Raw genomic sequence first — 136,322 nt, forward strand, 5'->3', positions numbered from 1 at the left:
TATGCACAAATATTTATTGCTCTGTATTAACTGCAACAGATAATTAGTATTGTATTACATTTATCATTGTAATTAATTATAAAAATACACGTTATGCTAAGAAGTTATATTACATTTAATATAACAGGATAAAGAATAAATGGTTTTGTGGTAGAAATTTTGACAGACTTGAATAAAGAAATAGATTTTATTATCCATTTCATTCAAAGAGAAAAATAAAACAAAATTTCTAATATAGAGCTATTTTGGATGGTGAAGCATACTTATGCTAAAGTTGCAGGTCGCATTCCTTCTGAAATTCTTCTCTTGCTAAGTCACTATTGCAGTGTATTCCACATGTTAGCGGTATGTAGGGAAGGACTAGGAATGTGTCAGAAAATGACCAGATTTATGCACTGATATCAGACTATTTCAATTGGCATCGATACAAATTCATACCATTCCTTCAATGACCCTTTTCCCCCTCTGTCCTGAATCCTCATCCTTAATGCCAGCTGTTGGTGTCACTTGTTGGCAGATTTTCTTGCTCCTATGATTCCGAAAGAGGAAAGAAATGCAATTCAGCATATATTTCTCTGTAGCCCAGCTCCTTTTTCTTTTTAATTCTGACTTAAAGGGGGAAAAAAAAAACAACTATGAAGTACCATTTTAAAATCTTGTACCTGTATTTAGAACACATGAATCATCACATGTGTTGTTTAGATTCAAAATCTAGCACTGCTTAAGCTAAAGTAATTAGAAGATCCTATTTCAAAGATGCTAGGGTTGCTAAGTTTTTTACTCAGATATTTGATTAAATGGTTTATAATATTAAAAATATGGCAAAATACCCTAGAAAGTGATTATTGTTGCATTCCTTCATCTGTCCATATTATTTCAGTGACAATTCTGAGTTCTTTTGTTGCTTTAGATGCATGGATATAAAATTTACATATGTGAGTCTGACCATAAATTTAATTCACTGTACTTAGCATCATATAAAAAATTCCCAAGTGGTGAATGAATGTTTTGAACAATTTCCAGAGTAACATATGTCACAGAATGTTACTTGATTAAGAGTTAATTACATTTCAACCTCTGTCCTTAAAAATGAAGAAACAGTAGGCTACCCTTTCTGCTTACTGCATAATGTCAAGTGTTTGAGTGAATATGTGTGAACTAGCACAACTTTCTGGTTCCAGAAAATGCTGTGTTTTCAGCCCTCTCAAAGATCTCTGTTGTGAATGCAGATAACTTACAATTTAGGCATGGTTGCACATCAATGGGATTTAAATAACTCATTTGTTAAATTAGTCAAATTATTTACTTGTCACATCTACCTTGTTCAAATTCATCGCAGTTCAAGTTGCAGCAGTCAATCGTGCTGCACTATATAAAATAGATGAATAATTTCTGTATCTTTATATTCACTTCCTCCATGACTGTTTCTTAATCTATAAATGGTAATAACAATGTAAATTTAAATACATGCTAAATTATACAGAATATATATATATATATATATATATATATATATATATATATATAAAATGAAGCACCACTCACATATGTCATACAAAGAAGATAAATAGAGCATGTATATCAAGGAAAATGAGAGGAATCTTATCAATGTATGTGTGGAGCCTGAAAATGCTTTTACAGTACTTATTTTGTAACTTGTGATCTTTGCACAAACTACTTTTTGATTAACTAAAAGAGATTAGTAGTATAATTAGTTATCTTGTGTGTATATCTTTTTATATGATTTTTTACCTTCTTTCTTTTGTCTTTCCCCAAATTCCAGTTATTATTTCTTTTTGAGTAATTTCACTGTTTCACTTTCCCAATATCTATTGTATATTTTGCACCATATTTAGATTTTTACACTAGGTAAACATCATGATATTTACATATGTGAGTCTGATTTATTTCACTATGAGTATGGTCTCAAATGGCTTAGCCATTTACTTTAAAAAGTCTCATCTATCTTTCATTGTAGTTGAATGATACCACATTGCATAAAAATATCACGTCATTTTTTTATCTCATTCAATGATTTATGATATTTGGGTTCTTTAAAAGTTTTAACTATTTTAAATTTCACATATATCAGTGTGGTGTCATAGTTTCAATTCTGGGAGGATAATCAGAAGTGAAATAGCTGGGTCAAAATGAATATCTAATTCTGTTTTTTTTTTTTTTTTTTTTTTGAGAAATCTCTGCACTGATTTCTCCAGTGGTTGCACAGTCTAAACAAGCACCAAGTATGGAGAAATGTTTGTTTTCCTCCACAGTTCTATCAACATTTTTTATTGGGTGATTTGTTGATGATAGCCATTATTTCTGGAGTGAGATGTTATTTTAACTTGCATTTCTCAAATGACCAGTGATGTTGAACATTTCTTCATATATTTATTTGTCATTGTATTTCTTTATCTGGGAAATGCACATTCATCTAGTTGTCCAGTTTTGATTGGGGTCTTTGACTTTGGGTGTCCTTATTTATTTTATTTTCAAATTATATATATATATATATATATATATATATATATATATATATAGTGGATATAAGTCTTTTGTCTGAGGACAATTAACTAAATTTGTTTTCCATTCTGTAAGTTTTGCTTTCACAAAACTTTTTCACTTCGTTTGAAGTGCAAAATATTTTTAACAACATGAGTTCCTTGTTGATTTTTAATTGCTAATTTATATTTAATAAAGCTAACATTCTGAATTTAAATACATTATGACACTGAGAGATAAAAAGATCATGCAATAGATTTCAATTATTCAAGACTCTCTTACCAGAAACAATCTGAAGATTACTCTTACATCATTTTTATCATTTTCATGTAATGTAATTAATCAAAACCCATTCCTTATTCACATATCTAATGGAAAAATCAATGAGAAATAAAATGTCTATGTTTGAAAGCATGAGATCATCTCCCTGAGGGACACAGAAGACTGTGAATGGTGAGGAGAATGTCTGATTAAATATGTCTGTGAATGCTTCTAGGGTCCAGAACCAACATCTGAACTTGGACCAGGGACAGCCAGGCCTACTCCGCTGAAGTGTGCTTCCTGTCCTGATCAGCACCATTAATGCCGAGGCCAAAGGTACGTGCAGCAAATAATCAGTGCTGGCCTCACCACCATTGTGTGTGGGCTATTGTGAAAGTGTTGCTAATGGCAAGGGTTTGCAGGTTTATATGTCTAAGAACCATATCAATATTGTCTTGGAAAACATGTACACAGTCCAAAGGAGAACATTTCTGAGGTTCTCTAGTGGTAGAATCCTGCTAGCTTTAGACATTTGGCTATTTTTGGAGACTTTTTGCATTAATTCAGGAGCAGGTGGAACAGTGAGGGGGCTTCTAATATCTATGAAGTAGAGGACAGGGGAGTGCTAGGCAATCTACAATACAGAATGGATCCCACAACAAGAAATTATCTAGCTCAAAAGACAGCAATGGTGAGATTGGGGAACTCTGGACTACAATAAGTCCACAAGTCATTGAGTCCAATCCTCACTACACCAAAAGGCAGAAGCTAAAGTTTCTGGTTCTCATGTTTCTTATCTGAATTGTGTGACTTTAGTCAACCTAATGAAACTTTTTCTAAAGCCATAATCAGACCATGATGGCAGTGGTATATCTTACCTAGATTTGTCAGTTTGCACAGTGTTCTTTCAAAAGGAAAGAACAGAACAGTGTTAAGTAATTTCCTTTACTGAGTAAGTGACATTTGTGAGAAAAATAATTTAAAATTAATCATAAAATACTTTTGATATGAAGAAGAAATTTACTAGTCTGCTTATTGCAGGCTGTAAAAAAAACTGATGACAAATTTGGGTGCCACTTGAGAGGTACATCTATTCAGTGATGAACTTCTTACAGTTCTATCTCAGTTTCTCTATCTCCAAAGCACTTTCTGTTACAAATTTACATTAAATATTGCATTTGCCTTCATTATATTAGTATACCAAGTATAACATATTTACATTTTGAATCATTGCAATTAAGTGATACTCTGTACAAAAACAATAGTATGGAAAACTAAAACTATGTCTTATGAATGATTGCATGTTGTTCTAATTTTACAAATCAATTGTTCTTCAGCTCAGTCCTAAAACAAATATATTTGTATTTCTTTCTTTGTTTCTTTATGAATATACTTTATGAATTATTCACAAAAAATTCTATAATACTTGCCTAGATTTATCATATAGAATTCCATCTTCATTTATCAAAGTTTATGTAGCATTCAGTCTCCTGGTGACAAAATTTTAAAATAAGAATTCTCTTGAAATAGCATTCCTGAAGTTTTAAATTTTGTAGCTGCCTGTTGTTCCTTTCCCTTTGGGGGTAAAAATTATTGATATGCTAGTGTTATACATCTTTCCATCTACTGAAAAAATAAATGGACAGACGCACCCTTGATATCTGTGAATAATTTTGATGTGACAGTTATATAAAGCATATGAAGCAGATACAATTAAACTTCAAAGGGCCCCTGTCACTCAAGGCCCTAGAACAGAGAAGTTTATCAGAAGATATGGTAAGAAGCTCTTCACTCACCCCACCCCCAATCCCTGAAATGGCCTCTGAGCCACAAGAGCAGGCTGGGGTCACACAGGTGTGCATGCTGTGACAAGATGAAACAAGAAATACATCACAGGTGTGCTGCCTCCCCTCCCCACTACTGACAGAACTTGGGAAACTCATTCAAGTTAACTAGATCTTATGGTATGTGGATTCCATTTGATACTAAGTATGAAGGCTCAGTGTCTTCAAAGGGTTTATGAAGCTGATATATAGAAAAACATGCAAAAGTCTGGTAAAATATGAGGCAAGTGCTTGGGATTATCATACTGAATTAGCAGTTACAGGTCCATGGTATCATTCTGTTACAGAATTCTATTTGCACTCAGCACTCTCAAGCATGTACATTTTCTTTAACACATGAAGATAAAACAGATATTTTGTGGCATACATTTCAGCCCAGTGTCCCAAAGCAGATATGAGAGAGTGAGTTCAAGTATTACAGAACCCTTCAATGCCTGACAGCTGACATCTACACATTCCCATGGATTAAAATTATTTTAAAGAGTGATTTACCTCAGCAGCTGAAGCATTAGATGGAAAGTGCATGGTTTTTAGTTCAATCTCTGGAACAAATCAATACAAAATAAAATAGAATAAAATAAAATAATTTTAAGAAATGGCTTAGCATTGTTTATCAGAATTAACCTAAATTCCCAGAATTTGCAAAGCAGGGACACATCTGGGGGAAATATAAAAAGTAGGAAATGCTTCACTTTTCAAACTAGATCTCTGTTCAATTGTCCACGTAAATGTCACGGTGTAAGGTGCCCCTTAGATTCTTCCCCATCCAGGAGAACAGAATCAGGACAGGGGTCAGGAGAGACAAGGCTTCTCAAATGAGATCTGCTTGGAAAACCTGTAAAATTGATAATCGAGAGTGGTGATTATCTCAGTTTAACGAGGGTCACGTTTAATGCTCCTGCTGATGTCAAGCCTGCTCCCATGGAAGAATGCAGCTGCCCAGTCTAAATGTATTGACAGAACCATCCGCCGCACTACCCTGCCACATCTGGTTCAGCACACTGTCACTTTGTCTATTTCCAAGTCCTCACTTCAAAACTGTACCAGGAATTTGTAAGTACCACTCTTTTCACCTCTTCTCAAATGGAACTGTACCAAAAATTCTGGATAAAGAGTACAATTTGAAAATGAAAACTTTATCACTCAAATTTAAAGCAATATTGATTGATGTGTTGAAAGAATACAGATAAAATACAAAATAATGAGGATGGAAATTTCATGATATCTATGATTTTCAAAAAATTTGTAGATTTTAAAAAATCCTTAACTTCACTTGGTTTTTTAAAATGCATATTCCTGAGCCTATTTGGGACTTTTGCACTGTCTGGGTGCAGAGTAAGTGCTGGGTGGACCTGGGGCACCTGCATCTGCCTCCCCATTCCAGCTGCAGGCGGGTGCACACTATCCCCAGAGCCCAGCATATTTGGGACTCTTGCACTGTCTGGGCGCAGAGAAAAGGCTGGGCGGATCTGGGGCACCTGCATCTGTCTCCCTGTGTGTCTAGAGGATTGTGGATTTCTCAGCAAGCAGGCGAGCATCATCAGTTCCAGAGGCCCCGCAGCCTGCGGTAAGTGCCCCGTGCACTCTGCTCCATGTCCAGACTGTTTGGGACCCTCCAGGCTTCTGGGTGCAGTGAAGTGGCTAAGTGGGTCGGAGGTGCATACATCCACCTCCCCATTCCGGCTGCGCTTGGAGAACTATGGAGTTTCCAGCAAGCAGGTGGGTGCACACAGTTCCCGGAGCCCAGCCTATTTGGGACTCTTGCAATGTCTGGGTGCAGAGTAAGGGCTGGGCGGATCTGGGGCACCTGCATCTGCCTCCCTGTGTGTCTAGAGGATTGTGGATTTCTCAGCAAGCATGTGAGCATCACCAGTTCCAGAGGCCCAGTGGCCTGCAGTAAGTACCCAGTGCACTCTGCCCCAAGCCCAGACTGTTTGGGACCCTCCAGGCTTCCGGGTGCAGTAAAGAGGCTACGTGGGTCTGAGGCGCCTACATCGGCCTCCCCATTCCAGCTGCGCTTGGAGAACTGCAGAGTTTTGAGCAAGCGGGGGGGGGGGGGCGCACAGTGTCCTTGGAGCCCAGCTTATCTGGAACTATGGAGTTTTAAACAGGTAGAAGACAGCCACTGGTTCCAGAGACCCAGAAGCCTGGGGGAACTGGGTGCCAGAGTCCCAGGAGGTGCAAACATAAAAGTGGATTTCCAACAGACTCTGAGGAAGCTTTGGAATAACACTTGAAACACAGAAATATAGGAAAATGACAAAATGAAAGACCAAATTACAACCTCAAACCTCCAGCCCAACTCAAGAAATCCTAGAAGCAATGTATATAGAAGAAAATATATGCCATACACCTCAAATATAATAGCTACTGAAATAAACAAGGAAATCCAGGAAGCTTTAAAGGAATTCAAACTCGAAATAATCTCCCAGGTAAAAGAAGAAATGATAAAAGAAATGAAAGAGATTCTGAATATATCTAAAGAAAGCACAATTAAAAAAGTAGAGGAACTAAACAAAAAAGATAGAATCGCTAGATGAGCAATATAAGAAACAAACAGAATACATAAAGCAGATGCACAGAGATATACAGGAAATAAAATACTCCACTGAAGGCTGTAAAAACCGCCTCAATGAAAGTGAAGATACAATTTCAGGCCTTGAAGACAGGATTGCAGCTAGTGAACAGGAAAGGAAAGATCTTTTAAAAATAACAAGGAATCAGTAAATAACGATTCAACAACTGCAAGATGATGCTGTGAAAAACAACATAAGATTGATAGGGATTAATGAAAAAGAAGGGGACAACATAAAGGATGTCAAGAGGATATTTAGAGAAGCAAAACCTGAAAATTTCCCAAGCATGAGATCAGAAACTGACATCAGGTTCAGTGAAGCCTATAGAACTCCAAATAGTCATAACCAAAATAAAACTATACCCAGATATATAATAATCACCATCCCAGAAATCCAACACAAAAATAGATTATTAAAAGGTGTCAGGGAGAAAAGACAGATCACTTAGAAAGGAAAACCTATCAGAATCACAGCAGACTTCTCAGCACAAACAATAAAGTCAAGAAGAGCATGGAGTGAAGTATTCCAGATTCTAAAGAAAAATGATTTCCAATCTAGACTGATGTAACCTGAAAAACTATCATTCAAATTCAGTGGTGATATATGATAATCCCATGACAAAGATCAGCTGAAGAACTTCATGAACACCAAGGCAACCCTGCAAATAATATTGAGAGACAGTTTAGACACACAAAGGAAAAAACCACTAAGCAAAGCACATAATTAAACAGAACAGAAAGATAAATATGCAACAGCAGAGTGATAACATGTCAACAATAAACCAGCATATAACAGATATAACCATTAATGTAAATGGTTGCAATGCACCATCAAAAGAAACAGACTAGTAGAATGGATCAAGAAACAAAATCCAACCATATGCTGTTTTTAGGAAACCCATCTAACCCAGGAGAATACTCACAGACTGAAAGTCAAAGGATTGAAAACTATACTTCACACAACAGGAATCCAAAAAAGGCAGGAGTAGCCATTCTGTTTGCAGACAACGTGAACTTTAAACCAACAATAATCATAAAGGACAAAGAAGATCACTACATACTCGTTAGGGGAAAACTCCAAGAGGAAGAGATAACTATCTTAAATATATATACACCAAACTCCAGAGCACCCAGTTATATAAAATAACTATTAACAGAACTGAAAATTCAAATTATCAGTAACAAAATTGTAACAGGAGACCATAACATGCCATTGACACCAAGGGACAGATCAACCAGACAGAAAATGAGCAAAGAAATAGCAGAATTCAATCACACCTGTAAACAAATGGATCTGATACACATATACAAAATGTTCCACCCAACAACATCTGAATACACATTCTTCTCAGCAGTACATGGGTCATTCTCTGAAATAGAGCATATGTTAGCTCACAGAAAATATTTAAACAAATGCAAAAGATTTGAAATCATCCCTTGCATGTTATCAGATCATAGCGCTTTGAAACTAGAAATTAATGATAAAGATACTGCAAAAATCCCACAAACACTTGGAAACTGAATAACACACTATTGAGTATCAGTGGGTCACAAAGGCAATTGAAAAAGAAATTAATACATACAAGAAAATGAGAATACAGATACAACTTACCGGAATCTGTGGGATGCAAAGAAAGCCATCCTCAGAGGAAATTTTATTGCATTGAGTTCCCACATCAGGAAAACAGAAGCAATACAAATAAATAACCTGATGCTACACCTCAAAGAGCTAGAAAAAGAAGAGCAAGTCAAGCCCAAAGCCAAAAGAAGGGAGGATATTATAAAAATCAGAGCAGTAGAGACTAAGAAAACAATCCAAAGAATCAACGAATCAAAGAGTTGGTTCTTTGAAAGAATAAATAAAATTGATAAGCCCCTAGCCAAACATTTAAAAAAGGGAAGAAAAAGCTAAAATTCATGAAATAAGAAATGAAAATGGTGATATCACTACAGACTACAGAAATACAGAAGATCATCAACACCTTTTTCAAAAAACTCTACTCTCAAAGGTTTGATAACACAGAAGAAATAGACAGATTCCTAGAAATATATGAAGTACCAAAGCTAGATCAAGAGGATGTAAAACTTCTAAATAACCTTATATCTATTAATGAAATTGAAAATGTAATTAAGTCCTTACCTACAAAGAAGAGTCCAGGCCCTGATTGATTCACTGCAGAATTCTACAAGAAATACAAAGAAGACCTAATGCTGACACCCCTCAAACTATTCAATGAAATTGAAAGGGAAGCAATCCTTCCTAAGTCACTCCTGGAAGCAAATATTACTCTCATACCAAAACCTGAGAAAGACCCAACTGAAAGAGAACTATATACCAATCTACCTAATGAACACAGATGAAAAATTCTCAATAAAATATTGGAAAATAGGATGCAGCAAATCATCAAGAAGATTATACAGCATGACCAAGTGGGATTCATCCCAGGAATGCAGGGATGGTTCAACATATGTAAATCAATAAATGTAATCCACCATATCAAAAAGCCAAAAGTAAGAATCACATGATCATTTCTATAGATGCAGAAAAAGCCTTCGATAATGTCCAACATTCATTCATGATAAGAATTTACAGAAAATTGAAATAGATGGTCTTTACCTCAATATAATAAAGGCCATTTATGACAAACCTGCCAGCATTATACTAAATGGCCAAAAATTGAAAGCCTTTACTTTAAAATCAGGCACAATACAAGAATGTCCTTTACCACCACTCCTATCTAAAATAGTACTGGAAGTACTAGCCAGACCAATTAGACAAGAGAGAGAAATAAAAGGGGTAAAGATAGGAAAAGAAGTCAAATTATTATTGTTTGCAGATGACATGATACTCTACATAGAAGTCTAACTAAATTCCATTGAAAGACTCTTAGATATAATAAATACATTCAGTAATGTAACTGGGTATAAAATCAATACTCAGAAATCAATAGCATTCATATACACTAACAACAAAATCACAGAGAGGGAAATAAGAGAAACCACACTCATCACACTAGTAAGCAAAAAATGAAATATTTAGGAATTATTCTTATGAAAGAAGTGAAAGACTTATTCAGGGAAAATTATAATACACTGAAAAAAGAAAGTGAAAATGATCTCAGAAAATGGAAAGACATCTCTTTCTCATGGATAGGAAGAACAAACATTGTGAAAATGGCCATATTCCCAAAACTGTTACACAGATTCAGTGCAATCTCCCCCCCCCCAAAAAAAAACAACATCAACATACCTTATAAATCTAGAGAAATCACTCCTAAAATTCATCTGGAACCAGAAGACAACTAGAACAGCAATGGCAATTCTAAGCAGCAAAGGCAAGTCAGGAGGCATCACAATCCCTGAATTGAAGTTATACTACAAAGCAACAGTAGTAAAATCATCATGGTACTAGAATCAAAACAGAGCCTAAGGTCATTGCAATAGATTAGAAGATACAACCACAACTACAAACACACTCAATCACCTTATCTCTGATAAAGGAGTCAAGCAGGTTCCCTGGAAGAACAATAGTCTCCTTAATAAATGGTGTTGGAAAAACTGGCTCTCCATTTGCCAAAAACTAAACTAGACCCATGCCTATCACCATGTACTAAATTAAAATCTAAATGGATCAAAGATCTGAATATTAAAACAGAAACACTAAATCTATTGGAAGACAAATTGGGTAGAAACCTTGAAGACATAGGGGTAGGTAGAGAATTCTTCATGAACAGGACTCAAACCGCATGGGAAATTCTTTCCAGAATCAATAACTGGGACCACCTCTTATTAAAAAGTTTCTGCATGTCAAAAGAAATCTCCAGCATAGCAAAAAGAAAACCCACAGACAGAAAATATCTTAGTGAACTCTCCTTCAGACAAGGGACTTTTATCTAAAACATATAAAGAATTAAAAAAAAACTCAGACCCCCAAAATTCAAAGATCCAATCCAAAAATGGGCATCTGAGATGAATACGTACTTCTCAGATCAAGAAATACAAATGGCAAATAAATACATGAAAAAATGTTCATCATCACTGGTCATTAGAGAAATGCAAATTAAAACCACACTGAGATTCCATCTCAACTCCTGAAAGAATGGCCAGGATCAAGAAAACCAACAACAACAAATGCTGGAGAGGATGAGGGGAAAAAGGAACTCTCCTACACTTTTGGTAGGAGTATAGAGTGGTACACCCTTTGTGGAGGTCAGTCTGGAGATTTCTCAAAATCTGGGACTGGAAGCCCCATTTGTTCCAGCTATTCAACTCCTATGCATATTCCCAGAAGAACTGAAAGCATCATACCACAGTGATATATGTGCACCTACAATGATAGCAGCACTGTTTTTAATCACCCGATCTTGGAAACAACCCAAGTGTCCATCAACTGAGGAATGGATTAAAAAGGTGTGGTATTTCTATACATTTGAGTATTACTCAGCTATAAAGAAGGATCACATTGAGATATTTATCAATAAATGGGCGCAGCTTGAGACCATACTCATAAGTGAAATAAATCAATCTCTCATGTGTGAATACCACATAGTTTCCCTAATGTACGTAATGATTCAAAAATATATGTGGTAATCATGATTCCCCATTATGTGGCCTTGAACGCTTATAAAGTTTTCACTTATTAATTGGAATGGTTTTATTCTGGGCTGCTTGATATTATTGCCTGTGATGAAATGAACAGCTATTTTGAAAAAAATAAGTCATCATAATAGCTAGTGCTGTTTTACTATCATCTTGTTTTGAAGTCCCACCAAACTATGGATCTTCTGTCTCTATTGGTTTTATCATGATGTATCTTGCTGGATTTTATTATATGTGATAGTATAAACAAAAATTGTTATAGGCAAAGAGATAATATGGAAACCATTGTTCATTTTCTGTTGGCTGGTTCTGAATACCCTATAATGCTTTCATCCACATGAATGGTTTTACACTGACTTGATACGCTTGAAGCTATAGTATATGGAGTTATATGCAAATATTTCAAAGAAAAAGACACTATGGTAACTACTATTAAGTCGTGTTATTTCACCTAGTGGTGAAGCACTAGGTTGCTGAAACTGTCAAGCTTTGACCTGTATTGTTATCTTCTTATGTCCTCTTTTACCTCAATCTCTCCCTTATTCATTAAAAATTGTTTAGTTATTTTTTATGATTTTTTAAGTAAGGGGAAAAATAAAAAATAGCAGGATATATTATAGTAATTTTTGATTTCCTATTAACTTGATTTGAATTCCTGTAATACTCCCACTGTCTTGTTTTGACTGATTAGACTCTGTTCCATTCCATATGGTAGTATCACTTTTGAGCATTATAGGCAACTACTTTGAATGCAATAAGATTCATTATGATGCCCATTCTGGTTTGACTATTATCTTCTTTGGAAGTCCTGTAATGTTTACAAGGTTTGGGTTTTATTGTTCTCTACTGTTTTGTTGAACTTTATAATACCTAATGAGATAGACAATTCTTTTTAAGGAAGCAAGAGGCATTATAGTATCCATTGTTGATAACCTTGTACTCTGTTTTTACATCATGTGCTATGTCTATCCTTGGTTTTGACTGACAACTTTGTTTTGCTATATTTGACTTTATTCTCTTCCAAAAAAATGTAATAAGAACTAAGGAGTAATAAAACCCAAAATGTGTAAGTTTTGTTGTAAAAAAGAATGGAGAAAAAGTGCTCTAAAGGATACAACTGCAAGTGTGTTTAGGGGTGTTAAATAGATGATCATATTAATGTTTTTGGTTGGATAATTGAACACAACTCTTTGCAGTCTCACTGTTTGAATGTCCACTTTGTATGCTTTGATACTGTAACTTGAGCAACTATCTCTAAGATGATAATTGTAATCTATTAACTGATGGTTTCTTACTTTTTTTTTGTAGTTCTGTGTTACTTGTATCCTTACAATGCTTTGTTTTGTTTTGCTTTTTCTCTTTTTCCTTTTAAATAAAATAAAAATATAAAATGCATATTCCTGACATTAGCCAGTGGTAGTTAGGTCTGAGGATGCATGATGGTTTCTTTCTCTAGGCTACGAGGACAGTCCATGTGAATTCCTCCTTGAGTGCACCACGTTATCCAAAATATGGGAACAGCTCAGAGGAGAATTAGGAAGATCAGACAGAATTGAACTAAAATGATTTCTTGTCAGATGGAAAGAAATCTAAATTTTCTGAGCCACAAAACATGTGGAAAAAGTGAGCCAAGATTTCCACTGTAGGATAACAGAAGGTTTTGTTTAGCAATGAGCCTGGTTCTTGTTTCCAGGTAAAGGAAGTTTTAGCAGTGTGCATTCTCCCTACAAGGTCACCGTTGCAGTGGATGGAAGGTTAGACTAAGGACACCAATGGATTTCGCAGAGAACTGGCCCATGTTTGTGATATCTCAACATCACACAGTCTGTTATGAATTCATGTCTTCTCTTCTGGAATTTTTTACTTGCCCTGACTAATACTCAAAAATCTTCCTAAAATTTTCTCTTAACTGTCACAACACTTGCTTATTAATAGCCCCTGCAATCTAGTGTTTAATCTCAATCTGTTCCTTAGAATTTCTTTAAGTATTTTATCTATTTTTTGATTTAAGATTTTCACAATAAAAACTTAAATTGTAAATTGATGATAAATTGGTAAGTGGGATGTATGTAGAATAACATATAACTGAAAGAAAAGTATGGTTTTTACATCTGTTTAAGGAAAGTATATCAGTTTTGGCAGTAGAAAAACAAGATTTCAAATAGATAAAAATACACACGTATGCATTATGATCATTGGTGAAATGCTAGAGGTGTTTCTTAACACAGGTACCTACGCAGTTTTGCTGTTTTTTCTTGTCTGTGTTTTCTTTCAGTTTTGCTGTTGCACATTTTAATTCATATGAAGGCTGAGAAAATAAAAGTATAGCAAAGTAAGAGGGTGGGAGGCCAGTAAGTTAGTTTGGGAAACAGTTAAATTTTGGAACAAATGGGAAAACTAGATTAAAACAGTAATTTCCTAACTGTATTTTCAGACTTTTTGGAGCTTTCTCCTGGAATCAATTACACATGCATTAGATATAATCATATAAAGGGGATAGATGCAAAATTTTACTCCCAAACCCCATGCATTAAATTATCATTGGTTCCAGATAACCCTGTACTCCGTGGACCAAGACTTCTATTTCAAGAATATGTAAAGTTGTCATACAGCCTCCATCACAACCACTCTTGAAAAGGAGCAGATCCTGAAAATGACGGTGAGTCCTGCCCAGCACCACCAGCACCTAGAAGCTTGTGTCAGGCTTTGCATGCTGTAGGCTCTAAGATGCACTGTGTTCTGTGGTGACAGGAGTGACATTGCAGAGCAGAGCAACAGGATAGGAAGCAGTAAGAACAATCACACTGTACCTAGAAACTCCAGTGAAAACGAAATGCTGAATAAAAATCTGTAAGCTGGAAATGCAGATGTTCTTATTTTAACTAACACTCCACACCTAGGATTTTATTGAGATGTGCTTACCCAGTGCAGGTTAACGTGGCTCCTGTATGGGTGGCAGTCCAGTCTTAACACTGCACCTTCTCTATGGCACTGGAATCTCTCCTCTTCTGCTTCTGTTTCTGCTCCTGCAGTGCCCATTTTTTCAGTACGCACTTTCTCTTACCCTGACCCTGATTCTACTGAAAGTCAACCCATTGTGACTGTTCCCTTTGATATCATGACACCATGCTCAGAGTTTGAATTTGGCCTATACTCTGATGATAACAAAGAAAACTTATCAAACCCCAATAATTTATCCATGATCTATCCTTGCCTGTTATAATCCTCCTTTACTGATTTTCTGCCATAGGCACAATGTTAATCGGATTTTAATGTCATGGAATTCTAGAAGTAACATTGAGAAATTGTTATCTATTTTAAATACTCTCAAAAAGTATTTCTTAGAATCATTTAGTTACATGTGATTGTTTGTTTGTTTTATCGTATTAATGTTTAGTTCAATAGATTAACAAAATTTTCAAGAACATCTATGACTGGGCCCAGGATTTAGCTCAATGACATAAGTGCCTGCCTGGCCAGTGCAAGGTCCTGAGTTCAATCCCTGGTACAAAACAAAACAAAACAAAACAAAACAAACAAAACAAAACAAAACAAACAAAACAAAACAACACATCTATGTCATACAGAAAATATTTACGCACACACAGGACCATCCAATCAGTTTTTAAGTCAGCCTCTGAGCAAAGGGGACTTTTAACTAACCTGTCTGTGTCTCACTCCTGTTGTGGCATGCTACAACCTGTTTCAGGAGAAGGACATGACCATCCTGGTGATCCTCATGATGCACTTCTCAGATAACCCCTTGAGTCACCTTATAACCCAATCAGTTCATCTCCCAAAGATTCCCCAGAGGTTCATGAATAAAGCTGAGTTGATCCATAAAAATTGCACTATCTTTAAGGCCTGGGAGATCATGACCAGGCACGTGGGTAGCTCAAGATGGTTTCTTGGTTTTAAGATTTCATAGTCTCCTCTGCATTGGGAAGTAGAGTGACATCCCTTGCTTTGCAGGAATAACATTTAGCCAGAATGTTGTGCCTTCCATTCTACTACTCCACAGTGCCAGAGGCATAGGACGCAGTTCAGATCTCAATGTAAAGGGGTCTCTGGACCTTTGCTGATGAAGGCTGCTGCTCCTGCACAGAACAGGAAGCCCCTTGGACTCTCCCTTCATGGGTGGTGGTTACATACCTCCCCTAAGAAGAAATTCACACAGGAGCGCCTGCAAGAAGTGTATCTCTCAAAGTATTTTAGAAATACCATGCTTAAGTTTTGGACAGATTCCACTTCCTGTAGCCTTATCAGTTGTTTATAATCAAGAAAGAGAAGGAAAAAACTCACAACCTGATTTCTTGCTCCACCAGCCTATGCTACACAGAGGAGACTAATTTTTCCGTAGCACCTATGCCTTGAATCACTAGATTATACAGCACTATATACATTATAGAACTAGAACATTATACCTCATTGTTTGGTATTTTCAAGATAAAACTTGCTCCATTTCATTTAATTTCCCCAAACAATTTATCATACCTTCACTAAATCACTCTTTTTAATGTGCTTGTCTACTGTACTAGCACAATTTAAACAAAAGTATAATATACAGCTTTCTGAGTTTCTCAGAAATAATTTGTCATCAAAATAATGATTCAGCACTACAGAGATAATAACATAAACAATGATAGATTTCACTTTTAGGTACTAGGTACTTATTAAATTGTGCTACTTTGTTATTGTCATTGAAGAAGTTTATCTCCAACTCATGGAAACATTGCACTTCAAAGAATATATTAACAGAGAAACATAGAACATTAACCCTTAATTTTCAAAATTTTCCTCCTTATTAAGAAACAAATGCTAGAGCTCATTAATTTGTTGTGTATTGGTCAATTCTTTTTCTAATTTTCCTACCACTTGTTCATTTGTTACTGTTCATACCACATTATATTTTCAATCTGTAGTAAATTTTGTTTTAAGGATAAAACACTAAAAATAACTTAAAACATATAGTGAGAAATTAATACCTCCCCATGCACTTTAAATTTCAATAAAAGTCCAGCAGATCAAGGTGTAAACTCAACCCATTTTGTGACCTTCATTTCTGGAATCACCTGACATCTTCACGGTGTCATGATGGTTTCTGGCATCTGGAATTATGCAGGAGACTTTTGAGCTCACAGAGCCCCACTGTCTTCTCTTGTACTGTGCAGCACTGTGTGAGGCACCATCACATGCTACCCATGGCTTGATGCACATCACAGTGCTTGCTCTTAGTGCCCACCTTCTTATTGGTACTACTACCATAAGCTGCAATCCCAGGGAGCAGTAATGAAGTAGCTGCTCCACATGGAGACCACGGAGAAACTAATCCTGGGTGGAGTGAGAAACTCCTGATCCTCAAAGTTAGTCCTGTGCAAGCACCTAGTGCATTTCTCACCACCTATGAGAGTTTTTATTTTACAGGAACCCTATGAAGAATAGATTCAATTCAAAACAATGCAAGATGAATAATGAACTATCAAAAGTGTAAAGGGTTCACCCAGGACAAGATGATGTAAATTTCCCTTAAGTGACCTGCTACAAGCTAGATGCTCCACTCTCCCTGATGACATCCATATCTATCTCCTACTAGCGACTTTCTGGATGTCAACTTCTTTACTCCTACAAGAGCTCACTTCACCTATGATCATAGGTCTGACAGAAAAATAACAGATGGGCTTTGCTTCTAGATATTATCTACTACCTTATTAGTAGATTTATGATCCCCTTGTGAGACACAGAAAAACTAGGATATTGGAAAAAATTTTACATTTCCATCTTTTCCTCTAATCTTAATTGAATAATTGATTGGAACAAATATAAAATTAGTATTAATATGAGTAGTACATTGCTTCTCTCTTTGGTGACTATGTTGGCCTTCAAGTCACCAACTATGTGGACTATGCTGTCTTGACTGAACTCCCACCCCTGTAGTCATCTGAGGGAAAAATTTTCATTGATACTTTCCACCACTTGTGTCACTGCTACTCAGGGATATGTATAAAGTGGACTGTTTCCTAAATGTCCTAAAAATCCAAATATCCCATGAGAGGCACAACTAATCCCACAGTCCTTTTTTGGTATTTTGAGTTGGATCTTAATTACCCATGCCTTCGACAGACTCTTTTAATTTAACATAATTTCATTTATTTATTTGTGTAATATTATGAAGTATCTCTTCTCAAAAAGTAAAAACTAAATATTTTGCATTGTTAAAATATTGGAAGTCAGTGTCTAAAAGCTTTCCTTCATTAAAATGAAATCTCCCCCAAATACACCACTAGAAGTCAGAATTTTATATTGATTGACACTGCTTCTGGTGAAAATTATGTGTCAGTCCTCCCAACCTTGAACCCTGGAAATCAAGCAGAGAAGAGGCCGAATTTGTGCCCACCCTCTCAACCCTCAGACCTTGAACCTACCTACACCTAGGAGGGCAGATTGCTTCCATGCCTGCCCTCCCAACCTTAAGGCCCCAGACTTTCACCTCAGAAGGCAGCTCACTAACATGCCTGCCGTCCCCAGCATTGGACCCCAGACTTGCACATTGGAAAGAAGGCTATTCTGTCCTTCTCTCCTCCCCTAGAGTATCCATCTACCTCTTGTACCTGGTATTACTGTTGATCTTCAGCCACCCATTCCCTCAAAGAAACTTTGACTTCAGTTGATTGACCTTGCTGGGTAGATGGGAGACTCAGTAACTCCTCAACCAAATCAATGACATAAGCAAAATTACATCAGTGTGTAGTTTTCCTTATAATAGAAGCTAAACAGGAGCAGTAGTGAAGTCCCGTCCACCTGTTGGAGCTTTCAAGATTGGCAAGAGTGTGGATGATTCCTTCTTCCATACAGAGAACAACAAGGTTGTTGAAGAGTGTTTCAGTAAGCCCTCCCACAATCTGGAGAAAATTCAAAGGGCCTATGAGACACCCAGTAAAAACTGTAGGGTCCTGGCTGAGAAAAACACTGTATACAGGGAGATCTAGTGGCATAGAACAACCAGAAGACATAATAACAGTGGGAACCAGTGATTGTCTTACATAAATACTCTTAAGCTAGTCAGCCTAAGAAGACTATAGGACTAACCCAATAGGCTCTGCAGGAGGTATTCAGGTATCTGGCCCTCCTATTCATTGTGGTCCAGCAATTGGATAAACATCAAACTCACAGTAGAATCCTAAGATATATACTACAGCCAGTTGATACTAGTGGAATTAAATGACCAAATATTAGTTCAAAATGAGAAAATGACAAAACAAAACAGCAAAATGCAAATCTCAAACATCACTCCATCAGGAGCAAATACAAGAGACACTGAAATAGAAGACTTTAAATGCATGAAATTTTTGAAAAGATAGCAAGAGAAATAAAGAAACAAATCAGCAATATATAGAGCAAATCAAATTAAAAAGAATTTCTCATGTAAAGACAGAAATGACAACCTTAATTAAAGAGGTACTCAGCATAAGTAGAGAAGACAAATAAAAAAGTAAAGGAGCATGAGATGATGGAAATCTTGAAAGAATAATAAAGAAAAGAATTATAATGCATAAAACAAATTTATAGATATATCCAAAGACCAAAAATTCTATTGAAAGCTGCCTAAAACTTTTAAATGAAGCTGTGGATACTAATTCAGACCTTGAGGATAGGATTGTAACTAGCGATCATGAAAGGGTAAAGCTTTTAAAAATAACGAGGCAGCATGAAATGACAATTTAACAGATTGAAGATGATACGAAAAGAAACGATATAAGTCTAATAGGCATCAATAAAGATTCAGGAGTTAACACAAAGGACATTAGTTAAGTATTCAGAGAAGTAATAGCAGAAAATTTCACACACATAGGGATAGAATTGGATGTACAGATAAGTGAGGCATGTAGGACAACAAGCAGTCACAGAAATTTTCCTTCAGTAGGGAGCAGTACTCCTACTTAATCTCCTGTCTGGACCTCATAGTTTTATGCTTTCTCATGTGAGTTAAGCTTAAGCTTAATATTACCTCTCACTTTGTATAATCTCCTTTCTGAGTAGCTCATGTACAGCAAGATTCTGCACATGAGTAATCAACTGTAGATCAGACTTGGAAAGTACTACTCTCTAAAGGCCAATTCACCTTACTCACCTTAATTTCTATTCCCTCAGAATGTAAACTTGTAGCAGATTTTAAATCAAGCTTTCCTAATGTGTATTCCAGAAGTTCATGACCCTCATTTTGAAGATGGTGATTAGGTAACTTGGCAGTCTTACAGGAACCCATACCATTGATAGGTTACATGTAAATTTGAGTATTACTTTGTGGATTGGTGCCCCAGAGGATTCATTTATTGGGAAACATTAAGATTGGCATGAGATATTTTTTAGACTTCCCCGACAATCCAGTACTTTTATTCTCAGACTCATTATCAGTGATAAATCCAGACAATCCAGTACTTTTATTCTCAGACTCATTATCAGTGATAAAGCCAGAAACATACAGCATATGTTATGGAAATTTACACTGCCTTTTCATGCAGGACAACTGCAGACTAGAGGTATCTTCAGCTGGTGAAAGAAGGAAAAATCTCAGTAGTATTACAAGGTCATAGGTATCTTTTAGTAAACATAGGTGTTTATGATGCTCACATACTGCTGATAGGGAAATCAGAATGGCAACAAAATATCTTCTCATGTTCTAATTGTTCTCTAACCCATTGTATCATACATTAACTTCTTTTTTATTTAATAATAATCATGAGCACAATGTCCAGTTTTACTTCCAGTTTATCTAAAAAGCCTTGTTATCATTCACCTGCTTTCCTCTTGGTAGACGCTTTAGTTAAAAGTTTTAACAATCAGATCAAGGAGATATTTGGATTGACTACTGCAGGAATTATTTACTTGGTACTTTTAATAGCCAACACAATTACTGTCTCTGTAATGTTAGTTCACTCAGTAGAAAGTGCTCACTTTGTAGACAAGTGAGCAAGAACTCATGATGAGAGCTAGAAAATTCAGCAAGAAATTGATATCAAGTTGCAAAGCCAAGTTAGTATTCTAAAAACATCTGTCCTGTGGTTGGCAGAGAAAATTAAAAATTTATAGCTACAGCAGTGGTTAAAGTGTTACTCTAATATAACTTGATTTTGTCTCACCCCAATAATCATATAACAAATTCCTACATTCTTGAGGAATAATAAAAAACATGTACAAGGAGCAGCAGTTCATTATAATATTCCTATGGGCATTGATTCTCTCAAGAGACCTGAACTGTCTACGTGACAACAGACAGCTACACTTGATACTCAAATTAAAGCTTGGCTAACTTTTCTTCTGCTATAGAACAATTGAATCAATTTGAATGTTTCAAGATGCATTTTTGCTTTCATATTGTATTTATCATACTCTTTATTATTTTTGGTATTCTTCTCATTCTATCATAGAGTATTCCCAACCGGGAGATGACTAGAGTTCATGCAATCACAAGTGACCTTCCTCCAGGTCCTTCAGAAAGACAAGGAAGGAAGACATATAGAAGCCTGTGTCAACATCTCTCCATGAATGCACGTTTGTCTCTGCATTAGTTAAATGGGGGCTCTATCTCTTGACATGTGCAGAGATGGCTAAACTGTTTCCTTCTCCTGTCAACTGGTTCTAAATAATGTAAATATGGCTACACATTAGGCACTGATGTGTAATCTGTGAAGTCAGCCAACAGTTTTGTTTCCATGCCTCACTTCCCCCTCTAAAATGTTGAGCTCCGTGGAATGGCTTAGCAGCTTAGCTCCAGGAATCTCAACTGGGTTGGGACTCAACATAAAAGGCTACAATTTCTCAGTGCACTTACATTTAAATATCAGAAACTGAAACAACAATTTCCTAAACATTTAAATGTTACTCCAGTTGAGTTATGCAGATTGGTCTTTGTGCATACCTTTCCCTTTGCAAATTGCAGTGGTATTTTCTGGCCTCTACCTAGCCTAGCTCACAAGTTTCATGTAGTTATTGCCATTCTCATCATATATATCCTCAAGCCACTCCTTTCTTCACTCAGGAGTTAATGAATTTTGGGTCAGGCCCTGGATGTGAACCATTGTCCTTTGAATCTTAACCTGGATCACATTTAGGACAACTTAGATTCTTGGATGTATAAATATGTCTTAGTGTGTTTATTCTCATTGTGGCTTGCACTGTAGGTGCTAGATCAGAATTGACTCACTGGGATTCCAATAATGTTTCAGTGGGATTGCATACATAAATATTTCAGGCTGGAAGGAGGAGGCAAAAAAGGATTCCAGGATTTGGATTACAATATATGCAATGAGTATGTTGAGTTCATTAGCAGATATGAACCTGAGAATGAGATGGCATTCTTCCCTTCTGTGTAAACCAATGAGAAATTATCTCTACTAACAATTTCATAGGGCAGAACATTTGAACATTTTTCCCCCATGAGACTGAACTGGACAATATCATATTCCCCAAGATGCCTCACCTCTCAGTGAGTAATCTTGTAGTAAGTTGACTGCATGCATGCACCTCAGTTTGGCTCTGAGTGAATTGAGTTGAGGGATATCTCTGCTTGAAAGTCAGAGGGCATTTTAAAGTTTTTGCATTTCCCATGTGATCCAGACAGTTGATGATGGGCTACATCCCATTCAACATCCTCACAGATCAGATGTTAAAGGAGGGGAAGAGTGAAAGGATAGGGACTGAGATGGATGAAGGAAAGAGAGAATGTAAAGGAGACAAAATGAAAGCTAGATTGTGACAGGTAAGATACTGTTAGGAATCTACACTGATGGAATTCCCAAATGTATTTTAATATTATCCATCAAAGTAAATACCATCCCATGTCCTCCTTATCTTTCTTTTTTTCTTTCTCGTTTCATTCCAAATGTTTTCTTTCTGTTGTTTGCTTTTTGTATTAGAAATATGGACTGTGCTTGCCTGCAGAGGTTCTACTACTCTAGAGACAACCAAAACATTCCACCTCTACACATCAGTATTCAGGAAATTTTTTAAATACTTTCCAAATAAAAAAAATATATAGGAAGATTTTCCAGCAAGTGCAATATCTTCCATCACAGACAGGCTTTTGATAACTGAAGTTTATTTGAAGTTGATGGATTTTTCTTTTTTTAAAGAGAATTAAATCAACCAAAATGAAACAGATAAAGCCAAACAAAACAGTAAAAGTGATGAACACTTCAAAATAGCATAATAGGAAATCAACAATTTTCCCCATAATGCCTGTTATTATCTTCAAAATTGCAACCTATCCTATCAGACATAATAAAACCAATCAAAACAGAATCCTCAAAAAAATAAAATAAAATATAAAAAAACACAACAGTCAGAACAATGTTGTATTTCAAACCAAGATAAAAGGAAGTTCCGCACAGTTTCTCTACTGGACATTGTCATTCTACAAAAAGTGCTCAGACTACCAATTCCCCTCTCATGGGGTGTGGCTAGAATGTGCTACTTCCTAAAAGCCACCAATGCAATGGGAGTATTTCACTTTGAACTGAAACCTCTTATACCTTGAGCCCAAACTCACATATTCTCTTATTTGACTATCTCTAAAAAAAGTGAAGGAAAGCTGACCAACATACTGAGATTCTCTATTTGCGTATTTAGGAAAACTGCAAATTCTTTTCTTTTATGTTCTGAATGTTTGCCTGTTAATAACTGGAGTCAGATCAAGTCCCCATGACTTCCTGATCCTCTGGCTCCTCCTTGATTGGGTAACTGTTACAGAGGGGCAAACATCAAAATGTCATTTGACAAGGAGTTTCATTCATTTCCACTTTTGTCACTCTTTTTATGTTGAGATGTGGCCAGGTTTCATAAGTCTTGAGTTCTTTTTGAATACCAACCACTCTTGTGAGCTCATGTGAGCTACAAATGTCTGTTTGCATTTCACTGTGGCCTTGATCCCTATCACTCAAACTGCTGAAGAACTTAGTAGCTGCCTGTTATTAAAAGTTCCCAAAGAAATTTTTCCTATCCTTTAACTCTGATGACAGCTCGAAGCTGATGTCTCTCTGTTCTGATTAACTTATTGTACACTCTTTCTTTATTTTTCTCATTTGGTAATGTTATTTTGTTCTTTGTCAATGCTATTGGTATCTAAAAAGCTAGAAACTGAAGGTGTTCCCTGAGTGATTTTGTCTTCAGATACCCTTTGAGGAAGGTGGTATTCTCCTCCCTTGCACCAAAATCATTAATATGGAATCATCAGCCCATAAAACAGGTCAGGTTAAAAACAACCACATATAGTTACAAAAAGGTGATTTAGTAGAGATTTTAACTGTTTCTCTTAGTATAAATCTAATCTTTACCCTTCAATTAAATGTCATGTGAAATTCTACATATACACAAAGAGGGAACCATTGAAATCAATGAGTTGCTATTTATGATAAACACAAAAATCCAAGAATGATACTCACTTATGTCTACTGCTGCACTTCAATGTCAAAAGTACGAATCCATATGAAGTTCCCTAGGTTCATTCTCTTATGCTACCCAATAAAGCAGCCTATCTTCAAATCCTTATTATTCAGGTGAATAAAATTTGAGTGTTTCTTACTTTGCACATTAAACATCTTAATGTCTTCAGGGGTTATATGTGCCCCAAGATTTTCCTCATTTTATTAATATATTGTCAGTTGCCTGTAAAATTACAGTGAACAATCAAATTCCTTACCCTGTCCAATCAGTAAGTAAAACTTCAACATTGGATATTGACAAAAAATGGTCATAACAGAAAATGAACACTTCATCTATTTCCAATGAGTCTTACTAATCTTATTTCATTTTATTTTGAAGTTTAAAAAAAAAACAGAAAAATGAAGGCCTAAACAGAAACATTAACAAAAACAAAAGCAAGACAACAACAAAAACAATTACAAAAACAAAGAACAATAGTTATATTGATTTTCCAAACAAGATGGTTAGTATTTTATCATCAAAACCATTGTTCAATTTACCAGACACATGAATAAAATTAAACAGTACAGTGCAACAAAACACTGGAATTCACAAGCAAGACAGAGGGAAATCTACCACAGTTTCTGTAATGTGTATTGTGACCCTCCAGAAAACCCTCCAGTTACCCAGAAAATCAGCTTTAAGCCTGCAAGGCCAATCAAACAATACAACCATTAAGTTATTTCTTTATACTTTAGATGCTATCAACTCAATCGGATTTCCTCCAATCCATCCAATACTTGGCTCCAAAGGAGAGTGTTGCTCTTCTTGAGAGACAGAGTAACAGTGAGAAGAATGCCAGTGACCCCACAGACAGAATAGTGCCTTCAAACTCCTGTAGAGCAATAGGTCCTACTGAGTGCCCTACTAGCTCAGCCACTGAGTTTGCATTTTCTCACTTGTGGCAGCACAACTCTCACTCTTGGGAGGTCTGGTGAAGAGTGTAGGTTTCATACTGGAGGTAACGGTGCTCCCTGGGCTAGTGTATCTCATCCCAGAAACTCCTTGGACATGAACTTGCTTAGCTGCATGCAGAGCTGCTAACTGGAAATCTGGGCAAGAACTCAGAAATGGCATGTGTTCACCATGTCTTTCAGGTGACTCTGAAAACCTTCTCCTTGGAGGAAAACTGAGGAAAGGATTATGGAGATGTTGAAGGTCTCCAAATAGGAAATGAGAAAAATATTTTAGTTTTGGCAATTTGTTCTTCCCAGTATTATGAAGAAAAGTAGAAAGTTATTTCTCTGAGATTCTAGTAAATTACCTCTATGTCACATTTCAGAAGAGTTCTATGAATTACCATTTTGTTTTCTGGAGATAGGACGGCAATAAGATGCTCCATTTAAGAGCAACTGTGTTCTTTGTTCTTGCACTATTCAGGTATTTGGCTTTAAAAGTAAGATTATTGGCACATATCAATGAACAGGACAATGGCTCTCTTCATGCATTTTTGCACATGTGCATAACAGGCCAGTTTGAATCTTGTTTAAATAAATAACAGTGACAGTATGCATAATATTTGCAAATGGACTCAATGATGTTAGTTGAAAAAAGTTGGATGTTTTTATCTCCATGCCACATAATAGCCTACTTCACTTTGCTACAGTTCACTTGTTACAGAGAATGAAAATGGTTCCAGGAAAAGAAAAGGTAGCACCACTGGAGAACCAAGCATTCCTGGGGACTGGGAGGAACAAACCAAGATCCAAGTAGCCAGCCATTGTGGTAAGCTGTGCAAGCCTTGAGAGTTCCAGGAAGAGAAAGTTCAGATAGCACCTGCTGTGAGCCTACCAGTGCATGGGTAGAGAATCAACCCACATCTTTCATTCCCTCTACACTAGATATTTTCTTGTTTTAGCTCATATCTTCTGCAGTGGACCACAAGATAAATTAACTTTCCTTTAATACATCTTCTAACGATAGCTTCTAATTTTTTGCCCTGGCATATACATTTGTCCTCAAACCATTTTTTTTTTAATTCACTGACCTCAGTGACCTATTCATTATTCATGACTGTGTTACTTAATCTGTATACATTTGAAAAACTTCTGTGGATTTTTTTGCTGGTATTTGATACACACATATTTATAAATTTTTCCTATTTTTGTTGAATTATTCCATTTTGTAATATGCAGTAAATTTGTTTGTCACTTGTCATCAGTCCAGGATTAAAGTTGACCTTGTCTGAAAATGCAATAATTTCTTCATGCTTTGATACTTTTTGCACAAAATGCTGTCTCTGTACATTGATTACAAATCGATGATATTTTTGGTTTAGTTTGTCTTTTCTTTTTAATGTAAACTAGAAGTTTTTTAGTTTGTTTCCTGGTAACTAAAATAAATAAATGAATAAATAAATAAATAGAGAAATAGTATTTTCAATTTTTGAATCTATTCTATAGATTATGTTTTTTAAAATTTTATTTAGAGAAAGACTAAACCAAACAGAAAATCGGTAGAAAGAATACATAGGTTCAGAAAAAAAAAAAAAAAAAAAAAAAAAAAAAAAAAAAAAACTGTAAGAAATCAATAGTTGATGTTTACATATTATTGTTTTATGAATAGTTGTTAAAGTACAAAAATGGAACATATTAAGTGTGAATTGAAACAGCAAGCCTGAAAACACTTCTGTTCAACTGTCCAACAAAAACTTAGTAACATGGTTGTCGATCCTATACACTTATGCATACATGCAGTTATCTAAATCTTCATTTATGTTTAGATTAAACAAACTAAAGCAGGTTAAAATCATTCTGAACAAAGAAGAATAGTATTGCTTGATTTCACATCATGACACTCCATGATCACTACATAATCAGCACTGAGTACCGTAGTGTCTTTTTAAAATTTAATTTAAAGAAAGATTAATCAAAACAGAAAATGCATAGAAATAATACATAATTTCAAAGAAAAAAATGAACAGTAAAAAATCACTAGTTGACAATTACAGATTGTCTCCTTACAAATGGTTATTCAAGATACTAAAGTAGAGCTTATAAAGTGGAGATTTCAAACAGTGAGAATGCAACCAGTTCTGTTCAACTATCCAACAAATCTTAGAAATATGGTTATCAACCTTATACACTTAAACATATATACAGTTATCCATCCCTTCAATTATGTTGAGATTGAATAAACCGAAGCAGGCTAATATCACTTTGAACAAACTATAATACTATTGCTGGGTTTTACATTATGACACTTCAGGATCAGCACTGGGTATTTTAGTGTTTCTTTTTCTTCAGAGTATCTGTTCATTTTATCATGTGTCATATGATCAGTTCTCCTAAACTGTTTATAGATTCTACACAGGCATGAGTCTTAACATGTATTTCTATCCTTTCTATATTACACGGAGAAACAAAACAAAGCAAGGGAAAACAAAACATATTCCTATAAACACATGAAATGAAATAAACATATAAGACCATTGTATGAATGGTTCTACCATAGTTCCTGTGTTGTCTCTTGTTATCTCCAATAGAATTGGCTACATCATCAGACATAGTATAATTGAATGTCAGTACCTAACAGTATTAATAAAAACAGTACATAACAGTATTAATAAAAACAAAACTTTTATATAGTATAGATCTTCAAAAACCGGCAGTTATGAAACCAGAATATATATCGTTGAGTCTTGTCATCTTCAGTGTAGTTGCCTATACTCTCAGACTTGATACTATCAATCCTATCAGTTTTGAATAAAATCTTTTCTGCCTCATTTCTGTTATGCTCTTTTTTGCGATTGGTTGTCTGCTTATCTTCTTCATTTTGTTTTCTGTTCCATTCATTGAGACCTCTCTGCCACTGTTCCCGGAATCCTAGTACTATTCTCTCTCTCTATAATGCCCTGGAGTATTCTCTGTAGAGTTGGATTTGTGGTTGTGAATTTCCCAAGTTAGTCTTTGTCTTGGAAGCATCTTGTTTCTCAATTAATTTCTAGAGACAGTTTAGGTGGGTATATAAGTCTGGGATGGAAGTTATTTTCTTTCAGGGCTTGGAATATTTCACTCTAGGCTCTTGACATCATGGTTTGTGTCGAGAAGTCTGCCATTATTCTGATGGGCCTTCCTCTGTAGGTTATCTGTTTCTTGTCTCTAACAGCTTTTAATATTTTGTTCTTACATTGAATTTCTGGGATCTTGATTATTATATGCCTGGTGTAGCTCTGTTTTGGTTGTAGGTGTCTGGAGTTCTGTATGCCTCATATATCAGAATATCATTTCCTTTTCCTATGTTTGGGAAGTTTTCCTTAATTATTTCTGTGAATAAACTCTGTAGTTCCTCTGTATGTATCACAGCTTCTTCATTTACATTCTTTATCCTCAAATTATTCATCCTTTTGTTATCTTCTAGCCTTTGTATTTTTACTGCTTGTTTCCTTGTTATTTTTAAAAAGGTTTCCCTTTCATACTCCCACATTGCAAAATTGTCCTCCATTTTGGATAATCTATCCTTAGTTTCTTTCAATCTGATTTGCCATCTTGCCAGAGAGTTTTTAATTTCCTGATGATCTCTTTGAATCTGTTTCATGTTATATATATATATATATATATATATATATATATATATATTCTTCACCTGTGGTTCTCTCTTGTGTTTGAGTTCCTCGCTTCTTCCATCTGTGTGTGCTTGAGGGGTGCTCAGTGTCTCTTTTATTAATCTTTTATCTTGCTTTATTTGACTAAATATCTCACTTTTGAACTCATCTATGAGGTCCTAAATATATCTCTTTAAGTTCACTGTTGCTGTGTCTCATATCGCATGTTTGCTGTTCTCATTTTCCTTTGTATTTACTTGTTCTGGGTCAATGTTCTCAGGGTTGGGGCCTGGGGACTTTTTGTTGTTGCTTCCTCTTCCCATCTTTTTTTGCTTCTTCCAGCAGGCTCCAGTTTCTTTCTTTGTTGGTTATAATTCTTCTGAAGCACACTGGCTAGATGATACTTCACACTTCAGTGTGTTAGAGAGTTGCAGACAGGGGCAGTGTATGCTGGCCCATCACCTCTAAATTAGTCAAGCTGCTGTGGCCTGTACTACTGTATTATTTTGTGCTGCCTCCCTCTGGACCAGCCAACCTTCCAAGGCCTCACTGGGCCAGTGTGGTTAGTGTGCACCACTGCTGCAGGGACTTAACCTTGGATAACCTATTGGGTCTCAGCTAGGTCATGTGACCCAGGTCTAGCTCACTCCACCAATCATGTTCAAGAATGGAACAATTGACTGAAATTACTGCTGCCCCTTGTACTTGCCAGTTCTGCCTGATCCCAGAATGTAGTCCAAGCCCCCCCCCCCCATTTATGGAATGGCTCCACTCCCATCACTCACCACAGGTTGATGTAAGCTCCCTGACAACTCAGCTCTCCATTCAGCTCGCTGACCCGCAAACTCAATGTAACTGCACCTCCAGTGATTTGAAGCGGTGGGACCTCCGATGGCTTGGCAAGTCATGGTGGGACATGGGCAAGTTGCGGCAGGAACCTGGCAAGTCAAGTGGGACCACAGCTAGTCATGGTGGGACCCGAGCCAGTCATGGTGGGGCCCTAGCCAGTTGCAGCAGGACCCTGGCCAGTCATGGTGGGACCCTGACCAGTCACGGCAGGGCCTCAGCAAGTCATGGTGGGACCTCAAAGCAATGTGCAGTGGGATCCCAGCAAGTCACAGTGTCAGCCAGTTGCAGAAGGACCTCAGATGGTCAGCAAGTCACCATAATTTCTTCTTGGGATGAGAGAATTCATCTCCTCCTGTTTGGGGCTCCCCATCCTGTATTATATTGAATTCTAATTTGAATACCCCAGGGAGCTTCTGTAGCCATTTTTTACCTATATTCCATCTTTTCTCCAAGAGAGCTGTTGAGTATTTTTGGTTGGTGTATCAAACCCATATACCTTGAGTAGTATTTATAAATAATGTTGACACAGTTTTAATATTGTGTTATTTTTATGGTTTTGATATTATTATGTTACCTTTACTGTAGATGCTCATCTTGAATAGTTTATCTGTTCCATTAGAACTTTTTACTTTATTTTTTTTTTAATATGTCTATCTTTATTTTGACCCATTAGCGTGCTGGTATAGTGGTCAGAAAATGCAAGTTTTTCATCATGATACATTCTTAGTGCTGCATCAACTTGGAAGGTGTTTCTATAGGTTACATTATTAAGATTGCTTTCATTATGAATTTTAAACACTTCACCCCATGCTTCCATGGTGTTTAGGTTTTATCTTGAGAAGTGTGCCTTCATTCAACTGCCTTTTCCTTTAAACACTAAGTGACTCCTTGTTTTTATCTGATGTCTTCAAAGAATTTGCTTCTGTGTTGACTTTCACAGCCAACCATGATTTATGCATGTAAGATTTTTATTGTGTATATTTCAGTTTCTGTATGCCTTACTTAAATTTATGTGGATCTCATTTGATCTACTGGAAAAGTTTTTCAGTACAATGTGTCTTAAATTACATTTTTCATTCCATGAATTTTATTATTTGAGTTTATCTTTGCTTTTATAGTAGCTCTCAGTGTTGTTTTAATGCACATTTCTTCAGTGCCTAGAGACTTTGAACACTTTTTCCTGTACTTATAGTTGATTTATGTTCCTTCTTCTAAGATACATCTCTTCATTCCAAGTTCGTGTTTTTTATTTGATTCGCTTTTATTTTGCAGTGGTCTGATTTATTGAGATCTTTATGTACTTCAGTTATGAGTATTTTCTCCAAGGATGATTTGGCAATGTTTTTCACTCTCTAGTTGGATTTTCTCTCTGATTATTATTTCCTTTTCTTTGCAGAAGATGGTTAATTTGATACAACTCAATTTTTAATAAGATTGATTCTTAATTCTTGATTAATTTTTGATTATTCTTGTGTGTGTTTTTATGGTATTGGAATTATGTTCAGAAAGTCCTTTTCATTCCCTAATTTGAAAAAAAAATCCTATTTGTTTCTTCTAGCAGTTTAATTTACCTTTCAATATTTAGATATTTGATTCTTTTTAATTCTTGTATACATAGATCTCTAAATCTTTGATCTGCCTTCTAAGAACCTATGAGAAAAGACAACTTAACCTGACAGATCTGTGTGATGGAATTAGAAATGCTTTGCTTCAGTGTGTCATCATTTTGCATATTCCCTTACTTCTTCCTCATCTCTGGAACTTAAAGCATGGAAATAGTGGATGCTTACTATTTGAAGTGCCCTATGACTTGAAACTAATTAAATATGATTGTCAAAAGTCTTATAAATGCCAGCATGGAAATGTAAGAGATAAAGTCCACAATGACTCAGTATGGTCAAAAATAAAAAAAAAATTCGACACTAGATAGCAATGTGATTTTCCAAGACTTATTTAAATAATATTTCTTTAATAATTCAATGTTTTCCTTTTGTACCCTTATATTATAGCTTTAGTGAACACTAAGATGTTTAGTGTAGTATATATTGTAGAATAGAACCAACAGATAATTTTGGTTATCTAGATTATATACATATTTTCCGTCTATATATATCTACATATATATATATATATACATATACATATACATATATATAAGCCATAAATTTATGATCTTATATTCATTTTTTATTTCATAACCAAAAATATTTACCATAAAACATATATGCAAATGGGCCAAATATGACATCTTTCAGTGTCAAATGCCCTAGTCCACATTTTAAAATAAATTTATGCATAGAAAACATTTTAGCCTAACAATGATGTCTTTTTCCAATATTTTCTTAATAACACATCACTGTGAAATATTTTTAATTTTAATCATTTTGCTTCAGTAAACTAAAGAAATATTTAGACATGAGGCTATGGAAATAAAAGAAGATATTAAAGTACACACTAACAATTTATGATTACAATGGTATATCAGGAAAAAAGAAAATAAAAACTATTACTGAAATTAAACATTTGGCAAAAAACCATTTCTTTACTTGCACACTTGGCATTTGTAGAACTGGTACAATTTCTAGGACATGCACTAAAATCTCAAAGTCACCAAGACTCCCAAATGCAAATGAACAATTCCAGTCATACTTTTGACAAGGAAACACTGAAATCAAATTGTTATACACAGGTGTTCTGTGTGATGTGAGAGTTTCTCTCACTGATGCAAGCAAAGCACTCACATAGATATAGTGCTCTTACTTAAAAAGAGAACACATGATAAACCCAACTGATTGTGTTTGATTTGTTTGCTTGATTCATTGTTGTTTAGTAGTGTTCTGTTGTTCACAGAATGAATGCAATATCCATTTAGCCTTTTCTGATTCTGGCAAGAAAATTTTCATCTGATTAGGTATTTAATTCTTGCATCAGGCATCTCTGCTAACATTTGCAAATCATCATTTCTTATTGTAGATTAAGCCCACTTTCTAGGAAACCTGTCATGACAAAACAGGTGCTGTGCACATTTAAAAATCAGTTATTTACACTGTATTGCCTCATTCAGAAACACATCTGCCTTCTCAGTAACACATGTTTATGGCCACTAGAGGTCGATGCCAAGATAAAAGAAAGTTACCTGCAATCTCCATAAACTTCCGGAAGAGAATGTGCTGATTACGACTTTTGTTTTACAGATTGTTTTTGGCCCAGCCCATTGAATTTGACTCCACAGCATTTGGTAAAATGAAATTCAGATGTTTGCACGTGCTCCACAGTGTAACTGCTTGGGTCCCAATAATGTAGCAAACCATTGGTAGGATGGTGAACTGTTGAATAATCTCTTAATATTTTTCATGGAAATACACTTACTTACAAAGTGTAGACTTGTTAAGTGTTTGAAATAAATTCATATTTTGTGTTTGTTTGTTATAGATTAGTAATTCACTTTGGCAGATTCTTATATAAAATATATTTTATACTTTCCACTGTCTTTTTCTTCAACATGTTTCTTCCCAGTTCTCAATGTTCTTCTTTCTAATTATCATCTCTGACTTTGTTTTGCATTGTTTGGTTTGTTTTTAGCTTTCTCATATGAGAAAAGCATGCAATATTTGTATTTCTGTGTCTCACTTACTTCACTTAACTTGATGATATGCAATGCTTTAAATTATTGTATAAAAGACATGATTCACACTTTATGATCTATTTTAACCCTTGTGTATATACCAGGTGGATTCTCCAGCCATTATTCTGCTGACAGACATCTATATGATTCTGTACCTTGACTCTTAGGAATTGTACTGCCATAAATGTGGATGTTGGGTTATTTCTAGAGTAGGCAGACTGAAAATTACAGGAACTTAGCAAGAAATGGAAGGACTGGATAATGTTGAATATCTAGATTTAGGTTTCTGAGGAATCTTGATTCTAAATTTCATGGAGACTTCTCATTCACAGTCCCAACAACTGAGTTCAAGTGAAGTTTTTCCTGCTCCTCCTGGCATTTATGTTTTACATATTATTGACAGCTGTTTTTGGTAAGGCATTTTATATATCCCACCATGTTTTATTAGATTTGATGTAGTTAATACAAGTGCTAGCATTTTAGAGTTAAGGAAATAGAGTTTCTAGGTTTCTTCTTTATACCCCTCACACAGTAATGTTCCTTTCTTAATCATACATTAAATGAATGATTGTCAAATTGAGACAGAGAATTGACATTGATGACAGTTTGGGATGGAATTAAACACCCTAATTTTTTATCTAAAATTATATTATCATCATAGATGAGGTGATGGTATTAAATATGAAATCTAAAAAGAAATTCCTAATGCTGCATTGTAATCTCAGGCATAGAGGTCAATGTATTCTTTCATTGTTTCAGATGAATTGAGACATGTTAGATGTGAAAAAATAGTGTTTCAGGAAACAAAAATATATACATTATCCACCTCTGAATCATAGTTGTGGTGGAATCACTAATGGTCAACTTCTACTTGAAACAGCATGGTGCTACGTGTGAAAGGCCCTGTGGATTGTTGCCAACAACATAGAAAAGAAACCTGGAGGAGAAAATGGTGTGCTATTGATTGTCCTGCAGAAGCTATTTATGCTGACTTTCCTGATAGGAAAGCAGCATTTCTCATCATTAGTTCAAGGTCTCGCTGTTACAGAGGATGACTACAGTTACTTTGAGCATAGCTTCCTGGCTCTGTGCAGAACCCATGGTATTGTACCCAGATCCTTCCTCCCAAAGTTACAGACTTACTATCTCTTTAAGATCTCCAGTGTAGAGTTCACATGAGACACTGTCATGGTTTCAAGTCCCTCCAGTTGGACACATGCACAACATTGTCATGGCTTTAGGTCTTCAACTGTACTTTTGCAGAACATTGACATAGGGTTCACATTGTCAGCTGGATTCTTTGAGTCTCTAGTGTGCATAAAGATCATCTGCATCTTTTTGCATTTCACTCCTGGGGTGGATAGTATAGAATAATCCTATGAATTATGTGTACTGTTTTAAGTTTTTTTCATTGTAAACCCTGAGTACAGCAATTTTTAATTTATGATATAAGAAATACTTTGAAAAGTGTATTAATCTTCTAACAAGTGATATCAAACTTATATCTCATAAGAATATGGAGAACATCATATAGGGCAAATATGTGAAAATGTTTTCTATCTTAAATTCTAGGTAACAATTCTGATTTGTAAAGTAAAACTCTGGTCTTGCTTTGTAAGTTGCCTATAAGTTAAAATACTAACACAAGTGATGAGGGAGGTACAGTGACATATTTGCATACAAAAATTTTACATTGTGTATGATATAGAATAGTATTAACTGGAATAGAGTGAAATAACTTTGAATATATTGTAATCTCTAGAGCAAATGGTAAAAAATAGCCTAAATCTAGTACTCATTTAGTATGTATTTTCAAACCATTGACTCAGTTCAAAAAGCAAAATGTTTTTAAGTCACTATTAATACACAAATGAAACACATTACACTGTAACAAAACTTTTTCTGCTTTGATTTTTCACACATCTTCTGAGTGTGTTTTCTCAAAATTGTGTGATAGGCAATTTAAAAGTTCAAGGGAAACTGTAAAAATGCTTATTTAATTGTAACTATTCCTGACATTCTAAATGCCCACTAAAGTTCTAGAAATGTGTTCACATCAAATGAAAATGTTTTATACAGAAAATTTAACAACCAAAGAGTGAAGGAACAATATACAGGTGGCAAATATTTATCATAGATATTGCACAGACTGAGGAATAACATCGAAAATATCTCAAAAACCTAGAACCCAAATTAATAAATTCAGCAAAATTGGGCAATTGAAATGTGTAGACACTTGTCTGAAAAAGAAATTCAAACGGTAATGAAGTACATGATGGAATGCCCATCCCCACTGGCTAATAGACAATTCAATAAATGAACTTTCTTCAAACATCTCTCTCTCTCTCATCTCTACTGAAGATAACAAATCATAAAAAGATTACACTACAATTAAACCAGGGCATGAGAGCCTCCATTCCAGGAATGCTTTCCCCTCACACATAGAAAATGCACACATCTGCATGACAGAAAGCCAGAAAGGCAAATTGGAGTGAAGTGTGGTGATGTTCACTTGTAATCCCAGTGCTCTGTGTGATGGACACAGTGTTTAACAAGTCTGACAACAGCTGAAACAGTTCATGCCACAAAGAGAATTTGTCTTGAAAAAACTGGATTTGGATGCAACTCACTGAAAAGGACCTGGTTTTGATCCTCATTAATGGCAGAAAAGATAAGAGAGAAAAATGGAAGAATGGAGGAAGAGAAGGAAGTGGAGATACAAGTAAAAAAAGAAAAGGAGTAAAGGAAGAATTACAATGAGAAGAGGTGGAAGGGGAAAATTTTTTTTGAAAATGATAAAAGCAGTATTTAGAAGAGGAAATGAACATAGGGAAAGAGAATGAAAGGGAAATATCTGAATGAATAGACATGGATAAGTTCTCCAAAATTTTATTCCCTTAAAGTTATTTTTGCATAATGATGTGTATATATCTCTGTCCATTCTTCATTATGCCTAGGCATAGAAATACACAATATTCTTTGTTTCTCTGAGTACACATTAAATTTTATCACATCACAAAAACTTATATTAAGTAAAAGTGCTATGGTGTTCATTTGTTTACCTGTCTTTTCTTTTTTTGGAATGAGAATACAAAACAAAATGAAACAGAATAGAGCCAATCAATACAAAACACTGAACATGATACAGGGCTTCAAAACAGGAAAACAGAAAATCAACAAATGCTCTTTTTAAATTTAAAAATAGTTGCTCATACCATCAGACATAATTAAATCAAACAAAAAAACAATTAAAGTAATATGAGCTTCAAAAGAAGACAACAGAAAATGACCCATGAGTATCATAGTATCTCTGGTTTACCTATCTTTTTCTCCAGATAAAGGAAAAAAATCTCATCTTCACTATTATACAAGCCATTCCAAGTTGCCATGTATTTGTGCTTGATATTTTTAAAACAAAATGAGTCTTTTCTTTTTGTTAATTTCATACTTAATATTCACATAATCTATAATTTATATTTGTTATCTGGTGTTATTTCTTTTCCAGCCTCAAAAACATGATTCAAATCTATATTTTGAATTACTTCATGGCATGTAACTTTCAAATTTTTTTCTGAAAGAATATTAGTATACCTTTGGTTTTTAATTGCTTTTAACTTTTGAATCACTTTTAAAATAGATAATTTATAAACAGTGTGGAAAGTATTTGCATTTTCCTGATCTCTAACATTCTCATTTTATGCAGCCGTGTTAACTTCACCTTAGTTAAAAAACAAGAAATAATGTGATACTCTTAAGTCCACTACAGGGGATGTTTGAATTTGTCTACCTTTTTTAGTATTCTGGTTTTTTCTCCAAGATTAGATAGAGGACACTGTGTGAAGTTCATCAGTTTATCCTTTTATTATCTTTCTTTCTTATTTAATAATTTCTGAGATGTTTATGGTTGAGTTTCTACATATTCTGAATTCTATAGGTTAGATATTTTACTGAATGTTTCTGATGACCTCTTCTAATATTTCTTTGTTTAAAATGAAGCTTTGAGTTTTCCAGTAAATGGTGTGCCTTTCTCCAGTAGCATTAAGAAAATTTTATTCACAGAAACTCTCCCTGTAGGGTTCTGTCCTAGATCCCCGATCTCCCAAACGAAATTACAGCGGAGATTAAATAAAAAGAGACAAATTGTATGATTTGTAGGGCTCCAAGAAGGTCAAACCCCTTTAATTAAGCTTGAGGATTCGGGGGCAAAGACAAAGGATTCTCTGGATCATTTCCTTTACATTAGGACCAGGGACAAGGGACCGAAAAACTGAAGAAAGTGCAGGCAATGAGCAGGATCTTGGGATTCACTTCAAGACTGTCTCCAAGTAATGAATCAAGTCAGTTCAGTAGCACTATCTTATCATGAAGACGTGGTAGAAGTGAGTCTGTGGGAGTAATCTTTGCAGCTGCAGTCTCTACCTTGTTAATTGGGGTTGGAGCCAGAGTGTCTGCAGCTGTGACCTTATCTTGCATTTGAGGTGTCTTTGGCCTCACAGGCCACTACAGGCCTCAGCCAGGACCAGTAATTCATAGAGCTCCACTTATTATGAATCAACTCCCACTGCCAAGCAAGGGGCCTAGGCCTAGGACAGACTCACAGATAAACACAGAAAGCCAATTAGTAAAATTTAAATCCTGCTCAGAGCCATTTTTTAGTGGTCTCCAACAATCCCGTTCAGCAGTTCTTTGGCACTCATCCTCTTTTTGCATGTTTGACCTTTGCCAATCACTGAAAATAATTTATTCTGTAATATGTCTATTCTTAGAGAACTGAATTAGTTATAGTTTTCTCACTAGATTTTTAAAGCTTTATTACATACAATACCAAGTATGTTTCTGTTTTCTACTTATACATTAAAATGATATGATGCAGTTTTCATTTTTCTAATGATTTTCATGACTTAATAATGACTGAATTAGGCCAGGCACAAAAGTAGTGAAATGCCTTTCTGAGTATGTTTGCAATACGTTTATAGAGAGATTTTCCATGTAGGACAGTACACTAAGGAGGGAAAGACCCATCTAGTATTGGGTGGCTTCATGCAACAGGTGTGTAAAACCAATGCAATAAAGGAAAAAAGGAGAAAGCGGAACTGCATTTTTTTAAAGCTTAACTCTGCCTGAAGGTTCTTTCTGTGGCTACAGGTCAACTGTGGACCTCACAGTCCAATTTCTTCAGGCTTAAGGCAGACTCATCAGAAATTCTCCTTGGAGCTTGAGGTCCATTGCTTTGAAATTGTGCTGCCTCCTTAAGCTGACTTTCTTTGACTCCATCTTCTGGACCTGATCTACTGTAACATCTCATTCTTTGACATGGAGATGATACTGTCATTCTGCTGCCTCTGATCATGCAAAAACCCTATAGAATACACATATCTATAAAATATCTGGGCAGCTGCTGGGACTCATCACAAACCGAGCACTTGGTCATGAGACACCAAGTTCTCAGGCAATGTGTGATGCCTATCATGACCTGGGGGGTCACCTGACCTTGCAATACAAACAGGTTACATAAGCATCATTAAAGTGGCACATAGGGGATCAGACTTGAAAATGTTCCTAAAGCACAAACAAGTTAGCGGTGATGTGTGAAACATGCCATGGTTCTTACTTCTAAGGAACGACTTTCTGTCCCTCAACCAACACCTAATGACCCATGATGTTCAAACTCTTATTTATAGACACCAAGCGTGAATATGAGGACCAAGCCTGCGTGTTTACTGTGCATTATAAGCAACTACCCTACCTGTGGACAGCTGTTGCACTGCAGCCCTTTTCCAAGACGTCACAGAAAGATGCTTGTGAGGAGCAGCCTCACAGGAAGCAGAATTCTGGGCAGTGAAGCTGGTCATGTATTTTGTTTGAAAGGGAATAGATCAGAAAGAAAATTTCATGAATCAGAGCCAATGGGCTGGCAAGAACATCAGGGTTTTGGATACAACACTGTGAAAATTGGTGACAAAATTTTCTGGAAGAAATATGTGGATTGAGTGTTGCCATTGAATGATGCTTGTTAAGATAATTGTGTGCTACTTAAACATTCAGGATACCACTACCTCAGAAGAAGAAGGCTTCAGTAACCAGGTGCACAGTAACACCCATGCTGAGAGTAACATAAAGTTCTTCACTCAGGTACTCCTCTGACTGTCCAGTGGTCTTGTGGACAACTGGATACAAAGGCTGAGGTAGAGGCCATGAATTGCCTTTGTCAAATTACTTTCAGGCATCAAGACTGACACAGTTTGAGCTGTGTAGCCATAATGAATAGCCATAATGAAAGGCTGTCAGCTAGAGCCACCTATGGTGGCACTCTCTATGGTGATGAGCCTATGTCCTCATGGGCGGTTGATGATATTTGTCACCCTTAACCATGGAATAAGTAGCACTTTCCTCACTGGAATAGGTGTGCATTCCTGGTGTGAATTTACCTTCCCTCTCCATAGTACCTCTTCTAGCATGCACAACTATGGACTTAAAGATGGCTTCCCTCACCATCATGCTTCCCTCACCATCAGGTTGATGTTTATGCAACCTGTTTGTATTGCAAGGTCAGGTAACCCCCAGCTCATGGCATTGCTTCTGACTAAGGGATGCACTTCATGCCCATGGAGATTGGCTAAGACTCTGGGCTCATGGATTTCCCTGGGCTCATGTTTCCCTTCATCTACTTCCAGCAGGATAAATGGAAATATGAAAGTTACTTCTGAAGATTCAATTATGATTACATTGAACTATGCAGCAATAGATTTCAGGGATGGCAGACAGTTCTTCAGAATTGTTCCATATTGTAATTATTCGTTATGCTCTTAGTCAATATCCAATATATTTCTAGGCCTTGACACATATTCTGGAAACTAATGTGGACAAGTGGAAATATAACACTAGCTTTTCCCCTAGGATGCCTAGGAATAATGCTTGCTTACTGCTCCAATTACCCTTTGTTCTGCTAATAGCTGTGCAGTATTAAAATGGCAAAAAATTCTGAGAGAAAAAGATTGATTGCATTAAATTGGATTCTGAGATTGCTTTGCAGTCCTTTTGGACTCATCATGCTTCTGAGGCTACACAGGGAATTTTCGTGCTCACAGAGTGACTGATTCAGACTACCATGGAGATCTGATACAAATACTCCACCAGGGAGGTAACACAGAGTAGGCTTGGAGCTCTGAAGTTTGTTTAGGGATCTCCTCACATTGGCAAACCGTGTTATTAAGATCAACATAAAACAACCACAACTCCACACAGACAGAATGAGAGTCTGCCAAGAACCCCCAGGATTCATAGATTATCCCTCGAGCTGAAGTAGCAAAATACCTGCTAGGAAGCTTGATGAATACATATATTCATATAGGTAATCTTCTTTGTAATTTTTTATTGTCTGCAAGACAACATTTTTGAAACATTGTCCTCAGTTTAACATTAAATCTTCATTGTTGGAAATGTCATGAGGGACTCATACACCACCCAAAGTAACTTTGACTGCTATTCTAAAGAGAAATCTCAGCATGCCAACTTCTATGCAGGGTAATTGTATTATATTACATGAAGTTATGAACTTGCTACAGCTTTTATTTGGAAATCTATTATGGTTTAAGTATATGTACCCTGTCATGTAGTTGATAGAGATGAAGAGTGACTATTAATCATGGTAGGTCTACTTGAGTGGATTTCAAAATATCCAAGAGATTAGTAAAACCCATTTTTGCATATGCCTGCAAGGTATTTGCAGATGTGATTGGAATATTCTCCATCCAATTGGGTAGGCAAGACCACCAGATTGCAGCTGGCAGAATCCAATGATCTTGCAGTCTGTGTAGAATAAAAGGCATAGAAAGAGCTGATCTCCTGTACTCAACAAGAGCTCATCTTCCTCAGTCACCCATCTCAGCTTCTTTGCAGGGGCTCTGCTGTAAGATTCAGGGTTTTCATGTGGGTCTTAGAATTGTTTCCTTTCCCCTTGTGTTCTGCAACTTACAGCTTGTTTTCTTGATCAGGTTCTGGACACTCTGGCTTTCTAGCCCTCAGACATCCTTGTGACCTTCCCTACTGCCATACTCTAAGCCTAAAGAATGCAGCTCCTAGCATAACTTTATATTTCTGTTTGCTTAATATGCATTCCATTGTTTCTTCCCTTCCAGCAAAGGCTTAAGTAGTTAGTATAATAATTTTCTGCACAATAGTTATTAATTTGGTGATAAAATCATGAAAAATGTACTATGCTGTTTTTTAGTTACAAGTTTTATCACAGATACAAAATTGTTATTTTTTTTCAAAAATCTTAATTTCTATTATTTTTACTGTAATCAGGCTGAGCAAAAATTCTAATATCAATTTTACTTAAGAATTTATTTCACAACCTTGAATTGTTTCTGTCATTTTTCTCCCAAAAGTCCATAACTATTTAGTTTACGTTTTTGCATGATAGATTTCTTCATGGAGTTGTAATCAGGGGTTGTGCAGAGAACAATTAGAATGAGGATGTGGAGTTTATAATATTGTTTTATGATGGTCACCCAGAGTTAACACAAGAATCTTCTGGAAATTTACCCACGAAACCATAGGCATAGAATATTTAGTCAAGTGCCTAAATCCCTCAGCAATGTCCCTTAGGAGTCCAGATGAAATGCAGAGCTCATGACAATGCCTCCCATGAATCCAACTGGAAGTGCAGAGCCCACAAGAAGTACTCACACGAATCTCTTTTATGTATCCTGAAGGGAAGGCCCAAAGTTCAGTGGTGGAAACCAGAAAGTTCATGCCAGTGTGGTGAATGAGCTATGCTGGTGGGATTAGGGCTCTACCCTGTAGCCAAGAAGCCACACTCATAACTAAGACCAGGGCTGTCCTAAAAAACAGCAGAGCCATCCTCAGTGACACGGAGTTCCTGAGCTCCTCTGATCATAAGCACAATCCTGTACATGCCAGGAAGCCAGCATGATGAGTTCACCCTGAAGATAAGTGGCTCACATCTTCCCATTCAGAACCAGGAAGCAACGCTCAGTGTGAGGACCAGAGCTTCTCCAGTGTGTGGAATCTATGACTGGCCTCCATTATATAACCAACACTGGCTCCATCTTATGACAACCAGTAGCCATCCTAAGTGCTTATAGTTAAGTTTGTAGTTCTTAGGTAAGTTTCTCCACACCCTTCTGTTTCCCCCATAGTCATGCTCTCTTTACTACTAAGATAAATTCCTCTTGCTCCACCCCCTGCCCATATCCCCTGCCCATATCACTGTACCCTATTGATTGAGACTACATGCTGTTGTCTGGCTACCTGCTGATGTCAAGAGCCTTAGCCCCTCACTCCCCCATATCCTATATATGTGTGACATTGTCTTTCAATAAATCATCAGAATCCTGTCTTGTCTTCATTGTTTGTGTCTCTTCACCTTTTTTCATCCCTGCTCCTCCTCTTAGGTTTCCATTGACCTACAAGCAGGCTGGGTAGCACCAAGTGCAGGACAAGTCGGGTCCCAATGTGGGGCTCGAGAATGGAGGTTCCAGTGAGGGACACTGTTTGGAAGGCAAGCACAAAGACAGGATGAAGAAAAGCCCAAAAAACAGAGGAAAAGTCTACGTGGGAGCCTGCTGCATTTTCTAAACCTTGGTAAGTGAACAGTGATTATGGGCAAAGAAATTAGCCAAAATGAGATCTTTATTGAAAGTTTAGGAAAGGCTCTAAAAGCATGAAGACTAAAGGTTAAAATTTAGCAATTGTGTCAATATTTTGATTTTATAAAAGAAGTCTGTCTTGGTTCCCTACTGAAGGAACTAACGATACAAAAATATGGAAAAGTGTTGGTAATGCTCTCAAAGATTATTACAAGGCCTTTGGACCTGAAAAGATCCTTGTAATTGCCTTTTCTTATTGGGGTTTGATAGATGAAATTTTATCCCAAAGACATACTGATCCAATGGTTGCTAGCATGGTTCATGAAGGGGAAAATATATTAAAAGGAAAAAATGAAAGCAAAAAACTAATCTAAAGAGAAAGAATAAAAAACCAGTAAATGCACATGAAAAAGAGGATGACCATATGTACTTTAACAGTGATGATGAGGGAGAAGAGGAAAAGACTTTAGAAGCAAATATGAACAAACATAGGCATCACAAACTGATGTATCTTCAAAGCAAAACACCAAGCCTTGTGACTTGGAGGGGGGGCAAACCCAAAAATAAGGTGCACACTTACTTGTCAAAATTTGTGGAGGCTGAAACAGATGGTAAAGAGATAAATTGGGATAAATTATCAGAAGAGGATGTGGGATATTATGATCCACTGGTTAGCTAATGACCAACAGCCTCTGCCTTACTATAGCAATCCGACTGCCCTCCCTCAGGTATGTGTAGTTCTTTTTTTTTTTTTTTTCTTTTCTTTGTGTGTGTGTGTGTGTGTGTGTGTCTTTTTCGTTTTTATCGGTACCGGGAATCAAACTCACGACTGCCTGCTTGCAAGGCAGGCGCTTATGCCGCTGAGCTAAATCCCCAGTCCCAGGCATGTGTAGTTCTTGATCCCATAAAAGAACTGAGAGACAAAGTTGAACTATTAAAGAAACAAATAAAATTACAAAAAGAACACCAAGACTTAAGAGCAAAATTACAAGGCCTAAAAAGAGGAAAAACTGGTAGTACAAACAAATCTAAAACCTTCTGCATCCAAGGACCACCTATAAGGAGCAAAATTCCAAAAAGTACTCCCCTCCTTGACCTGGTGCCAAATTTAGATTAAGTGGATGTTTTTCCAGTGACTGAGACGACAGACACACATGGCCAGGTCTACTGTCATCACCTTAGTTATGCTTTCAAATTGAGCAAAGAACTGAAAACTGCAGTAGCACAGTATGGAGCAACAGCTCCATATACTACCACAATTTTTGATTCAATAGCTACAAATTGGCTTACACCCATAGACTGGCAGGTGTTAGCCTGAACAACTCTATCCGAAGGAGATTATCTCTTATGGAAATCAGAATATATATATGGACACTACCAGGCATAATGAACAAGCTGGAAATGGGTGGAATTTTGATATGTTAGCGGGAGAAGGTATTTTGTGAACAATGATGCCCAAGTGCAATATGACGCAGAGCTTTTTGCTCAGATTGAAACAGCAGCCACTCAAGGATGGTGGAAACTACACTCTAAAGGAAATGTGAGTTCCTCCCTCACTAATATTAAATAAGGGCCAGATGAATCTTTTGCAGACTTTGTCCACACCTGCTTACTGCGCCTGGTAGAATTTTTGGCAACCCTGATGCAGGTACAGAATTTGTCATACAGTTAACCTTTGAAAATGCTAATGCCATGTGCTAGGCTGCTATCAGATTCTACAAGAAAGAGAAAGATTTAACAGGATGTATATGCCTTTGTTTCAACATCAGAGGTGCTTATCAGCAGGGATTTTCTATGGCTGCTGTTTTACAGAGATATACAGTTAGTCAGTTTTTGTCTAAAAAAATAAACAAAAATGCTTTAGTTGTGGAGATACTGGTCATTTTGCTAAGGACTGTAGAAAATATTGCAATGGTAAGACAAAACACAAGGCACCAGGGTTATGCCCTAGATATAAGAGAGGATACCATTGGGCTAGTGGATGTAGATCTAAAAAAGATGTTAATGGCAAATAATTGCCCCTGTTGCAGGGAAATGGGAATCAGGGTGAGCCCCAGGCCCCCAAACCCAAACAGATCAATGGGGCAGTCATCTTTGTTCCAGCACTCAACAATTCATTTCAGACTTCTTCAGAGCAACAGCAGGGAGTGCATGCCTGGACCTCAGTTCCACCACCCACACAATACTAACTTCTTAGATGGGGGTTCAGGCCGTCCCTACAGGAATCTTTGGCTCGCTACCAAAAAATACATTGGGCCTTATAATAGGGGATAGCAGCACAACCCTTACGGACTACAAGTCTTTCCTGGAGTGATAGATAATGATTACTCCAGAGAGAAAAAGATCATGGCATCATCTCCCAAGAACATTAATACCATCAGGGCGGAATAAAGATTTGCTCAATTGCTGCTACTACCCCTAATTCCAACTCCTAATAAAGTAGTTTCTCAACAGCAAGGCAATAAGGGACTTGGGTCATCAGATGTCTATTGGGCAAAAGCCATTTCAATAAAAAAGCCCCTTATGTCCCTGTGGTTAGATGGTTAAGAGTTTTCAGCACTAATAGACACAGGTGCAGATATCACTATCATCAAAAAGAGTGATTGGCCTGTGGCCTAGCCTTTATTCATTACCATGACTCATTTAAAAGGCATAAGTCAAAGTCAAAACCCAGAAAGAAGCTCAAAACTCCTAACTTGGAAAGATAAAGAGGGAAACCAAAGCCCTATACAACCTTATGTCCATAGCAGGTCTACCAATAAAACCTTGGGGCAGATATTTGCTGTATCACATGGCGCTAATCATGGGCAGCCCTAAAACTATTGTCACTGCCCAAACACTAAAAAATGTTTACTCACCTGGTCAAGATCTAGGGAAAAACAGTGCAGGAATTAGAAAATCCATTGAGACTCCCAAAAAGACTGATAGAGTTGGATTAGGCCATTTTCCATAGTGGCCATTGATTCTCCCATGGCCCATGCAGAAAAAATTACATGGCTACCAAAACAACCTATGTGGGTCGATCAGTGGTCTCTCACCTCTGAAAACTATTTGCTGCACAACAGCTGGTACAGGAGCAGCTTGAGGTTGGTCATATAGTCTCCAGTAATTCTCCCTGGAACACCCCTATCTTTATCATCGAGAAAAAATCAGGAAAATGGCGATTATTATAAGATCTTAGAGCAGTAAACAAAACCATAGTTTTGATGGGAGCCTTTCAGCCAGGCCTCCCTTTGCACGGTCTCATACCCCAGGCTACTTTAAAATTGTCATAGATTTACAAGACTGCTTCTTTAGTATCCCCCTGCACCCAGAGGATCAAGAACGTTTTGCTTTCAATTTGCCTGCTATTAACTTTAGAGCACCTGTGAAGAGGTTTCAATAGTGTATCCTCCCACAAAGCAAGTCAAAGAGTCCTACCTTGTGTCAATTCTTTGTCGCTTCAGCAATACAGACAGTAAGAGATTGTTGGCCACAGATGTATATCATTCATTCTATGGATGGCATTTTAATAGCTGGAAAGAATGGCAGTGATGTTATGAAATGTTATAATGCATTGGGGACCACCTTACAAAACAAGGGACTAGAGGTGGTCCCTGAAAAAGTACAACTTACAGATCCATATACAGATTTAGGATTTCAAATGAGGGGGCCCTGGATCTCTTCACAGAAGATACAACTAAGACTAGACAAACTTAAAACCTTGAATGACTTCCAAAAGCTTCTCAGAGATATTAATTTGCTTACCCCCTACATAAAACTTAGAAAAGGTGAATTAAAACCCCTTTATGACATCTGGCGGGGTGATCCTAATCCCATGTCTCCTGTTAAACTTACTCCTGAGGGGACACAAGATATAAATGTTGTAGAACAAGCCATCCCCTCTCAGGCTGTGACTTTTGTGCATTATGATAAAACCTTAAAATTTATTATATGTAAAACCACCCTTTCCCCAACTGCCTTCTTCTGGCAAACAGTACCCTTAATATAGGTCCATTTACCAGCTTCACCCAAAAAAGGCCATTGAACCCTACTATCAAGACATTTCTATCCTTATAATCTTGGGCATAAAACAAGGAAAATGTTACTTTGGTAAAAAAAAAAAAATGTTATATTTCCTTATACCCAAGAACAAATTGATGTGCTTATGCAGACTACTGATTTCTGGCCTATCACTCTTGCTTTCTATACAGGACTCATAGATAACCATTACCCCAAGACAAGCTTATTAGCTTTGCCAATAAACATACATTTATTTTTCCCACAGTCACAGCACTTAGCCCATTAAGCGATGCCCCCTAGTGTTACTGATGGCTCCTCAAAAGCTATGGCCACCTATGCCTTCGAATACAAAATTATAACCTTTCAAACAAACAGTACATTGGCCCAATTAACTGAATTGCATTCTGTCACTGCAGTTCTCTCTGCCTTCTCTACTCAATCCCTCAAAATACATACTGACAGAGCATATATTTCCCATTCTGGACCCCTATTAGAAACAGCTGGCCAGATTAAAATGCCTCCAATACCAGAGAACTATTTAAACAGATATAGATGCTAATTCATAAACTCACCCATTTTTTATAGAGCACTTACGTGCTCACTCTGGGTTACCAGACCTCTGTCTAAAAGAAATCATAAGGCCAACCAGGACACTGGAGCACAAGCTCCTCATGTGCATTGACCATTATCAGCATCAATGGCCTCAATAAAAAAAAATATCACCATGGTTCCAAACACCCATTAGCTACATCATCTCAATGCCCAAACCTTTGGACTCATGCACAAAATTACCACACAACAGGCCAGAGAGACACTTAAAAATTGCCCTTCTTGCACCACACACCTCCCAATTCCACATCTTGAAGTTAATCCTAGAGGATTAATACCCAATGCATTATGGCAAATGATGTTACCCATATTCCTGACTTTGGGGGGCTGGGGATTTAGCTCAGTGGCATAAGTGCCTGCCTTGCAAGCAGGCAGTCATGAGTTCGATCCCTGATACTGATAAAAAGGAAAAAGACAAAAAATAGATGAATTCCTGACTTTGGTCATCTCCAATGTGTTCATGTGATTGTGGACACCTTTAGAGGCCCCATTTTTGCCTCCCTCCAAACTGTAGAAGCTACCAAATATGTAGTCAGCCACATGCTCACTGCCTTATCAGTCTTAGGATGCCCACAACAACTAAAAACAGATAATGGTCCAGGCTATGCTAGCTCTGCTTTTGCTCATTTCTGACAACACCTTAATATTCAATACATAAAAGGCATACCTTATAGCCCTCAGGTTCAAGAAATAGTTGATAGAACACATCTCTCCTTACAACTCACCAATGAAAAAAAAAAAAATGGGGGAATGGTACCCCTCTAGGGTGTAACCTAGAAACATCTTATTTCATTCCCCACTTATCCTTAATTTATAAAATTTGGATTCCAATGGACAGTCAGTAGCCACTTGCTTTTAGCATATTGAAACACAAAAACAATATGCCTCAGTATTATGGAAAGGCCCCCTGACTAACTCATGGCATGGCCCAGACTCAGTGCTTATATGGGGCTGTGGATCAACATGCATTTACAAAAACAATGAAATCTGCAAGATGGTTGCCAGAACAACTGGTTAAACAAATAGATCAAGTTAAACAAATAGAAGCCAATCTCACATGTGGCTCCAGGGATCAAGAGAGCTCTGAGAGAATTTCTCTATTTTTCTTTAGGATAATGAAACAAAGAACCTGGATCTTGTCAATGGGAATCTTGGCAATCCTGCCACTAATGGTAAGGAGTAGTTTTGGAAATCCAGTAAATATCAGGGAGCTACATAAACAAATTTTTGATGCCCCATGTGATTGCAGGGAAGGTATTGTCAAAGTCAAACCCACCAGTTATACCAGGTCTGCAGACTGTGGCTATAAAATAGCATTCCTCACATATACTCAAACTATTGGAGGGGGTTTTAATCAGGGCTATCAATGCTATCTCAAACGTATTTTCACCCCTACGATCAATAACCAATGCCATGTACAAAGGAATGCCATATATTCCATGCCACAATGCAATCTTTCAGTTACAATTCAGTATGGGAATGCATGGCACTAAACAATAAGACTTATTTTACAGCCATTCTACAAAGCACCTTTCATGGCACTTTTGGTGGCAATTGACCCAACATTCCACAGGTCCTTTGTAATCCAAAATATGCCCAAGCCTCATGGAGCATCACTCTAGGCAAACCTGTCTGCTGGCACTGCATTGCTCCAATCCATATCTCTGATGGTGGTGGACCACAAGATAATATTAGGGAAGCTATGACCCAAAAACAAATAAAAACAATTATAGATGCCGTGTTTCCAAACATCCATTATCACCCTCTGGCATTCTGCAAATTGCGAGGAGTCAGTTTAGACACTCAGACCTCAGATATTCTAAAAGCCACAGATAAGTCTCTGACTGCTTCCAATCCTGATTTAGCTAAAGATTGCTGGTTATGCATGTCCATGAGCTCTCCTATGCCTCTTGCCATCCCTTCTAACTTTACCCCACCTAATGACACACAGAAGGATTCCTTAAACTGTAGTGTCCACCCCCCTTTTAGAGTACAGCACATAGGCTTTAAGGATTACCACTGTATACAGGAAAGATTTCAAAATGATGGCTTTGATCTTGATATTGGATTTGTCACCTTCACTAACTGCAGGCAGATATGTAATAACAGCTCCCCTGTCTGTCCCCTAAAGGACAAGTGTTCGTCTGTGGGGGAAATTAAGCCTTAACATTCTTACCTGGCAACTGGTCATTGTTATGTGTCACAGCTATGCTGCTGCCTGACATAGATGTTATATTGGGAGATGAGCCTGTTCCCATCCCCAGCCTTGATTTCGTTACGTGCCATACCAAGATAGCAGTTCAGTTCATCCCACTCTTGGTAGGGCTGGGCCTTTCAGGATCCCTAGCAACAGAATCTTCAAGACTGACAGTTGCTTTACAATTCCATGCCAAACTTTCAAACTAATTAATTGATGATGTTCAGGCCTTATCTGGCACTATTCAAGATATCCAAGATCAATTAGATTCTTTAGCAGATGTAGTCCTCCAAAACAGAAGGGGATTAGACCTTCTCATGGCAGAGCAGGGAGGGATCTGTTTAGCTTTACAGAGACGCTGCTGCTTTTATGCAAACAGGTCTGGCATTGTTCAAGATAAAATAAAAAAGCTACAAGAAGATCTGGTGAAAAGAAGAAAAGAATTATTTTAAAGCCCTCATTAGAGTGCCTAGAATGGAATCTCGCCCTATCTCCTTCCCCTGCTCAGAGGCTTTCTCTCACTGTTAATCTTGCTTTTGCTAGGACCTTTTCTTTTTAATAAGTTGATGGCTTTTTTCAAACAACAGTGGATGCCATAAAAATGTAACCTATACAGATCCATTACCACAGGCTTGAAATGGCTGATAGAGAAGCTTACATGGAGCCAGATTATGATAATGCTTTGTGAAAGCATGCTGTCCTCTCCATTTCTCTTACCTTGGTGAGATAGATTGGATAGCCAGAGAAGGACAACTGGGCCTCACATGGGATGCCAGCCACCACCTAAGATAGGAACTGGGCTTCTCACTGCCCTGCCTTGCAGTGATGGGTAAGGATAGGTTGGCCCCATGTGGAAGGGCACTTACCCAAGACAGGCACAGTCTCATCAAGGATCCATCCTCTTATAAGCCTCTATATTTTAAGAAAAGTGGGACCTGTGGAGAGCTATGACTGGCCTGCATTATATAACAACACTGCCTCCAACTTATGACAACCAGTAGTCATCTTAAATGATAACTTATAGTTAAGTTTGTAGTTCTTAGATAGTTTCTGCTTCTCCATGACCTGCTGTTTCCCCAATAGTAAGGCTCTCTTTAGTACTAAAATAAGTTTCACTTGCTCCACACCCTGCCCATAAGCCCGAAGCCAATCACTCTTCCCTATTGATTGAGACCACCTGCTGTTGCCTAGCTATCAGCTGACGTCAAGAGCCTTGCCCCTCACTCCCCCATATTCTACATATATGTGACATTGCCTCTCAATAAATGAGACTTTATCAGAATCCTGTCTTGTCTCTATTCCTTGTGCCTCTTGTCCGTTTTTCATCCCCACTCCTCCTCTTGGGTTCCCATTGACCTACCTGCAGGTTGGGAAATTGTATCCAGTCTGGGACACCCCAGGAGAACCAATGGCTCAAACAGAAACTTGTAGGCGAACCCACAACACCTCAACACCTCAACACAATAGCTTCTTCTTCTCCAAGGTCTCTATTTGTGTGGGTAAATTTCCTTGGGTGGAATATCTATGCTCAGTACCATGCTGACGTAACCTACCTGGCATTAAGTTGACCACCAGTTCTTAATCCATAACACATAGCATGAATGATTTATAATTAGTTTTTACCATATTAACTGAAAAAAAAGCCACTATCCTATACCATTTTAAAATCCTATCACAGCCTTATAACTGATGAATCACACATGCGTTGTTTAGATTCAAAATCAAGCACTGCTTAAGCTAAGGTAATTAGAAGATCCTATTTCAAAGATGTTAGGGTTAAGTTTTTTACTCAGATATTTGATAAAATGGTTTGTGATATCAAAATATGGCAAAAACTTACCATAGAAAATGATTATTCTTGAATTCACGCATCTGTCCATATAACTTCAGTGATAAGTTCAATTTCTCATGTTGCTTTAGATGCATAGAATATAAATTTAGGGAAAGTGACCACAAATATAATTCATTATACTTAACATCATGTAAAAAAATCTCTAAGTGGTGGATGGATGCTTGAATCCAAAACTGACACATTTTGTAACACTTTCCAGAGTAACCTATGTCACAGAATGCTACTTGATTAAGCATTATTTGCAGCATTTCAACCTCTGTCTTTGAAAATGAAGAAACAAAAGATAGGAAAAAAGTGCTCTAAGGGATACAACTGCAAGTGTGTTTAAGTGTGTTAGGATAGATGACCATATTACAGTGTTTTTGTTGGATCATTGAACACAACTGTTTGCAGTCTCACTGTTTTAATGTCAACATTGTATGCTGTGATGCTGTGACTTGAGCAACTATTTCTAAGATGACAATGTTTAATCTATTAACTGGTGATTTCTTACTTTTTTTTTTTTTGTAGTCCTGTATTACTTGTACCCCAACACTGTTTTGTCTTGTTTTTTTTCTTTTTTTTCCCCTTATAAATAAAATTTAAAAAAAAGAAAATGAATAAACAGTGGGCTAGGCCTTCTGCTTACAGCGTGATGTCAAATGTTTGAGTGAATATGTGTTAACATGTACATCTATCTGACCTCAGGAAAACTCTGTGTTTTTATCATCTTAAAATTCTCTGCTGTGAGTGCTGATAACTAAAAGATTTAGACATGGCTGCACATCAATATGCCATAGGTTATTTATTTGTTAAAGTATTCTAATTAATTATTTGTCAAATCTACCTTGCTCAAATTCATCCCATTTCAAATCCAAGTAACCAGTCAATCATGCTACACTCTATAAAGTAGGTGAATAATTTCTATAACTTTATATTTACTTGCTCCATGCCTGTTTCTTAATCAATACGTAGTGATAATGATGCAAATTTAAATACATGCTAAAACCAAAACCTATAGAGAAATATATATATATATATATATATATATATAATAAGTCAATATGAATATATATATATATATATATATATAATAAGTCATCATTCACATATGTCATACAAAGAAGACAAAGTAGAGCATGTAAAGTCAAGGAAAATGATAGCCATCTAATCAGTGCATGTCTGGAGACCAAAAACAATTTTAGTTATTCTATGTCTCATGTTCTTTGCATATATATTTTGAAGTTTTGGCTAAAAGAGCAATAATAAATGAGAAACTGTCTAATTTTTATTTTTTAAATTTTAAAACCATAAATGAATACACATGATGATACAGATTTTGCAAACATAATAATTGAAAATTAACACTGCATAATATGCTGCATATTATCTTCAGACTAGTTATTCCAAATATCAGATACAGGCATGAAAGCAATGATCAAACATTAGAACAATGAAAACACAATCTAGTTTTTGATGAACTAAAAGAGATCAATAGTATAATTAAACATTATGTATATAATTATATGTTGTATAACCATTATATATGGTATATATATTATATAACCATTATATATAATATATATATAATTATATATATTATGTATATAATGGTCAATTATACTATATATATATATATATATATATATATATATATATAATCTTTTGTTTTCTTTCTTTTGTCTTTTCTCAAATTCCAGTTATTGTTTCCTTCTGAGTAATTTCATTCACTCACAATATCTACTTTATATTTTGTACATTATTTAGATTCTCACAATAGGTAGATAATATATTTACATATGCAATTCTGATTCATTTCACTTATGAATATGGTATCAAATGGCATCTATTAATCTTAGAAAATCTCATTTATCTTCATTGTATTTGAGTGATACTCCATTGTATAAGAATATCACATTTTAAAATCTCATTTGGTAGTTTATAGACATTTGAGTTCTTTCAAAGATTTAGCTGTCTCATATTGCACATATATCACTGTGGTATGACAATTTCAATTCTGAAGGTTATCCAGAAGTGAAATAACTGTGTCAAATAGAATGTCTACTCCTATTTGTTTGAGAAATTTTGACAACAGTTTCCCCAGTGCTTGCATCAGTGTAAACCCCAACAGTGGAGAAGGGTTCCTTTTCTGCACAGCCCCACCAACATTTGTTATTGCTTATTTTGTTGATGATAACCATTCTTTCTGGATTGAGATGTTGTTTTAATTTGCATTTCTCGAGTGAACAGAGATGTTGAATATTTCTCCATATATTTATTTTCCATTTTGATTCTTTATCTGAGAAGTGCACATTCATCTCAGATACCCTTTTTGACTGGGGTCTTTGAGTGTGGGTGGTCTGATTTTTTTCAATTCTTTATAAATTCTTGATATAATCCTTTTGTATGAGGGACTGATAGATAAATTTCTTTTTTTTACCATTCCTTGAGTTTTGCTTTCACTGTATTTTGTTTCTTTTGAAGTGCAAAACTTTTAACAAGATGAGTTCCTTTTTGCTGATTCTTTAATTTCTAATTTATATTAAATGAAATTTAAATACATTGTGACACTGAGGAAATAACAATAAAGATCATATAAAAGCTTCAATAATCCTAGATTCTAACAGAAATCATCTCCAGATCTCTCCTGCATCATTTCAATCATTTTCATGTAATGTAATTACTCCAAAATCCATTCCTATCCATACATCTAAGCAAAATGAATGAGAAATAAAATATTTCTAGATGTTTCAAAGTATAGGGTCATCTCAGTGAGAAACACTGAAGACTGGGAAGAGTGAGGAGAATATGTGATCAAATGTGTCTCTGAATGCTTCACAGGTTCATAATCCACATCTGAACTTGGGCCAGGGACAGCCAGGCCTACTCTGCTCAAATGTGCTTCTTGGCCTGATCACCACCCTGGATGCCAAGGGGACATGTGCATGCACCAAACAGTGATGTGCTGGCTTCACCACCATATTGGGTGGGTTACTCTGAAAATGTAGCTAATGGCAAGAGTTTCCAGGTTTATGTGGTTTATTTATTGATTTTTTTCAAAGAGCAACCAAAAAATGAATTTTCAAAGCAAATTAATAGGATAACAATGGTTAATACACTGCTTTTTAGTAACTTTAAATAAGTAACTCAAAGTACAAAATATATGTATTTAATTGTGCAAACAATAGTAGGGCAATCCAAAATATGAAATGGCAAGAAATTGTTACAAAGGAAAGAGAAACTGTAATGGGGCATAGAGAGAACAGCAAAGGACAAGATAGATAAGGTAGTTGTACTACTAACTTATCTGATACATCTGACAGAAATATGTAACAGCAGGAAGTGATTCTCTTTTCAAATTCTGTCTATGTGCAAGAGCAATTGTCTACAAATCAAAGTGGAAGGTGCCCCTTACACACTTTCTCCCACATGTATTCCAGGAATATAGCACCAGGTCAGGTGTTCAGCAGAGGCAAGGCTTACCAAAGGAGGGATGTTCTGGGGAACTTTGAAAATTGATAATTGAGGGGCTGGGGATTTAGCTCAGCGGCATAAGCGCCTGTGTTGCAAGCAGGCAGTCGCGAGTTTGATCCCCAGTATCGATAAAAAAAAGAAAAAGACAAAAAAAAATTAAAGAAAATTGATAATTGAGAGTGGGGTGTGTCTGGATCTAACCAGGGTCAATTTTGATGCTGCTTCTGATGTCAAGCCTGCTCCTGTGGAAGAACGTGGCCTCTCATTCTCACTGTACTGCTAAACTTGGCCACAGGACTACACTGCCACATCTGCTTGGGCACACAGACATTTTGTCTCATTATATCCACATCCTCACTTCAGAACTGTGCCAAGAATTGTAAGTACCACTCTTTTCATCTCTTCTCAGTGGGAACTGTACCAAAAATTCTTGATAAGGAGTACAATTTAAATAAGAAAACCTTATCACAAAAATTTAAAGTAGTATTGATTGATGTGGTGAAAGAAAACATAAAGCCAATAAAATATAAAATACTGGTGAAGCAAGGTTTATGATATCTATGATTGACAAAAATTTGAATATTTACCAGTCTTTCCTTACTTCAGTTGGATTTTTTAAATGCATATTCTTGATATTAGTCACTGTTATTTGGGCCTAAGGAAGCATCCTGATTTCTTCCTCTAGCCTGCAGGGATAGTCCATGGGCATTCCTCATGTAGTGCACCACAGATGCCCAAAACATAAGAACAGCTTAGAGGAGAACTGCGTAGATCAAATAGAATTGAACTAAATGATTTAATTTCAATTTAAGTTCAAATATGGAAAGAAATCTAAATTTTCTGAGACCACAAAACACAAGGAAGAAGTAAATCAAAATTTCCACTGTAGGGGATAACAGAATGTGGATTAGCAGTGAACTTGTTTCCAAGTAAAGTCAGATTTAGCAGTATGCTCAGGCTACTACAAGTTCAGTGTTGCATTAGAGGACACGTTAGGGCTGAGAACACAAAGGGACTGCACAGAGAACTGGCCCATGTTTGTGATATATTCAGATCACACAATTTTGTAATGCATTCCTGTCTTCTCATTTGGCATTTTTGACTTGCCCTGGGTATTATACAAGGTCTTCCTAAAGTTCTTTCTTAGTTTTCACAAAATTTGCTCTTTAAATCATCTCTGTAATCTATTGATGTTTAATCTCAATCTGTTCCTTAGGATTTTATTGAATTATTTTGTCTGTTTTGTGACTTAAGTTTTTTTTTTTAACAATAAAACATATATTTTTAATTGATGATGAACTGGTAAGTTGTATGTATGTAGAAAAAGATCTACCTGAAAGAAAATATGATTTTTATATTTGTTAAATGAGAGTATACCAGTTTTAACCCTGGAGAAGCAAGAGGTTAAATATATGTACATGGACACACACGTATCACTTTTGGGCCAAATGCTAAAGCAATGTTTTACTTAACACAGTTAAATTTTGAAGTTTTGTTGTTTTTCATGGCTGTGTTCCACATTTGTAGTAACCAGAAAGCTGTAAAATTAAGGCATAGCAAATAGAGCATGGGAGGTCAGAAAAGTTAGTTGGCAAACAATGCATTTCTCTAGCTAGTGGAAAATTAGGTAAAAAGGTAAGTTTCTAACTCTGTATTTTCAGATATTTTGCAGCCCTCCTTTAGAATCAATTACACAGCATTATATGTAATGACATTAAGCAGGTAGGTTCCTATTGTCACTTCCCAGCCCAGCTTACTGAATTTTCCTTTGTTTGAAGACAACCCTGTACTCCCAGGACATAGGCATCTTTTCAGTGTTAAGGAAAAGGTGCCACAACACCACCTGGATCACCACCCTAGGTGACAAGGAAGAGACCCTGAAGATGAAGGTGAATTTCTGCCCAGCACCACTTGCAGCCTGGAGCAAGTGTCTGGGTTTGTAGGTTGTAGGCTCTAAGGAGTGCTGTGGTCTCTGGTGACAGGAACCACACTGCAGAGCAGAGCAGCACGATTAGGAGCAGTGAGAGCCATCACACTGTACCTGGAAACAACAGGGAAAATCCATTGCTGAAGAAACACTGTGCAAGATCTGTAAGCTGGAAATGCAGATGATCTTATCTTAACAAACACCCGACACCTAGGATTTTATGTGAGAAATGTGGGTGCTGTTTACACAGTGCAGGTTAATGTTGCTCCTGAGTGGGTCTTGGTTGCTATCCTGACCCTGCACCATCTCTATGGCACTAGGATCTCCTCACTTATGATTTTGCTTCTGCTCCTGCAGTGCCCACTCCTTCAGTACACACTTGCTCTAACCCTGAGCCTGATTCCACTGAAAGTCACACCATTGTGATTGTACCTTTTCATATCATGATGCCATGTGTGACTCTGTCCTCTGCTTGGATGACAGAAGAGCAAACCTATCAAAACTTAATAATTTATCCATGGTCTATTTTCTACCACTAAACCTATGCTTTTTGAATTTTATGCTATAGATGTAGTGTTAATGAAACTTTAAGAACATCTCTTCTGGAGCTCAAGGGCCCACCCAGAGCCCAGCCATACTGGGCTGTGCTTGGCAGGTTTCAGGCCTGCCCAGGAAATGCCCAGAGACTTCCCAAATTGGGAAACAACTGGGGGGTAAGTCCATGCACCATCTGGAGCCCTGGGGAGACTTTAAGAACATCTTTTGTGGAGCTCAAGGACCTTCCCAGAGCCCAACCACACTAGTCACTGATTGACAGGTTTCAGGCTTGCCAGGACATGCCCAGTGACTTCCCCAAACCAGAAACACAGCTGGTGGCTGGAGTGAATCCTAGCCATCCCAAACATTGGGTAGACTTTAAGGACATGTCTTCCTGAGCACAAGGACCCACCCAGAGCCCAGCCATACTGGGCTGCATCTGGAAGGTTGTAAGTGATACATGTGTGCCCAGGACATGCCCAGTGACCTCCAAAACTGGGAAACAGCTGGCTGGGAAAAGTCTGTGTGCCCTCCAGAGCCCCAGGGAGACTTAAAAACATCTCTTCTGGATCTCAAGGACACTGGGCTACATTTGGCAGGTTTTAGGCTTGCCTAGGACATGCCCAGTGACCTCCCAATTTGGGATACAGCTGGCTAGGGTAACTCTGCATGCCATCCAGAGCCCCCAGGAGACTTTAAGAACATCTCTTCCAGAGCTCAAGGACCTGCCCACAGCCTAGGCACACTAGACTAGCCTTGGGAGCTTTTGTGGCTTAACTATATTATGGCTAGTGAACTTCTTCAATTACAGGATTTGAGAGTAGGTGAAGTGAGTTCCAAAGCATTGATCTTTGCCTGGGGAGAGCTTCAACCCACCATCAACAGTGGTTAGTTGCCTGCCCAGCTACCTGAAACACTGAAAATAGCATGGGAGGGCCTGAGAGCCTAACAGGACCAGGATCAGCAACTTCCATTCACTCCCAGGAGCCTAGGGCATTGGAGACAATTTCCAATACATCCAGGGGAAGCCTGGGAGCAACACTTGAAACACAGAAATACAGGAGAATGACAAAGTGAAAGACCAAAATGCAATCTCAACCCTCCAGCCAATCCCAAGAAACATTAGGAACTATGTACATAAAAGAAAATATATGCCATACACCTGAAATATCTAAAATAATAGCAACTGAGAAAAAGAAGTACTCCAGGAAGCTTTAAAGAAATTCAAACTAGAAATAATCTCCCAGGTAAAAGAAGAAATGATAAAAGTAATGAAAGAGACGTGAGCATACCTAAAGAGGACACAGTTAAAAAATATTGGAGGAACCAAACAAAAATGTAGAATCCCTGGATGAACAATGTAAGAAAAGAACAGAATACATAAAGGAGATGCAAAGAGATTTACAGGAAATCAAAATTCCATTGAAAGTTGTAAAAACCACCTCAATTAAAGTGAAGATAGAATTTCATACCTTGAAGACAGGATTGCAGCTAATGAACAAGAAAGGAAAAATATTTTTAAAATTACAAGGAATCAGGAAATAATTAAACAGCTGTAAGATGATGTGAAGAAAAACAGCATATGATTCACAGGGATAAATGAAAAAGAAAGGAACAACATAAAAGATGCCAAGAGAATATTTAGAGAAGTAATAGCTGAAAATTTCCCAAACAAGAGAACAGAAATTGACATCAGATCAGTGAAGCATATAGAACTCCAAATAGTTATAACCAAAATAAAACTATACTCAGACATGTAATAATTACCATCCTAGAAATCCAGCATGAGAATAGAATATTAAAAGCTGTCAGAGTGAAAAGACAGATCACCTATAAAGGAAAACCTATCAGAGTAACAGCAGACTTCTCAGCACAAACAATAAATTCAAGAAGAACATGGAGTGAGGTATTTCAGATCCTAAAGGAAAATGATTTCCAACCTAGGCTTATGTACTTTGCAAAACTGTCCTTCAGAATCAATGGAGAAATAAGATACTTCCATAAAAAAGAAAAGCTGAAGAACTTCTTGATCCGCAAGCCAACCCTGCAAAGAATATTGAAAGACAGTTTAGATACACTTAGGAAAAACCACTAAGGAAAGCAGACAATAAAACAGAGCAGAAAGATTACATGTCAATGATAAACCAACATATAACAGTTATAACCATTAATTTAAATGGTCTCAGTGTACCAATTAAAAGAAACAGACTGGCAGAATGGATCAAGAAACAAAATCCAACCATATGCTGTCTACAAGAAACCCATCCAACCCAAAAGAATGCTCACAGACTGAAAGTCAAAGGATGGAAAACAATACTTCATGCAAAAGGAACCCCCCAAAAAGTGGGGGAGGTATTCTGTTTGCAGACAATGTGAACTTCAAGTGAATAATGATCAGGAGAAATAAAGCAGGTCATTACATACAGGTTAGGGGAAAACTTCAAGAGGAAGAGATAACAATCTTAAATATATATGCACCAACTTCCACAGTACCCAGTTATATAAAGGAAGTATTAAAAGAAATGAAAAACCAATTTATCAGTAACACAATTATAACAGACCTTAACACACCATTGACACCAAAGGGACAGATCAACCAGACAGAAAATCAGCAAAGAAATAACAGAACTGAATCACATCTGTGAACAAATGGACTTGATAGATATATACAGAGTGTTCCAGACAACACCATCAGAATAAATATGCTTCTCAGCAGTACAGGGGACATTCTCTAAAACAGATAATATATTAGTCCACAGAACATATTTAATGAATGCAAAACAGATGAAATTATCCCATGTATATATTGTTGGATCATAGTGCCATGAAATTAAAAATTAATGTAAAAGATACAGCAAAAATCCCATAAGCACATGGAAACTGAATAACACACTTTGAGTAATCAGTGGGTCAAAGGGGAAATTAAAGAAGAAATTAAGCAATACCTACAAGCAAACAAAAATATAAATACAAATTACCAGAATCTATGGTATACGATGAAAGCTGTCCTAGAGGGAAATTCATTGCCCTGAGCTCCCACATCAGAAAAACAGAACGAATACAAGTAAATAACCTGATGCTACACCTCAAACGTCTAGAAAAAGAAGAGCAAGTCAAGCCCAAAGCCAAAAGAAGGGAAAAAATTATAAAAATCAACAGAAAATAGTGCAATAGAGACTAAGAAAACAAAGCAAAGAGTTAATGTATCAATGAGTTGTTTCTTTGAAAGAATAAATAAAATCAATAAGCCCCCAGCCAACCTTATTTTAAAAAGGGAAGAAAAAGCTCAAATTCATGCAATAAGATATGAAAAAGGCAAAATCACTACAGACTCTGTATCAATACAGAAGATCATCAACACCTATTTTGAAAACCTCTACTCTCATAGGTTTGATAACACAGAAAATAGAGATAGATTCCTAGAAACATATGAAGTATCAAAGCTATGTAAAGAGGATGTAAAACTGCTGAATAACCCAATATCTATTAATGAAATCAATAATGTAATTAAGTCCTTACCTACAAAGAAATGCTCAGGCCTAGACACATTCACTGTGGAATTCTACAAGAAACACAAAGAAGCCTTAATGCTGACACTTCTCAAATTTTTCAATGAAACTGAAAGGGAAGCAATCCTTCTAAGTCACTTCCTGAAGCAAATATTACTATAGTACAAAAACCTGAGGAAAGACCCAACTGAAAAAGAGAACTGCAGGCCAATCCCCCTAATGAACACAGATGCAAAAATCCTCAATAAAATATTGGCAATTAGGATGCAGCAAATCATTAAGAAGATTATACACCATGACCAAGTGGGATTCATTCCAGGCATGCAGGGATGGTTCAACATATGTAAATCAATAAATGTAATCCACTATATCAATAAAGCCAAAAGTAAGAATCACATGATCATTTCTATAGATGCAGAAAAAGCTTTTGATAAGTTCCAACATTCATTGATGGTAAGAACTTTACAGAAAATTGGAATAGATGGTCTTTATCTCAATATAATAAAGGCTACCTAAGACAAACCAATAGCCAGTATCATACTAAATGGCCAAAAATTGAAGGCGTTTATTTTAACATCAGGCACAAGACTTGGATGCCCTTTATCACCACTACTACTTAATGTAGAACTGGAAATGCTAGCCAGAGCAATAGGATAAGAGAGAGAAACAAAAGGGGTAAAGAAAGGAAGAGAAGAAGTTAAATTATCATTATTTGTGGATGACATGATATTTTACATAGGAAACCCCCAAGTCTCAATTGAAAGACTCTTAGACATAAGAAATAAATTTAGCAATTTTTATTTGTACAATGTCCATACTCAAAAATGAATAGCATTTCTATACACTAACACCAAGATCACTGAGAGAGAAATAAGAAAAGCCACACCCTTCACAATAGCAACCAAAAAAAAATGAAATATTTAGGAATTGTTGTCACGGAAATAGTGAAAGACCTATTCAAGGAAAATTATACTGAAAAAGAAATTGAAGAGGATCTCAGAAAGTGGAAATACATCCCTTGCTCATGGATAGGAAGAATAAATATTGTAAAAAAGATCACTCTCCCAAAACTCCTATAGAGATTCAATGCAATCCCAATAAAAATACCACCAACATGCAGAAACTTTTTAATAAGAAGTGGTCCCAGTTATTGATTCTGGGAAGTATTTCCCGTGCGGTTTGAGTCCTGTTCATGAATTCTTTACCTACTCCTATGTCTCCAAGGTTTCTACCTAATTTGTCTTCCAATAGATTTAGTGTTTCTGTTTTAATATTCAGATCTTTGACCCATTTAGATTTTAATTTAGTACATGGTGATAGACATGGGTCTAGCTTTAGTTTTCGGCAAATGGAGAACCAGTTTTTCCAGCACCATTTATTAAAGAGACTGTCGTTCTTCCAGTGAACCTGCTTGGCTCCTTTATCAAAGATAAGGTGGTTGAGTGTGTTCGTAGTTGTGGTTGTATCTTCTAATCTATTCCACTGATCTTCGGCTCTGTTTTGATTCCAATACCATGTTGATTTTACTACTGTTGCTTTATAGTATAACTTCAAGTCAGGGATTGTGATGCCTCCTGCTTTGTCTTTGCTGCTTAGAATTGCCTTTGCGATTCTAGGTCTCTTCTGGTTCCAGATGAAATTTAGGAGTGATTTCTCTAGATCTATAAGGTATGTTGATGGAATTTCTATTGGGATTGCATTGAATCTGTATAACAGTTTTGGGAGAATGGCCATTTTCACAATGTTTGTTCTTCCTATCCATGAGCAAGGGATGTCTTTCCATTTTCTGAGATCATCTTCAATTTCCTTTTTCAGTGTATTATAATTTTCACTGTATAAGTCTTTCACTTCTTTCGTAAGAGTAATTCCTAAATATTTCATTTTTTTGCTTGCTAATGTGAATAGTCCAGTTTCTCTTATTTCCCTCTCTGTAATTTTGTTGTTCGTGTATAGGAATTCTATTGATTTCTGAGTATTGATTTTGTATCCAGCCACATTACTGAATTTATTTATTGTATCTAAGAGTATTTCAATGGAGTTTAGGGGGTCTTCTATGTTGAGTATCAAGAAATCTCCAGCATAGTGAAAAGAAAACCCACAAACTGGGAAAAGATTTTAGTGAACTCTCTCTCAGACAAGGGCCTCTTGTCTAAAACATATAAAGAATTAAAGAATCTCAAACCTCCAAAATTCAAAGATCCAATCCAAAAATGGGCATCTGAGATGAATACGCAATTCTCAGATGAAGAAATGCAAATGGCAAATAAATACATGAAAAAATGCTCATCATCATTGGTCATTAGAGAAATGCAAATTAAAACCACACTGAGATACCATCTCACTCCTGAAAGAATGGCCAGGATCAAGAAAACCGACAACAAATGCTGGAGAGGCTGTGGGGAAAAAGGAACTCTCCTACACTTTTGGTAGGAGTATAGAGTGGTACACCCTTTGTGGAGGTCAGTCTGGAGATTTCTCAAAATCTGGGACTGGAAGCCCCATTTGTTCCAGCTATTCAACTCCTATGCATATTCCCAGAAGAACTGAAAGCATCATACCACAGTGATATATGTGCACCTACAATGATAGCAGCACTGTTTTTAATCACCCGATCTTGGAAACAACCCAAGTGTCCATCAACTGAGGAATGGATTAAAAAGGTGTGGTATTTCTATACATTTGAGTATTACTCAGCTATAAAGAAGGATCACATTGAGATATTTATCAATAAATGGGCGCAGCTTGAGACCATACTCATAAGTGAAATAAATCAATCTCTCATGTGTGAATACCAGATAGTTTCCCTAATGTACGTAATGATTCAAAAATATATGTGGTAATCATGATTCCCCATTATGTGGCCTTGAACACTTATAAAGTTTTCACTTATTAATTGGAATGGTTTTATTCTGGGCTTCTTGATTTGAAAATATTTGAAGCTAGAGTATATGAAGTTTTATCCAAATATATCAAGGAAAAAGACACTATGGTAACTACTATTAAGTCAGGTTATATGGTGGTGAAGTACTAGGTTGTTGAAACAGTCATGCTGTGACCTCTATTGTTATATTATTATGTCCTGTTTTATCTCAATCTCCCCCTTATTGTTTTAAAAAATTTATTTAGTCATTTCTTATGTTTGTCTTAATTAAAGAAAAAATTCAAAAAATTAGGATATATAAATAGTAACTCTTTTCGATTTCCTATTAACTTGTTTTGAAGTCCTGTAGTACTCCCATGATCTTGTTTTGACTGATTAGACTCTGTTCCATTCTATATGGTAGTATCAAGTTTGAAGACATAGGCAACTACTTTGAAGACAATAAGATTCACTAAGATACCCATTCTGGTTTGACTATTGTCTTCTTTGGAAGTCCTGTAATGTTTACAATGCCTAAGTTTTATTGGTCTTGTTCTCTACTGTTTTGTCCAACTTTATAATATCTAATGAGATAGACAATTCTTTTTAAGGAAACAAGGGACAACGTTGATAACCATTGTTGATAAACTTGTACTCTGTTCTACATCATGTGCTATGTCTATCCTTGGTATTGACTGACAGCTTTGTTTTGCCATATTTGACTGTATTCTTCCCCCCCCCCAAAAAAGTAATAAGCACTAAGGAGTAATGAAATCCAAAGTGCGTGAATTTTGTTGTAAAAAAGAGAGGGGAAAAAAAAAAAGAAAAAGAGCTCTAACGGATATAACAGCAAGTGTGTTTAGGGGTGTTAAATAGCTGACTGTATCAATGTTTTTGGATCATTGAACACAGCTGTTTGCAGTCTACCTGTTTGAATGTCCACCTTGTATTCTTTGATACTGTGATTTGAGGAACTATTTTCAAGATGATAATATGTAATATACTAACAGGTGATTTCTTACTGTTATGTTTTTTTTTTTTTTTTTTGTAGTTTTGTATTACGTGTACCCTCACACCGCTTTGGTTTGTTTTGTGTTTTTCTCTTTTTCCTCTTAAATAAAAAAAAAGCAAAAAATACCACCAACATAACTTATGGATCTAGTGAAATCACTCCTCAAATTCATCTGGAACCAGAAGAAACTGTCCTAAGCATCAAGGGCAAGGCAAAGACTGCAATGGATCAAAGGCAAGGCAGGAGGCATCACAATCCCTGACTTGAAGTTATACTACAAACCAAATTCAGTAAAATCAAAATGGTACTGGAATAAAAACAGAGCCCAAAATCAGTGGAATAGATTAGAAGATACAAGCACTCAACAACCTTATTTTTGATAAAGGGTCCAAATATATTCAATGGAAGAATGACAGCATCTTTAATAAATAATGTCAGAAAACCTGGCTCTCCACATGCAGAAAATTAAAACTAGACCCATGCCTATCACCATATACTAAATTAAAATCTAAATGGATCAAAGATATGAATATTAAAACAGAAACACTAAATCTATTGGAGGAAAAATGTGTAGAAACCTTAAAGACATAAGGGTAGGTAGAGAATTCAGGAACAGAACTCAAACCACACGGCAAATACTTCCCAGAATCAATAAGTGGGATCACCTCTTATTTAAAAGTTTCTGCATGTCCCAAGAAATCACCAGCACAGTGAAAAGAAAACTTACCAACTGGGAAAAAAAAAAAAAAAACTTTAGTGAACTCTCTCTCAGACAAAGGACTTCTGTCTAAAACATACAAAGAATTAAAAAAATCATACCCCCAAAATTCAAAGATCCAATCCAAAAATGAGCATCTGAGATGAATACACACTTCTCAGATGAAGAAATATAAATGGAAAATAAATACATGAAAAAATGTTCATATCATTAGTCATTAGAGAAATGCAAATTAAAACCACACCAAGATTGCATCTCACTCCTGAAAGAATGGCCAGGATAAAGAAAATCAGCAACAACAAATGCTGGAGAGGCTGTGGGGAAAAAAGGAATTCTTCCGCACTGTTGGTGTGAGTGTAGACTGGTGCAACCATTGTGGAGGTCAGTCTGGAAATTTCTCTAAATGCTGGGTTTGGAAGTCCAATTTGTTCCAGCTGTTCCACTTTTAGACATATTCCCAGAACAACTGAAACATCATACAACAGTGATATATGTGCACCCATGTTTATAGCAGCACAATTTGTAACTGCCAGATCTTGGAAACAACCTAAATGTCCATCAACTGAGGAATGGACAAAAAAGTTGTGGTATTTTTATACAGTGGAGTACTTCTCAGCTATAAAGAAGGATCACATTGAGATATTTATAAATAAATGGATGCAGCTTGTGATCATACTCATAAGTGATATAAATCAAACTCACATGTATGAATACCGAATAGTTTCCCTATTGTAAGAAATTATTCAAATATATAAAAATGTGTGGTAATCATGATTCATCATTATGTGGCTTTGAAATCTTATAAAGTTTTCACTCATTAATTGGAATAGCTTTATTCTGGGCTGTTTGATATTATTGCCTATGGTAATTTGAACAGCTATTCTGAAGGAAACAAGACAGCATAATAGTTCTGATTTAATATCATCTTGTTTTGAAGTCCCACCAAACTGTTGTTCTTCTGTTTCCATTGGTTTTATCATGCTGCATCTTACTTGATTTTATTATACATGATAGTATAAACAAAAAATTTTTATAGGCCAAGAGATAATTTAGAAACCATTGTTTGTTTTCCTTTAGCTGATTCTAAATACCCTGTAATACTTTCATCCTCTTGAATGGTTTCACATTGCCTTAATATTTTTGATGCCATGGTATATGAAGTTATACTCAAATATTTCAAGGAAAGAGACACTATGGTATCTACTGTTATGTCTGGTTATCCTGTGGTGAAGCACGAGTGTGCTGAAATTGTTATGCTTTAACCTGTATTGTTATGTTGTTATGTCCTCTTTTATTTCAATCTCCCCCTTTTAAAAAATTTTGTTTATTTTTTAATTAAGGGAAAAATAAAATGCAGGATATATTATATTAACTTTTTAAATTCCCTATTAACTTGATTTGAAGCCCTGTATTGCTCCTACCATCTTGTTTTGACTGATTTTACTCTCTTCTGTTCTGTTTGATAGTATCAAGTTTGAGGGTATAAGTAACTACTTTGAAGGCCATAAGATTCACTATGACATCCATTCTGGTTTGACTATTATCTTCTTTTGAAGTCCTGTAATGTCTGCAATGTTTAGGTTTTATTGGTCTTGTTCTGTACTGTTTTGTTCAATTTTACTGTACCTAATAATATAGGCAATTCTTTTTAAGGTAGCAAGAGGCATTATGGTAACCATTGTTGATTACCTTGTATTCCATTTTTGCATCTTGTATTGTGTCTATCCTTTGTTTTGACTGACTGCTTTGTTTTGTCATATTGGTTTTTATTGTCTTCCAAAAAAGTAATAAGAACTATTGGTGTAGTAAAACCCAAAATGTGTAAATGTTGTTGTAAAAATGAGAGGAAAAAACAGTTCTCTAAAGGATACAATTGCAAGTGTGTTTGAATGTGTTAAGATAGATGACCATATTACTAAGTTTTTGTTGGATCATTGAACATAACTCCTTGCAGTCTCACTGTTTGAATTTCCACTTTGTATGCTTTACTGCTGTAACTTGAACAACTATTTCTAAGATGACAATACCTAATCTATTAACTAGTGATTTCTTACTGGTTTTTTTTTGAAATTCTGTATTACTTGTGCCCTTATACTTTTTTGTTTTTTTTTTCCTTTAAATCAAATAAAAAAGAATGATCTCATTGAGATATTTATAAATGGGCGCAGCTTGAGACCAAACTCATAAGGGAAGTAAATCAAAATGGAATGTATAAATACCAAATAATTTTCTTAGTGTAAGAAGTGGTAAGAATACATAAAGGTGTGCAGTAAACATGATTCCCCATTATATTGCTTTGAAGTTTTATAATGTTTTCATTAATTGGAATGGTTTTATTCTGGGTTGTTTGATTTTATTGTCTGTGATGGTATGAACAGTTATTCTGAAGAAAACAAGACGATATTATAGCTAGTGGTGCTATAAAATCATCTTATTTTGATGTCCCATGAAGCTTTTGTTCTTCTGTCTCTATCAGTTTATCATGTTGTATCTTATTGGATTTTATTATATGCTATAGTATAAACAAAAATTTTTATAGACAAGGAGATAATATAGAAACCATTGTTCATTTTCTATCAGTTGGTTCTAAATACCCTGTAATACTTTCATTTTTTGAAAGATTTTACATTGTCACGTTGTGTTTGATGCTATAATATACAAAGTTATACTCAAATATTTCAAGGGAAGAGACACTATGGTAACTACAATTATGTCAGGTTATCTTGTGGTGAATCACTCTGTTGCTTAAATTGTTCTGTTTTGACCTGTGTTATTATGTTGTTATGACCTCTTTTAATCTCCTTCTTTTTTATTTTTTTAATAAAGAAGAAGTAGTGTTTAAATGATTTTAATGAAAACATGTACTTTTAGAGGGAAAACAACATTAAGAAATTGTTATCAAGTAGAAATCCTGTTAGAAAAGTATTTCTTTTAATCAGCCAGTTACATAAGATTGTTTCTTTGTTTTACTGTAGCATTATTTAGACCAAAGGTTTAACTCTACATTTTAAAGTGTCTATAATCTACAGAAAAAGTTTACACACTGGGACCTACCATCAGTTTTACATTAGGCCTCTCTGAGCAAAACCACCATGTAACTGACTTGTCTGTGTCTCACTTCTGTTATGGTGTGCGTCAACCTGGTTCTCAGGAGAAGGACCTGATCATCGTGGTGATCCACTTGATGCATTCATGGAATGACCCCTGAGCCATCTCATATCCCAAGCAACTTTCCTGCCAAATGTTGCCCTGAGTTTCATGCAGAAAGCTGAATCAATCCAGGATAAAATGCAGCAACTTCTAGTGGGGCTGAAGGCTACGGCTAGGCAGGTGGGTAGCTCCTGATGTTTCCTTGTTTTTCAGTTATCAGTATCCACTTAGCGTTGGGAAGTAGAGTGACATCGCTGGCTTTGCAGGAATAACATTTAGCCTGAATGTTGCACCTTCTAGTCTGCTATTTCACAGAGCCAAAGGCATAGGCAGCAGTTTAAATCCTAATGTCCAGCGGTCTCAGGACTCTCTGCTGAGGGGGCTACACTCTAAATTGCACAAAAATCCACCATGACTGTCCTTTCATGGGTGGTGGGTACACATTTCCCTGAGAAGAAATTCACACTAGAGAGCCCACAAGAATGTGTCCCTCAAACTGTTTTACAATCTGATGGTGAAATACTGGAAAGAGTCCACCTGTTTTAGCCCCATCAGATATTTAGAAACATGAGGTAGAAAGGAAAATGACTATCCTATTATTTGCTCAACCACTCTATGTTACCCAGAGTAGACTGAGGAGTCCACACTACCTTTGCATTCTTAGAATCACTAGATTATATAAATTGCCCTGAAACACAAGGCAACATCTTCTGGAATGATCCATATTCTTTAACATATAGAACACATTACCTAATTGTTTGGTATTTCAAAATTAGAACTTCATTTCATTTAATTCCCTCCCAAAATGTGTGTTGCCTTCACTGAATCACTTCTTTACTATGCATGTCCACTCTAGTAGGGTGATTAAAACAAAAGTGCGATAAGCAAGTATCTGAAATTATCAGAAATAATGTATCATTAAAATAAAGGTTTAACATTACAGATAACAATATGAGCAATGATAGATTTCACTTTTTGAGGTAGTAGGTACTTGTTAAATTGTACTATTTTGTGACTGTCATTGAAGAAGCTTGTCTTCAACTCATGAACTCACTGTATTGTAAAGAATATATTACATAGGAACATAGACAATTAGCTCTTAATTTTCAATGTTTTCTTCATTGTTAAGAACTGAATCCTAGAGCTCATTTATTTATTTAGTACTTTTTCAGTTCCTGGTCTAGTTTCTCTACCACTTCTTCATTTGTTTCTACTCAGACCATGTTATGTTTTTATTTTGTTTTAAGACTCAAACAACAAAAGTAAATAAAAATAAACAGAGAAAAATTAAGATCAGCCCATGCACATTAAATTTCAATGAAAGTCCAGCAGATCAAGGTGTAAACCCACCCCGGTTTGTGTCCTTCGCTTTTGGAATCAGCTGACTTCTTCCCCAGAGAGTCAGGATGGGTACTGGCATCTGGAATCCCCGGGACCTTCCAGCATGCAGGGGTCTTTTGAGCTCACAGAGCACCACTGTCTTCTCTTGCACTGTGCACCACCATGTGACTCACTGTCCAAGGCTACCCATGGTATGCTTCCAGGACCCATCCTTTTAAAGGTGATACTTCCAGCAGCTGCATCCACAGGGAACTCAAATAAAGCAGCTGCTCCTCATGAAGAACAGGAAGGAAATAATCCTGTTTGGGGTGTGAGACTCCTGAATGACAGAGTCAGTCCTGTGCAAGCACCTTGTGCCTTTCTCATCACCTATGAGGGCTTTTAATTTACAAGAACCCTTTGAAGAATAGATTCAATTCAAAACAATGCAATATGAATAATGAAATATCAAAAGTGTAAAGGGTTCACCCAGGACAAGGTGATGCAAATTTTCCTTAAGTGACATGCTACAAGGTAGATGCTCCACTCTCTCTGATGACATCCATATGTATCTCCCACTAGCAACTTTCTGTATGTCTAGTTCTTTGCTCCTACAGGAGCTCTCTTCACCTATGAGCACATGCATGACAGGAAAATAAGAGATGGGCTTTGCTTCTAGATGTTATCTGCTAAGTGATTAGTAAGTTTATGACCCCTGTGTGAGATACAGAAAATACTAAAAATATTGGAATAAATTTTACATTTCAGTCTTTTCCTCTACTCTTAATTGGATAATTGATTGGAACAGAGATAAAAATTACTATTAATATGAATAACACTTTGCTTCTCTCTTTGGTGACTAGGTTGGCCTACAGATTCTTGGGCTATGCTGGCCTCACTGAACTCTCATCCTTGAAGTCAGATACAAGATATCACTGATACATTTCACCACCTGTACCCGTGCCTGCTCAGGGATACATATAAAGTTGGCATTTTCCTAAAGGTTGTAAAAGTCTAAGTATCCAAAGATAGGCACAACTAAGCCCATAGCCCTTTTTGCTCTTCTGAGTTGCATCTTAATGATATATGGGAATGAAACATGCAATCTATTAGGTCAGAAGTTTTGTGTTCTCTAAAACTGAAGGATGAATTTTAGGAACAATGGAGGTGAATAGTAGAATATACTTATTGTGAGAAAGAAAGCTTCTGTCTGAGAGATACAGAAGAGGTTCAGTATGGGTTTGCAAAGACTCTATCTTTTCCAGGGACTTTTATAGAGTAAAACCATGGGTTCAACAAGGGGGAAGACTGGAAACTCACAAGGCAGATGGGCACAAGGTGGAAAATAAATATAGCTAGCCAATAAGATCAATATTTCAAGAAAAATTGATTACATTAGGAAGAAATGGGAAAGCCAGTCACCTAGAAAGCAAGCATTCTTACAAAGCAGGGACTCTTTCCTAAGGGGATGGGAACTATTTAGGGTATCAATCCCAGGATATGGGTGCATTTGTATAGTGTTTTTTCTTGACACCTGGCCCACAGCAGAAGGCATCAGCTTCCCCTGCAGCTCTCAGGTATTTGTACTGGCCCCATTGAGGACTAGCCCTATCTCATTGCCTATGAAATTCTGACAAACTCAGATGGCTGCGACATTAATGACACATGCCTTGGAAAAAAATTCTTTTAATTTTTACATATCTTCATATGTCTATATATGTAATATTATGAAATATCTCTTCTCAAAAAATAAAAACTAACTACTTTTCATTTTCAAAACATTAGAAGTCAATGTGTCAAAATTTCTATTTTTCATTAATTTGAAACTCCCAAAAACATATCACTATAATCCAGAAATTGATATCAATTGATACTGATTCCATGTAAAAAAAGATCTTTCTCCCAGTTCCAATGATCTAACTAGGAGGGTTGGAGAAAAGTGATAAAAAAATGAAAATAAAGTAATTGGGATGTGTTACATTCAGTTGCCAAATACACACAAGGAACACAAATATTGGGTACTGCTCACATACACTAAGAAACTAAAATTAAAAGACAATTGTTGTCAGTAACAGAAACTAAACTTGCAAATAAGAAAACAAACATTTGCAGTGAATAATATGAGAGCATAATTGAATCTGTGATCATCAAAGTGTGAATTTCATGTGATTCATTCCACTCATACCATAAAGTCCAGTAAACTCTCAAACCACATGTGAAAATGAGTCACATTCTATCTGTGTACATTTCTAATACTTTGAGTCATAGCACAAGTTCTATTTTAAAGCCCATAAATAGCATAAGACTTGATGACCCAAATAAAAATTTGCAGGTCACAAATGTAACATGGTTTCATTGTTCAATAACACATGCCTACAACAGTGTTACACTGCACTCTTACCTAGTTCTTCCTCTTCAGCTTGAACCACTCCATGTGCTCTATTCACTCCGTGCCTACCAAGGCAATTTAGTCTAGTTCTAACTCCACTTTATACTCAGTTACTGAATTTCTTGTCTCTCTCTGTGGTGGTTTAAAGATACAGTAGAGAATGCAGATGTAATTTATTTCTAGAATATTTTCCCCCTCCTTCAACTTAATTACTACTTCTCTGACTGGGATGAAGTGTGATAGACAGGCAGGAGAAATGAGAAAGTTTGACATCACAAACACATGTGGGGCTTTCATACCCTTCCTGTTGCTGCTAAGGATGCACTTTGATCTCCCTTTTGGTGGCAAATGTGTCCCTTTCATATCTCAACAGTGGGGACATGTATCAATCAGAAAATATCTCTTACTGTATCTCCTTTTTACCCAACAGCTCTTTCCCCTAAAATATTATTTCCAGTATCTATCACAGTCCCACAACTCTTAAGGAACCAGTATGAAGACAAATGGTGTGAGATTAGCTAGGTATCACTGACCCCCAAGAAAACCATGCACTTTTCTCACTGTAAATTGAAGAATGCACTTCTATTGCAACAGGACTGTCCCTTCAGGGGTATCCTCACATTCTTTTCTTTTCCTGTTCTTGTGAACATTCAGGGTGTAGAAGTCCATTTCAATGGATTTCTTTGAGTGCAGAACATGTATCTGCAGTTTAGTTAAATGGTGCCTTATCTTCATGTATGGATATGTACAGAGAAGAGTAAGCCATTTCCTTCTCCTTTTAATTGGCTCTAAGCTATGTAAACAGAGCTAGAAGGGGTTCTAGTGTGTAATACTTGAAACCACCTTGTGTCTGCCTGCAAATGGTTGGGCAAAGAAGGATGGTAGAGCCACATAACTTCTGCCAGGAATGTCAACTGGATTCAAGACTAAAGATCAGAGGTAATGATTTCTCAGTGCTTAAACTTTGTATATCAGAAGATGGATCATTTAATTGCTACCCGAAATGAGTTATGCAGATCAATTTTTCTGCATGCCCTTCTCTCTGCATATGACAGAGGTTTCTTCTGACCTTGGTAATTTTAGCTCACAGTCTCATGTAGTTTCTGTCATTTTCACTGTCACTCATTCTTCAATTACTGTCTTCTTTTCTATACCTATGAACATGTCTTAGTGTGTCTTTTCTCCCTTTGGCTTTCACTGGAGGGGGTTGATTTGATTCCAAAAATGTTTCAGCGGAATTACAAACATAGACTTCCTGGATTTGGAGCAGGACAGAAAAAGTGATTATAATGCTTGTTGTTCATGATGCTGGAATAAAGAATTTTTGCAATACAAAGGCTGCTCTCCTGTTGCTGACAACCTACTGAGCCTTGTGAGACAAGTTGTAAGGTAAGCAGCAGTTTTTTAATTATACTGCTCAGACACAAGTAGTAAGTAGGAATATGTTTGTCAAGGGCAACAATGTGCCAAATGTATGTATTACATGCTGAAGAGACAGATTTCAGCCTACTGATTATAAAGCTATTAAATGATGCGGATATTAATGTGCTACTCAAGCAAGTTTTTAGACTGCACCATAAGAGAGCTACATTCTATCTTTCCTTCCCCAAACTGAGACACTTGATATGACAGCTTTGGACAGTATAGGTAAAAGCTTGAATCCCAAAAGAAAAAGAAATTCACCCTAAAACAATAGCACTTTTTACCTAGTCAATGTGGCTCTATTGCCACTACAACAAAATAAACTAGACCAATCCCAGTGTTCTGTTACTAAAGACTGGAACTCTGCTGCAAAATGATGATGTGCAAAGTCACTGAAATTGAAATAATCCCAGAGATAAATCTAAGAAACGAAGCAGATTACCAAGGAAATGTTTCTCCTCATGGGCTGCTGAGACAAATGAAGCTTCTTTATAAATTACAGATTATCAATTGGATTCAATTTGCAAGGTATTTGTAAAGATATGAGAAACCTTTCCAATTTACTCACAAACTCTGAAGATAATCAAGATAGCTGTGATGACAATTTAAAAGCTATTACTCAGGAAATGACATCTGGCATGGGAAGTTATGCTTATTTAAAACTTCAGGCTTGATACTGTCCCTTTTTCTCATGCAGTGTGAAGAACTTCTAAGCTGGCCATGCACGGATTTCTACCCCAGAGGAAAGAGCATCTAATAAACTTTTCACTCCAGAGTTCCACAGAAACTTCACTTGATTTGTAGGATGATTACAAGAAGCTAATAACAGGCAGCACACCCATAAAATTGCAGGTGAAATGGTCATTTGACGGTTAGTATAAAAAACACGAACAATGGGTATAAAGAAGCAGTAACTTACCTGCAAACCTCGCACTGGAAATCTATCCCTCTACATCCATGCATGCCCAAATGTTGGATCCACTCTTCATTCCACTTTGTTCATAGAACAGGTTATATACCAAATCCTGAGCAATAAATTCGTTCTGATTAAAAGTCTTACTTGTGATAAATGAGGCCATTCATACTAGCCAACACTGCACAGTGCTTCTAATGGTACCAGTCCCAATGACTACTGAAGTTTTGCCTAATCTGTGTCCTCACCGCATGAAAAGCTTACACTGGAAGAAATATTGTAAACCTAAGTTTCATAAAAATTTCACACTCTTGTAGGAAAACAAATCATGTGCCCAAACAAAGAACCTCAGCAAAAATAAGAGACCCTAGTTCTTACTTCAGTGATTTGGAAACAATTAAGCCAGTTGTATCCAATCTCAATCAGACAGTCCACAATCCCTTTGCTTCCCTTGATTCCTTGTTCCTTCAGAGGAAGTAGAGTGCAGAATTAGATTTACACATGGCTTCTTACATTCATTCATTGGGAGGAAAAAAGCCAATTTGAATTCCCACTGACAGTACCACTCCTGCCCTTAAACCTGCATGTGAACCTGTTAGAAATGAGACGTTAAGCAATGAAACTTATTTTTCCCATGGTATACCAAATCACATTCTAATAACTTAAATAGAAAAAACTCTTACCTTATTGATAGATATGAAAACGGATGTCTCCATAGTAAACAAGCAATTACAGTCCTATTTTTTTAGAATGGACTCCCAACCTTTGATAGGCTTAGGCTCCCTATAGTCACTGATACTCCTCCATGACATCCATGATAGATAGTCAGGCATTATAAAATGGCTTACTGCACTCTCAGTTTAACTATGTAAACCTGAAATTGGATTTGTGGTAAAGGGAACTGATACTTGTATGCCAGAAAAGTGAAAAAAGTTTTACTATTGATAAAAGAACAACTGCAATTAGGTCCCCTCAAGCCCACCCTATTAGAAGTAATTGTAAATGTTCTAAAGGCTGTATTCAGTAAAACTGCCCCATTTTTTAATGATCATATCAAAACCTATTGTAATCTCTCAGGACCATTTGTCATTAAGTAATTGCAATGTAGATGTTCTTGTTAGTCATCATTTAATATTTAATACATTGACACAATCCTATACATTTTTCATCATAAGTATAAATCTCTGAAAAAAGGAATTTAAATTTACCATAGCACAAGGTAGACAAATCATCATGTCATGTCTTCCCTTTCAGTTCATTCCTAGTTATTTACCCAACAGAGTTGCTATCCTAAGGGTATTGAAACTAATCAGTTATGCCAAATAAATATTAAGCATATAACCTTTTACAACAAACTGAAATAATTTCATCCCTTTATAGATACTTTCCATGTTGTCATTCAGGTAAACAACTTAAACATGTCATACAGCATTGTGTATTGTCTTTTTTTTTTAACTTAAGGGTGTTACAAACAAGAAAACCTGATATTGATCCTGCTTATGTTAATAAAGTTCTTAAGAGATTTCCTGGTAACTGAAATATGAAACAATATACAAGGATAAGCTATAATCATGAAGGTCAAGCAATAACTGAGTACAGTCATCTTAAACTAAAAAATCAACTAGCCAAAAACTAGTCAATGATTCTGATTGGCTGCCAGTCATATTACAGGCATCTGATGATTCTCTGAAATCTCTGCTCTCTACAACTTCCTAGACCACCAAATAGGTGTTTTGAACAGTCCAGCATCACTTGTAAATCAGAGCAGAGAACATGCTTAAGTTTCCACAGACTAGGCAGATATCATGACCATCAGAGCCAGTATGTGTCCAGGATCTACCAGAAAAACATGTCAAGCCCTCTGCCAAGACCCAAAGCAATGAACCTGACAGCACACAGCCCATTATCCTGAGAGGCCAAACAGCAGACTGTTCCTGAGTCTTGCCATCTGTTTACCAGCCAGGCCTTCCTTGAATCAACTGATGCATTTTCCTTGAAGTGCTTGCTACAGTAGCAGCTACATTGTGTATTTCTATGGTACATGGACAAGAGCACTTGGCTTACATCCATAATCCACCTTTTCTCAGACATTTCACTTGAATGGATAAACCTCCAGAAATTTTCCTTCTGTAGAGAGCAGTAATCCTACAAACTCTCCTGCCTGGCCCTCATATTATTATGCATTTACATGAACAAGTTAAGCTTAATATTATCTCTAATTTTTATAATCTCCTTTCTGAGTAGCTCATCTATAGTAAGATTCAAGCCCGTGTATATCAATTATAGGTCAGACTTGGAAAATACAGCTCTCTAAAGCACAATTCTCCTTAATGACCTTAATTCCTATTCCCTCAGGTGTAAACTTTTAAGAGATTTTAAATCAAACATTCCTATGTGTATTCCAGCAGTGCATGCCTCTCATTTGGAAGAAGGTGATTTGGGAACTTGTCAGTCTTACAGGGATCCACACCACTGATAGGTTACATGTAAATTTAAGTATTACATTGTGGATTGGTGCTCTAGAGGATTCCTTATGGTAAAAGATCAAGATTGGCATGAAATTTCCTTTCTAGGCTCTCCCAACAATCCAGCAACTTACAGAAGCTTTGTATACTGTTACATGATCAGGCAGAAGCCTCAGTACTCCTATTCTCAGAGTCCCTATCAGTGATGAAGTCAGAAACATACAGCATATTTTATGGAAATTAACACTGCCTTTTCATGCTGGAAAGCTGCGTACTAGGTATCTTGATCTGGTAAATGGGTGAAAAAAACAAAGTAGTATTATAAGGTCGTAGGTATCTCATAGTAAACATAGGTGTTTATGATGCTCACATACTACTGACAGGGAAATCAGAGTGGCAACAAAATATGTTCTCAGGTCCTAATTGTTCTCTAACCCATTGTATCATACATGAATTCCTTTCATTGCATTCCATAATAATCATGAGCAGGATGCCCAGTTTTACTTCCAGTTGATATCGTACAGCCTTGTTATCTATCGTTAACCTGCTTTCCTCTTGGTAGAGCCGTTAGTTAAAAATTTAACAATCAGATCAAGATGATGTTTGAATTGACAATTGCAGGAATTACTTCAATTGGTACTTTTGATAGCCAACACAGCTATTTTCTCTACAGCTTTAGCTCAATCAGTAGAAACTTCTCACTTTGTAGACAACTGAACAAGAACTAATGATGAGAGCTAGAAAACTCAGCAAGAAATTGACATCAAGTTGTAAAACCAAGCTAGTATTCTAAAAACTGCTGTCCTGCAGTTGTGAGAGAAGATTAAAAGTTTACAGTTATACCAGTGGTTAAAGTGTAACTCACTTATGACTTGATTTTTTTTTTCTCAACTCATCACCATATAACAAAATCCTACATTCTGTGGGAATAACTGAAATACATGTACAAGGAACAATTCATTAGAATATTCTTTAGGTTATAGATTCTCTTGAGAGGCTAGTGTTGTCTATGTGGTTACAGATAGCTACATTTGATACTCAAATTCAAGATTGGGTAACTATGCTGCTGCTATATAACAATTGAATCCATTTTCATATTTCAAGACTCATATTTCATATTGGATTTACACACTCTTTATCCCTTTTGGTATTATTCTCATTCTGTCACAGAGTATTCACCACCTGGAAATGCCTACAGTTCATGAAATCACAGCTGATCTTGCTCCAGGTCCTTCAGAAAGACAAAGAATGGAGAGATATAGAAGCTTGTGTCGACAGCCCTCTATGAATGCAGGATTGCCTCCACATTAGTTACATGGGGGCTCTATCTCCTGAAATGTGCAGAGCTGGCTAAGCTGTTTCCTTATCCCTTCAACTGTCTCTAAATAATGTAAATATGGTTACACATTAGGCACTGATGTGTAATCTGTGAAGTCAGCCCACAGATTTGTGTTTCCTTGCCTCATCTCCCCCTTCAAACTGTTGAGCTCAGTTGGATGGCTGAGCAGCATAGCTCCAGGAATGTCAACTGCATTAGCACTCAACATGAGAGGCTATAACTTCTCAGTGCACAAATATTTACATGTCAGAAACTGAACCAAAAAATTCCTAAACATTTAAGTCTGAAGTCTGCCATAATTCTGATGGGTTTTCCCTTGTAAGTGATCTGTTTCTTGTCTCTGACAGCTTTTAATTTTCTGTTGATATATTGGATTTCTGGGATCTTGATTATTATATGCCTGAGTGTAGTTCTGTTTTGGTTGTAGATGGCTAGAGTTCTGTACATCTCATACATCTGAGTATCTTTTCCTTTTCCTATGTTTGGCAGTTTTCATGAATTATTTCTGTGAATAGTTTTTGCAGTTCTTTTCTTTGTACCCCTGCTTCTTCATTCACATTCTTTATTCTTAAGTTATAGATGCTTTGTAGTCTTCTAGATTTTGTATGGTTACTGCTTGTTTATTTGTTATTTTTAAGAAATTTTTCCTTTCATGTTCCCACATTGCAAACCTGTTCTCTAGTTTGGGTAATCTATCTTTAGTTTCTTTCAAGCAGTTTTGCCAGCTTTCAATGGAGGTTTTAATTTCCTGGTAATCTCTTTGAAACTTCATGTATTCTATGCCTTCTCTGTTTTCTCCATAAAACAATTATCCCCATTTTTTTTTTGTTCTTCCATTCTTCCATCTGTTTTTTCTTGGGAGGTGCTTAGCATTTCTTTAATTTTTCTATCTATATCTTGCTTTACTTGGTTAAATACTTCACTTTTGAACTCATCTTTGAGGTCCCAAAGATATCACTTCATGTCTATTGGTGTGGTGTCTGATATTGCATGTTTGCTGTTCTCATTCTCCTTTGCATTTACCTTTACTGGATCAGTGTTCTCAGGATTGGGGACTGAGCACATTTTCTTGTTGCCTCTTCTCACATTTTTTTTTGTTCCTTCCATACAGGCATACATAGGAGGCCCAGTATCTTTCCTGGTTGGTTTCAGTTTGTCTGAAGCATGCTGACTAGGTGGTCCTGCCCACTGCAGTGTACTATGAGGTACAGACCTAAGGCAGCCTATGTTGGGCCTGCCCCTCCGGTCTGTCAACCTGATGAAGGCTTCACTGCATTAGGGTGCACTGCCAAGCATAGGGACTTGGTTTGGGCTAGCCTACTTGGTGTCATTCCGTGGTGTCACACAGGTCAAGTGCTCCTCACCAATCCTGCTTGTGAAGGGAATAGCTGACTGAAGTTACTGCAGCCGCTTGTTCTGGCCAGTCTGCCCAGTCCCAGAATGTCATCTGTTGGAGCTTCCCCTTCTCTATGGAAGGATTTTTATTTCCCTCACTCACCGCAGGTTGACGCAGGGTTACCCACCAGCTCTGCTCTCAATTTGGTTTGCTGACTCCCACTCTCAGTGTGTTCATGTCTCCAGTGAGTTGAAACTGGTGGGCTATCCCAGCTGCACCAAGTTAAACACAGCGGCAGCAACAAATTCAAGCAGTGAGTTGAAGAGCCAGTTCTGAGACTGTAGCTGTTCTAATTGTAGCATCAGGACTGTATTTTTAATTGGTTTCTCTCACCTTAGTTTGTTCCTGGTTTGGGAGGGGGTATCTACCTCCCTTTTTTGGGATCCCCCCTGTATTATGTTTGGAATCTAAGTTGACTACCTCAAGGGTCTCTGTAGCCTGCTGTTATCTATCCACCATCTGTTTCTCATCTCTCCAACAGATTATTTTGGTTGTCTAGTTTATATATGTATTTTCTGTGTAATATACATAACAGCAAAGGGCATATATATATATATATATATATATATATATATATAGAGAGAGAGAGAGAGAGAGAGAGAGCCATAAATTTATGATCTTATATTCATTTTTTATTTCATAACCAAAAATATTTACAATAAATATATATGCAAATGGGCCAAATATGGTATCTCTCAAAGTCAAATGCTGCCCTTGTCCACATTTTAAAATAAATCATTGCATAGATAACATTTTAGCCTAACAATGATGTCTTTTTCCACATATTCCTAATAACACATCACTGCCAAATATTTTTAATTTTAAAAGTTTTATGTCAGTAAACTAAAATATTTCGACATGAGGCTTTGGAAAAAATGAAGATACCGAAGTGCACACTAGGAATTTTATGATTACAATAGTATATCAGGAAAAAGAAAATAAAATTTATTACTGAAATTAAACGGCAAAAATAATTTCTTTAATTACACACATGTAATTTATAGAAGTGGTACAATTTCTAGAATATTGAGCAAAATCTCAAAGTTGCCAAGATTCCCAAATGGAAATGAACAATGCCAGTTATACTTTTTACCAGGAAACACTGAAATAAAATTGTTATATGCAGGGGTTCTGGGTGATGTGAGAGTTTCCCTCACTGATTCAAGCAAAGGACTCCACTAGATTTAGTGTTGACTGCTTAAAAAAAGAACACATGAAAAACCCAGTTGGTTGTCTTTAACTTTATTTGCTTGATTCATTTTGTTTTGTAGTGTTCTGTTGTTCACAGAATAAATGCAACATTCATATACCTAATCAGATGAAAATGTTGGCAAGAAAATTTTCATCTGATTAGGTATATAATTCTTACATCAGGCAGCTCTGCTCATATCTGCAAATCATCATTTCTTATTTTATAGTAAGTCCAGTTTCTAGGAAGCCTGTCCTCACAAAACAGGTGCTGTGTACATTAAATCTCAGTTATTTACACTGTATTGTCTCATCCGGAAACACATCTGCCTTCTCAGTAACACATGTTTATGGCCACTAGAGGTTGATGCCAAGATAAAAGAAAGTTACCAGCTGTCTCCATAAACTTTTGCAAGAGAATGTGCTGATTAGGACTTTTGTTTCACAGGTTGTTTTGGGCCCTGCCCATTGACTTTGACTTCACAGCATTTGGTCAAATGAATTTCAGATGTTTGCACATGCTCCACAGTGTAATTGCTTGGGTCACAAAAATGTAGCAGCCATTGGTAGGATAGTAATCTGTTGAATAATGAATAATCTCAAAAGATATATATATATATATATATATATATATATATATATATATATATAAGCTTTATGTTTTTCATGTAAATATACTCTCCTACAAAGTGTAGACTTGTTTAGTGCTTGAAATAAATTCATAATTTGTGCCTGTTTATTATATATTTATAATTCACCTTAGTGTATTCTTATATAAAAGTATATTGTATACTTTCTACCATCATTTTATCTACCATGTTTCTTCACAGTTCTCAACTGTCTTCCTTCTGTCATCTCTGATTCTGTCTTGCATTTTTTTCAGTTTTCTCATAAGAGAAAAGCATGCAATATTTGTATTTCTGTGTCTCACTTACTTTACTTAACTTGATAATATGCAATGCTTTAAATTATTGTGTAAAAGACATCATTCATACTTTATGATCTATTTTAACAATTCTGTATATACTATGTTGATTCTCTAGCCATTAATCTGTAGATAGACGTCTATGTTGATTCTGTACCTTGAATTTTAGGAATTGCACTGCCATAAATGTGAATGTGTAAGTATCTCTAAAATATGCAGACAGAAGATTACAGGAACATAGCAAGAAATTAAAGGAAGGAATGGATCAAGTTGAAGTTCTAGTTTTTAGATTTCTGAGGAAACCTCATGCTGAGTTTTATGGATCCTTCTCATTCACAGTGCCAACAACAGAGTTCAAGTGCAGTCTTTCCTGCTCCTTGCCAACACTTAAGTTTTACATATTATTTTCAGCTGTTGTGGTTAAGACATTTTGTAAATTCTATCACATTTTATTTTAGTTGATGTAGTAAATATAAGTACTAGCATTTTAGAGTTAAGACGTTAGAGTTTATAAGTGTCTTTTTTTTTTTTTATTTAAGAGGAAAAAGAGAAAAACACAAAACAAACCAAAGCGGCGTAAGGGTACACGCAATACAGAACTACAAAACAAAACAAAACAAAACAAAACAAAAAACCATAACAGTAAGAAATTACCTGCTAGTAGATTACACACTATTTTCTTGAAAATAGTTTCTCAAATCACAGTATCAAAGAACACAAGGTGGACATTCAAACAGGGAGACTGCAAACAGCTGTGTTCAATGTTCCAAAAACATTGATAAAGTCAGCTATTTAACACCCCCAAACACACTTGCTGTTATATCCGTTAGAGCTCTTTTTCTTTTTTTTTCCCTCTCTTTTTTACAACAAAATTTACACATCTTGGATTTTATTACTCCTTAGTGCTTATTACTTTCTTTGGGGGGGGGGGAAGAATACAGTCAAATATGGCAAAACAAAGCTGTCAGTCAATACCAAGGATAGACATAGCACATGGTGTAGAAGAGAGTACAAGTTTATCAATAATGGTTATCAACGTTGTCCCTTGTTTCCTTAAAAAGAATTGTCTATCTTATTAGATATTATAAAGTTGGACAAAACAGTAGAGAACAAGACCAATAAAACTTAGGCATTGTAAACATTACAGGACTTCCAAAGAAGACAATAGTCAAACCAGAATGGGTATCTTAGTGAATCTTATTGTCTTCAAAGTAGTTGCCTATGTCTTCAAACTTGATACTATCATATAGAATGGAACAGAGTCTAATCAGTCAAAACAAGATCATGGGAGTACTACAGGACTTCAAAACAAGTTAATAGGAAATCGAAAAGAGTTACTATTTATATATCCTAATTTTTTTGAATTTTTTCTTTAATTAAGGCAAACATAAGAAATGACTAAATAATTTTTTTTGAAACAATAAGGGGGAGATTGAGATAAAACAGGACATAACAATATAACAATAGAGGTCACAGCATGACTGTTTCAATAACCTAGTACTTCACCACCTTATAACCTGACTTAATAGTAGTTACCATAGTGTCTTTTTCCTTGAAATATTTGGATAAAACTTCATATACTCTAGCTTCAAATATTTTCATATCAAGAAGCCCAGAATAAAGCCTTTCTAATTAATGAGTGAAAACTTTATAAGGCTTCAAGGCCACCTTATGGGGAATCATGATTACCACATATTTTTATATATTTGAATCATTACTTACATTAGGGAAACTATTCGGTATTCACACATGCGAGATTGATTTATTTCACTTATGAGTATGGTCTCAAGCTGCACCCATTTATTGATAAATATCTCAATGTGATCCTTCTTTATAGCTGAATAATACTCCATTGTATAGAAATACCACCACTTTTTTATCCATTCCTCAGTTGATGGGCATTTGGTTTGTTTCCAAGATCTGGCGATTACAAATTGTGCTGCTATAAACATAGGTGCACATATATCACTGTGGTCTGATGCTTTCAGTTCTTCTGGGAATATGCCTAGAAGTGGAATAGCTGGAATAAATGGGATTTCCAGTCCCAACTTTTTGAGAAATCTCCAGACAGATCTCCACAAAGGCTGTACCAGTCTACACTCCCACCAGCAGTGCAGGAGAGTTCCTTTTTCCCCACAGCCTCTCCAGCATTTGTTGTCGGTTTTCTTGATCCTGGCCATTCTTTCAGGAGTGAGATGGTATCTCAGTGTGGTTTTAATTTGCATTTCTCTAATGACCAATGATGATGAGCATTTTTTCATGTATTTATTTGCCATTTGCATTTCTTCATCTGAGAATTGCATATTCATCTCAGATGCCCATTTTTGGATTGGATCTTTGAATTTTGGAGGTCTGAGTTTCTTTAATTCTTTGTATGTTTTAGACAAGAGGCCCTTGTCTGAGAGAGAGTTCACTAAAATCTTTTCCCAGTTTGTGGGTTTTCTTTTCACTATGCTGGAGATTTCTTTTGACATGCAGAAACTTTTTAATAAGAAGTGGTCCCAGTTATTGATTCTGGGAAGTATTTCCCGTGCGGTTTGAGTCCTGTTCATGAATTCTTTACCTACTCCTATGTCTCCAAGGTTTCTACCTATTTTGTCTTCCAATAGATTTAGTGTTTCTGTTTTAATATTCAGATCTTTGACCCATTTAGATTTTAATTTAGTACATGGTGATAGACATGGGTCTAGCTTTAGTTTTCGGCAAATGGAGAGCCAGTTTTTCCAGCACCATTTATTAAAGAGACTGTCGTTCTTCCAGTGAACCTGCTTGGCTCCTTTATCAAAAATAAGGTGGTTGAGTGTGTTCGTAGTTGTGGTTGTATCTTCTAATCTATTCCACTGATCTTCAGCTCTGTTTTGATTCCAATACCATGTTGATTTTACTACTGTTGCTTTGTAGTATAACTTCAAGTCAGGGATTGTGATGCCTCCTGCTTTGTCTTTGCTGCTTAGAATTGCCTTTGCGATTCTAGGTCTCTTCTGGTTCCAGATGAAATTTAGGAGTGATTTCTCTAGATCTATAAGGTATATTGATGGTATTTCTATTGGGATTGCATTGAATCTGTATAACAGTTTTGGGAGAATGGCCATTTTCACAATGTTTGTTCTTCCTATCCATGAGCAAGGGATGTCTTTCCATTTTCTGAGATCATCTTCAATTTCCTTTTTCAGTGTATTATAATTTTCACTGTATAAGTCTTTCACTTCTTTCGTAAGAGTAATTCCTAAATATTTCATTTTTTTGCTTGCTAATGTGAATAGTCCAGTTTCTCTTATTTCCCTCTCTGTAATTTTGTTGTTCGTGTATAGGAATTCTATTGATTTCTGAGTATTGATTTTGTATCCAGCCACATTACTGAATTTATTTATTGTATCTAAGAGTATTTCAATGGAGTTTAGGGGGTCTTCTATGTAGAGTATCATGTCATCTGCAAACAATGATAATTTAACTTCTTCTTTTCCTATCTTTACCCCTTTTATTTCTCTTTCTTGCCTAATTGCTCTGGCTAGTACTTCCAGTACTATATTAAATAGGAGTGGTGATAAAGGACATCCTTGTCTTGTACCCGATTTTAAAGTAAAGGCTTTCAATTTTTGGCCATTTAGTATGATGTTGGCTGTTGGTTTGTCATAAATGGCCTTTATTATATTGAGGTATAGACCATTTATTCCAATTTTCTGTAAAGTTCTTATCATGAATAAGTGTTGGACCTTATCGAAGGCTTTTTCTGCATCTATAGAGATGATCATGTGATTCTTATTTTTGGCTTTATTGATATGGTGGATTACATTTATTGATTTGCGTATGTTGAACCATCCTTGCATTCCTGGGATGAATCCCACTTGGTCATGGTGTATAATCTTCTTGATGATTTGCTGGATCCTATTTGCCAATATTTTATTGAGGATTTTTGCATCTGTGTTCATTAGGGAGATCGGTCTATAGTTCTCTTTTATAGTTGGGTCTTTCTCAGGTTTTGGTACTAGAGTAATATTTGCTTCCAGGAATGACTTAGGAAGGATTGCTTCCCTTTCAATTTCATTGAATAGTTTGAGGAGTGTCGGCATTAGGTCTTCTTTATATTTCTTGTAGAATTCTGCAGTGAATCCATCTGGGCCTGGGCTCTTCTTGGTGGGCAAGGACCCAATTACATTCTCAATTTCATTAGCAGAGATTGGGTTATTCAACAGTTTTATATCCTCTTGATCTAGCTTTGGTACTTCATATGCTTCTAAGAATCTGTCTATTTCTTCTGTGTTATCAAACTTTTGAGAGTAGAGGTTTTCGAAATAGGTGTTGATGATCTTCTGTATTTCTATTGGGTCTGTAGTGATTTCTCCTTTTTCATTTCTTATTGCATGAATTTGAGCTTTTTCTTCCCTTTTTTTAATAAGGTTGGCTAGGGGCTTATTGATTTTATTTATTCTTTCAAAGAACCACCTCTTTGATTCATTGATTCTTTGGATTGTTTTCTTAGTCTCTATTGCATTGATTTCTGCTCTGATTTTTATAATTTCCTCTCTTCTTTTGGCTTTGGGCTTGACTTGCTCTTCTTTTTCTAGCTGTTTGAGTTGTAGCATCAAGTTATTTATTTGTATTCGTTCTGTTTTCCTGATGTGGGAACTCAGTGCAATAAATTTTCCTCTCAGAACGGCTTTCATTGCATCCCACAGATTCCGGTAAGTTGTATCTGCATTTTCATTTTCTTTTAGGTATTGTTTAATTTCTTCTTTAATTTCTTCTGTGACCCACTGATTACTCAAGAGTGTGTTATTTAGTTTCCATGTGTTTGCGGAATTTTTGCAGTATCCTTTATCATTAATTTCTAATTTCAGAGCGCTATGATCTGATAATATGCAAGGGATGATTTCAACTCTTTTGCATTTGCTTAAATATGTTCTGTGAGCTAATATATGGTCTATTTTAGAAAATGATCCATGTACTGCTGAGAAGAATGTGTATTCTGATGTTGTTAGGTGGAACATTCTGTATATGTCTATCAAACCCATTTGTTCACAGGTGTGATTCAGTTCTGTTATTTCTTTGCTCATTTTCTGTCTGGTTGATCTGTCCCTTGGTGTCAGTGGTGTATTAAGGTCTCCTGTTACAATTGTGTTACTGATAATTTGAGTTTTCATTTCTGTTAATAATTGTTTTATATAACTGGGTGCTCTGGAGTTTGGTGCGTATATATTTAAGATAGTTATCTCTTCCTCTTGGAGTTTTCCCCTTACGAGTATGTAGTGACCTTCTTTGTCCTTTATGGTCATTGTTGGTTTAAAGTTCACGTTGTCTGCAAACAGAATGGCTACTCCTGCCTTTTTTTGGATTCCTGCTGCATGAAGAATTGTTTTCCATCCTTTGACTTTCAGTCTGTGAGTATCTTTCTGGGTTAGATGGGTTTCCTGTAAACAGCATATGGTTGGATTTTGTTTCTTGATCCATTCTGCTAGTCTGTTTCTTTTGATTGGTGCATTGAGACCATTTACATTAATGGTTATTACTGTTAAGTGCTGGTTAATTGTAGGAATGTTATCTCTCTGCTGTTGCATCTTTATCTTTCGGTTCTGTTTAATTATTTGCTTTGCTTAGTGGTTTTTTCCTTTGTGTATCTAAACTGTCTTTCAATATTTTTTGCAGGGTTGGTTTGGTGTTCATGAAGTTCTTCAGCTGTTCTTTGTCATGGAAGTATCGTATTGCACCATCTATTTTGAATGATAGTTTTGCAGGATATATCAGTCTTGGTTGGAAATCATTTTGCTTTAGGATCTGGAATACTTCACTCCATGCTCTTCTTGACTTTATTGTTTGTGCTGAGAAGTCTGCTGTGATTCTGATAGGTTTTCCTTTATAAGTGATTTGTCTTTTCTCTCTGACAGCTTTTAATAATCTATTCTTGTGTTGGATTTCTGGGATGGTGACTATTATATGTCTGGGTGTAGTTTTATTTTGGTTATGACTGTTTGGAGTTCTATATGCTTCACTGATCCTGATGTCAGTTTCTGATCTCATGCTTGGGAAATTTTCAGCTATTACTTCTCTAAATATCCTCCTGACATCCTTCATGTTGTCTCCCTCTCTTTCATTAATCCCTATCATTCTTATGTTATTCTTCTTTGCATCGTCTTGCAGTTGTTGAATTGTTGTTTCCTGGTTCCTTGTTATTTTCAAAAGATCTTTCCTTTCCTGTTCACTAACTGCAATCCTGTCTTCAAGGTCTGAAATTCTATCTTCACTTTCATTAAGGCGGTTTTTACAACTTTCAGTGGAGTTTTTTATTTCCTGTATATCTCTGTGCATCTGCATTATGTATTCTGTTTGTTTCTTATATTGCTCGTCTAGGGATTCTATCTTTTTGTTTAGTTCCTCCAATTTTTTATCTGTGTTTTCTTTAGATATATTTAGAATCTCTTTCATTTCTTTTATCATTTCTTCTTTTATCTGGGAGATTATTTCGAGTTTGAATTTCTTTAAAGCTTCCTGGAGTTGCTTGTCAATTTCAGTGGCTATTGTGTCCGATATATGAGGTGGATGGGGTATATTTTCTTCTATATACATCGCTCCTAGGGTTTCTTGAGATGGGCTGGAGGTTTGAGGTTGTAATTTGGTCTTTCGTTTTGTCATTTTCCTATATTTCTGTGTTTCAAGTGTTATTTGAAAGCTTCCTCAGGATTTGTTGAAAATCCCCTTCTATGTTTGGAGCTACTGGGACTCTGGCGCCGCGCTACTCCAAGCCATTAGGCCTACAGAACCAGTGGTCCTCCTCTGCCTGCTCAGAACTCCGCAGTTCCAGACAAGCTGGGCCTCAGGGACACTGTGCGCCCACCTGCCCCTTGGAAGCTCCACAGTTCTTCAATCGCAGCCGGGTTAGGGTACTCACCACAGGCCGCAGTGCTTCAGGAACCTGCAGACCCTCCCTGGTTGCAGAGATATCCACAGTCCTCCAGACACGCAGAGAGGCCGGTGAGGGCACCCCAGATCTGCCCAGCTCCTCCTCTGCAGACCTATGGCCAGGCGCAGCAGCTAAACAGGCTGGGGTAGGCTGGTAGTGTGGGCCAGCCCACCTATCGGGAGCTCAGCAGGTCTCCAAATGAAGCCGGGAATGGGGAGGCTGATGTGGAAGCCTCAAACCCACCTCTCCCCTTCACTGCACCTGGAAGCCTGAGGGAACTCCAGCAGACTGGGTGCAGAAATCCAGAGTCCTCCAGACACGCAGAGAGGCCAGTGAGGGCACCCCAGATCTGCCCAGCTCCTCCTCTGCAGACCTATGGCCAGGCGCGGCAGCTAAACAGGCTGGGCTAGGTGGTAGTGTGGGCCAGCCCACCTATCGGGAGCTCAGCAGGTCTCCAAATGATAAGTGTCTTCTTTACACCCCTCACACAGTAATGTTCCTTTCTTAAGCATACATTAAATGAATGATTGTCAAATTGAGCCAGAGAAGGGACATTGATGGCAGTTAAGGTTAGAATTAAACACCCTAATTTTTATCTAAAATTACATTATCATCTTACATGAGGTGATTTTACTAGATATGAACTCTAAAATAATTCCCCAATGCTGTATTGTATTCTCATGTATTCAATTCAATGTATTCTTTCATTGCTTCAGATAAATTTGGACATGTCAGATGTTAAAAACAGTGTTTCAGGAAATAAAAATATGTCAGTTATCCTTCTCTGAATACTAATTTTGGTGCAATTAGTAATGGTCAACTTGTGTGACTCAGCTGAACTGAAACAACAAGGTGCCTGGATTGTTGCCAATCACATAGAAAAGAAAACTGAAGGAGAAAATGGTGTGCTATTGATTCTCCTGGAGAAGCTCTTTATGCTGACCTTCCTGACATGAAAGCAGCATTTCTCAGCTGAGCTCAGGACCTAGCTGTTGCAGAGGATGACTACAATTACTTTGAGCATAGCTTCCTGGCCCTAGTGAAGACTCCGTGGTACAGTAGCCCAGATCCTTCCTCCCAATGTCACAGTCTTTTGAGCTTAAACTACAGACCTTCAGGCCCCTTCAGTGCAGGCTTCGCATGAGACATTGTCATGGTTTCAAGAACTCCAGTCTGACAATTGTATGACATTGCCATGGGCCCTAGGTCTTTAGTTGGACTTGTGCAGGGCATTGACGTAAGATTCATATTTTCACCTGGATTTTTTGAGTCTCTACTGTGCATACAGTTTATCTGCACTGTTTTGCATTTCACTCTTGCAGTGAATTATATAAAATAATCCTAAGAATCATGTTTATAGTTTTGAGTTTTTTTCCATTCTAACTCCTGAGCAAAACAATATCCTGTCATGATATAAGAAATAATTTAAAAAGTATTTTATAAGTATCACTTAAAACAAGTGATATCAAAGTTAGATCTCACAAAAGCATGGAGAATACCATATTTGGTAAATATATGAATTTTTTTCTATTATACATTCTACGTAACAAATCTGATTCCTAAAGTATAACTCTAGTATTGCTTTGTAATTTGCCTATAAATTAACATAAAACATAAAGGATGAGGGAGGTACAGTGACATATTTCACAGTAATACTTTTACATTTTGTTTGGCATAGCATGCTATTAACTGGAATAATGTGGAATAACTTTGAATGTATTGTAGTCTGTAGAGCAAATACTAAAAAAAGACTAAATCTAGTACTTTTATTTATATTTTCAAACCATTGACTCAGGTGAAAAAAGCAAAGTATTTTTAAGTCACTACTAATAGAGAAAAGAAAGATATCACACTTTACACTTTTTCTGCATTGATATTTCACACAATATTCAGAGTGTGTTTTCCGAAATTTGTGTGATAGGCAATTTAACAGTTTAAGGGAAACTGTAACAAAAGCTGATTTAGTTGTAACTGTTCCTAATATTCTAGGTGTGCCTTGAGATTCTAGAAATGTGAACATCAAATTAAAAAGCTTTTGTAAAGAAAATGATATAATCAAATAGTGAAGAAACAATGTACACAATTGGAAAGATTTATGAGAGCTATTGCACAGACTGAGGAGTTACATCGAAAATAAAGAACTCTAAAAACTAGAATCCCAAATTAAAAGATTCACTAAAAGTGGGTGACCGAAATGTGTAAACACTCGTCAGGAAAAGCAATTCAAATGGTAAAGAAGTACATGATAGAATGCCCATCCCCATTGGCTAGTAGAGAACTGTATGGCAATACTATGTTGATATCATCTTATTCCTGCAAGAATAGCTACTAGCCAAATCCTACATTAACAAAGTGAGGATAAGTGTGGGAAAGAAATTCTCGACATAGCCAGTGGGGACGTAATCTATTATAACTACCTTGGAAATCCTTGTGGAGACATCAAAAAAGTCAAAAAAGTAGAAATTCCCACTGACTTACTGATTACTCTTCTGAAAAGAGTAAAAATCATATGGAAATCAAAAATCACAGTGTATCACAGGGAGACCTGCTCATCTCTGTGTAGAACAGCAGAATTTGCAATTGCTAGATTTTATAAACACTGCATATATGCATCAAAAGATGTTAAGGAAACTGGGATTTATACACAGTTTGGGGGACTGTGCTCCCAGGAAAATCTCTGGATGTATTCTTGTTAAACAAACATAATCTGAAGATATAATGTTAATAGAAATAAACTGGACACATATACACAAATATTTCCAAGTTTTCTCTTGTAGGATAAACACTTTATAAAGATAAAATGAAGTAAAAAGTGATAAATGGAAAGTACAAAGAATTTAAAATATTTCCACAAATTACGATTTTTTTGCTTTAAAAACATTGAATATATGTATATATTCCCTATAAGTTAGGGTAGCTTACCTTTTTGATAAAGAAGGGTCATGTTAATATTCATTATTATAAGAATTTTTTGGTTTATAGCTTATGCTGAGGACAATTGTTATTGTACTATTCTCCTGATCTCATTTGATTACAAAATTAAGTTTTAAATTTTTATAAAATAAATGTATTAATTACTTTTAATTCTACTAATGCACAGAAGATAAAATTGAATAAGATAAATGCAAATACTAAGACATGTGTAAAATTCATGCTAACAAAAATATTTGAAGCACTCAAAATGACCACTGATTTCATTCAATTTGATGTAGAAATACAGATCATTTCTAAATTTTATTTGCATAATTAAGAAGCACACTAAAATACAGTCTTTTATAGCATAATTTTAAATGCCACTGAGATACTCTTCCACAATGGACATGCTGTCTTCAAGATCACGGATGGTGGAAAACACTGGATTTCTTTCTATTCCGAGGGAAAACAGTGATTTTCGCATTTCTTTGATGAAGTGATATGGTGGTCCCATCGTGTCTTAAACACCACATCTTTATCTCCTCACTCAGACTCACCTCCTTCCCCAACCAGAGCACAGGGACAGAAAAAAAAAAAAAAAAAAGGACAAGACAGAAACTGCAGGGCAAATGAGATCCCAGGGATCTACTACCTGTTCTTCATGTGATTAAATTTATTACCTTCAGTTTCTTTATCTGTAAAATATTGTATTCCTGACTTGCTACCTGCTTCAGGTAGAAGTCTACTGAAAAGCTCGCTTTCAGGAAGATTAATGTTTTTATGAATGAACAGATTGCAGTAGAATTGGGCATGTTCAGGTAAAGAGAAGCAAAGCAATTAGGAAAATCCAGATCTAGATAACCCAAGATGAGGGAGAGAAGGAATCTCACAGAGGCAGAATAATTGCTACATACCTACTTGGTGATAGTGAAATGGGAAGATAAAAAGAATGGAAACAAACAACCTTGAGAGCACAGGTTTGTTAAAAACAGAAACAAGTAGAGGTAGACAAGACAATGGTTCATGATTTCTGCACATAATTCAGCACTGTGTTACTGAAAAAGGTAGTGTGAAGTGTTTTGTGTTCTGCTGGCATCTGAAAATAGAAGCTAAGGAAAGGCAGAGTGTGTCGGGATGGTCTTCATTAGCATGAGAGTTCCAGTTACAACTTTGAGTAGGTTAGACAATGAGCACAACAGAGAATTATGCCAAAAACCCATGACAAGTGCACTGGGAGTTCTTGGGATTTAGTATAAACCAATCACTAGTGGCCACTGAGAGAAAATGATACAAAACAAAACAAACTGACATATGTTTTCTTGTTCCATGAATTCTACTTTTTTTTAGAAAACCATGGAATTTCACTATAGTAAAATTTAGTGTCATTTACCATGGATGTTTGATAGACACTTGAAATACAAATGTACATGTTTTCTCCTGTGTGTGTATTTATTCAATTTTCTATAGAATATTCATCTATGTTTTGTGCTTTGTATTATACTATTATTGGCAGCTTAATTTCCATTGTTGATTAAGTACACTATCAGAAACTACTATATTCTCTCAATCCTGCCTAAATGGCAAATTTTAGATACATTTTGAATGATTTGCTTAGAATGTTTTCTATAATTTAACCTTTCTAACCCTAAACCTAATATTACCCCTCTTTGTAAGCAACCCTGGCACCTGATGGGAGGAGTATCAGTCAGCTTTTCCTGTGAGCATAATTACACATGGGCTGAGAATCAAACATCCCCACCAACTCAGCAAATGGGGACAGAGTTCTGAGCATCTCTTTGGAGGATGACCGTATGCAGTATAGCAAATATGGGGGATTTCATTCTATATTCTGTTAGAAGACAAAGTTATTTTCACTGTTATGTTTTATAATTATTGTTATGCTCTATTCAACATTCTTCTTCAATTGGTTTTAAAATGTTATTGGTTTGATTTCGCTATATGTAATTTACTGGAAAACTATTGTGAAGATAATGAGATATTCTATAGTGGCTATTACTACTATCCCAGGATCCTGCTTTGCAGTTCTGTACCAGTGTCACTAAATTGTCTTGAGTGGCTTTGTTTTACATAATTCTGTTGTGTTTTTATTACATTCTAAATAAAATTTTAAAAAGTCTTCTGTCATTGCTAACAGTCTCCAAGGAGAGACTTCTAATCATCTTCTAAACATTCTTTCAAGAACAGTGTTTTCAGTGGATAGTGAGTAGGACTTGTTGGTTGAAGGTATTGCACCTTAATATTTGAGAGAATTTAACAAGCAATGAATTATCTTCAGGCATGACTCTCACATCAGCTGCTGAAAAGAGGAAGCACATATACAGTAACAGAATGAAAGTGATCAATTTGAACAAAGAGATATGGCTAAATTCTCCAAAATTATACTGCTTAATCTCATTTTCACTTTTGCCTAATGATATATACACGGGGCTGTCCATTCCTCATTAAGTCTAAGCATAGAAAAACACAATATTCTTTTTTTTCTTTGAGTATATTTTTGAATTTTTTCCATATCACTTAAAATTTATATTAAATGCATGCTATGATATTCATTTGTTTATCTGTCTTTTCTCATTTAGGGAAAGAACACTCTACTAAGTTTTTGTTGTTTCATCAACTCAATGGTTTGTACCTGTCTTCTCTTGTTGGAATCTGAAACATGAACTGAGATGGTTAAGGAAGAAAACGTCATCTTCCTACGATATATGTCACTTTAGATACCCATGTAATTGTCCTTGATACTTTTTAAAGAAAATTGGTGTTTTCTTTTGTTGTTAATTCTGTATTTAACATCTACTTAAATCCATCATTTATATTTAATATCTACTGTCAGTTCTCCAGCCTGATAAACAAGATTGAAATGCATCTTTGTTTTATGTGTTGGTACTCAAATTTCGTATTTGCTTTTTGAAAAAAATCTTAGCATATCTTTAAAATGCTTTCAGTTTTTGAATCATTTTCATCATAGATAATTTACAAGCAATATAGAAATTATTTGTATTTTCCTGTTCTCTATCATTCTCATTTCACATAGGCAAGGTAAATTTGTCTTGGCTAAAAAAAAAAAAAAAAAACAATAAATGTGAAACACTTAAGTCCACTACAGAGGATGTTTGGATTCTCCACTTTTTCCAGTGTTCTGATTTAGCTCCAAGATTCGATCTAGAGCATGATGTTTCCCTTTATCAGTATGTCTTCTTATTTTCTTTTCTGTCTGTCTGTCTGTCTGTCTGTCTGTCTGTCTCTCCCTCCCTCTGACTGTCTCTCTTTGTCCTTCCTTCTCTCTCTCTCTCTCTCTCTCTCTCTCTCTCTCTCTCTTTCTCTCTTTCTCTCTCTCTCTCTCTCTCTCTCTCTCTCTCTCTCTCTCTCTCTCTCTCCCCCTTTCCAATTTCTCACATGATTGTGATTTTTGAGGCTGTACATATTCTGAATCCTATAGGTCAGATATTTTACAGAATCTTCCTGAGTGTAGCAACTTCTGATATCTCTTTATTTTCAAACTGAAGTTTCAACTTTTCCCCCCAAAATGGTGCGTCCTTCTCCAGCATCATTTAGAAAAGTTTTGTCACTGAAAATCTCCCTACCTTCAGCTACTTGGCACTCAGCCTCTTCTTGTACTTTTGACTTTTGACAACCATTGAAGTAATCTTTATTGCATATTTTTTTTTCTCTTTCACTACATCATGTAAATAAATGGCATAATATATAATATTTTCTTTGGGTTTATTCACTCAGGAAAATACATTTATTCTGCAATATGCTGTTAAAGAACTGAATTAGTTATACTTTTCTCATTAGATATTTTATGTTTTATTACTTGTAATACCAAGTATCTGCATTTCTGTTTTCTATTTGTGTATTACAATCATACCATCCATTTTCCATTTTTCTAAAGATTATCATGACTTAGTCATGAATGGATTAGGCCAGGAACATAAGAGTAGTGAAGCACATTTCTGAGTATATTTGCAATGTGTTTATAGGGAGGTTTTCCATGTACGACAGTGCACTAAGGAGGGAAAGACACCTCTGGGGTAGGATGGCTTCATGCAACAGGCTTTCAGTCTTTATTCTGTTGGGGAGAAAAAGGAGAAATTTGGTCTGCCAATACTGTGATATTCCAATAAGTGTAGGGTGCAAAGCATGTGTGATGGACACATTATTTGCCACAGTCCAGATGTATTTTGGTCCATAAAGTGCTAATCCAATTTGTGGTAATTTTTCAAGGCATAGACAATTGATTTCAGATGGAAGAATTTAGAATGAGTGGATACCCAAATTGGTAACCTAACCTGAGTAATAAGCCTAAATATGATGGAAAGGTCAAACAGAAGCCATGATAGTTGTCCCTTCCTGGGAAAACAGTGTGTCCAAATACGTCACATTTATGGAGAGACTGTAGAGATTTGTGCCCCTATGAAGGAGTTCAAAAATGTAGGGGAGGCTGGCTGCACCACATGATCATTTAATTCCTACATTAGGCACTGACAAGAGATGAATGGATCTCACATGATGACAGCAGAATAGTATGAGCTCTCTGCTGTCAAATACATCGTGCACTTGCATTGCCCTACCTTGTGGTGAATCTCATCTCCAGTTTTGTGTCACAACTCAATTTGCTGTGCTCTTGATCATTTTTCTCTCCCAAGAGGAGTCACACTGTTTCTTTATGTGAATGATATTGTGTTGATTAGACCAAGTGGGAGAGAAGTAGCAACTACTCTGGATTTGTTGGACAAACATTTGTCTAACAAAATAAACCGTACCCACTATAATCCTAAGGTCTCCATCACAATGAAATATTTAGTGCAGTTTCATGGTGCGTAAGGAGATACTGTTTAGAGTTTAAAGATAGTTTAAGGGAAGCTCTACATGCAAGAATCTGCCATGATACCTCGTGGGCATTTTGGAAACATCACACATTTCTCACATGGGTGGTAACTCCATCCAATTCACTGAATCAGTTTGCTGTTATTTCCTCTTGGAGCCTGAAAGGAGGAAAGTTTTCTCAACAGGTCCATTCTTCGCATGTTGGGATTTGTTGTCCAATATGTTCAATGGAACTGGATGAGTCGGTATGTCAGAGTTAGTGACTGGACTTCTGGCAGGCCTACATAGGTGAAGGAATGTGGAGGCCCTCAAGACTTTGGAGCAAGCACTAGCTATCATCGAGACCACTCCCCCTCGGTAAAGTGCTAGTGGAATAACTTCTTTTTGACATGGACATGGCATTCTACATTCTGCTTCATCTGGTCCCATAAGACTCTCTAGGGAATGCACATATTCTCTAAAATATCTCTGTATCTGGGCTGCTTCTCTAACTCAGCACAAACTGAGCACTTGGTATTGGGGCACCACATTATCAGGCAATGTGTTATGCCCATCAGGAACTGGTTGTTATCTGACTGAAATTGCCATGCAAACAGGTGCTTTGAACATCATTAGTGAAAACTGTGTATAGGGAATCTGACTTGAACATGTGGCTATGTCATAATAAGGTACAGGAAGCCATGTCACACATGCCATGGTTCTTACTTCTGTTGAACATTTTTCCGTCATTTAACAAGCACCTAATACATAGGGCAGTTGAAACTGTTATATATTGAAACCAAGTGTGAATGTGAGGACTAATCCTGCAGATTTTCTTTGCATTATAAGCAAACTACCTGCCTGTGGACAGCTGTTTCATGACAGCCCTTTCCCAAGACATCACTGAAGGATAGTGGTAAGGGGCAGCGTCACAAGGAGCAGAAATCTGGGCAGTGAAACTGGTCATATATTTTGCTTGAAAATGGAAATGTTAGGGGCTGGGGATTTAGCTCACCCACATAAGCGTCTGCCTTGAAAGCAGGCAGTTGTGAGTTTGATCCCTGGTACCGATAAAAAAAAAAAAAAAAAAAAAAAAAAAAAAAAAAAAAAGAAGAAGAAGAAGAAGAAGAAGAAGAAGAAGAAAGAAAGAAAAGAAAATGTTATATAAGAGCATTTCATGAACCAGATTTGCCGGGCTGGCAAGAACATCAGGATTTGGGATGGAACATGACCTGAGAACTGGTGACAAACTTTTCTAGAAGAAATATGTGGGATGAGTGTTCCCTTTGAGAAATAGATGTTAAGAAAATTGTGTGCTACAAAAACATTCAGGATATCACTACCTCAGAAGAAGACTTCAGTAATAGGTGCACAGCAGGAAACCCAGGCTGAGAACAACATCACGCTTTTTGCTCAGCCACGCCTATCACTGTCCAGTGGTTGAATGGGCACAGGAATCCAAAGTCAGAGGTGGAGGCCATTCATGGCCTCACTCAAATTACTTTCAGCCATCAAGACTGAACAGTAGGAACTCAAACAGGAAGGGTCATCAGCTTGAGCCTCCTATGGTGGTGCTTTCTATAGTGAGCCTTCGTCCTCATGGCAGGTTGATGATCTTTGTCATCTTTCACCGTAGAATAAGTAGCATTTTCCTCACTGGAATAGATGTACATTCCTGGGGTGAATTTACCTTCTCTCCTTGTAATGCTGCTTCTAAGATGCACATCTAGGGACCTATATATGGTTTCTCCTACCATCATAAATTCCACTCATCATTACCTCTGGCTGAAAGATGTACTTCATGGCCAAGGAGATTGGCTAAGGGCTAGGCTCATGGAACTCCCTGGTCATAACATGTTTCCCTCTTCCAGCAGGATTGATGGAAAGATGAAGTCAGCTTTTGAAGTTGCAATTAAAATTACTGTGTGCTATAGGACAATACTTTGCAGGGCCAGTAGCCAGTTCCTTAGAATTGTTCCATATTTTATGTTGCTGTTATTTCCATACCCTGACATATAGTCTAGAAACCAATTTGAACACCTGTAAAGATAGCACTAGCTTTTCCCCTAGTGATCCCTCATGAAAATGTTTGCATACTACTCCTATTACCATTTGCTCTGTTAATAGCTGTTAAGTTCTAAAATGGAAATTGCCTCTAATGAGAGAAAAACACTGATTGCTTTAAATTAGAATCTGAGATTTCCTTCCAGATTTTTGGATTCATCATGCTTCTGAGGCTTCACAGAAAGTTGTGGTACTTATGCAGTGATTGATTCAGACTACCATGGAGATCTGAGACTTATACTCTACCAGGTAGATAACACAGAATAGGCTTGGAGCTCTTCAGTTTGTTTAGTGAACTCCTCACATTGGCAAGCCTTGATAGTAAGGTAAACAGGAAAAGACAAAATGAGAGTCCGGCGCAGAACCTCCAGAACTCATGGATTATCCATCTACCTGAAGAGGCAAAACACCTGCTAGGAAGCTTGCTATATATATATATATATATATATATATATATATATATTCATGTAGATAATCCTCTTTGTAGTTTTCATTGCCTCCAAGATAACATTTTTTGAACCATTGTCAGTAGTGCAATACTAAATCTACATTATTAGAAATGCCATGAGGGACTCAAACATAACCCATAGTAACTTTGACTCATCTTCTAAAAATTCTTTGTGTTTCCCACTTCTGTGCTGGACAGTTATGTTACGTGCAATTATGAACTAGCTGCTGCCTTTATTTAGAAGTTTAGTATGGTTAAAGAAGATGTTGACAGAGATGAACAGTGACCATTAATCATGGTACTTGAATCTAAGTGGATTTTGAAATATCCCACAGATTAGTAAAGCACATTTCTGCATATGACTTCAAGGTATTTCCAGATAGGAGTGGAATGTTGCTACCACAATTGGCTGCTATGGCCACCCAGATTGGAATGGCAGTGTCCAATGGGCTTGCAGTCTATGTAGAATTAAAGGAGTAGAAAGATCTGGTCCTCTGGAATTCATTTTCCTCAGTCCGCCATCACAGCCTCATCACTATGGCACTGCTGCAACATTCAGGGTTTTGATCTGGATCTTAGAATTATTCCCTTATCCTTTCTTGTTATGCATCTTAAAGCTTGTTTTGTTAAACAGGTCCTGGACACTAACTCTCCAGCCTTCAGACAGCCTTGTGATCGTTCCTGCGATCTTCTTTAAGCCTACCTAATGGAACTCCTTGCATACTTTTCCATTTCTCTGTTCTCTCTCTATATTCTGTTGCTTCCATCCTTGTAGGGATGCCCTATCCAGTCAGAATAATAATAACTTTCTTCACAAAATTGTTTAATATGGTGATAAAAACCATGAAAAATTTCAATGTTAATTCTTAGTTCCAAGTTTTATCATAGGGGTGAATTAGTTATTTTATTCAGAAAGCTATTCCTTTTACTGCAATCAGGTCTGGGCCTGATTCTGTTATCAGTTTTACCTAAGAATCTATCTCTTTGTCTTCCAATGTTTCCTTCAACTTTCGTCCAAAAGTCCATCATTATATAGTTTCATTTTTGAATGATAGATTATTCCATGAAATAGTTCACATTAATATTCATTATTCATATATTTGTTTATTTTTCCACATGATCTGTAATTGATAATTAGTATTGCTTTACTTTTTTCATTGAATTTGTCTATGAAATAGATACTATTTTGCCTATCTATTAAACGTTACATTAAATAAATGAGGATAAACAGTCAATGGTTTTGTGGTCTCAATTTTGAGAGATTTGAATTCTAAAATATTTTTTCAAGTCTATTTTCTTCCAAAGAGCATAAAAGATCACACAATTTCAAATAAGGAAATATTTTGGATGAGGAAACATCCTTATGCTAAAATTGGAGGGATCATCTTTCTGAAAATCTCTGTTGCTCAGTCATTATTTTTGCAATGTATTCCACACGTTAGCAGTGTGGAAGGAAGGACTAGCAGAGTGTCATAAAATGTCCAGATTTATGAACTTATATCAGACTATTTCAATCTATATCAACACAGATTTGCACCATTCCTTCAGTGGCCCTGATTTCCTTACTGTCCCAACTCTTTCCTACTTTATGCCAGCTGTTTGTATCACTTGCTGTGACAGATTTTCCTTCTCTTGCATTTCTGAGAGAGGAAGAAAATGCAGTAAGATATATTTCTCTGTAATCCCTGTCCTTTCTCTTAATAACTCCAACTTTCTTTGTCCAAGTTAAAAAAAAGCAATGATCCAGTGCCATTTTAAAATCTTGTCCCTGCCTTTAGAACCAATGAATCACCACATGTGTTGTTTAGATTCAAATTCTAGCACTGCTTCATTTAAGAAAATTATAAGATCCTGTTTCAAAAACACTAGTGTTGCTCATGATTTTGGCTCAGATATTTTATAAAAAGGTTTTGTGACACTAAAGACTATGATAAAAGAATACCATAGAATTAGGTTATTTCTATATTACCTGATCTGTCCATATAATTTCAGTGGGAAGTCAAAGTTCTCACCTTGCATTAGGTGCATGGACATAACATTTAGGGAGAGTGACAACAAATTTTCCATGATACTTATATATTTTAGAAAATCTCTAAGTGGTGAATGGAAGTTTTGAATCCAAGAAAAACAAATTTTTAAACTGTATCCAGAGTAACATGTGTCACAGAATGCTAATTGATTTTGAGTTACAGTGTTTCTGCCTGTGTTCTTAAGATGAAGAAGTAATAATTAAGCATGTTTACTACATCATGAAAATGTATGAAAGAGTATGTGAATTTTTTGGCCTTAGAAAATGTTGTGTTTTGTACTTCTCAAAAATCTGTGTTTTAGATTATGATAACATAGATTTAAACATGGCTTCATATCAATATGCTTTTAAGTATTTTTCAAAATTATTTAAATTATTTATTCAAATCTACTTTGTGCAATTTCATCCCAATTCAAGTTGATGTAATCAGTCTTGTTGCATTATAAATAAGTGAATAAATTCAATAACTTTTTATTCAATTCTGCCAAGCTTTTTTTCTTAGTCTAGAAAATGGAGATAATAATCTAGAGCTTAATTATTTATTTGTACCAGGAATTGAACTTGGGAGCTTACTCTTGCCAGTGGCACTGAGCTGTATCCATGGTTGTAACTGACCTGTATCTAATGCAAATTTAAATTTATGTTAAAATAAAAAGCAATACAGAAATGTAAATGCATAATATAGCACACCATTCACATATAAACACAACAAAACAGAACATGCAAAAATCAAGGAAAATTACAGGAATTGAATCAGTGTACATGAAGGGACAGAAAACCCTTCTACAATTCTTTGAAATTTTGTGATCTTAGTATATAATTATATATACTCAGTACATATTTTGAAGATTTTACTTCGTGTACAGTCTTCAATGAGAAAATTTTTAATTTATATTAACTGTATGTATTTTTGAAGTGAAATATATTAAGAATATTTAGAGACAAAATAAAGTTCAAATAAAAGACTTCAATAATCATAGATATGCCCTAACCATAAATGATTTTCATATCTCCCTTATATCATTTCTATCATTTTTAATGTCATTACTCAAAATTCATTTTTATCCACATATCCACCTGAAAATGAATGAGAAATAAAGTACCTCTCTATGTCTGAAAGTATGGAGCCATCTCAGTGAGGGTGCATGGTTCTGAACCTTTGAAACATTTACAGACATATTTGATTAGACATTCTCCATGCTCTTCCCATTCTTAATGCATCCTCATCCTGGTGGGTTACTGTGAAAATGTAGCTAATGGCAAGAGTTGCTAGGTTTATATGGTTAAGAAGAACCACCCAAATGTTGCCCTGGAAAGCTACTACACAGGACACAAGAGAACATTTCTGAGATCTTCCAGTGGTAGAATCCTGCTACTTTTTTGCCCTTGGCTATCTTTGGAGACTTTTGCACTAATGCAGGAGCAAGTGGAACAGTGAGGGAGCTTCTCATGTCTATGAGGTGGAGGAGAGGGCATTGCTAAGAATGGATTCCAGAATAAGAAATTATCTAGCTCAAAAGCCAGCAATGGTGAGATTGGGGAACTCTGGACTAGCATAGGACCACAGGTCATTGAGTCCAATTCTCTCAACATCAAAAGACAGAACCCAATGTTTCTGGTTCTCAGGTTTATTATGTGAATTGTGTCTTTGGTCAACCTAATGAAACTTTCAGTTCTGATGCCACAAACAGACAGTGAGATCAGTGGTGTATCTTACTTGAATTTGTGAGTTTTCACAATGTCCTTTCAAAAGGAAAAGCAGGACAGTGTTAAGTAATTGTTTTTACTGAGTAAGTGACATTCGTCAGAAAAATAAATTAAAATTAATCATACAATACGATCTGAAGAAGAAATTTATTAGTCTGCTTATTGCAGACTGTAAAAAACTCTCTGAAGACACATATGTGTGCTAGTTGGTAGGTACATCTCTTCAGTGATGTGCTTCTTCAAGTTCCATCTCAGTTTCTCCATCTCTAAGGCAATTTTCCATTACAAATACACACAAAATTTTGTATTTGGCTTCATTATAGTAGTATAACAAGTACATGTTTAAATTTTTGAATCATTGTAATGTGATATTTTTTAGTAAAACTGTCTATAGAATACTAAAACTATATCATATGAATGATTGTATTTTTTTAATTTTACAACTCAATTGTTATTTAGTTCAATCCCAAAACAAATGTATTTGTATTTGTCTGCTTATTTTCCTATTTATTTGAATAATTATTCACATATAAATCTATGATACATGCCTAGATTTACCTTGCCAAATTCCATCTTCATTATCAAAGTTTATGTAGAATTCAGGTTCGTGATGATAAAACCTTAACATAAGCAATTCTTTTGGAATAGCATAGCTGAAGGTAAAAAGTGTTTTTAATTTTGTAGCTGCCTGTTGTCTCTTTCCCTTTGGGGTTCAGAATTATTGCTATGCTAGTGCACTACACCTTTCTTTCAGACCCGCCTCTGATCAGTGTGAAAGATTGTGATGTGAGAGTTCCATAGAGTGGAGGAAGTGGATACAGTAAAACTTCTGAGCATCCCTGTCACTGAACACCCTAGCACAGAGGAGATTGTCACAAGGTATAATAACAAACCCTCTAACAGTCCCTGTGGCAAGGTGCAGCCTAGGGTCCCACAGGTATGCATGATGCAAGTGCAAGGACCACAGCATCCGTATGCTGCCTCTCCTGCCTGGTAAATACAGAGTGGGGAAAATCACTTACCTGTGATCCATCTGCATAATTTGATGCTGTTTACAATGAAGGCTCATTCTCTCTCCCATGGCTATTGTAAAACCCAAATTAAAAATAATATCTAAAACGTCTGGCACTTTCAAGCAAATGCATAAGATTTTTATAGTGCATAAAACATTCCTACCCATGCCACCATTTTTATAACAGGATTCTGTTAATCCTGAGTACTAACAAGCATATATGTTTTCTAACAAAGCACAAATATAAAACAGACAAATGAATTTTGGTGTAGGTACAATGTCAGGGTGTGAATAACAAGCATCAGATAGTGAGTTAAAGAACTTTAAGCTCTTACAGTGCCCGACAGTTTGAAATTTACAGAAACTCCCTCCAAACTGAGCTATGTTAAGAGGTGACTAAGCAGTCCTGACCATAATTAAGTTCCTTGAGTTTGCAAACTAGAGAACCCTTCTGGGAGAAACATAAAAAAGCATAAAGTCCCTCATTTTTCCAACTCTTATCTCTGTGCATGTGTCTATGTAAGTGTACTGAATGTTTCCAAGTCTTCCAGTCCCAGGAATACAGTGCCAAATTAGAGAGCCAGGTCCTGACCATAATTAACCTAAGTTCCTAGAGTTATATATAGTTATATAGTCACGTCTTATCATAGCTCAGTTTGGAAGTAGTTTCTGTTGATGTTAAGCTGTCAGGCACTGTAGGAGCTTAAAATTCTTTAACTCACTCTTTGATATTTGTATTTTGCAACCTGACAAGACACTGGGTCTGATCATCGTAGAAGTAAAGATTCCAAAATAAGGATTATTTGTAGAGATTTGGAAATCTGATCATCAAGAGATGCATGTGTCTTTGTTTAACCAGGGTCACTTTTAATGCTGCTGCTGATGTGGAGCCTGCTACTATGGAAAAATGTGATCTTCCCGTCTAATTATACTGATAGCACTGACTACAACATAGCCATGCCGACACTTCTTAATCGTGCGAACATTCTGTCAAGCAACATTTACATTCTTTCTTCAGAACTGTAGAAGGAATTTGTAAGTACTTTTGTTTTCCCCTCTTATTAATAGGAGACATCTCAATAATGTTGGGCAAAGAGTAAAATTTAAACAAGACAACCTCATCATTTAAATTTGAAATAATAGTGATTAATGTGTTTAAAGAAAGCAGGAAACAAATGCTGAACGCCAAGGAAGGAAATGTTCATAAAACTATCACTTGCAAAAAGTGCAATGATTTTTAAATGAAAACTATCCTACTTCAGTTCATTCTTTAAAAAGCAGAATTTGGACATACATCATTTTCCCTGGGGACTTTGGAAGCGCGCTGGGCCAGGCTTCTTCTCACCCCAGGGACAATCCATGAGCATTCCTCACTGAGTGCACCACAGATGTCCAAAACATGGGAACAGCTCAGCAGAGAACTGAGTAGATCAAACAGAATTGAACTAAATGATTTTTTTGTTAGATGGAAAGAAATCTAAATTTTATGACCTAAAAAACACAAGGAAGCAGTAGGCCAAGATATTCATGTCAGCATAGCAAAAGGTTTGGTGTAGTAGTGAGCCTGGTTCTTGTTTCCAGGTAAAGTCAGTTTTAGCAGTATGCATTGTCTCCTACAAGGTCTGCATTGCAGTGGACAGAAGTTTAGCCTCAGGATACCAAGGGATTGCACAGAGAACTGGCCCATATTTGTGATATGTTCACATCACACAGTTCTATTATGCATCACTTTTGACATCTTCTCTTTTGGCATTTTTGAATTGTCCTGAGTATTACAGAAAATCTTCCTAAAATTCTTTTTCTACTTTCACAAAGTTTGCTTATTACCCATCTCTGTAATCTACTGGTGTTGAATCTCAATCTGTTCCTTAAAATCTCATAAAATGTTTTGTTTTATGATTTACTATTTTTAGAGTAAAAACTTCAACTGTTAATCGGTGATGAATTAGACAGTCAGGTGAATGTAGAATAACAAGTAAACGAAAGAAAAGTATGATTTCTATATCTTCTTAAAGAAAGTGTATCAGTTTGGTCTCTGGAGAAACAAGAAATTAAATAGGTAAATATGTTATATTTATCATTACATTTGGGTTAAATGCTAGAAAAAACTGTCACTTAACTGATACCTTTAGCAGTTTTGCTGTTTTTCATGGTTGTGTTCCACATTTTAAGTTAAAAGAAGACTTTAAATTAAAGACATAGAAATTAGAAGAGTGTAGGAGGTCAAAAAACTTAGTAGGGGAAACGAGTTTCCAGAGATAATAGAAAATTAGGAAAAAAAGTGTAATTTTCTAAATGTATTTTCAGACTTTTTGGAGCCCTCTTTTGGAACCAATTACACATGCATTAGATGTAACCACATAAAGTGGATAGATGCCTTTTTTTCCTCCCAAAATCAACACACTGAATTTTTGATTGGTTCCAGATAACCCTGTACTGTGTGGACTGAACTTCTATTTCAGGTATATGAAAAGTTGTTCCACAGCTTCCATCACCACCCCACTTATCAAGAGGTAGATCCTGAAGATGAAGGTGAGTCCCTGCTCAGCACAACCGCACCTAGGAGCCAGTGTTGGGCTATGCAGGCTGTAGACTCTAAGGGGCTCTGTGTTATGTGGTGACAGGAGCCACACTGCAGAGCAGAGCAGCAGGATAGGGAGCAGTGAGAGCAATCACACTGCTCTTGGAAACCTCAAGGAAAATCCAGCACTGAAAAAACTCTATGCAAGATCTGTAAGCTGGCAATGCAGATTATATTATCTCAACAAACAGCTGCATCTAGGATTTTATGTGAGAAATGAGAGTGCAGTTTACCCAGTGGAGGGTAGTGTGGCTCCTGCATGGGTGGTGATTCCACTCCTGACCCTGCTACCCTGCACCATCTCTATGACCCTGTCTTCTCTTCCCTTCTGCTTCTGCTTCTGATTCTGCTCCTGCAGTGCCCACTTCTTCAGTGCTCTGGGCTCCAGCTCTGTCTCCACTGAATGACACCCCACTGTGACTGTACCCTTTGATATCACGGACACCGTGCTCACATGTGCGACTCTAGCCTCTGCTCTGATGATAGCATAGCAAACACATCAAGGCTCAATGATTCATCTATGCTCTATTTTCTCCTGTTACAACCATGCTTTTCGGATTTTCTGCCATAGACACAGTGTTAATAGGATTTTAATGAAAACAATGTTTTCTAGAGGGAAAACAATGTTGGGAAATTGTTATCAATTAGAAATCCTATTAAATATTCTTTCTTATCAGCTACTTTCATGTGACTATTTGGCTTATCTTGTAAATGCTAAGAACACCTATAGGGCCAGGGTTTAACTTTGTAGTATAAACACCTCTTTGGCAAGCCTAAAGTGTGAGTTCGATCCCAAAGGAAAAAAATAGCATCTATGACCTACAGAAAAATTTATAGACTCTGGAACCTCCTATCAGTTTTTCAGTTGGCCTTTCTGAGCAAAGTTTATCTGTAACTGACCTTTCTGTGTCTCACCCCAGTTATGCCATGCTCCAACCTGGTCCTCAGGAGCATGACGTGATTGACCTGGTGATCCACTTGATGCTCTCCTGGGAAGATCCCATGAGCCACCTAAAGGCCCAAGCAATTCGCCTGCCAAAGATTCTTCTGAGTTTCATGCAGAAAGCTGAGTTGATCCAGCAAAAAATATAGCAACTTCTAGAATGGCTGTAAATAGTCACCAGGCAAGTGGGTATATCCTCATGATTCCTTGGTTTTTCACTTGCCCTCTGCACTGGAAAGAAGAGTGACATCAATTGCTTTGCAAGAATAACATTTAGTCTGAATGTTGTACATTCTGGTCTGCTACTCCACAGAGTCAGAGGCATAGACAGCAGTGTAGATCTCAATTTCAAAGGGTCTCAGGACTTTCGCTGCTGAGGGGGCTACCCCTCTGCACTGCACAGGAAGCACCAAGGACCGTCCCTTCATGGTTGGTGATTACACATTTCCGCTGAAAAGAAATTCACACAAGGGTACCTGAAAGAATTTTATCCCTCGTAGTGTTTGAGGACTCCAAAACTGAAATTCTATTTTATCCTCACACCAAAGTTCAGTGAAACCTTGGGTGGCCAGGATAATTTCTTCTTCTTATGACCTAAAGCACTTGTATACTCAAGCAGGGAGAAGCGAGCCAGTAGTGATCAGGTGATGTATGGGCTTACACTGATAATATTGCAAGACATCACTGCTTTACTGGGTTGAAATTCAGTAGACAACCTTGCTTATCTTGCAGAATACTCACAGGCCAACCTAGTCACAATCAAAAGTTTACTGTATTTAGTGCGAAAGAAAATATCCCCATAGGTTCCATGATAGCTCCAACACCCTGAATACTGAAGACAGTGAAAAGGCGATAGCATAAATATTTAAAGCCACTAAGGTGACTTTTTTTTCTAAAATGTGCGTTATTTTAGAATTCATACAGTGTTATCTTAAACAATTTTGAGATTTGTAAGTTAAAACTCATACAGTCGCATTAAATCATCTCAGACAATTTGTCATACCTTTATTAAATTACATCTCCATTCACGTAGGACAATTTAACAACAGCACAGCAACAGGCAAGCGGCTTTCTGAAGTTCTCAGCAAGAATTATTCATCAAAATAAAAACTCATGATTACAGCAATGATAACATAAGCAAGGATGTATTTCACTCTTTATGTCCTAAGTCCTTGTTAAGAGCACCATGTTATCATTGTCATGAAAGACAATTATCTGCAACTCCTAAACACACTTCAATGGTAAGAATATATTAACCATGGGACACAGAAAATAAATACTTGTTTCAGCTTATTTCCTTCATTACTAAGAATCAAATTCAGTGATCAGTAATTTGTTCTGTAACGCTTCATCTTCTGTTCATTTTTCCTATCAATTATTTATTTGTTTCTGTTTGTGTCGTGACACAGTTTGTAAGAATTTTTTCTGTTAGGAACACAAAATAAAAGTAAAAAAAACCCCACAAAACAAAACAAATTAAGGTCACCAATAAAGACACACACATGCACAGACACACTTTGAAATGGAATAAAAAATTTTTTGCATGGGTTAGGAGACAGTTCATCAGATGAGAGTCTGCCACTACCTAGATTTGTTCTTACAAGTTTTAGACATCATCTGACATTTCTGAAGATTTCAGAATGCACTTGGGTCTCAGAGATATCTGGATATTCTCACATTGTAGAGGCTGTTAGGACAACAGATCCACTGATTTTCTCTGTTGCACTAAGCTGCATTTTTTGGAAGAAGCATCCAGTCCCCACTCATACAGTGGACTCCAGCCAGGCAGGGATTCTCCCTGTACCCTCCTTCTCTCAGATGTTAACTCCAATGTATCAGTGGAAACAGCTGCTCCTCATCGAAACCTGGAAGCGGACACTTTTGGATGGAGTGAGACACTCATAACTTCTTTGTCCAGATTGTCTGTACCTCAAAGCACCAAGTACTCATCATCACTAAGTTCTTTATTTCTGTAGACACTATGAGAACAACAGATACAGTCATAAGCAACAAATCTAAACAGTGAGCTATCAGAAAAAATAAAATGCATAGTGGTCACCTGGAACAAGTTTAAGGAAAGTCAGCATTCCTTGAGGGACAGCATGGAAACTGTCCTTCATACTGTCTGTGGGTCAAAGGCACCCACATCCCACCAACACCTTTCTGGATGTCCATTTCTCTGCTGCTGCAGGAGCACACTTCACCTGCCATCACATGCATGGCAGGAAAAGGACAAATGGCTTCTGCTTCCAGCTTTTTAATGGCTAACAGTTTAATTATCCTGTGTGAGATGCATGAAAACCAATACTTTTGACAAAAGGTTTACATTGTCATCTATTTTCAGCTCTTCATCGAAAATCAAAAGTTTCAAAGACAAAAAGTACCATTATTGTGAGCAATATGTTATTTCTCTCTTTGGTAACGAGGTTGATGTTCAATTCAAAGACTATGGGGAACATGCTCTCTGGACTGAACTCCTGTTCCTGCTATCAACTGGTGAAAAGGTTTTCGGGATAACGTTTTACAACTTGTGCTGCTGCCTGTGAAGGGATACTTTTATGGTTGACACTTTCCTAAGGGTCTTAAATTACCGAATCACCCATGACAGGCAATCCTGAACTCATATCCATTCTTAGTGTTCTGAGATGCCTCTTAATGATCCATGTGTTGGAAAGATTATTTTAGTTTTACATAATTTGTATATACTTTTGTGTAATGATGTAAGGTGTTACTTCTCAAAAAATAAAAGCTGAATTTTTCACACTGTCAAAATATTGAAGTCAATGTGTCAAAATTTCTTTCCTTTGTTTAACTGCAACATCCCAAAATATAGCACTACCATTGAGAAATTGATATCAATTTATACTGTTTCTCCGTGAAAAATATATATTTCCTACTTCAAATTTTTTAAATTAGAGGGAGGGAGAAAATGGATAAAGGATGAAAAAAAAAAGGAATTGGAATATTTTACATTCACAAACCAAATACACACAAGGAATCTAAACATTAGATACTGCACACATATACTAATTATCTACTATTAAAAGACAGTTCTCACAATTAAGAGAAACTAATCTTGCCAATAAGAGGATTAACAACTTATTTTACATTTACAATGAATTAATGTGATTACACTAATTGGATTTGTGATCAACAAAGTGTGAATGCATCCCACTCATTTCAGTTAATCTTCAAACCATTTGTGAAAATCAGCTAACATTTCCAATACTTTGTGTCACAGCACAAGTTCTACTGTAAACACTCCTGAATAGCATAAGACTTGATGAACAGAAGATCAATTTGCATGACACAAATGTGATTTCATTAACACATGCATTCAGCCATGTTTCACTGCACTCCTAGTTCTTCCTCTTCAGCTTGGAAACACTCCATGTGCTCTATTCATTCTGGGCCTACAGAGGCAATTCAATCTATTTCTAACTCTACTTTACTCTGACTCTACAATCCACTCAGTTATGTGGTGAATTAGCCATACAACAGTGAATGCAGATGTAGTTTATTTCTACAAGATTTCTGTCCTCCTTCTTCTTAAACTCTTCTTCTCTCATTGGGGTGCAGTGGAGTAGACAGGCTGAAGAAATGAAATGATTTGGCCTCACAGACATGTATGGAGGATTCATACCCCTCACATTCCTGCCAAGTACACACTTTGGTCTCCCTTTTATGTGGCAATTGTGTCTCATGTGGGCTGCCCTTGTCGGTCTCCAAGGCTCTCAACAGGGGAAACAACTCTTGTCCATTGTCCGCACCAGATAACTGTTCTGACTGAACCTTCCTGTCGACTTCACAACTCTGACACCTACGGAATCCCTTCCAGTCTCTAGCAAAGTCCTCCCATCATCTGCACTCCAAGCTATGGAGTGGCATGCATACTGAAACCTTTCCATGGTTTCACACATTCTCCTCTTTCCCTGTTCTTGTGGACATTCAGGGATTCCAGATGTTGAGTTCAATCAGAGACATTCAGAGAATGAGATGGTACTCTGCTTTTCTGTCTAAACCAATGAATAATTATTTCCTCCAAAAACTGCATAGGGTATCAGCCATGAACATGTTTCATTTCTAGACTTAATTTATCATGTCTTCATCCCCAAAATGCCTGTCTTTTACTGACTAATCTTGTAAGGAGTTGACTGGACACATGCAGTTTGGCTCTGAGTGATCTGATAGGAGGGCTCCACCATGGCCATCTTTCCTTGAAATGTAGAGTATCTTTGCTGTATTTTCTAAGTGATCCAGACTTCAGGTAATCCACCACAGGTTGTTGATAAAAGGTCTCTGTTTGCCTTTTACATAGAAACAGAGCAATCTACTGTTCAGAGATGCCTGAGTAGGTCATGGGACTTCTGTGGAGTTAACAAGTGCCCAGAAAATTAATTTTTAGGAAATGGGCAGCAACTGACCCTTTCAGTAAACGTACTACATTTTTCTTCTCTGTGGATTTGCAAGGACAGTTAGTTTTCAACACATGAATCTACTATGCAAGAGTTCCAACAGTGTTGTAAACAGAATTAGGGCTACTCCAGAAAATTCATGGTACTCCAAGAGCAAATCACACATGCTTGGCAGTATGAGGTTCAAAGACAAAATCTGCTTTCCAGAAGACTGTTCTGTAGTGTGGCAAAGAAGAGTCACAAAAACATAAATTGGTGGTAGATAAATGTCAACGCGATGGGTGGAAAAACTCCTGACTGCTGCAGGGCTGTCCCAGTCATGTCTTCCAGTGTCACTTGTTGAGGAATCGCCATACTGATTTCCATAGTGGCTGCACCACTATCCACTCCCATCAAAAATAGGGCACTGTTCCTTTTTCCAAATATCTCTCCAATATTTGTTTTCAGTTGATTTTTTCTTGGCAGCCATTCTTACCATTGTGAGATTAAATGTCAATGCTGTTTTAATTTGAATTTCTCGTATGACCAGTGATAGTGAAAATTACTTCATGTATTTATTTGAGATTTGTATATCTGCATCTGAGAAATGTGTGTCCATTTCAGATGCCCATTTCTTGAGAGTCTTTGAATTTGAGGGGCTTGATATTTTTCATTTCTTTATATGTTTTGATGTAAGTCCTTTGTCTGAGGAACTGCTGTTTGACATTCTTTCCCATTTTGTGGGGTTTCTTTTCACTGTGGTGGTGATGTCTTTTGAAGTGCAAAAACTTTTTAATAATATGACATACCAGTTCCTGTTTCTTTAAAACAGTTTCCATGTGATTTGCATTTTGCTCATGAATTCTCAGTCTATGCCTATGTCTCCAAGGATTCTACTTAATTTGTCTTCCAGTTTATTTAGTGTTTCTTGTTTAATATTTAGATTTTTGATCAATATTGGTTTTAGTTTAGTGCATGGTGATAGACATGGCTATATTTTCACTCTTTGCTAAGTGGAAAGCCAGTTTTTCCAACAGCATTTATTAAAGAGGCTATCTTTCTTCCAATGTACATGTTTAGCCCTTTTGTGAAATATCAGTTGCTGACTCTCATTGTAATAACCTTTGCACCTATAGTCTCTTCCATTGGTTCACAATTCTATTTCTTTGCCAGTATCATGCTCGTTTTATTATTGTGGCTTTGTCATATGGTTTCAAATAAGGAATTAAGATGCCTAATGTCTTGCTTTTGTTTCCAAGAATTGCCTTTGCTATTCTAGGTTTCTTCTGTTTCCAAATGAATTTTAGGAATTTTTTCTCTAGGTTTGTATGTTAATAGTATTTTGATTGAGATCACATTAAATCTGTATAACAGTTTTGAGACTATGACATTTTCACAGTGTTGGTTCTTCCTAATCAGATCAAAGAATAGCTTCCATTTTCTAATATTCTCTTCAGTCTCCTTTTTTTGAGTAGTATAATTTTCAGTACATAGGTATTTTACATTCTGGATTAGGTTGATTACTAACCATTTCATTTTTTAGATGCTATTTTGAAAACTGTTAACTTTCCATTTCAGTGTACTATGATCACATAATAAGCATGAGATATTTTCAGTCCCTTTACATTTACTTAAGAATGTTTTATTAGTTAATATGTGGTCTATCTTGGAGAACATCTGATGCACAGCTGAGAAGAATGTGTAATCTGATGTGATTGGGTGCAACACTTTCTAAACATCTACAAATTCAACTTGCCCACAGGTATGACTGAGTTCTATTACTGCATTGCTGAGTTTGTGTCTAGTTGATCTATCTCTTTGTGACAATGTGATATAATGGTCACCTATTACATTTGTGTTCTTTTGTATTTGTTTTTTTATGTCCATTCATATTTGTCTTATATAGTTGGGTGCTCCTGTATTTGGTGCATGTATATTTATTATTATTAGTTCTTCCTTTTGAATTTTTCCACTAATAAGTATGTGGTGACATTCTTTATCTCTTTTAATCACTTTAGGTTTGAATTTCACATTGTCTGCAAAGAGAGTAGCTACCTCTGCTTTTATCTGGGTTCCTGTTTTATGGAATACTATTTTCCAGCCTTTGCCATTTAATATATAAATTTCCTTTTGAGTCAGATGTGTTTCTTGTATATAGCATATTGTGGTGTCCTGTATCTTGATCCCTTCTGTCAATCTATTTCATTTAATAGTTGACATCACTGATATGTACTGGCTCAACTTTGTCACGTGATGTTCTTGCTGTTGGTTTTCTGGTTTTCCCCCTAATTGAATTGCTTTTTATGTATGGTGGTTTCTTTCTGTTGTTTCTTTGGATTTTTTTTTTTTTTTAGCTCCATGTAGTATGTCTTTCTGTATTCTTTCATGATTGGTTTGGTGGACATCAATTTCTTCAATTTTTCTTTGTCATAGAAATATCTTGTTTGTTCCTTAAGTTTGAAAGATAGTTTTGCAGGAGACATTAGTCTCGGTGGAAATTTATTTTTTAAGGGTTTGAAATACTTCATGCCAAGCTTGTATTCACTTGAGCGTTTGCACTGAAAAGTCTGCTGTGATTGTAATGCACTCTCTTTGATAGAAATATTATGTTTTTGCCCTGACAGCTTTTAGTACTGTTTTTGTGCTATGTGTCTGGGATCTTAATTAGCACATGTCTGGGTGTAGATTTTTGTTGGTTGTGACTATTTCCTCTTCTATGTGGCTCACCTATCTGTGTATCAGATTTTTTTCCTCATGTTTTGGGAAATTTTCTGCTATTACTTTAGTGAATAGTTGACCGATGTTATTCGTGTTGACTCCTGACTTTTCATTGACATGTTTTAGTCTGGTATTGCTTCTCTTGGCATCATCTTGAAGCTTCTGAGGTGCCATTTGATGCTGCTTTGTTATTTTTAAAAGTTCTATTCTTCCATGATCACTAACTGTGATCCTGTTCTCAAGGTCCAGATTTCTGTCTCAACTTCATTTAAGGGTTTTTTTTTTAATGGCTTTGAGCAGAATTTTTCATTTCTTGGATAAATCCTTGTGATCAGTTTGTGGATTCTCATTTTTTTTTCTACTTTGTTAATTCAAGGTTCCAATCAATTTCCCATGCTCCTGTACTTTTTAAAATCTATTTCTTCTCTATCTATACTGAGCAACTCCTTTACTAAGGTTGTTACTTCTGTCTTTATATGAGAAACTATTTCTAATTTGACTTCCTCTAGAGCCTCATGGATTTGTTTCTTTATTTCATTTGCTATCTTGCCAGAGATTTCTCAAGTAGGACTTTTAAAGTCCTCTGTTTCAGTGTTGTCTATGCTTGCTCCTGATGGACTAGATGTTTGAGATTTCATTTTGCCTTTTCATTTTGCCATTTTCTCCTTTCATGCTAATATTTGGTCTTTTGATCCTACCAGTCTCAACTATCGGTAATGTGTATCTTAGGTTCCTACTGGGTGGTTGATGTCTGTCCAGATGCTGGGTACCACAATGAGGAAGTTGGCCACTTAAGTTCTCCTCCAGAGCCTGTTAGGTGAGCCCCATATTGTTCCTGGGCTGACTAGCCTAGGAAGATTGATGTATGCTATCCCTTAGTATCTGCTGTACTACGTATTCAGGTTGTTCCATGTCATCACATCTCCATATCTATAGTGTTTGTCTTGGCTGAGTCCTTACTGTGTCACTGGGTGTCTCCTAAGCCTTTTTAATTTTCTCCAAGTTGGAAAGGCCTTGTTGGCACACTCCTCAACCTGCCAGATGTTCTCTGTGTGGAGGAAGGAATCAACCACACTCTTGCCAAGATTACCAAGGTCTTACGGTTGCAGGAAGCTTGCTGCTGCTCCTATTTATCCAGGGAAGACCTCTATTTTATAGGCAAACTCACCATACTCATTGGAGTCTGTTAAGGTCTTCTGTTTGGGTGAGAGTTTACTAAGTCTCCTATCTAGCCACCTTGGTTAATCCACTGAGGTCCAAGGTTTAGGGTAGCAGAATGATCAACAGCAGTACTATGTTCATGAGGTTGAGGGGATCCCCAAGAATGGTAGACTGACAGCAGGGCATTCAGGAAACTTCATGCCCTTGAATGTCTGTGGATGTAGACCAGGAAGACCTAGGTCCAGGGGACAGTGGCCTCTATTTCTTTTTATAGACTGAGTTCATCTTGGCTGCAATCACACAGATTTTCAAATTCTTAACACTACTGGCAGTGAGCCAATGATATTTATGCCACAGTGGGCTGTTGGCTATCATTGAAACCTAAAAGTTTTGCCATTGTTATAATATTTCATACCAAAATTGGAACTGAGATTATTGTACCAAAAATCTGGGTCTCATTGGTCATAGTTATGGGGACACAGGATACTTTTACAGAGGAGAGAAAGATAACTCTGAATACATCAGTCTGATATTTTGAAAACAAGCAATTCAAAACAAAAGCAAAATAAAGGGTAGAAGGAAACAAAATGAGAGATTGCTACAAGTAGGAAAATATCCAGGAGATCAAAGGTCAGGGAAAGTTGGAGAGAAAGGGAATGTAAGAATTGAGATCTGCCATGTACAGATACTAAACTGACAGAATTAATGTAAATATTGTATATAATAAACAGCAGTTAATCAAAGTAAGAACAACTATAATTTGAGTGAGCAGGGAATTTTGAGACAGAGAAGCGGAGGTATGTGACCAAGAAAAAAAGTGTTTGGAAAAGAAAAAGGCCAGTTGTGTACATGCACCCACACTCTAGTGAACATATACTTCACATCCTGATCATGTATAATAATGCAATAAAGTTTAAAATAAAAAAAAACCCTATGTATTTATTCTGACTTTATGCAATACCTACTTGATGTTTTGTAAATTCAAATATCCTTATTGTTTATTTTCAGCTTTGCTACTACAGATAGATGTACATTAGTGAAAAGAGGAAAGGGTCCACTTTCTAGAAGTAAAGCACCATTGTGCACTGAAAAGCAGAGTGCTCTGGACTGGCAGGAGGCAGAGTCTATGCAGTTCAGGCAGCTCTGTAAGCTGAGGAGGGACCACTCCTGTTCCCACACTGAAGTGCTGACACTGGAGCAGAAATATGCATCTCCTTGTATATTTTCTGCACCCAAATTTGCCCATAACTCAGGGGAACAATATGTAATCCAGCATCTGTACTTCAAGGTTAACAGAACTTGAAATGTGTCCCAGTATTATGTATTTCATTGTTTCAAAATGTTTTAAAAATGTGCTAATACATTTCTTTGATACTACTTTCTTTTGACTGAAAAAATGTTTTATACTTTTGCTCTTCCTTTTCTATACGGTGATCTGTTTTGTTTATGAATTGTACTTTAAGTGACATTTGAGCCACTGATTTAATTTATGGTACACAGTTTATTAACTACTGTTATTCAATAATTACTTTATTATGTTTGTTAACTTTTCAATTGAGAACAGTTTATATTTTCTTCATTATTATCCACTTGTTTTACATTAAACAAAAATTTGAATATTTGGAAATTTACCATAAATTACCTCTTTAGGTACTTATTAATAACTTATGAACTCAGCATCTGCTTCTTTGCACAGAAGATGAGAGGCAGGTAATACATACCATTCTGTCTGTGAAGCACAGAAGAGGTGTCAAAAGAATGGATGCATGGAACATGTAATAAAAATATTTTTATACTTTTATACTTTTATATTTATCTTAATGAGAAATACACATTCCAAAACATTTCTACATTTTTGATATTTTTATATTTATCTTAATAAAAAATGCACATTCCAAAACTGCTAGTGGGATATTTGGTTCTGGTTTCATCCATTTATTCACTCAGAAACTATAACTAATATTATAATTTCTATATATAAACCTTACAATCAACTCTTTGGCAAAACTAGACTACTTACAAATATTTTTCTGTTATTAGTAAATTATTGCATTATCAAATTAATAAAAATATTATAATTATATCTCTTTTCATCAAAAAATGAGGTCCAGTAATACGAATATAAATATGGCCATTTATGGAAAAATACACAAAACACTCTAAGCAATAAAACTGAAAGCTACAGCCCAATGCTCTAATGATAAGAAAACCCTCATTTAAAGTCCAGATTCCAGTAAAAAACACTTACTTTTCTATTAGGGATATTAATATTCATCATTGGTCCCCTCTCAGCTAAATCATTAGTTATGAAATATTTGACACAATTTCTAAGATTTTGTGACACTGTAGAATTCTATTGGATCAATAAATGTTTTTCTAAGTTCAAAGAGTACCGTCGATAAACATAGAAGAGTACCAGACAACTTGTATATTATTTAATAAGTAGCATGCATTATGTAAAACTTCTGTATTACTAAATACTGAATATTCTCAAGATGTCTCATAAGATGGATGGTTTCATTCTTTTAATTCCAGAGAAGGCAAAACTGAGAACAGGAATATCAGACTAGCTCTGCAAGTCTCAAAGTAGTGAAACACAATTAAAGAGTCCTGTGCTCACCCTGTCCCTGCTTTTGCTTTCCCAGCTTCCTGTCATCCTGTCTCTAAAGGGAAACAACACACTGCACTTGAAGGCAGAATTCAGTCCTTTTGGAATCCTTTGTCCATTTCATAGGACTACTAGGAGGGCTTCTTCCCACAGGTCTTTGGGTGGATGCTTCCCTCTCATCCTTCAGGCACCATATGAAACCCAGGGCTCAGCCTTGGTGCCTCTATTGAATGTCACTTCCTGACATGCACAATACTGTGAAAATATCTAATTGATTAGTTTAGAGTTGGCATTAGAAAAAATATGCAGAAGGATACTAAATGATAAATATGTCTGATAAGGCTTTTCCTTATCCTTGCTCACACGGATAAAAAAATTCTCATTTTAGCTGCTATGAACAGATCGCCGAATTCTTTTTTTTTCTTTTGTAGTATTTGCAGCACCACAATTTTATATGATCTTTCTGTTTTTCCTGTCCTGTCATATATCACCTGCTCTCACATTCTTCATTTATGAGACATAAGGAGTCACTGTGCTTTCTGCACACTGTTTGTTAACTCTTCTCAAGAGCTCTGCCCTTATCCACATGCAGAGGCTCCTTTCCCTCCATAACCACAATTCCACCAGCTGGAGGCGGTAAGCACAGTGAGGATAGGGAATTCCTCTGAATGATCTACCACAGAAGGTGCTGCTTTCTCTTCAGGAGCTTTAGACAGAGTTGGGAAAATCCTTAGTTTTAATATTATTCTGAATCCATCACATCCCAGTAAAGTCTCTTCTGATTTCAACAGATACAGAATGATTTGCCCCTTATGGGCTTTTTAAACATTCATTGAAATTTTCTGGACATACAGAAGTAAGTACATGATTACAGATTTATGTAAATTTAGAATAAATAAATTTTATTTCTGTGTTAGAATATCTCTTGGTGTCCCTCTGTTTCTGTCTTTCAGTGTCTCTCTAAATCTCAGTCTCTCTCTCTCTTATATATCAGCTAAATTGTACAGCTTTTCAATTGCCTTGAATAAATACAAGCCTTAAAATTTCAACAGTGCCAGTCTTGATGAAGATAGTATTACTCTACCATAACCAAAATATCTCTACACCAAACATGTAGTAATCAAGATCCCAGAAATTCAGCACCAGAACAGCATATTAAAAAGCTGTTACAGAAAAGAAACACTATCATCTATATAATAAAACCAATCAGAATCATGGCAGACTTCTCAACACAAACATCAAGTCAAGAAGTTTGAAGTGTTTCACATCCTGAAAAAAAATTACTTCCTAAGTAAACTGACATATCCTGAAAAAGGAATGTTCAAAATAGATGAAAAAAAAATAATTAACTTTCATGATAAAGAACAACTGGTGGAATTTATGACCAACTAATTAAGCCTACAAAGAGTGCTAAAAATATTCTAGAGAGCTATAAAATTGACCTTGGTTCCAGGAGCAAAAGCCCAGGAGGATCACCAAGCAAGACAGGCAATTGAATGATAGGGAAAACTTGAGGTCCAACAGCAGAAGGATAGCATGGTAGTCAATGCATGCTGGTTATAACCATTAATGTAGGCGACCTCCATTCAGCAATAAAACAAAACACATAGAGAGTGGATTAAGAAACAAGACGTGGGGCTGGAGATTTAGCTCAGTGTCATAAGCGCCTGCCTTGCAAGTAGGCAGTCGTGAGTTTGATCCCCGGTACTGATAACCGATCAAAAGGAAAAAGACAAAAAAAAAAAAAAAAAAAAAAAAGAAAGAAACAAGACCCATCAATATACTGTATGCAAAAAACACATTTGACTTCAAGGGAATTTCATGGACTAAAAATCAAAGGATAGAAAATAATTGTTCCATGACAGGAGACCAGATGAAAAGCTACGGTAACTTGTTCATCAATCACACAATGGATAGGAAAGATATAGTATTTTGTGCAATGGAAAGCTACTCAGCTATGATGTAGAATAATCTCAAGACTCTTGGAGGTAAATGGATGCAACTGGAGATCATGTTCATGGATGAAATGGTTTGAATTCATATGGGTGAATTCAAGCATGTGAAAAAGGGAGAATTAGTGAGATCCAAAGGGCACATTAGATATTGTGAAAATGCTAGGGTAAGAAACCTCTGACAGGAGAAGTTGGTAATTACTGTTAACTTCCTTTTGTCTTGTCTTAAATTCTTGTATCGTTTTCAACAATTTTATTAGGTTTGACTTTTCTCTGTCTTGTTTTGTTAGATTTTATTGTGGCTAATGATATGAGCAGCTCTTTTAAACATAATGGGAAGTAGTATGGTAATCATGGCTGTTTTCCCCTTACCTTGCTTTGAAGTCTTACAATGTCTTCATTTGTCTGTTTCATTGGTTGCATTCTCTTTTATTTTGTTTGATTTTACTATGTGTGATGGTATGAATAGCTATTTTGAAGAAAATGAGACATTATTGTAGCCATTGCTGATTGCCTACCATGTTTTTTTAAGACCTGTAATCCTTTTGTTTTGATTGATTCTATTCTGTTGTGTTTTATTTGATTTAATTTCTGTGATAGCATAGTCAACTATTTTGAAGAAAAAGAGATATCATTATAATCATTATTCATGTCCTATTGTCTGGTTTTGAAGTCTTGTAATGCCTTAAATCTTTTGACCGATTTTCTACTATTTTTTTATGTTTGATATTATTGTACATGAAGGTATGGACAATTGTTTCAAAGAAAAGAAAAGACTTTATCATAGTCATTGTTGATATCCTGTTGCCTTGTTTTGAATTTCTATGCTGTTGATTTCTTAATCAACTCAAGAAGAGCTTGGAGTGAAATATTTGAAGTCCTGAAAGAAAACAACTTTCAACCCATATTGATGTACCCTTCAAAACTAACTTTCAAAATTAATGGAGAACAGTATTCCCATGACAAAGAATAATTGAAAGAATTCATGACCACCAAACCTACCCTACAAAGAATAATGAGGGAAATTCTAGGGAGGGATAAAAAAATGCCATGGTTCCAGGAACAGCAGCAGAGCCAGATCACTAAGCTAGGCATATACATAAATGGAGAGGAAAAGTAGGCAGCCAATGGCAGGAAAATAGCATGGCAGAGATGAGGCAGTACATGTTAGCCATAACCATTAATGTAGATGACCTTAATTCACCAATAAAAGGAAACACAGTCAGAGTGGATGAAGAGATAGGATCTATCAATATACTTTATTAAAGACACACATTTAACTCAAAAGTTCATAGACAGAAAGTCAAAGGAGAGAGAACAATTATATATGTGACAGCAACCAGAAAGAAGCTGGGGTAGCTTACCCATCAGCTACGGATTGGACAAGAAAGACATGTACTTTTTATACGGTGAGAAGCTACTCATCTACAACTTCAATGCTCTTGTAGGTAAATGAATAAAACATGAGATTATGCTCATGGATGAACAGAGTCACATGAATAAATATTGTATTATCTCTCTCATATAAAAAGCTTAAGGAGTTAGTAGGATCCAAAGTGCACAATACATACTGTGAAAGTTTAAAGGGAGTATGTGTCTAAAAAGGGAAGGCAATGGCCATTGTTAATCTACTATCTTAACTTTAATCCTGTACTTTTTTCACCACTCTGTTTAGTTTGGTTACTTCTATTTAAGTTTGTCTAAATTTATAATATTTGGTGACATGGACAGTCATTTCAAAGATAAACAATATATTATGGTACCTATTATTGATTTTTCTATTATCTTGTTTTGGAGCTCTACATTTCTTTCAATGTTTTGTTTTGATTGATTTTATTCTACCTTGCTTTGTTTGATTGTATTATGTCTGATGGTTTAGGCAACAACTTTGAAGATAACAAAAGGCAAGGTAGCCACTGTTGTTTTATTACTGTTGAAGTACTGTATTGCTTCTATTATTTTGTTTTTATTTGTTTTATAGATTTTATTATGCTGGCTTTTACTGGCAGTTATTTTGAAGACAACAAGCCACATTACTCCATCCATTATAGATTTCCTTTGACCTCATTTTGAAGTCATGTGCCATGTTAATTGTTTTATTTTGATTGACTCTATTCTGTTTTATTTGCTTAAAAATAAAAAAATAGAGTCCAGGGAGCTTTTCTCCCCAAGGTGGTGGGATCCTGCTCACCATTCAAGCCTCAGGAGTGTTTGAGATTCTTTTGCTCAGTGGTCAGGGACACAGGCAGCTTGCAGCCACTGTGGACCAGGTTTGACAGATTTTGGGCCTTCCTGAGCCACACCCAGAAACCTTTCATTTCGGGGAGCTTTTCTACCAGAAGAGAGAGGTGGACTACCAGAGGCCATGTTAGGCTTCCCTGGGCCACACTCAGTAACATTCTTTCAATCTGGGGAGCTTCTCTTCACATGGAAGTGACTTCCTGCACATCATCAGAGCTGTGGGACACTTTGAGATCCTTGGTTCCAGTCTTCAGTGACACACCCAGCTTGCAGTCACTCCACACTGGGTTTGCTGGTTTCCAGTCTGCCTGGGCTTTGCCCAGTGACCTTCTTTCATCTGAAGAGTTGCACTGCCAGAGGAGGTTTCAGGTCGGCTTGGGCCGCACCAAGTGTCCTTCTTTCAATTCAAGGAGCCTCACTGCCAGAGGAGGTTGGTTTGTGCACACCATCCGACTGCCAGAAGAATTTGAGATCATTGCGACCAGTGGTCAGGGACAAGCCTGGCTTGCAGCCACACTAGACTTGGCTCTGCAGATATGGGGCCATCCTTGGCCATGGCCACTGACCTTTCAATATGGAGAGCTGTCCTGCCAGAGGAGTTGCAAGAGCCCAGGACATAGGAGACAATTTCCAACATGATCAGGGAAAGATTTGGAATAACACTTGAAACAGTGAAATGTAGGGAAGTGATGAATTGAAAGACCAAGATGCAATCTCAAATATCCAGCCTAGGAGAAATGTACATAGCAGAAAACACATGCCATACACCTGAAATACCTGAAATAATAGTAACTGCAATAAAGAGGCAACTCCAGGAAGCTTTAAAGGCATTCAAACTAGAAATAATCTGCCAGGTAGAAGAAGAATGATAAAAGCAATGAAAGATATGCTGAACCCATCTAAAGAAGACACAGTTAAAAATTAGAGGAATAAAAAAAAAAAGGATAGAATCCCAGGATGAGCAATATAAGAAAAAATACAGAATACTTAAAACAGATTCAAAGAGATATACAGGAAATGAAAAAATTCCATTAAAAGTTGTCAAACCACCTCAATCCGAAGTGGATTGTGAATGAAAGTGAAGATAGAATTTCAGACCTCGAAGACAAGATTGCAGCTAGTGAACAGGAAAGGAATGATCTCTTAAAAATAACAAAGAATCAGGAAATAACAATTCAACAGCTACAAGATGATGTGAATAAAAACAAAGTAAGATTGATAGGATAAATAAAAAAGGAAACCACACAAATGATATCAAGAGACTATATGCAGAAGTAATAGCTGAAAATTTCCCAAACATGAGAATGGAAATTGACATTAGGATTAATGAAGCATATAAAACTTTATATAGCCATAACCAAAATACAACTACACCCAGATATATATTACTCACAATCCCAGAAATCCAAAATAGGAATAGAGCATTAAAAGCTCTTAGACAGAAGAGACAGACATTTATGAAGGAAAACCTATCAGAATCACAGTAGGGTTCTCAACACACACAATGAAGTCAAGAATAGGATTGAGTGAAGTATTACAGATCATAAGGATAATGATTTCCAACCTAAACTGATGTACCCTGAAAAACTGTCCTTCAAAATCATTGGAGAAATAAAATACTTCCATGACAAAGCACAGCTGAAGAACTTCATTATCACCAAGCCAACCTTGCATAGAATCCTGAAAGACAGTTTAGGTACACTTAGAAAAAAACTACTAAGCAAGGCAGACAATTAAACAGAATGGAAAGATAAAGATGCAACAGCAGAAAGAAAACATGTCAACAATAAACCAATATATAACAGTTATAACAATTAATGTAAATGGTCTCAATTCACCAATTAAAAAAAACAAACTGGCAGAGTAGATCAAGAAATAACATCCAACCATATTATGTCTACCAGAACCCCATCTAACCAAAAAGGAAATTCACAGACTGAAAATCAAAGGGTGGAAAACAATATTACATGCAAGAAAAACTCAAAAAAAAAAAGTGGAGTAGTATTATGTTTGCAGAAAATGTGTACTTCAAACCAAGAACGATCCTAAGAGATAAAGAAGGTCATTACATACAGGATAGGGAAAATTCAATGTCGGTGTCACTCCCGGCTGGCAGGAAGGACACACAACAAAGTCTGGCAGTGGACAACCTTTTCTTTTATTTTCCTTCTCCGTACAGCCTGCCCCGGGAATCCTCCCGGCCGAAGCCTCTGTTGGTCCGCTCCCCGCGGCTCCTTGCGTGCTTCTCCCTACAGTCTGTCCCGAAGCCTCTACCGGTCCGCTCTCCGCGGCTCCTTGCGTGCTTCTTCTGCTTCTTTTGCTTCCTCTTCTTCTTTTTTCGTGGCGGGAGAGGCACTCACTTTTATAGGGTTACAGTGGCCAATCAGTTCAAAGCGTGCGATGCGGGCTGATTGGCTAACATCAGTTGTTGCTAGGCAGACTATCTTACAGGGCGGGTTGTGAAGCAGGAGATCTTACAGGGCGGGTTGTTTACCAAGCAGGAAGCAGGAGATCTTACAGGGCGGGTTGTTTACCAAGCAGGAAGCAGGAGATCTTACAGGGCGGGTTGTTTACCAAGCAGGAAGCAGGAGATAAGCGCCATCTTAGCACACTCGATGGGAGGGGTAATCTAGCTCAGGCTTTGCTCTTTCCTACAGGCCTCACGTCCGCCAAGTAAGGCGACTGGGCTCGGCCGCGGCTCCCAACATCTCCCCCTTTTTTATTTTTTATGAATGTGCGCATCGTAGCCCTTCCTGGACTGGGTGCAGAGGCTTATGCCCTATGCGTAGGCCCACCGTAGGTCCTTGGCTTAGACCCTGGTCGGCCGTCCCATGGTCTGCCAAGGCCCTGAGGCCCTCGTCCTTTTTCTAGGGCCAGGCACAAACTGGACGGAACCTGGATGCACACAAGCTTGCACTCATTTCCTCTCCATAAAGAAATCCCCTCGGAGAGAAATTTAGACCTGGGCAGCATCTAACAGTCCAGCGGCTTACGTGCAGGATGGGGTAGGGCCTGGCTTAGGTTGAGTCGCACCGGGGGAGTACGCTCTTACCCGTCATTGACTCTCCTACCCAGCTATGTCATAATTTTTTAGAGGAGGAGTGTGGGAAGCTCACCGCCCCTAGACTCGGTCGTAGGCTAGGCGAGCGAGCCATGCATATGCCTGAGGATCTTTTTGTCCATTTTGGGCTACCGCTATTTCTATTCATCTTGTTGGTTGGTCTGTGATGGATCTCCGGTAGGGCAGGTCTGATCTTCAGTCGAGGGCTTTGTTGCCCGTGTCAGTCTCTCCGGTACCCACAGTGGTTCTCGTCCCAGTTCCTGTGGGAAAACACAAACCGCGCCTCGGTTCCAGCTAACCACCGGATCCGGGCCCATCCATTGTCCTGTTAGGACATCTTTCCATTTAACCCACCCTTTATGGTTGGAGGAAGGGTTGCAGTGCTCCATAGCTGGGGAGCAATTATCATTATTTAAATTTAAAAAATTGTGTGTGAATAGTGCCATGGAAAATCGTGCCTTTGGGGCCAGGCCTTGGCCTACTCCCCCTTTTTGTTTTTGTAAAATTTCTTTGAGGCTTCTATGAGCCCTCTCAATGATTCCTTGACCTTGGGGATTATATGGGATACCATGTTTTAATTGTCTGCCATTGATCTTAAGCAAAAGCATGGGCCTCTTGTCAAGAGTCATGTGGAGTACTGGAACCTCTTATGGAGGCTGGGGAGCAGCAGGAGCTGTGCTATCCTGTCCTCGACCACAAATCGAAAATCAACTGCCTAACCAGCGGTTGAGCCACTTCCCTATCGGAAAAGATCTTATCGGCGGCATCTTGCATCCGAGCCACAAAATCAACGAATGGCTCTGTTGTGCCCTGGACTATTTTAGAAAGGCACAAGGATGCCGTTCCGGCACCACTCACCTGCTTCCAGGCGCGAAGCCCAATGGTATTGATCTGCTCATAAACTGCACCAGGGAACTGAGTCTGATCATCAGCGTGTTGGCCTTCCCCCATAAGCATGTCTCTATTCCACCCCCGGTTCCCTCGGTTAGCGTTTCTTTCCGCCTGTTCGGCAGCGAACTCGGCGTACCAGGCTCGCCAATCCAGGTAACTACCCGAGGGCAGACACGCCTTTGCCAGCTGAGTCCAGTCCGCGGGGGTGAGGGGCCCAGAAGACAGGTTCTCCAGCATGGCAATGGTGTAAGGCGCAGTCGGCCCAAAGGTTGTAACTGCATTTTTAAGTTCTCTAATCTGCTTTATTTCAAAGGGTTCCCACACATTATGTCCCTGACCCATGGCCATCTGTACAGGATATATCCCATAGGGGCCGCTATCTATCCCTGGGAACGGGTGGTCTTCATTAGACACACGACCCCCATGCCACAGCTGTCTGTGGAAATAACGTTCCGCCGGTGGCGGAGCATCGTAAGATGGCGGCCGTGGCTGAACAGAAAATGGCGGCCTGTGCGTTATTTCCTGTACTGACGGAAGAGGGGGGAGTTCCCATGCGGCGGCATCGCGGCGAGGGACCGCTTCCGGGAACGAGTTCCAGGGCGGAATGGAAGGTTCTGTCTCCCTCCCCTGCCAGGGGGCGCTCAGAAGCTCTCTGCTTTTTCGTAAGCCTAGCTGAGCGGAGCGCAATTCGCGGCGCAACGCAGCGAAAGAGCCTTGCGTCTCCCCATCAAGCGACTTAGGCCCCTGACAGCTGGTCTCTTTGGCCTCCTCACCATTCAACCTTCCCTCGTCCTCGGAGTCAGACGACTCCGAGGCTTGAGCCCCGTCCTCCTCCTTAGCATCTTTGTTCCCCTTGACGGACCCCTCTCGGGAGCTCCCTGACTGGGCCTGCTCAAATACCCTGCGTACTTTTGTAAGCTCTTGAGAGCTTTCCCCGCAACCACCCTCACTCTTAGTGCCGCTACCTAGCATGTTTCCCATTTTTTAATGTTACTCACTGCGTGAGGCCCAAGGAATCCGCCACTTACGCGTGAGCCTGAGAGGAGTCTACAAACCCTGTAGGTGCGCGCCACCCAGGGCCCAGGTTTATCCTCTACTCACCTGTCTTGCAGCTCTGCGTTGGAGCGTTGTCCACTGCCACGTCTCGGGGGTGATCAGCTCCCCGTACGGGCCACCAGATGTCGGTGTCACTCCCGGCCGGCAGGAAGGACACACAACAAAGTCTGGCAGTGGACAACCTTTTCTTTTATTTTCCTTCTCCGTACAGCCTGCCCCGGGAATCCTCCCGGCCGAAGCCTCTGTTGGTCCGCTCCCCGCGGCTCCTTGCGTGCTTCTCCCTACAGTCTGTCCCGAAGCCTCTACCGGTCCGCTCTCCGCGGCTCCTTGCGTGCTTCTCCCTACAGTCTGTCCCGAAGCCTCTACCGGTCCGCTCTCCGTGGCTCCTTGCGTGCTTCTTCTGCTTCTTTTGCTTCCTCTTCTTCTTTTTTCGTGGCGGGAGAGGCACTCACTTTTATAGGGTTACAGTGGCCAATCAGTTCAAAGCGCGCGATGCGGGCTGATTGGCTAACATCAGTTGTTGCTAGGCAGACTATCTTACAGGGTGGGTTGTGAAGCAGGAGATCTTACAGGGCGGGTTGTTTACCAAGCAGGAAGCAGGAGATCTTACAGGGCGGGTTGTTTACCAAGCAGGAAGCAGGAGATCTTACAGGGCGGGTTGTTTACCAAGCAGGAAGCAGGAGATAAGCGCCATCTTAGCACACTCGATGGGAGGGGTAATCTAGCTCAGGCTTTGCTCTTTCCTACAGGCCTCACGTCCGCCAAGTAAGGCGACCGGGCTCGGCCGCGGCTCCCAACAATTCAAAAGGATGGACAATCTTATATATGTGCACCAAACTCCAGAGTACCCAGTTATACAAAGCAAGTGTTAATAGATATGAAAAATCAAATTAGCATTAATATAATTATAACAGGATACATTAACACACCATTGACACCAAGGAACAGATCAACAAGACATTAAATCAGCCAAGAAATAACAGAACTAAATTCACACCTGTGAATAAATGGACTTGATAGACATAAAATGAATTTTCCATCCCACAACATAAGAACATACATTCTTTTCAGAAGTACATGGGACATTCTCTAAAATCAACCATGAAAGTAAACATTAATGATAAAAGAAACTGCAAAAATACCCACGCACACATGTAACTTGAATAATACACTTAAGCAATAAATGGTTCACAGGGGAAATTAAAGAAGAAATTAAATGATACCTATAAGCAAACACAAAAGCAAATACAACTTATCAGAATCTGTGGGATGTGATGAAAGCTGTCCTCAGAGGATAATTTATTACACTAAGTTCTCATATTAGGAAAACAAAACAAATACAAATAAACAACCTGGTGCTTCTCCTCCAACATCTAGAAAAAAAAGAACAATTCAAACTCAGAGCTAAAAGAAGAGAAGAAATTATAAAAATTAAGAGCTGAAATTAATTCAGTAGAGACTAAGAAAACAATCCGAAGAATCAATGAATCAAAGAGTTGGTTCTTTGAAAGAATAAATAAAATTGATAAGCCCCTAGCCAACCTACTTAAGAAAAGGAAAGAAAAAGGTCAAATTCATGCAATAAGGAATGAAAAAGTTGAAATCACTTCTGTAGAAATACAGAAGATCATCAACACCTATTTAGAAAATGTCTACTCTCATAGTTTCAATAACACAGAAGAAATGGAGAGATTCCCAGAAACATGAAGTATCAAAGCTGGGTCATGAATACGTAAAACTTCTAAATAACACAATTGCTATCAATATAACTGAAAACATTATTAAGTCCTAACCTACAAAAGAAAGCCCAGGCCCAGACAGATTAACTGCGGAATTCTACAAGAAATGCAAAGCAGACTTTAATGTCTACACTCCTCAAAATTCTTCAGTGAAATCAAAAGGCAAACAATTCTTCCTAAGTCATTCCTGGAAGCAAATGTTACTCGAGAACCAAACCCTGTTAAAGACTCAACTAAAAAAGCAAACTACAGGCCAATCTCCCTAATGAAGACAGATGCAATATTTCTCAATAAAATATTGGCAAACACGATTCAGCACATCAACAAGAAGATTATATACCATGAATAAGTGAGATTCATCCCAGGCATGCCAGGATGCTTCAACATATGTAAATCGATAAATGTAATCCACCATATCAATAAAACCAAAACTAAGAATCACATGATTATTTTATAGGTGAGAAAAAACTTTTGATAAAGTCCAACATTCATTCATGATGAGAACCTGACAGAAAATTGGAATAAATGAAATTTACTTCAAAATGATAAAGGCCATCCATGACAAACCAACAGCCAGAATCATATTAAATAGCCAAAAACTGAAGGCCTTTACCTTAAAGTCAGGCACAAGACAAGGATGTCCCTTATCACCAGTATTATTCAAAACAGTTCTGAAAATACTAGCCAGAGCAATTAGACATCAGAGAGAAATAAAAGGATTAAAGATAGGAAAAAAGGATGTTAAATGATCATTATTTGCAGATGACATGATCCTCTACATAGATGACACTCAAAACTCCATTGAAAGACTCTTAGATATAATAAATTCCAGTAATACTAATATAAATATGGTCATTTATGGAAAAATATAAAGAAAAGTGTCTAAGCAATAAAATTGAAAGATTCATCCCAATGCTCTAATGATAAGAAAGCTCTCATTTAAAGTCCAGATTCCAATATAAACATTTACTTTTCTGTTAGGGATATAAATATCAATCATTGGTCCCCTCTCAGCTGAATCATAGGTTATAAAATATTTGACAAAATTTTTAAGATTTTCTGACACTGTAGAATTCTATTGGATCAACAAATGTTTATATAGACTCAAAGAGTACTATGGATAAACAGAGAACAGTAGCAGACAACTTGTATATTATTTGCTAAGTAGCATGCGTTATGTTAAACGTCTGTCCTACTAATACTGAACATTCTCAAGATGTCCCACAAGATAGTTTCATTCTTTTCATTCCAGAGAAGGCCAAACTTAGAAACAGAAAGGTCAAACCAGTTCTGTAAGGCCCCAAAGGTAGTCAAACACCATTAAATAACCCTGTGCTCACCGTGTTCCTGTTTCTGCTTTCCAAGCTTCCTGTCCTCCTGTCTTTAAAGGGAAACAGAACACTGCACTTGAGGGCAGAATTAGGTCCTGTTGGAACACTTTGCTCATTTCATAGGCCTGCTAGGAGTGCTTCTTCCCACAGGCCTTATGGTGGCTTTTTGCCTCTCATCCTTCAGGCATCATGTGAAACCCAGGGCTCAGCCTTGGTGCACCTATTGAATGTCACCTGTATGCATAGCCAACTCTGCTTTACTTCCTGACATGCACAATACTGTGAAAATATCTAATTGATTTGTTTAGAGTTGGCATTAGAAAAATATGCAGGAGGATACTAAATGTTAAATACGTCTGATAAGTTTTCTCCTTAGCCTTGCTCACACAGATTAAAAAAAAAATCTTATTTTAGCAGCTATGAACTGATCACGTCATTCTTTTTTTAATTCTTTTGTAGTATTTGTAGCACCACAATTGTATATGATCTTCCTGCTTTTCATGTCCTCTTGTATATCATCTGCTCTCACATTCTTCATTTATGAGACATAAGGATTCATTGTGCTTTCTGCACACTTTTTGTTAACTCTTCTCAAGAGCTCTGCCCTTATTCACATGCAGAGACTCCTTTCCCTCCATACCCACAATTCCACCTGCAGGAAGGGCCTGAGCACAGTGAGGGCAGGTAGCTCCTCTGAGTGATCTACCACAGAAAGTGCTGGTTCTACCCAGGAGCTTTAGAAAGAGTTGGAAAAATCTTTAGCTGTAATATTTTTCTGAATCCCTCACATAACAGTAAAGCCTCTTCTGATTTGAACAGATACAGAATGCTTTTGCCCCTTACAGGCTTTTCTAAACATTCATTGAAATCTTCTGCACATACAAAATTAAGTACATGATTATAGATTTATGTAAATTTAGAACAAAAAATTTTCTTTCTGTGTTAGAATATCTCTCATTATCCCTCTGTTTGTGTCTCTCTAAATCTCTGTCTCTCTCTCTTATATATATCAGCTCAATTGTAAAGCTTTTCAATTGTCTCAAATAAATACAAGCATTAAAATTTCAATAGTGTCAGTCTTGTTGATGATAGTATTATTGTACCATAACTAAAATATCTCTACACCAGACATGTTTTAATCAAGATCCCAGAAATTCATCACAAGAAAAAATACTAAAAGCTTAAAGGAAAAATCTCTATCCTCTATATAAGAAAATCAATCAGAATCGTGGCAGACTTCTCAACACAAACATCAAGTCAAGAAAAGTTTGAAGTATTTCACATCCTGAAAGAAAATGACTTCCAATATAGATTAATATACCATGCAACAGGAACATTCAAAATAGATGATTTTTTTTTTTTATCGGCACCAGGGATCGAACTCACTACCACCTGGTAGAAAGGTTCAAAATACATAATAAAATAAGTAAGTTTCATGATAAAGAATAATCATTGGAATTTATGTGCAACAAACTAACCCTACAAATATTGCAAAGAATATTCTAGACAGCAATAAAGATGACCATGGTTCCAGGAATACTATCCACGGAGGATCACCAAACAAGAAAGGCAATTGAATGAAAGGGAAATGTAGAGGTCTGACAGCAGAAGGATAGCATGGCAGGCAATGTACGCTGGTTATAACCATTAATGTAGGTGGCCTCAGTTCAGCAATAAAACAAAACACATAGATAAGAAACAAGATCCATCAATATATTGTATGCAAGAAAAATATCTAACTGCAAGGGAAATTCATGGACTGAAAATCAAAGGGGAGAAAACAATTTTTCCATGTGACAGGAGACCAGATAAAAAGCAAGCATAACTTGTCCATCAACCACAGAATGGATAGGAAACATAAAGTATTTTTGTGCAATGGAAAGCTACTTAGCTATGATGTAGAATAATCTCAAGACTCTTGGAGGTAAATGGATACAACTGGAGATCATGTTCATGGACGAAATGGTATGAATTCATATGAGTGAGCCCTAGCATGGGAAAAAGGGAGAGTAGGTGGGATCCAAAGGGCACATTAGACATTGTGAAAATGATAGGGTAAGAAACATCTGAGAGAAGCTGGTAACAACTGTTAACTTCCTATTGTCTTGCATTGAACTCTTGTATTGTTTTCAACAATTTTATTGGCTTGACTTTTTTTCTGTCTTGTTTTGTTAGATTTTACTGTCTAATGGTATGAGCCGCTCTTTTTATCATTATGGCATGTAGTATGGTAATCATGGCTGTTTTCCCCTTACCTTGCTTTGAAGTCTTACAATGTCTTCATTTGTCTGGTTCATTGATTAAATTCTCTTTTATTTTGTTTGATTATACTATGTGTGATGGTATAAATAGCTATTTTGAAGAAAATGAGACATTATGGTAGCCATTGCTGATTGTCTACCATGTTTTTTTAAGACCTATAATCCTTTTGCTTTGTTTGATTCTATTCTGTTGTGTTTTATTTGATTTCATTGCTGTGATAACATAGTCAACACTTTTGAAGAAAAGGACATATTATAGTAACGATTATTCGTGTCCCATTGTCTGGTTTTGAAGTCTTGTAATGCCTTCATTCTTTTGATTGATTTTCTGCTATTTTGTCATGTATGATAATATTGTGCATGAAGGTATGCACAATTGTTTCAAAGAAAACAAGTGACTTTATGTTAGCCATTTTTGATATCCTGTTGTCTGGTTTTGAAGTCCTGTGTTGCTTGCATTGTTATGCTCTGATTTGTTTTGTTCTATTCTCTTTATTGTTTTTATTTTATTGAGGGTATGATAAATCATAACAAAACATATCATAAGGAATATCAATTTTAAGAAACACAAATTTCCAAGCATGTCCACTGTAGCTCTTCACTGTCTAACATATTGTCTCTAGTTTTCTTCCAAATAATCGTCCCCATCTTCACACACAGTGAATACATACTGATTGTTATAGTAATAATCTAATAAAAAAACATGATCAAGGCTTTTTAGGTCTTGAAGACCACCTGACATTAGGGAAGTCAACAATGGCTGCCATAATGTTTCTCATTCTCTTTGAAATAGCTGTCCATATCTTTATGTATGCTGAAATTAAACATAAGAGACCAGACTAATATAACTCTGAACAGTGAATAATAGTATTGTTAGATTTTATATCATAATGCTACAAAACTAGCACTGGGTATATTAGTATCTCTTCTTCTCCAGAGTATCTGTTCATTTCATTGTGCATTATATAATCTCTTCCTGGAAACTGCTTAGAAATTCTGGACATGTATACCTATCCTTTCTGTATTAAAGGGAAAAACAGATCAAAACAAGACAATAAAACAAATTCCTAGAAAAACATGAAACACAAAAGATATATAAAACCAAAATATTAGGTGATCTACAGTAGTTACTATGCTTTCTCTTGTTATTTTCAATAGAATACCTACACCATCAGACATAATATAATTGAACATAGCATTACATACCAATTTTAATAAAAACAAAACATTGGAGACATTGTAGGACTTCAAAAAAAGTTAATAATCAAATCAGATTTGGTATCATATTACATCTTGTCATCTTCAGAGTAGTTGCCTCTACTCTTAGAGTTGATACTATCAAGCATACCAAACTCAACAAAATCAGTCAAGACAAAACAGCAGTCTAACAACCAGCTTCAAATAAGATGAATCATAATAAGACAATATAAGTAATACAGGACTTCAGTTTAAGTTAATAGGGAATTAAGTGTATTTACTGTAGACTATAGTGCTATATTTGGGATAGCTGTCTGTGTCCTCAAATATAGTATGAGTAGACAGACTAGAACAAAATAAAATCAAACTAAACATAGGAATAAGTCTAATGTAGCTTTTAATATTGATACACTATGAACAATGTCCTCTGGCTTCCTTTTTTAAGTCATTTCCTCACTTTTCCCTTTCTCAGGGTGCTTTGTATATTTTGGGTCCCACTAACTCTATTAGTTTTTAGATTGGGGGGCAATCCAATATCTATCTGAGTGGTGTTGAACCTTTTTACACCTGAGCTTGATCTTGAGCTGTATTCCTTTACCTATTAGAGCCACAAGGTTTTCTTTCGTTATAGCTGAGTATTTCTCCACTGCACAAAAGTGTCAGGGTTTTCCAACCTATCTGCAGCTGCTGGATGAATTGTCCCTATTTCTATCTGGTTCCTTATCACATAGAGCACCATTTCTCATCTTTGACTTTCAGTTTATTAACCCTCTTTCAGCTTGAGTATATTTCCTATTGAGAGCATCTTGATGGATCCTGTCTCCTGATCTACTCTGCCTCTGTTTCTTTTTGTTTATTTATCATGGTTATCTATATTACAGATTATAGACTCTGCGTCATCTCTGCTATTCTATTTTTCTGCTATTATTTGTTTACTTTTCTCCCTCATTCCACTATCTGCACCATTCATTGAGAGCTCTCTGCCACTGTTGCTGGAATCCTGGTTTTTTTTTTTTCTGTCTCTCGTTAGAATGTCTTTCAGTAATTTTTGTAGGGCGGGATTGGTGGCCATGAACTCCCACAGTTCCTCCTTGTCTTGGAAACATCATGTTTCTCCATTAATTTTGAGAGAAAGTTTTTCAGGGTACATCAATCTGGGTTGGAGATTACTTTCTTTCAGAGCTTGGACTACTTCATTCCAGGCTCTTCTTGATTTGATAGTTTGTGTTGAGAAGTCTGTCATTATTTTGATGGCTTTTCCTTTATAGGTGATCTGCTTCTTTTCTTTGATTACTTTTAATATTTTGTTCTTGTGGTGAATTTCTGGGATCTTGATTATTATATGTCTGGGTGTAGATCTGTTTTGGTTGTAGTTCATTGGAGTTTTGTATGCCTCTCTTATCTGGGTATCATTTCTTTTTCCTATGCTTGGGAAGTTTTCCTTAATTATTTCTGTGAATAGCCTTTGTAATTCATTTGTGATTACTCGTGCTTCTTCACTCACAGTTGTTATTCTTAAGTTGTAGATCCTCTTATTGTCTTCTAGGCTTTGAATTTTTACTTCCTGGGTCCTTGTTATTTTTAAGAGTTCTTTTCTTTCATGCTCAAACACTGCAAATCTATCTTCAAGTTTTTAAAGGCCAACTTTAGTTTATATCAAGGCATTTTTCCAGCTTTTAATGGAGCTTTAATTTCCTGGTAATCTCTTTGGATCTGTTTCATGTATTTTAGATTTTGCTTATATTCTTCACCAAAGGTTTCTCTTCCTTTTCTGGGTTCCACCATTCTTCCATCTGTGTCTTCTTGAGAGCGTATTAGCATTTCTTTTATTAATCTTTTTATCCCTTGCCTCACTTGGATTACAATTTCAATTTTAAGTTCATTCTATGAGGTCATGAGAGCATTTATTTTTGTCTGCTGCTGTTGTGGCCAATATTGCATGATTGTTGCACTGGTTCTCTTCTTTATTTATCTCTCCTGGACTTATTTTCCCAGGGTCAGCAGCTGGAGGTGATTTCTTATTTCTTTTTCTTGTCATGTTTTGGGTTTCTTTCAGACAGATGTGGAGTTTTCAGGCCCACTCCATTATTGCTTATGGTTTTTGTGAAGGCTGGAGCCCTGCTGCCTTCTCCAGTTTGCTATTATCTGAGGTGCATGCAGGGTTGTGGGCTGCTTGCACTTCTCTGAGCCAGTCAACCAGCGAGTGACTTCAGCACATTAG

The 136,322-nt window shown here is 36.8% G+C and overlaps 1 pseudogene; it reads left to right on the forward strand.

Moving 5' to 3' along the window:
- The first annotated feature begins 2,978 nt into the window (after window positions 1–2,978).
- On the forward strand, window positions 2,979–110,253 carry LOC134478446 (prolactin-like; annotated as a pseudogene).
- The last annotated feature ends 26,069 nt before the right edge of the window (window positions 110,254–136,322 follow it).

This window comes from Cavia porcellus, unplaced genomic scaffold (genome assembly GCF_034190915.1).
Source record: "Cavia porcellus strain 051 isolate PalLab524CR breed Dunkin Hartley unplaced genomic scaffold, mCavPor4.1 scaffold_13, whole genome shotgun sequence".
Classification (NCBI taxonomy): Eukaryota; Metazoa; Chordata; class Mammalia; order Rodentia; family Caviidae; genus Cavia; species Cavia porcellus.